General features: G+C 35.8%; 1 protein-coding gene across 1 annotated transcript; it reads right to left on the bottom strand.

The window, feature by feature from the left end:
- Window positions 1-37977: 37977 nt before the first annotated feature.
- Window positions 37978-99996, bottom strand: BCHE (butyrylcholinesterase). Its single transcript, XM_021702621.1, has 4 exons — window positions 99893-99996; window positions 91707-93231; window positions 45035-45201; window positions 37978-38366 (listed from the first exon to the last, which is right to left on the bottom strand). The coding sequence occupies exons 2-4, from the start codon at window positions 93221-93223 to the stop codon at window positions 38242-38244; spliced, it is 1809 nt and encodes a 602-aa protein (XP_021558296.1). The 5' UTR covers window positions 93224-93231; window positions 99893-99996; the 3' UTR covers window positions 37978-38241.
- Between the last annotated feature and the right edge of the window lie 11990 nt (window positions 99997-111986).

The raw sequence follows: 111986 nt of genomic DNA, 5'->3' as shown, positions 1-111986 counted from the left end.
ATATATATATATATATATATATATATATATATATATATATATATATACACCCTACTGACAAACACCTCAGTGAAGGAGGTAGAGAGATAGCTACATGTCATTTAGGATTAAATGAAGTGTTTTATTCTCTTATTATTTTTTTTAATGGGAGAGTGTTAGGCATATTAACTGTTAAATGAAAGTGACTTATAGAGAGAAAGTTTGAAAAAAAAAAGCTTCAACCAAAGGAGCAAGTTGGTGAGGAAATAATACACTATAGATTCCAGAGGATAGGTGAAGAAAGAAGAAATTTAATTTTGGATAGAATAAAGGACCCTTCTACCACTGATATCAATCAACCATTAATATGCAAATATTTATTAAGGATTTTCTATTCTCAAGGCTCAAATATATGACACTATTTCTGTTCTTGTGGAACTTACAGCTCCTTATTAGATGAGGCAGATGTTAATAAAATCACAAACATGTAACATTGCAATTACAACAGAGTAAGATCTATGAAGATAAAGCACACTCAGAGCTATGAGAGGGTAAAGCCTTATTATTGGAGACCAGGGAAGGGTTCCCTGGAGAAATTAAACTGTGATGTGAAGGAATAATAACAAATAAACACATAGAGGAGGGCAAAGTGAAGGAACATGTAAAAGGCTCAGTGGTGAAGGATGAGGTTCCATTAAGCAAAGGAAAGGCCAGTGTGGTAGAACATAGACACTAAAAGTAATATAGCACCATGAGGGTTTATTCAATCTTTTTGTCAAAAATTTGAAGCTTTTTGGGTAAGGATTTTGACCTGATTAGACTTGCTTTGTGAACTGATTGCCTCAGTAGAAATCGGCAAGAGTGGATACAGAGGGAGAAGTTAATAGAATTGCATTGCAATAACCCAGATAGGAGATTATAGCAGCTTGTTTTGGGGAGGAGAATGTAGAGATCAAGCAAAGAGGATGGGTTCTGGAGATCCGTTAGGGATAAGCTCACCAGAATTGCCGATTGATGTAGAGAATGAAAGAATGTCGAAGTGTAAACAATGATTTCTAGTTTTCTGTCTTGAGAAAGTGAATATATGCTAATACTATCCTGAGTTGAGTACCAGTTAAAGAGAATCAGGTTTTTGGGGGGGAGGATAAGGAGTTACTATTCATTTAAAGATGAAAATTGATTTCCTCTGAATTATGGAGCATTTGTGATGCCTGGGAGAAGATGGTGGGAGCACTCAAGTCTGAAGCAACAGGAGATTGGTAATGGCTGGGAATAGGGAATGTGAAGTGCTTATTTTTCCACTTCCAAATGGAGTTTTACATTGAAACATGGTGGAAAGATTTCACTCATAATGGTACTCAGGAATCCTGGATTTATGTAGGGATAAACATGGAGGCTAGGACTTTTTCTACTTTTTGGTTCAACAGCATGGATTTGGAAGTGTAAGGAGAATATGAATTGTTGAAACAGCTAAAAAAAATTAGGAAATTTTGGCCCAAATGTAGAATGCTAGATTTGAATTTCCACATTGCCGTTAGGGTAATGTTAAGGTTTAAGTGTTGGCTATAGATGGAAGTGAGCTGCACCTATTTTACTGATACCATCTCTTTTTCCAGTTGTGCGACGTTAGGCAAGTCATATAAATTCTTGGCACTTATATTTCCAATTTGTCAAATGGGGATAATAACAACAGCCCTTTCACAGGCTAGCTTGTGTTTTAAATTAATTAGTAAGTAAAATGGTTAGCAAATATCAAAAATGTAAGGAATTCCCCGCAAATGTTATTTTTATTGTATATAAATACATGGATTTCTTTTTTTATCTCCATAAATACTCTCTGATATATCTTGAATTCAGAAAACTTCTGACTCCTAGCACTTAGCAGAAGAAAATAATACAACCAATTTTAACACATAGTTCTTTTGTAAATCTTTCTCTGAGGGATAAGAAAATAGTAATACTGTACTTGTCAACAAATTAGTAGCAGTTTCTCAGTTGGACTAGAATTCTAATGACTATAAATAACAAAATTATTGTTTACCTGTTAAAAGCACTTCTTTTGTATATTTCCATATATACGCATTATGGTCTCATGACTCTGCTAGTTTCTTCTTATTATTATTTTAATTATTATTAAATTATTATTGCAAGTTTGATGCCACTTGACATTTTCAGTATTAAAAATTTTTTTTAAAAGTGAGATCACAATTAAACTGGCATTAAGTAGCCTCTCCTCGTATAAACACAGTCCTCTGTAAATAAAAGAAATACCATTGCTGAACTACTTACCACTTCTAAATTACCTGCTACATGTATAATCTCATATATAATCCATGGAAGATACTTGTAAGCTAGGCAGTAAGCTGAGGAAACCATGGCTGGAGACAGAAGTCGTATATTTGACATTCTGTGACGACAAAGTAGTGGGCACAGCATTCAAATCCAAATGCCTATCTGGTTTCACATATGATTTCATTGTTACTAGATTTGTGTTTATCCCAAGAAGAATTTGAGCTATCTGTAGTGGAGGTTGGGAGTAATTTAGATAAGAGAAAATTTATTTCATTTTACAAAATATCTTCTAGTAGCATTCAGGTATCATCAAATGTTCTTTAGGAAAATAAAATGCTCTGTGTTGGAAACACATGGCATACACAACCGCAGACTCTGTAGTAAATGCTGCCGAAATTAGGGAAGTTGCAAATGATATTTTTAGAAGTGTACTAGTGACAGATCAGATTCCTGCAGACTAGAAAGTGGTTGTCATAACACATTTATCGGAAAGGCATTACGTGATGACAAGTACAGGAACAGAAAATTGGTTAGTTTAACATAAATTTTAAGGGAACCTATATTAGAAAACCAAGTGCAGAGAATAAAAGCTCACAAAGACATGCCACACTCAAAATAAAAAATAATATTGCTTCGGTATTGCTTCAGTAACTTATTTTGGTTATTCATTTTAAGACACACATTCTTTTTTTTTTTAAGATTTTATTTATTTCTTTGACAGAGAGAGACACAGCGAGAGAGGGAACACAAGCAGGGGGAGTGGGAGAGGGAGAAGCACGCTTCCCGCGGAGCAAGGAGCCCGATGCGGGACTCGATCCCAGGACCCCGGGATCATGACCTGAGCCGAAGGCAGACGCTTAAAGACTGAGCCACCCAGGCATCCCAAGACACACTTTCAATCACCTGTGGGATAGACACTGACGTTTATGTTTATACTAGTTTCCTACCTAAAATCACGCATTTGTTTCTAATACAGCCAATGTGGTAATGATTCAAAATAAAGTGTGTACAGATATCAGTACTAATCTTCAAATTAAACATATTAGGATGACTTTGTGCTTGTTCTTCTCATAAATATATTTGGCCATTCAATTATCTAACAAGGAAATGCTAGATGTATAGATTAATTATTGCTGTCCTCCAACCATCCCAAATGCAATGGCTTAACATAAAAATTACTTATCCTCATGCATTTGTGGATTCTCAGAGTTTGTTGATATAGACTATGCTTTGCTTAAAACTGTGGGCCTGGTTAAGCTTAACTAGGACAGTTCTACTTTAGGTGAATTTGTCTTGGGAACTAGGTTATAGAGGTAATAGCTCCCAGGTGTGCTGGTTAATTTTAGGTAAGCTTGACTGGGCCACAGGGTACCCAAATATTTGGCCAATATTATTCTGGGTGTCTGTGAGGATGTTTTCAGGTAAGATTAATGTTTGAATTGACTGGGTAAAGTAGACTGTCTTCCCTAATGTGAGTGGTGTTCATCCCCAATCAGCTGGAGGTCTGAACAAAAAGCACCCTGGTAGGTCAGAAGAAACTCCTTTCCCTAACTGCCTTGAGCTGGGACTTGGGTCTTTTCCTGTCTTTGGACTCTAACTGAAACAGTGGCTCTTCTTGGGTCTTGAGGCTGCAGGTTTGATGATTGCAGATCTCAGGATTTCTCAGCCTTCAAAATCATATAAGCCTATATATATATATATATGTATATATACCCCTCCTATTGGTTCTGTTTCTCTGGAGAGCCTTCACTACTATACTTGGGGAATCTCTTCTCAAGAAACCATACATTTTCGGGGCACCTGGGTGGCTCAGTTGGTTAAGCAACTGCCTTCGGCTCAGGTCATGATCCTGGAGTCCCGGGATAGAGTCCCACATCGGGCTCCCTGCTCAGCGGGGAGTCTGCTTCTCCCTCTGACCCTCCTCCCTCTCGTGCTCTCTGTCTCTCATTCTCTCTCTCGCAAATAAATAAAATCTTTAAAAAAAAAAAAGAAACCATACATTTTCTTAATGTGTAAATTCAGAACTGGCTCGCTGCTACTTTCTTCTGGTTCCTATTAGCTAGACTAATCATGTCTAAGTCTGAAGTCAGTGGGGGAGAAAAGGACACCATGCTCCTTATGTGGTCATGGCGAAGTGCTAGTGCACTTCTGCAGACTCTAAACCAAGGGTGGCTGGTGGCCCAGCAAGACAGAAAAATGACCTGGGGACAGCAATCAAGTCTTAGGTTTATTAGAAGAACTTCTATACAGTCGGTCCAGGAGTGGCAGACTGGACAAAGAATCTGTTGCTGGGGTCTCTCTGCAGCAAGCCTTTATAGTGTAGCAACTAGCCTAGCAGCTCTCTGTAGCCTTTTCCCTCCTTACATGACAGGTGTTCCAAGGAGATCAAGGCCTGCCATCTGGACATTCTTCAATACAAAGAAGATGCTCTGGGTTGGCGACCCCCAAAGTCCCTGACTGTGAATGCTGAACAACATGTTTCTCTACATATACTGCTTGATGAGAATGTAGAGGGAAGACAGGATCTGTATATTCTCAAGATAGTGATTATCAGGGGCATTCAGGGTGTGCTTGCTCAAACCAGCCATCCAGCACATCCAGCACATCCTGTACACAAGGGTGAAGATTTGGGGCCATTTATTCATAATACTTCAGTAGAGGTCACATGAGGATCCTCATGAGCTTTGATTTAATATCTCTTTGTTGGTTACTTTACTAATGAAGATAATAAAACTGATCACCTGTGGAGTACATTTTCTTTACATAAAATTTAAGGATCAGACATATAATTTAGGAAATTACACTGTAAATGTCATTTCTCTCCAGGATTAGAAGCAACTATAAAAATTGCCCTGATAAAAACATAACTGTAAAATTAAGAGATATTAGCTGCTTTAGAGGATTAAAATCCCTTACTTTTGGTTTTGGTTTTAGTAGATTTGGTCATCAGAACTAGAAAATTAAATTTTGCACTAACTTTCACTCACTCCGAAAAACTCAGAATATACATGAAGGAAATGCTCCAGTATGAAAGATAAAGACAACGAGAGAGAGAGAGAGCGAGATTGAGAGGGCAGAAATTTTTTTTCAAAAATTATAGTTTATATTCTCAAAAAGAACAAATATATTGCATATGAAAACAAAGATCATAATATTACAATAAATCACAATAAAAAAAAGAACATTTAGAGAACAAGAAAGAGGTCTTAGGAGTTAAAATATTATAAAGAAATATAAATTCAGTGTAACACAGAGAAAATAATTTGAGGAAAGCTTCTGGAAAGTAGAACAAAGACGAAAAAGAGATGGAAAGTAGAAAGAAAAATTAAAGCATTGACCCAGGATGTCCAATATCCAATTTCCAGAAGGCAGGAACATAGAAAACAGAAAGGAAGTCATGTTTATGTTTAATGAATATTACAAGAATACTGCCTTTCTTCTCTCCCAAATTCCCAGAACCAAAGAATGGGAATTTTATCAAACTTTTAAAATAGTAACATCTGATTCTATTTAAAATGTTTCACAATATAGAAAATGAAAGAAAAATATTTTGAATATTTTTATTAAAAAAACCCACATATACCTAACCATGACTTAAAAAGAAAAAAGGAAGCCATTGATTTGCAATTGACATAATTATTACGAGCTAATGAGGCTGAAGTTTGTGTAGAAGAATAGAATGTTAAAAGGCTCTGAGGTAAACGGAAGAATGTACTATAGTGTACTTTAAACAAGGACAACGTTCAAGTAGCAAAGACAGTAAAGGTAGAGAACCGATATGAAAAAAGGTTGGAAAAGTAGGCAGACGTTGGAAAAGGGAAAGTCTCCTGGGCTTGTTGAGGAAGTTGACATTAACGTTAAGTACAGTAGGATGGCACTGGAGACTTTTGAGCAAGGGAAAGAAGTGGTCAGATGTGTCTAATTATGAAATATGTTTGATTATGATGATTTCCTCAATTTGCAATCTTAGAGAATATTCTTGGTGTCTAATCATGGGTCACAGAGAATATGTGTACTTGCTCATGAATCTGATAATGAATCATGAGATTCAAGTTACATGTAGATAGAACAGGTGATTATCTACATTATATAATTTCACAGACAAATAGAAACTAATGATAGCTTCTTATTCCTCTAATCCCCTACCCCAATATGGCTTAGAAGAGACAATACATTGTTCTCAATTTACACAAAAGAGCAAAAGACCATAAAAAGCCTTCAGACTATCTTATCATGGTCACTTTTTAAAGTAAGTTTTTCAAACCCTTCTTTTAAAAATCTGATTCTTGTTTTCCAGGCTTATTCTTTGCCCTTTTATCCCTTATACACCAAGGTCTCTAGCTACTGAGATACTGGTTTTTCCCCTTCACTAGAATTTACATGCCAATTATTCTTTATATACTGCTAGTTGTCTGGGGCCAGAGATGATAACATTTTTATCCTATGATTATTTATGAAATGTATGCCCAGCATACTTTTTTGTCAGATACTATGCAATACACGAGGGACAAAAAGATATTAAGATAGAGTTTTGTCTTGATTCCAGTAGTACTGGCTTATAGCACATGTTGAGTATATATTTCTTGACTGTCTGTTACTATGCACCAAATTAATGCTTCTTGAATACTCAGTTTGCTTTTTTTTTTTTTAAAGATTTTTATTTATTTTTGACAGAGAGAGACAGCGAGAGAGGGAACACAAGCAGGGGGAGTGGGAGAGGGAGAAGCAGGCTCCCCCGCTGAGCAAGGAACCTGATATGTCAGTTTGCTTTTTAACATTTAAAGTTTAATTTTAAGTAGATAAAACTTTATTCCCAGACAAAAATTTATTAGCTATCTTTCTTATCAAAAATATCTCTATAATAGAATTTAATGCCCATCACCTTCACCCATAGTGTCCTACCAACACTATGTTACATTACATGGCAAAAGAGACTTTGCAGATGTAATAAAGATTACTAAACAGTTGACTTTAAGTTAAGAAAATGGTCTTGGATTATCTAGGTAGGCACAGTACAATCACATGAGCCCTTCAAAGCAGAAGAGGAAGTCAGAGTGATGCAGGTAAAGGATAAATCAGAGAGATTTGAAGCATAGAAGGACTCCACCAGTTGCTGGCTTGAACATGGAGGAGACCATGTGGAAAGCATAAGGAAATGAATTCAGCCAATAACTAGTCATCTTGGAAAAGGACCCGAAACCCTAGATTGAATTGCAGACCTGCTGACACTCTAATTAATACACTGAGCAGAGAATCCACCTATGCCATGCCCGACTTTTGACCTACTAACACTGTCAGATAACAAATGAATGTAGTCATAAGCCGCTATATTTGTAACTTGTTATGCAGTGGTAGAAATCTAACACACCAAGTCAATGCTCATTACTATTGTGGTTTTAGTTACCCATACTACCCTTCAATGTTAAGAGATTTAACCACATAGAAAAATGATACATTTAATTAATTAAATTTAATTGTATGTTTAATTTAAAGAATTATGATAATGACACTGTATTTACGATTAGTAAAAACATAATCAATGTAAGGGCAGTATGCAACTTGCATCAGTTTCTAAAGAGGTTTTGTGTTACAATAGAAAAAGCACTGGAACAGCAACCAAAACAGCTGACTTCAAGTCCAACACTAGCCACGTGTCAGTGAGCAAATCTGTTGTTTCCCCTGCATGCTATATTTCGTGTATTTTAAATGGATGTCATACTGGCTCTCGTCTCCTCTTAAAGGGCTGTGAAATTCGAATAAAATAATATGTATAAATGCACTTTATAAAGTATAAAACATAATGTAAATGTGACACAATTATTACTAGACTGCTCCTAAGTGAAATATTAATGTTTATATTTTCTCAGTTAATTCTGAATAGTTTCAATAATTCCACAGTAATTAAGTTTCATAAGTGATGTAGCTTCTTCAAAAAGGTAGATTGATGGATGGGTAGGTAGATAGGTAGTTATAGAGATGTGTATTCAGATTTAAAAAAAAAAATGATTGTTCTCAGGAAGATTTGAAATGTACTTAGAAAATCCCTTTTTCTGAATAAATGATTTTAGAGGTTTAATATCATTGCAAATATCTCAACTCATTAAATACCACTGTGTAATTTACATACTTTTTAAAAGTAAAGTTGCTTGAGCAGCAAATTCAAAGTGACAAGACTCTCTATATCATATATGTGGCATTATTAATTTTACCACATCTCCAGGAGATGCCAAAAATAGTATGTCATTAAATTATAGATGTGCACAGAGTTCTCTAAGGTCTAGGTACTCAGAAGTAAAAGATGAAGGCATTAAAAAGCTCATTAATATAAATAATAGTATGAGCAAAACAGATACGGCCTTAGGCAGTACAATTACTGGTCAATAACTCCTTATCAGTTGTCTGTTATCATCTCTTTTATTTTTAGTACTTCACTTCTTATCCTTTGATCTGGTAATTCTTGTTTTACACCTCGGTCCTTCTGTTATTTTCTGGCAAACAAACTGACCTAGTAAAGATTCAACATAATCAATCTACATTTAAAAGTTTTCACTAAATCTTTATTAATACTGAATGTGAAAGGTTCAAGATTTTTTTTTTCTTTTTCAGTGATTATCAAGATCTGACTGTGATGTGCATTGGTATGCTTTTCTATATTCTGATTGGACTTGTTGAACTTTTATCTGTGGGCTCATAGTTTTAATCAAATTAGGATATTCCTTGGCCATTATGTTTTCAAATATTTTTTCTTCCCCTTTCAGATCATATGCTCTTTGTACTTCATTCTGTTACCATGTCTTCCAGCACACTGATCTTTACTTTTGCAGCATGTAACCTGCTGTAATACCATCCAGTGTATGATTTGTTTGAAATATTCTTTACACCTCTAAAAGTTCTGTGTTCTTCTTCTTCTTCTTTTTTTTTTTTTTTACAAGTTTTCGTACCATTGTTATCTTCTAGTCCATTCTTCATCCTATTCATAGTATTGTTTATACTCTTGGGTATTTGGGGGGTATATATTATAGCTATTTTAACACACTTGTCTGGTAATTCCCTTATCTCTGTCATTTCTGTATCCCTTTCATTTGATTCATTTTTCTGCTACTAACAGGCCATATTTTTATATAGCTAGTAATTTTGTATTGGACCTAGACCTTATACATTTTACATTGTTGAGTGATGGATTTTGTCTTATTTCATTCAAGAGGTTTGGACTTTTATGTGGCATAGTTACTTGTAGTCAATTTGATCCTTTGGGGGCAGCTATAAGGCATGATGAGGATGGGTTCAAAGAAGTAATCCAGAGCTAATTTGGCTCAATTTCTAAAGTGATACCCATTTGTGAACTATCCCTGAGGCCCCATAAATTTAAATGTATTTCTGCTTCTGACATTTTTTTTTCAAGTCAAGGATTTGTTTAGATTGGTGTTACTCCACCCACATGGAATTTCACCCTTTTCACCTACAGACGGATAATAAGATAAATATTCCAGGAGACCTCTCTGTAGCTCTCTCTCTCTGAGCTGTTGACTCCTTCTCCAGTGGTCTTCACAGCATGGTTGAGCCTTCCTCACCTCCTTTAACTCTGACTCCTGGCTCTTCATCTTATTGAGATTGCTTGGTTTTCTTTGGTTTCTCTTTCCCTGGATGACAGCCTGGAAACTGCCTTCAGAAAATAACCTACTTTAATCATCATGTTGGTTTATTTGTTTCCTTTCTCTCAGGGAGGACAGTCCTGTGTTGGCTGTTGTCTAATGTCTGAAACCTGTTGTTATATATATGTATGTATAAACAGGGTCATTCTCATACCAGTGAAATGCCCTTGAAGCTACAAAAAAAAGTAATTTTCCTATTTCTTTTCACTGAGAAGGACGAGAAATAATGATATATCATAGACATAAGGATACCCAGTACCTAGATTTTTGTTTTAAAATACGATTAAGGGGCGCCTGGGTGGCTCAGTTGGTTAAGCGACTGCCTTCAGCTCAGGTCATGATCCCAGGGTCCTGGGATCGAGTCCCGCATCGGGTTCCCTGCTCTGCGGGGAGCCTGCTTCTCCCTCTCCCACTCCCCCTGCTTGTGTTCCCTCTCTCGCTGTGTCTCTCTCTGTCAAATAAATAAATAAAATCTTAAAAAAAAATAAAAAATAAATAAAATACGATTAAGGGGCGCCTGGGTGGTTCAGTCATTGAGCGTCTGCCTTTGGCTCAGGTCATGATCCCAGGGTCCTGGGATCGAGCCCCTCATCAGGCTCCCTGCTCGGCGGGGAGCCTGCTTCTCCCTCTTCGACTCCCCCGTCTTGTGTTCCCTCTCACTGTGTCAAATAAATAAATAAAAATCTTAAAAAATATATGATTAATCACCAAAATAAACCAGAACTCCTTAGGACAATAGGTGATTTTAAATATGGGACAAGGAAAGTCAAAAGATTAGCCTGGAAATTCTTGTTACATGAGAATGTAAAAAAATTCTTACAGAATTGGTTAAGGTGTGTCAAATTTTTATAGGTGCCTCGACAGCTCATATGGACATTTGGCAAACACTTCAGGAGTTCCAATGAAACACAGATGGGCCAATGTTTTAGGAGTAAGGATCTTTCTGAAAATAAAGAGCTACATTATAGGAATAATAGAATTAATACAGATTCATCTCAACAAAGACCAAAACAAAGTCTTCACAGGATAAAGAAGATCCACCAACAGGGGCATCTGGGTGGCTCAGTCGGTTAAGCGTCTGCCTTCGGCTCAGGTCATGGTCTCACGGTCCTTGGATTGAGCCCCGCATTGGGCTCCCTGCTTGGCGGGAAGCCTGCTTCTCCCTCTCCCACTCCCCCTGCTTGTGTTCCCTCTCTCGCTGTGTCTCTCTCTGTCAAATAAATAAATAAAATCTTTTAATAAATAAATAAATAAATAAATAAAATCTTTAAAACAAACAAAGAAGATCCACCAACAATTTAACTGTCATGTAGAAAAATTCAACACTCTTTCAATGCAAATAACAAAATCAAGATTCCCTATAGCTTTTCATCTATAATGTTTCATACATAATTAAAACTTAATAGACATGTGAAGAAGCAGGAAAATGTGATCCATAATCAAGAGAGAAAACAAGTGAAGAAAAAGAAATAGATGGTGGATTTGTTGGAATTAACAGACAAGGACTTCAAGATAACTACTAGAAATATGTTAAATAATTGGAATGGTAAAGAGACAGGAGATTTCAGGAGAGATGGGAAATCTCTTTAAAACATACGTTAAAAAAATCTCAGAACTAAAAAGGTACAATACTTAAAATAAAATTATTGAATGGCACTGATGTCAGATAGAACACTGCAAAGAAAAGAATCATTATATGTGAAGACCAGCAAATAGAAACTAATTTGATGCACAAATTATCTAATCTGAAACACAGACAGAAAAAATGATTGAAAGAAATCAACAGAGCCACAATGACCTAGGGGATAATAACAGGAAGTCTAAAATACATGTAATTGGTGTCCTAAAAGGAGGAGGGAAAGTGGGGGAAAAAAAATATTAGTGCTGCCCTCAAACAGCTGCTTAAAACATCAACTCACACAGCCAAGAAGAAAGAAAACCCCAAGGTGGATATGCACAGTGAAAACCACCCCAGATCACAGCATAGCCCAACTACTTAATCTAAGATATAAAGAAACATCTTGGAAGCAACCAGTTTTAAAAAAAGAAAGAAAGAAAGAAAAGAAAAAGAGAGAGAGCAACGTGTACAAGGGAGACACAATAAACAGAATAACTAATTTATCAGCAGGAATAATGGAGGGCAGAAGGCAATAAAACGGCCTCTTAAAAGTGCTTTAAAAAACACACATTTACCTAGAATTTTACAGATAGTGAACGTATCCTTGAAAAAGGAAAGCAAGTAAAGACACGTTCAGATGAACAAAACTCAAGAGAATAGGTTGCTAACTGAGCATCACTGCAAGAGCCATTATGGGAAGTGAATCAGCCTGAAGAGAATTGAGTGGAAATAATTCTTGCGTTATATGTGAAGAAGTATGATATTAATTCAAGGTAGATGAAAAGTTAAGGAAGCATATTGTACTCCTTAAAATAAGCACCATGAAACTAATTGGAAGAGTTAATAATAAAATTCCATATAGGAGATAAAATGGAATACTAAAAAAAGTGATTTTAAAGGAAAGCAGCAGCAGGTTGGAAACTGGGGACTTGGGGGCTCCCAGCTCAGTGCTTTGCTTTTTTAAGGTGAACTGGACCCTGTAACCCCACAGCAGAAAATTACTAAAGAAATAGATGGCTTTTTAGATAAATCGAGGGAGAAGATTAAAATTGGAATGTGAGGCAGGTAGGGCTTTGAGAAAGTGCAGGAGCAACTGGGAAGTGATAGGGTTGAAGAATAGGATTATATTTTTTTTCCAGAAAATGGCTTGGTAGCACACAAAGATGGGAACCTCTGTGTAAACAGAATATTCAAGATCAGCTAGGTGAGGCAATCAACTACTGTCTGAGCTACATTGCAGAAATTGAACTTCCAAAGAGGGGGTACTTTCATTGCAATTCTAAATGGGATATTAAATGCAGTTCTAAGTGAGATGTCTCCTTTGGAGACACTAACTTGGGATGTCGAATTTCACTGAAAGATCCTTTTTCGTATTAGACCTGGTAGGGCTTCCCAAAGGCATTATTCACCTTAGTTTCTCAGGGATCAGGTAAGAGACTGCTAATTAATAAGAAACAGAGCTGCACTTTATTTCTCTGACAATCTTTTAATAAACGTGTCCACCCAGGCCCTCACCCAGACTTTGACTTAAGGGGTCGAGCAGCTGTCATGTGACCTTCACTCCCCCTTCCACATTTGGCAAGTTCTTTGTGAAACCAGAAGGAACCTCAAGGCCCTCGCCCGTAATACAGTTGAAGAGAGCTTTCCAACTAAAGGGTTCATGGGTCACTTTTCAGTAGATGGAAATGTTGGGACCCACAAACCTTCCACAGATTGGTGTTGGGACTAGTTCAATCCACAGGTGGCCTCTGCTGGGGGCTCACCTACCTGAATCCCCTGTCCAGGGGAGCCCCATGCTCTGCATCCGGGACCTCCCAGCCCCTAACCAGGTGCTTTCATCACAGATAAACCTGGTTCCTTCCAAACCTTCAGGCCACTCAGGCTTATCTCTCTCAGGATTGTGTTGCGGGAAAGCAAGAAGAAAAACCAGCTTGTGGAGTCTGCCCCCCTCACCCACCCTCATTTACCACCCACAGGATGGACATATCTCAGTGATTCCCAGGACACGACATTTAGTGGCCCTTTTCCTCGTTGAATTTTGCAAATGACATTGAACTGACCTTTCAAAATGAAAAGTAACAAAGTGATTTCCTAAAAAATAAAAAGAAAATTAAAAGAAGAAGTCAGTAGGAACAATGGAACAAAGAACACATGATGAAAAATAGAAGACAAATAGCAAGAACACAAATATATCAATAATTATGTTAAATATATGTGGACTTAATGTGCCAATGAGGAGTCAGAGATTGTCAAGTTAGATAAATAAGCAAGACTCATTTATATGCAGTTTACAAGAGATTACGAGAGATTTTAAACACAGGACTGGGTGTCGTACGCAAACCATAAATCATGGAACACTAACATTGAAAGCTAATGCTGTACTGTATGGTGGCTAATATGACATAATAAAAAAAATAAAAAATAAAAATTTTAAACACAGGGAAGTTGAAAGCAAAAACAACAGAAAAGATACACTATGTGAACACATAGCATAATACAGGCTGATGTGACAATACTAATATCAGATAAAGCAGACCTCTGGACATAGGGTATTACCCAGGTATAAGAAATATTCATAATGGGGGGCACCTGGGTGGCTCAGTTGGTTAAGCGACTGCCTTCGGCTCAGGTCATGATCCTGGAGTCCCTGGATCGATTCCCGCATCGGGCTCCCTGCTCGGCGGGGAGTCTGCTTCTCCCTCTGACCCTCCCCCCTCTCATGTGCTCTCTCTCAAATAAATAAATAAAATCTTTAAAAAAAAAAGAAATATTCATAATGATAAAAGGGTCAATTTAACAAGAGGATCTAAAATATTAAACCTGTATGTGCCTACTAACAGATCTCAACAAAACATGAAGTACTAACTGTTACAACAAAAGGGATAGCTAGAGAAATCCATCATTATTATTGGACATGTTGTATGATCTTATTTACATATATTTCTAGAACATAAAATGCTAATCTAATCTGAGAAAAATCTCAATAATGGTTGCTTTTGGTGAGGGTTTGACTGTAAAGGGCAAGAGGTATTTTCTCAGGATGATAAAAAATACTTATTTTCTTAATTGGGAGGATAGTTTTACAGAAGTACACATTTGTTAAACTCCTCTAGCTATATACTTAAATCTGTGCACTTTACTGCTTTTATTTTTTTTATTTTTTTTTCCTAAAGATTTTTATTTATTTATTGAGAGAGAGAGAATGACAGAGAGACAGCATGAGAGGGTGGAGGGTCAGAGGGAGAAGCAGACTCCCTGCTGAGCAGGGAGCCCGATGCGGGGCTCGATCCTGGGACTCCAGGATCATGACCCGAGCTGAAGGCAGTTGCTTAACCAACTGAGCCACCCAGGCGCCCACTTTATTGCTTTTAAATTCCACCTCAACAAAACTTCAAAGCACTGCCTAGTATTCTACATAATGCTCTTTTGTCACTCGCCACATTTAATATTGAATTTTCTATATATTTATCCGTATTATTTTCCCTATTAGAATCAGAGTCCTGCCTGAGTTATTTGTTGACCTTTGCAATTTTGCAATACTTTGCCCAATTTAGATAATCAATTAGTATCAATCGAACAAATACAAATGAACTATAGATATTGAATCCGACATCTTCAAGAGGATTAACTTGATGGTGTGGTTGTAGAGCAGAAGTTGGCAAATGATGCCCCAAAGGCTACATTCTGCTCACCACTTGTTTTGTATGGTCCGCAAGCTGAGAGTGGTTTTTACATTGTAAATGGTAGGGAAAACATGAAAAGAAGAAAATATTGTATGATGAGCAAAAAGTTACATAAAATTCAAACTTCAGAAACCATAAAGTTTTATTATAACACAGCAAAGTAAAAGGATGAGAAGAGATACATCATGCATGGTAAAGCTGATAGGGTTTTCTTAGTATCAGAGAAAGTAGGCTTCATGGTGAGGGTTTTTGCCAGATACAAAGAAGGAGAATTCAAAAAGGTAAAAGTTGAAAGTGTTGCAAGCACTGCTGAGCAAAAGCCCAGGAATCTGGAGGGCAGTAAGCCTTCAGACCCTCCATAACAAAACCCGCTGTAGAGTAATTGCCAACAACAAGATATTTCTTAATCATGAGCCATGCAAATAATCAGCTCTTTCACATGATACAAAGTGACAGATGGGGTCATGCAACAGATTTAGTAAGAGGAGTGTAAATGATTATGTAGGCTATAGGAGTGGATACAATTTGGAGGCTGTGAGATAAGGAGATAACTGGTTTCTGCCTACACAGTTTCAGCAGCTTTGCAAAGATGAGATTTATAAATACTTTATAAATTAAAGAAATTAACTACAGCATCACTAAACTGAAAGTACCACCTACACCACTTGCACAATTTTCTATTAATAGTGAGTGAAGCATTAGCTGCCAAGGCCTTGGAATAAATTATTATGGAATCAGACCTTGCAGAGATGAGTTATTGCCTCTCATATGCACATTACTTGTAGCAAGAAAATACCATATTTGGAGTCAATCTCTTGTAAAGTCCAAAAGCTACACACAGTTACAATGACGTAAGAGCTTAGACTTACAGCCTTATTATGTTTTATAGAAATGAGGTGGAGAAGAGAAAATGGGTAATAATTTAAATGAAGATGAGATGGTTCTTCAAGACTTTTTGGCCCTTTTCTGGTCTCTCAGCTATTTCCAAGTACAAGCAGGCATTCCTCGTTTTAAGAAAAATTCATTATTCTATGGCACTACTCATTAAGGAGAGAATACATTCAGTATTAGTTACATGGATGATTAGAGTTAGAAAATAATGAGGCCCATGTTTAATTAATTGTGGTATATCTTTGCAATGTGGGTGAAAGGAGGTTTCAGATCAGGATCATCTGCCTATAATTAACATAGTGATTATAACTCTTACTACAAATAACAAACCTGTTGAGTATTGCTTATTGAAAAGGAAAATGTATCAGTGGGATGGAATATCAAAGTAATTCACAGTTCATAAGGGACTCATGTGGCCAGGCCTTATGAAAGACACTGGAACCACCACGTGATTACTGTTAGGGCTTTCTCTCAATCTTCACTTTAGGCTGTTTCCTTGTTCAGTTGTGCCACTGACCAACATTCTCTTGTTGCTGAAAATGGTGGCCATTAGCTCTCAAGTTTAGAACCTTCTTTTGAAGAGGGGTGCCATAATAGAAATTAAATGTCTACATTTCTTGCTAAGGAACTCTTTGGCCCTGTTGGTGTTAGTAAGGTACCGCTCCTAGTCTGACCACAGCAGGTCCTGTGGCCCTACGACTGAGCCACCCAGGTGCCCCAATATTCTGAAGTCTTTCTATTCCTTCACACCCCCTATCAGAATAGTAAAAAGTTTTGATTTCACTTTCAAAGCATGTTCCATCTTCTTATCTGAACCTTCACCATTATTATTCACTTTCAAGCCACAGCCATTTACTGTCTGGACTATTATAATAGCCTCCACATTGGTCTTCCTGCTTCTGTCTGGACTACCCTTCCTGGGAATCCATTTGTCACACAACAGAATGATCATTGTTCTAGTCTGACCAGTACTCACTAGCCAAACCAGAAAATTTTCTGGTAATAAGGCAGAAATAAACAATGTATCAGTTGTCTAAAGAACGGTCTCATCCATAAAACAAGAATGCTTTGCTCGCCCTGGTTAAGACTTTATAGAACTGTTGAGCAGGAAAATGAAATTTTGTATGTTAGTAATATTTGCAATTTGGGGGGCACCAGTCCTATGAGCTTCTTCGCTATATTTAAACAACTTCTTTCTTTGTGGTTCTTGTTGGAAAGCTAAGCTCCCTACACACACTATAGAAGTTAAATATGCTAGATTCTCACATCTCAAGTCTCCCAAACATCTTAGGTATGAACATGTGACCTACGTGAGCTACACAAGGGCATTCACCAGGGATTGCACATGGTGCAGCATAGTGTTGCCATGAGTAGGATTTTGTGTTGGGCCATGGCAGAACACTGGCCAGGTGAGATGATCCTACTTGTTACTTTGACCCATGTTTCCATTAGTTTCAAAGCCTGGCTCTTCCAGCCTGCTAGTGCTTTTTTCTATGCTCTTAATTGAAATATATAAAGACAATAGATTTTCAATAAATTTCTTTTCTACTTAGGTGTAAAAGATCTAGATATACCTGAGTTGGTTTCTCTTGCTTACAACTTAAAACTCTCACCAATCGTGAAAGTACTCATAAAATACAATTCATTAATGCTGAATATTTGATTTCCATTTGTAGCCCTCAATCCACCAACCTGGAAAGTTATTGAGAAAATAACAATAAGAAAATGAGCTTACCATGAGTCCATGTCCTTTTAAAACTGACATCTAAATGTACTTTTCAGATTTCATTGAAAGGACACTAAGGATTTATACATTTAATTGTAAATCAATTTCACCTCAAAAATAACAACAAAAAAAGCACTAAAACCAAATATTGAACTCTAGTTAATGATGTGTATGTTGAAGTTTTTGTGGGAATATACTGATTCTATAACTTTGTTTGAAATGCATCAAGAAATAAGATAGATGAATCAATGGTCATGGGGATGTGTAGATGAATATGGATGAATAGATATGTGATAAAGCAAATATAGTAACGTTAATTTCAGCACTGATATCATGTATATATGAATTTTTGCTGTGAAATTCTTCCAACTTTTCTGTATTTTTAAAATTTTCCTAATGAAATGTTGGAAAAAATAAATTATCTAGTGAATTAGCACCTCATAATATAAAGAATTCATTCTCAATATTTCTATGCATTTGAGAATCTAGAAGAATCTCTATTCCTACTATTTCTATGATAGTATTTTACATTACTTTAAACTCACTTACCTCTGAAGTTTCTAAGTTCAAGCCTGTGTAGCAGGCTTACTGTTTACAATGGGTCATCTTAATTATTCCCTTCAAGTTTTTAACTCCACAATGAATAATTATGTCTTTCAGAAATACATATGAGCAAAATCTGAAAATATAAATTGTCTGTGTACTCACCACTCAGAGATATTTGGTGTACAGTCTTCTAGAATTTGCTTTAATAAATTCCCTTTAAAAAGTTGGAGACACTAAAGCGAACATATGGGAAGCATGTATTATCTTTGTCATTTAATAGATCTGGCCAGAAACCCGGCTTTTTAAAATCCAAATTTATCATTTCCCACCTGCACCTTATCGTGACAAATATTTGTTTTTATCCTTCAGATTTCTCATTGACCTATTCCATGGGTAGTTTATGTTCTATTGATTTTCTCAGCTAGTACAATATTGTACATGTATTTCATAATACAATATTATTGGATTGTACTGTCTCAATAGCTTAGGGACTGAGATGTTTATCAAGTACTGCCTAATAGGCACCACCATGAATAGTGCCACAAAGATAACATAAAGGAAATAAAACTCATTTTGAGAAATATTAAACAGGTCATTTTGTTGAATGGTTAAGATAGGTAACTTCTCTGAGCCTTACTTCTTGAACCTTAACAGCTTTAAAAGAAGTAATATAGGGCGCCTGGGTGGCTCAGTTGGTTAAGTGACTGCCTTCGGCTCAGGTCATGATCCTGGAGTCCCGGGATCGAGTCCAGCATCAGGCTCCCTGCTCGGCGAGGAGTCTGCCTCTCCCTCTGCCTCTCCCCCTCTCATGCTCTCTCTCTATCACTATGTCTCCCCCATAAATAAATAAAAATCTTTAAAAAAAAAAAGAAGTAATATAACATGCTTGTACACCTCATCCAGTACATGTCAGAAGCTCAGTAAATGTAAGGGATCATTTCTATTAGTATGTTGTTTTTGATTTGTATACTGTCGGCATATTGACAGAGTAAAATATGCAAAAATCATTTGTACTCAAAAGAAGTTTCAACATTTTCCCACAAATATTTTTCACACTATAGACATTTTTATTATGCTTTTTTCATTGATAATGCAGTCCTATCATTAGTTTAGACAAGTTCTGACACTACAAAGTCTAGATTTTTTGAGCCTCGCTAAATGAGATTTTCTTATTCGAGAATCTAAGATAATGAACCTCACCTGGTGTTTTGTAGTCTTTGGTAAGACATCATTCTTCTACCACTATTCTGGACCAGTGACTCTGGTACTCCATTTGTGTGTAATGAGTCATTTAAGAGAGTAAAGGCTTTGTTCCTAAAATTATATAATATTTTTTTTTCTTTTTGAATTAAAGGTTTCCCATTTGTCATGTAATAGCCATTACTAATCTGTTCAAATCACTTATAAAATTCTCACTTTCCATCAATGCTTGCTATATTTTTTCATTCACAAAGAACAAACGATATATTAATTTTGCTGTCTTCCTTATCTAATGGAATTTCTTTTCCAACCCACCATATGTGAGTCAACTGACATGTGGCAAGTACCAGTCTCACAGATGGATCAGTAATGACAATCACACAATTGCTGCAGTTTGTAACACAGGTGCTTGGACTGGCTTTGCCTGCCAGCCAGCAATTTACAAATTTTTGGCAGACCCCTACGGTTGTTAAAAGAAGCAAAGAGAGAGCACATACTCGTTCGGCTGGCACTCATCCTTCTCTGCAATGGGCCCTATGGTTGAGCCAGACACATGGCTATCATTGCTTCTTAGTCTCTGAATCACTGTCAGATTCTTGACCCCTATCTGCAACTTGCAAGGAAACCATTTTGGTTTAATTATAAATGTGCAAATTTAGTATGGAAATAATGTGTTCCTTCATGCAATATTTGCTACCAAAAAAAAAAAAAAAGAGTAGAAACTATGACACCTGAAGACAGTATTTTTTCTTCCCAATCCAAAATGAAACATTTTTACAACAAACTTAAAAAATACACTTAAAAAAAGATTTTCTTTGATAAAAGTCATGTATTTGCTATTAATTTTCAAGTTTAATCTTTGATTTTCCAATCATACCTTTGACCTTCAAACTTGAAGATGTATCTAGAGAGAGTGACTATTTATATGTATGTGGGTGAGTATGAAAATAGTGCTTGTGAGCCATTTTTCAGCATGAGTGCATATGAAAATTTGTCTTTAGTGAGAATTTATGCACTGGGCTGGTTTCCAGGAATCTTAATATGAATTGGAGATAGACTCACTCTGAGGAACTCATGGTGGAGTTGATGAGAATGTCAGTGTGACACCTTTCACTAAAAAGTATGAATAAAGTAAAGTAATACTGCTGAGGGAGAGGCAGTTGTGCCTGAAGTGGGTCAAGGAAAGTAATAGAAACTGACATGTACTTAGGGTTTACAGGGTATGTAGCACTTCATTTGGAAAGTATGCAGATGTAGGTAGTTCAGACAAAGGGAAATGAAGGAGCAGGTTTGTTTTGGAAAATGGGATTTCTGTATGTTTGTTGGGAATAACTAAAGATGTGGTTGGACAGACACTTTTGGATCAGGCATGATCTAGTGATTTATCCTAAGGATATGGGGTTTACTTAAATACAGGCCATGCAAATTGTAAGCATGTCCAGAATAGAACACTTGAGTCACACACTCTACTAATAAACTTGTCCCATTTCCTGAGCTGCCCCATCTCACTGCACCACAGGACATTGAGTGAGTCTAGTCAAAATCGTAGAGTCATTCTGAAGTTTTTCTTTTTCTTTGCTTTTTTTTTTTTTAAGATTTTATTTATTTATTTGACAGAGACACAGGGAGAGAGGGAATTCAAGCAGGGGGAGTGGGAGAGGGAGAAGCAGGCTTCCTACTGAGCAGGGAACCAGACCCTGGGATCATGACTTGAGCTGAAGGCAGACGTTTAATGACTGAGCCACCCAGGCGCCCCAACATTCTGAAGTCTTTCTATTCCTTCACACCCCCTATCAGAACAGTAAAAAGTTTTGATTTCACTTTCAAAGCATGTTCCATCTTCTTATCTGAACCTTCACCATTATTATTCACTTTCAAGCCACAGTCATTTCCTGTCTGGATTATTGTAATAGCCTCCATATTGGTCTTCCTGCTTCTGTCTGGACTACCCTTCCTGGGAATCCATTTGTCACACAACAGAATGATCTTTTAAAACTTAAATCAAATCACGTCATTCTGCTTTTTACCCTCCTAACAGCTCTCTATCTAAGAATCTAGAATAAAATGCAAAGTCCTAATGCTCTTAGGAAACCCTACATGGTTCAATTTGATCTCCTGTGACTTGTGCTACCTGTTCTAAACTCATTATCTTTTCATCAAACACAATAAGCTTATTTTTGCCTTGGGATCTTTGCACTAGCCTAGAATGTTCTTTCTCAGATTTTTTCATGACAGTGCCATTCTTGCTATTTTCTTTCTTTTTTTTTTCTTAAGATTCTATTTATTCATTTTACAGAGAGAGACAGCGAGAGAGGGAACACAAGCAGGGGGAGTGGGAGAGGGAGAAGCAGGCTTCCCATGGAGCAGGGAGCCCGATGCGGGGCTTGATTCCAGGACCCTGGGATCATGACCTGAGCCGAAGGCAGACGCTTAACGACTGAGCCCCCCAGGAGCCCCCCCCCCACCCCCATTCTTGCTATTTTCATCTCAGATTTAGGTATCACTGACTTGGGGGACCATTTTGACCACACAACCTTAGTCATCATCCAGATGTACCTTATCAGTGCTCATCTAAGTAAAACCTTCTGAGTGGTTGGAAATGGGAAAAAAGAAACTGCAACAGGACGTAAAACAATGTACTGCTTTCTTTATCAAGGAAGTTGTGTAACAAAAAAAATGTCAACTATATTTTTTGATGAATTCCACATTCGCACATAAAAAGTACCCTTCATTTATATCTTATGTATAAGAGTCATACTTGCTTTATTCAGCCACTATAGCCAGTATGGTGGAAATTCTAGGAAGCAGTAGTTTTATCTTGATCAGAAAACAGACCTGATTGGGGTGGGGGATCCCTGGGTGGCTCAATCAGTTAAGCAAGACTCTTGATTTAAGCTCAGGTCATCATCTTAGGGTTGTGAGATCAGGCTCTGCTCTGGCTGTGAAGTCCGCTTAAGATTCTCTCTCTCCCTCTCCTTCTGCTCTCTCTCTCTAAAATGATTAAAAAAAAAAAAAAAAAAAAGAACTGATGGTCTGACAAAAATCCTGTCTGGGCATGTGTTCTGACTTTTTCCCTTTGCTACCCTCTAATTTCTTCTTTTTTTTGAAAGGAGAAAAAGAAAATCTCATTTTTATTATTAGAAAATACAAGTAAAGAAAGCTTGCTATTCCTGATTTTTGTCAAGTTCCATTTACACATGAGGATACAAAAAATTTACTTGAAATATTAGAAGTACCCTCTCTTATTTCTTATCAACAGAAAACAGGAGGAAGGGAGTGCATATGCATAACATGAATATGAAAGAAATTCTGTCTGGGTGAGGTTATGACACCAAAATGTTGCTGCTACTTTTCCTTTATCTTGTGAGAGAAAGGGGAAATGGCCTGGGGCAGGCAGGTCCTCCCAACTATTTATTCCAACAGCATATGATGTAGATACATTCTGATATTGATTGAGGGAAACTGTAAGTGCCTATTTAAACATTCCATTATGGAAATTAAAAACTATAAATTGTATTTTTATTTGAGGAGTTTATTGCCTTTTTTTTTTCCCTGTAAAAGAATCAATACCTAGGTTGAGATTCTAGAGTTCTGTGCCACAGATCATGGAAGAGCCATTCTGGCATGGAAATGTTAAAGGTAGTTGTTACTGATTCGTAGATATTGAGGAACTTTAGTAAATCTCTTGCCAAATGTAGAATTTTGAATATCACTGCCTTCATGGGTCCTCCAGGATTAGTCTGCAGCAAAAGGACGCTCTAAGTAGTTGAAGGTATTAACAGGTCGGATGGGATTATTTAATATCTTCCATTACATTGCTGAACAATGCCTGCCAAAAGCAACAGTATGGGTATTTGATTGTGGTTGTATTTTCTTCCCTGACAATAACTAAATGACAGGCTTGGCTATCTTTTTAAAAGTACATGCTATTATTTGCTTTGAGTAGATTATATATGCACATGCTCCAAGGTATAAAAGGCGCTCAAAGATAGAACATACAAACTAATTCTCAGTCCCACATTTTAATCACAGCCAGCTAGTTCCTTCCTCAGAGGCATTCACTGTTACACTGCTTAGATGTGTTTCCAGAGATAACCTAATGTACATTCAAGCAGACATCCCATGCATATTGGCTTTAAACAGGAATCATAATTCATCTATAATATTGTGCACCTTGCTTTCTTCCAATTAAAAAATATCTTGGAGGGGCACTTGGGTGGCTCAGTCTGTTGGGCATATGTCCTCAGCTTGGGTAGTGACCCAGGGATCCTGGGATCGAGTCCGCCTCCAGCTCCCTACTCAGCGGGGAGTCTGCTTCTCCCTCTCCCTCTGCCCCTCCACCTCGGGCTCATGCTCTCGCTCTCTCTCTCTCTCAAATAAACAAATAAAATCTTGAAAAAAAATCTTGGAGATTTTTCCATATTCACACATAAAAATTACCCCTCTGACTGCTTCATGGTATTCCATCTTATGGATAAACCAAATTAGCTTCAATACTTTCTTGTTATTGGACATTTAGGTTGTGTTCTTATCGATCTAAAAATTTTTTAAAAGTCTTGTAGAATTCCTAGGATATGTGTACTACTTTTTTTCTTCCCCTGAGAAATAGTGTCCTTTCTCAATTTACACACAAAAGGTTGTATTTAACAAACGTCTTCTTGAATTACATTAATTTTCTTTTTTCTCCTATTTCAGTTCTCAAGCTTAGCAAGCTGATTGTGTTTGATCTCCTTTATAAATTTTTCCTATTAACTTTGTCTTTTTTTTTTAACTCTTATTTACTTTTATTTTATTTCACTTACTTTTCAATCCTATCACGTTTTCTTTGTGTTTTCAGCTGGGATAATTCTTTTCTGTGTTGCTTTTAATATGGGCCTTATACTTGAGATTTAATTTTTTCCTCTTACTTCTTTCCTGTGGTTTGCTAACTTATATGCTATCTTTCTCTGTTATGTACACATTTGTCCTGGATTCTTTTATCTCTGCTTTGAACTATAGATTATGCCATTTTTTGCGTCATTAAGATTTTTTAATTTAATGGCAATATATTTGATCACAATTTTTACCTGTTCCATGAAATCTTTTTATTCCCTAGTGTTTTTTGTTCATTTCACCACTTTCTTCCCTCTTATTCTAGCATTTTCCTGTAAATTCTGGGCTGGTTTCTTAATTTCAATGAGTTCAGTTCTGGGACCAACAATTTGCTGAAACTTTATGTGAGGCAGGAGTTTTTCTTAAGACATTATATTAGAGCAATATTTCCTTAGTTTATCATTGAAATAAATTATTATATTCAAAATAAATTTTGACATTTAATGATGGCATTTAAAATCTCTTGGCTTAATGGTCCCCCCATGTTCATCTTGGCTTTTATCAACAAGGTTATCTTAAAACATTAAAAAGAAGCAGCACTGGATGCATTTAATATGTCTGGGCAACAAGAGTTGATTTATTCCAACTTGAGTTTAGCAGCACCAAGCCTCTTGACACTTAATTGAAAAAGACACCTCGGTGAAAAACAATTGGGAGTCTTTAAATGTTACTGAGCATATAAGCATATTACATATTGTATTCTGAGAGTTATGGAGCCTATTGCAAAGAAATAAAATCACTAGTAAAAGTGCTGCTCAAGCTGAAAATTGCAGTCCTGAGATTCAGTAAAAATAATTTTATATTCTTATCTGATGGTGTTGATATTCATTTCTTTAGTAGAACAATTAATATTAATATTGTGATCACCAGCTGATATCACTATACCCAAGTTACTTACTTTTCTCAGACTATATGCCTCCTTGAGATTCTGATGAAAAGTTTTGACACCCTGATCTCTCTATAGTTTTTGAGGATGTATCTCTTCTCTTCTTTTTCCAGCATAGGAAATTCTGCACTGGTGTCATACAGAATTCCAACCTAAACCTTTACATTTTTCAGGATTTTTAAAATCTTTACCTCTCTAGGTCAGCAGCTTTTGGACTCTATCACTTAAACTAATCATATTTCAAACACTGAAAACTGAGCCAGGCAAAGAGTAAACAGACCTCTGAAGGAAAATCCTGGCGCATGCCAAGCCATGGAAGGCTAAAATAATGGAAAATAAAACAAACAAGTAAAATGAAAAAAAATTGGAATGGGACATTACTAAGGCAATTTTCTATCACACCTATCTTGGAGGAAAAAACTCTCTGGAATCCAGGTAAATATCCTTTCTGCGGCAGGGCCCTCCACTAGAATTTCTTCTCAGGCGCTACCAGATGTCAGATTTCCACACTGATGAGTTAAAATTATGTTAAATATAATGTGTCTTCTCTTCCTCTGTCTGTGTCTGGAGGGTTAAACCAGGAATACCTACTTATTCCCGCCAAAATTTATCTCAACATTTATATCACATAATACTGTGTTGGCATAGACTAATAGAAAAATAATTCATCTAGGGGCACCTGGGTGGCTCAGTTGATTAAGCAACTGCCTTCAGCTTAGGTCATGATCCCAGAGTCCTGTGATCAAGTCCCACACTGGGCTCCCTGCTCAGCGCGGAGTCTGCTTCTCCCTCTGACCCTCCCCCCTCTCATGCTCTCTCTCTCTCTCTCAAATAAATAAATAAAAATCTTTAAAAAAAATTAAAAAAAGAAAAAGAATTCATCTAAAAATGTCTATATCCAAAAATAACCTGCTTTTGAAATTCTGTTAGTAAAGAAATAAGAACTTTTAGGGGCGCCTGGGTGGCTCAGTTGGTTAAGCGACTGCCTTCGGCTCAGGTCATGATCCTGGAGTCCTGGGATCAAGTCCCACATCGGGCTCCCTGCTCAGTGGCGAGGCTGCTTCTCCCTCTGACCCTCCCCCCTTCTTGGGCTCTCTCTCTCTCTCTCAAATAAATAAATAAAATCTTAAAAAAAAAGAAATAAGAACTTTTAGAATATTTATGAATATAAAAGAATCTGTTTTTAAAAAGACTAAAGGGATTTTTTTTGCATCTGTGAAATTATAACAATGAATCATGAAGAAAGAAAAAGGTGAAGAAAAACTATATTGGATGCAAAACAAAAGTTATACAATTTAATGAAAATAATGGTGGTAATAAAAATAATGGATTAGCTATAGAAGACAAATCTGGGAGAAGGAACAAACACTGGAGGGAAAACGTCCCAAATCAGAGTGTTTCTGAGGAGAGGAATCAAGAAAAATGAAAGTGAGTCTGAAGTGGGGCAGATCAGTTAATCAGACTCATGTAATAATGTACCGTGGAGGTGAGGGCAGAGTGCACAGAGTACAAATCACAAGGACATGAGTCTGAAAACTTTCACCCAATAAAGATAGATTTCAACTAGCAGACTGAAAATAGCTTTGGAAACCTAGGGGAAATTATGTTAGATAAATAGTAGTTAAATATATCATGGTGAAATTTTATGGGTATGTACTTGTTTCCTATGGCCGCTGCAATCCGTTAGCACTGATTTAATGGCTTAAACAGTGGAGATGTATTCTCTCGCAGTTCACAAAACAGGAAATTTGAGATCAGTCTGACTGTCGAAACCAAGGTGACAGCGAAGTCACCTTCCCTCCATAGGCTCCAGGGAAGAACTCATTCTTTGTCTCTTCTAGCTTCTGGTGACTGTTGGCATTTTTTGGTTTGCGGCTGAATCATTCCAGTCTCTGCCTCTGAAGCCACACTGCCTTCTTTTCCTCCTCCTCTTCTTCTTCTTCTTTTTTTTTTTTTTAAGATTTTATTTATTTGTTTGAGAGAGAGAGAGAGAGCATAGCGGGAGAGTGAGAGGGAGAAGCAGCCTCGCCACTGAGCAGAGAGCCCAGTGCGGGGCTCGATCCCAGGACCCTGAGATCATGACCTGAACCTAAGGCAGACACTTAACGGACTGAGCCACCCAGGTGCCCCCCTACTCCTCTTCTTTGTGTCAACTTTCCCTTTGCCTCTCTCTTACAAGGATACATGTAATTATATTTAGTGCCCTCCTGGATTATCCATTATCTCTCCCCATCAAGATCTTCAACTTAATCATTTTTGCAAAATTCCTTCATGCAATATAAGGCAACATTTATAAGTTCCAGGGATTAGAAAGTGGATGGCTTTTGGGGGGGGAGTCATTACTCAGCTTGTGATTTATATGTATGTATGCATGTATGCATGTATAATAATCTTGCAAACATCCAAACACACACACACACACACACACACACACAAAAGATACAGATTACATGCATGGAAACAAAATTCTAGTTGTCCTTAGACTATTATTCTGTAGAGAATGCTATGGAGTTGAGGAAAAATATATTTAAATGGTGATATTACAAATTCAACCAAATATTCATTTATTTGCAAAGGCAACCAAAAGATTTTCTCGGTTATAAAAAGTCTCGGTTTAGCTTTCCCGAAGAAAAATTTTGTTGAATTACAGATGGATGGGAGATGATTCAAGGTTAGAAAGTTAAAAAGAGGAAGTTTTTTATAAAAGTCTGGCAATAAGCTCTGTAGCTTAACAGAGACATAAACATCAAATTATAGTCTCCATGCTGGAGTGAGGCTCTGCTCAGGCCAGATTTACACTCAGTCTCTAGGTAGCCTCCTTCAGCCCTGTGACTTTGCATACCATCTGTATGCTGGAGACCACCTGATTTATATTTCTAATCTAGGCATCTCCCCTCAAGTCTCCTCTCATTTAACGATATTTTCTCTTTCTTGGATACCTGATAGGCATCTGAAAGTTAACACACCCTGAAACAAACTCATTCCTCTATTTAGACCTGCGGAGCCTATAGCTTTCCCTGTCTCAGAATATGACAAATCCATTTAACCAATTATTTAAGCAGAAGATCTTGTATTCATTGTTTAGTCTTCCCTGTCTTTGGCAAATCCTGTTGGCTATTGCCTAGAGCTCCAAGAACTGTGACACCACTCACTTCTCTACAGCTCCCACCTGGCTGGAGCCATTCTCCTCCCGTGCCTTGAATAATTAAACAGTCCGCTCTGCACCCACTCTGGCTTTCTCATAGTCTAGCCTCCAAGGAACCAGAGTGATCTTCTAAACTTAAGTATGATCATAACTATGTTATTTATCTGCTCGGAGCTCTGCAATGGCTTCCATTCTGCCCCTCTCCCTTCCTGACTTGTCTCCTACCACCCTTTCATTTCCTCCAGCAGCTCAGTCCTCCTGGTTGCTGCCTAAACACAGAACTTAGAAGAAGGTCCTCCCAGGGCCTTGTCATTGTTCCCTCTGAATTGTTCTTCCCCCATACTGGCATGGCTGAATGCCTTACCTCCTTCAGGATTGCCTCACACATCCGCTGTTGTCCTGGCCCCACCATAAATCTCTCTTTCCTTACCCTGCCATATTTTATTCCTGGCTTAGACATTATGCAGTTGTGTATTTATTTATTGTTTCATCGTGTATTTCACACCACTCGAATGTGAGCTTCAAAAGAGCAGAGGGATTTTCTGTTTTGATCATTGCTCTATCCCCCAGGGCCTGAAAGTATACATGACAAGTAATAATAATAGCTGTTAATATTTTTGAATAAACACATTAAATGAATAAATAGTGAATAAAAATTATCCTGGTATATCCTGAGACACATTTTAAAAAATATGTGTGTCATGTAATCATATATATGTTTTTTATATATGTAATATACAAAAATTCATGAATATATGCATATGAAAGTACACCAAAAAAAAAGATTATCTTTGGTCAGTATGAATACAGGTTTTTTTTTACTCTTTCATATTTTCTAAGATTTTTTTTCAATGAATATATATTTTTAAAATTAGGAATTGTGCTATTAACGTTTTTTTACAGATGAATAAGACAGAAAAAGAGAGGATAATTAATTGAAATATGGGTATGCAATCATTAAATTGTTTTGAAGATGAAAATACCTGCCTTTTTATATGGCAAAGAGTTCTCCTCTAAAGCTACCTTTAAAATTTGTTTAGTGGTAGAAACTTAAATGGGAAAATGTCCCAAAACATTCCACCATGGACTTTCTTTTCTTGAATCCAAGCCAGACTCACTTAAATTGACAATGAGGATGGTAATGTGATAAATCAAATACTTTGCATTAGGACATTAGCATGTAATAGTTATGATTTTGTTCTTTCAAGAGATAGTGTAAAAGGGTTAAAAGATGATTAAAAGACATTATAGAAAAAGAATGTTTTTCAGGTAATGAAAAATGTATACAGAATAATGGAATTCCATATAGCGGTGCCAACCAATGATTGAGAAGCTTTGGTGCTCTGGAATTTGATGCATTCCTTGGTAGCCTTCAATCTACTCTAACGTAAATAAATTTTTGCCTCTGTAACTGATGGTAATACCAGGTAAACAGAGAGAGGACATGGTAGCCATTCTCTGCCTTTGAAAGCTTCAAAAATCTTAAAGAAGGAATGGTGTTCTATTAGAATTCTAATTTAATATTTTGCACATGACTTCAAAGGGAGAACTCCAAGGGAGATTATTAAAATTTTATCTTTCATGGTTATGTGAAAATGTTAATTCACTTACCAAAGAGAATATTATACATACATTTGGTTTAAAATTGAAATGCCACAGCAGATGTTAGCATTTGAGTTTTTCACTCACTTATTACCTTGCACAAAGATAGTAACTTCAAAATTAGCATATTACAGTGTTGTAAAACAAAGATAACACATTTCAGCTAAAGAAAACCAGGGAAATATCTTTAAGAACAGTGGGAGAAGAAGAGTCCTTTTGGACTAAAAATGTTTTGTGCCTGGGACTATAGACTAAGGGCTCATTTCTGTTGATGGTGAAAAACAAAAGCTAAACCAAATTTTGTTCCTCTCCAAACTCATATCTTTCTGGCAACCCCTTTTAAAAAAATAATACGAGATTACAAATACAAAATTACATGTAGTGCCTTTAAAGGAGTCCTTGCAAGTGAAGATTCCTGAAGTTTAAGTTATATTGGCTTCATGATAAATCTTTTTCTATGAAAATGTTTTTTTGTTATCTGTTCCCAAAAGCCTAAGAGTATAATGGAAATTTGCATTACAGATGTAAATGTAATCCTTTATATCACTAGTGACTTCTAGACCACAGCACAAAGATCTGTAGTTATTTTTTGCATTAATGAACATTGGAAAAGGAAAGAGGAAAGGAGAGAAGGAAAAAAAGGGAAAAGAAAATAAATCTTATATGCAAAATGGGGAAATCCATTTGTTTATGGCCATTCTAACAGGAAAATGGTATGACTATGAAAACTTAAATGTGATGTAGAAAGAAAGAAAAATAGCAGGACATTAAGGAATGCTAAAAATGAAAAATGCCCAAAACTTGACATTAATACAGGAATGCAAATTATTATCTGCCTAAGATCTAGAGGAAAAAATCACCCAAAAGCAGGTATTCAACACCTCATGAAATCAAGTTTTGCCACCCTCTTCACTAGGTTGTCAGGGGGACTGCTCTTTCTGAAGGATATCTGTTATAAGAAAATATTTGTATTTTCCTGATGTGGTCATAGAAAATTGGTAGAAATGTGAGTATACCCCAGGCACTTTATAAAAAGTGTTGGATTTTGGTTTAGACTGTTAAAGTAAAAATTGCACTGGACAAAATATTACAGGCAAGCAAGACCTTAGTCAAGACTATTGCAATAGTGGAGAGAGACTGAACTCAACTCTGCTGAAACAAAAGAAGAAAGGGTTTTTAAGACCTGAGGTGAGCTGGCAGAAAAGTCCTGGGGGACATTCGGGGACGGTGGACCAATGGGAGACATTCATCACACTGAATTATCCTTGAGTTTGCAAATGTTTTTATCTGTGGTTAGGGCATCTGTGTTTGGTACTTGGATCTCACTGAAGTTTTAGAGACTGGGAGATGGAGACACTATGTCTGTCTTTGACTGCTGAATTTTAAAGTACTAATTTCCCAGTCCTTCAAAGAGGCATTTCCTGAGAAGCAAAACTGGCAAGAGGCAGGGCGATTTGCATTTGTTTCAAAAGGGCAGAGAATGAATTTACAACTGCTAGATCTTTCATGTAAACGCTCTAAGAAATAGGAGGTCAGAGGCCTGCAGTCAGGAAGAACTCTGTTTAAAGTTTTGTCAAGCGGAGGGGAACATTAAGGCCATCTTGCTCTAAACAATGACTTTGAATTTATATTTCAAGTTAGATGAGATATAGTAGTCACATTCCTCTGGTCACCACTGCCCGCATTTGCTAAAATTGGGAGCGGCAATTTTTGATGGATGATATGCAAACATATGATAGATGATGATAGATAGATGATAGATATAGATAGATAGATGATGATAGAGATCATTTTCTTGGCATATTCAATTTCAAGGATTTTAGAATGCTTAACATTATTAAGTACATTTTTATAGTTTATTCTCCAGAGATGTCTTTAATAAGTTTTTTTTCCCCTTTTTCTCCCTAAACTGTTAAAGGAAATTAAAACAATTAGAATGGGAGGTCTCACTTCAGAAAAACAAAGTAATACAGTAATTGCCTCCAGCAAAAAGCTTCTGCTGATTCTTCTGAGATGAAAAACAACTCTTAGTACTCACCTACATAGTTTAATAATCATTAAGTAATTAATCCTAACAACATTTCTTTATGAGTCTGGCAAGAATGAAAACTTACATGCATTTTTGAGAGTTCACAAGACCATCAAAAGACTTTTTACATGAAAAGTAAAATTTTGGTTCCTTTTCTTGAATATAAATTACTCTTATTAGTTATTGTCAAGTGAGCCAATTTGGGTTACCTCAGTGCAAACAATTATCTTCTATAATAACTGTTACTATATATATACCACCATAAAATACATATATTTCATTTACTCATCTTATTTTTCAAACATATCTCTCCCTACATCCTATATTTTTTGGTAAAAATGATGTCTAGTGTAGAGGAAGAAAATATGCACTCCAAATTTATTCCACATAATCAGTAATCTCTGTTACAGTTCCTTGTTCAGAGAAAAACTATTAGTTTCTCAAATATCAGTAACAGGTACATTACTTTGTCACATAAAATTGCAAGTTTTATAGTTACCTGCTTCTGAGTACTAAAAGAATATGAATATCCTCCCTGTTCTTTAAATTAACTGTCTGGAATGGGCCATTGGTTCCCAGCCATTGCTGTATATTGGGACCATTCAGGAATCATTATCAGGGGCACCTGGGTGGCACAGTCGGTTGGAAGTCCAACTCCAGTTTCAGCTCAGGTCTTGATCTCAGGGTCATGAGATTGAGCCCTGCATGGGGCTCTATACTCAGCTCAGAGTCTGCTTGGGTTTCTCTCTCCCTCTCCCTTCCCATTGTGCTTTCTCTCTCTAAAATAAATGAATAAATCTTAAAAAAGAAAGAAAGAAAGAAAGAAAAAAACCTGTAAAAAAAAAAAAGAAAGAAAGAAAGAAAAATACTGATGCCTACCTCCCACCCTCACATTGTGATTTAATTGGTATTGGATGGGACATGATATTGGGATTTTTTTTTTTTAATAACTTCTGAGGCAAATCTAATACGTAAAGAATTTGGGAATTACTGACCTAGGACCTATGATTTTTTTTTTTTCTCTAGAGAAAGCATTGTCCTTAGATCTGTCAAGATAAACAGTGCTATCATAGAAAAATAAATCAGTGTGTCTCAACCTGATAAAATCAAAATCAACTGAGAAATTCTAAAAAATATTGATGTCTAGACTCCACTCTCAGAGATTCTATTTCACCTGGTCTGGTGTGTGCAGGCCGCAGTTATTGCCAGGGATTCTAATGTGTAGCTGAGGATCAAAGTTGAAAATAACTGAATTAAATGCCCTATATATCAATGTAAAATTATCTAATAAATTATATCTATCTATCTGCAATTTCTTTTCTCATCATGTCTTCTGCCTTGAAACTCTCAAAGTGCCAGAGAGATCATTTGGGTAAATTCGATTCCAAGTGAAGGCTTTCTCCTCCTTCTCCAGCTCCTCTTTCTTGTCTTCCATTTTTCTTTTCTCATGCTTCCTCTTGGCTTCCTCAAGATTCTCACTACAGGGCACCTGGGTGGTTCAGTTGGTTAAGCGACTGTCTTCTGTTCAGGTCATGATTCTGGAGTCCCACGATCGAGTCCTGCATGGGGCTCCCTACTCAGCAGGGAGTCTGCTTCTCCCTCTGACCCTTCCCTCTCTTGTGCTCTCTCTCTCAAATAAATAAATAAAATCTTAAAAAAAAAAGTTTCTCACTACAATTTTGCTCCTATATAGTGGAACTCAACCATGCTCTATCTTATCCTCTCATTCATCCACTCAGTCAACAAGCACCAGATACAGTGTGGTGGCATTGTGCATGCAGTTCCTAGCTGGGAATCTACACACAGATGAATCTGATAATTATCAAGACATTGGCAGTTAATTGCCTTGGAAATTCAGATTTTTCTGTCTTTCAGGATAATTGTAAAGGGTTAAACTGGGCTATGAAAATGGGCTATGCCTAGAGAAAACCCAGATTTTTTGGGTGAGGTAAATGAATTTTGTGTTGTGTGTTATGGCTATTTGTGTTCTAATTCACCTCTAAAATCACTATGCCACTTCTACTGCCTTAATATCTCAACAGCTGGTAACTGTAATGGTGAGATTTTGGACCAAGGATAAGACAGAGCAAGGTAAGCTGAACTCATGGAAGCTAGGGCCTAACTGAAGAAGGAATTTCCTTCCTTCCTTCCTTCTTTCCTTCCTTCTTCCTTCCTTCATTTTCTTTCCTTCTTTTCAGGAAAATTGGAATTTTAGATGTTGTTCATTTTTGGATATAATATTAGACTTATGGCTTGGCTATATAAAGGTTTTACCTTTTCTGTCCGCTACAACCTGTAATGCCTTCCCTGCATTTTGATTGACAACATTCCTCACTCAGTAATTGGTCTGTGTCTATTTAATCAATTTATAAGTAAAACATTTTCTAGTTACAGCAGCTTTTGTCAATGACATGTCAAAGTGATTGTTGTATTTTATCAGAATTGGCCCTAATACAATCTGTATTATATGTTATATAATTTAATAATATTTTATAATTATATATTAATATATAATAAATATATATTATATTAATAAAATATAGATATTTCACATTAGTGTCTCATGCGTGATTAGATGACCATCATATGACCATCATGCACTCTCCTTTTCTAATACTGATCTTCCATGACTTACCATGACTGCAGTTACATCCCAGTAAACCCACTGTAAGTTGAAAATATCATAGGTCAAAAATGCATTTAATGCACTTAATTTACTGAACTTCATAGCTTAGCCTAGCCTATCTGAAATGTGCTCAGAACACTTACATTAGCTTGCAGTTGGGTATAATTGTCAAACAGAAAGTTCATTTTATAATAAAATATTGAATATCTCATATAACTTATTGAATACTGTACTGGAAGTAAAAAACAGAATGGCTGTAAATGGGAAGGTTGTTTATCCTCATGAATGCAGGGCTGACTGGGAGCTGCAGGTCGCTGCCACTGTCCAGCATCATGAGAGAGCCTCATACCACATAGTGCTAGCCTGGGAAAAGATCAAAATTTAAAACTTGAGGTATGGTTTCTACTGAATTCCTATTGCTTTCGCACCATTGTAAAATCAAAGAATCCTAAGTCGAATCATTATAAATCAGGGGCTTTCTATACTCCAACCCCCCTGTTTTTCCCCTATCTTGGACCTATTCAGTGAATTCTTCAAAGCCATCACCTGCTGGACATTAATAGAGTCGTCCTGTATGTATAAATGTATGTATGTATGCATGTACCTGAGTGTGTGTATTTTCAAATCTGATATTTACTTTATTCTTTAACAATCTAGTTTCCACCAAGATCATATTGATAAACTGCACTGCGGGTTTGCATTGACATTAAGTACATTTAGTTAAAAAATATATATATGTCTTGCTTTTCTTACCATCCTAATTTTAAAACAAATTCTTTGTAAAGAGAACGCTTTTGTTGAAATCAGTAAGGCTGCAGACACAACAGGAAATTTTACTAGCTGTTGAGTTTGTCATCCTTCAGCAATGTCAGGGAGGCTCCATTTATTTGAATATTCTGCTAAAAATGTCACAGCTGCAATTATGTTAAGATTTATCCATGAAATTTAATTTCTGATTGACCAGAAATTACTTACCTTGCCTTCATGCTGATAATATTCAGCAGCCAATTTATTTGAAAAATAAAACCAGTTTTAATGGTATTTCTTTGAAGGTATGTGACTTGTTACCTTAATCCTTATACGTATTACATGGATACCAAACCATAAATGAAAATCAATTTTCAGTAAACCCTATAATGCAAAGTTTTATGGAGAGCACCGCACTGCAAGAAATAATGTTTTCACTTAAATAATTGATCAAGCTAAGTGTTGTGATACTGGTTGGACTAATTCCACTTGTTCTATTGTAACCTTAGATATAATTTTCCCTCATACTTTTGAGAGATGTACCTTAAAAATTTACCAGAATTAGGTGATAGCCTCCATGGTTTTGTGTATGTATGCTATTATCTCCCTATACTCTGCTTTCTGGGAAGGGTTTTATGCCATTTTAGGTTTTAATGCTTCTATACTGCTAGTATCTCAGACAACTGAAAGTTCTTTCACCTGTGAGCCTGCTGAAAGACAAATCTCCATTATTCAGAGATACTAATTTCTGTCACTTTATGCACAAGTTTCTCCCTTGGCTTGGGTTTCCTGAATTAAAATCCTACACTGAAACTGCCTTTTAAATGTCAATCATAGTAAGAGAAACTGTATAGACACTGTTATACAGTGTTTTCTTGAAAAGCCTTAACCTATCTTCCTGCAATGGTGCTGCTCACAGTGGATTCATAATAATTTATTTACAGAACAAACGCAGAGGGGTTTATATGCTGGCTGACACTTCTTGTTGCATTTGGTTAAAAGCTTCAGAGTAAGTAAAGGGTTGTTGCAGTAAAATTCAAGAACAAACCAACTGGTTGTCCAAGGTGGGACAAAGTGGTCCATGGGATCTTTTCAGATGACTGGAGCCTGTCATTTAAGGCAGGTTGCAGGTATTCTATAAACAAAATTATGTTTTCCTAATTATTGGTTTCATCAAGAGTATCTCTAAAGAGTCTTTAATGCTGTTGAAGAGGCATCATCCTGTTTTTTCATATTTCAGATGGTTCTACATGAAAAGGAGGCTCAAATGATTCAGAAAAACATAATGGATTCTGGAAGAATGGCACCTGAAACAAAGATGGTGGCGTAGAATGGAATGTCTGCTCATTCGCCTATCATTTGTGGTGGGTTTTTTTTGTTTTTTTGTTTTGTTTTTTTTTTGTTTTTTTCCTGCATCATAGGATGAGGGAAGAACTCTAAAGCAAAGATGTCCATTTACAGCAGCACTGAAGTGATATCAGAACTGCCTTGCTTTGTATAATAAATTCTCTCTCTAATCAGCTGAAGCTGATAAAGTAGCCTGAAACTTGAATGAGTGAGCACGACAGACCATCCTGGATCTGACTCTGAACATCCTTATGACCAATGAACAATGGGACACACTTTAACCAACAATCTACAGACCTATATACTAAATACTTTGTCCTATCCTGAGTGTGGGGTTTTCAATAATTAATTAACATAATCAACATGCACTGACCTTTTCTGAAACTTAAAATCTCTGACTTCTCCCCATTAATGAACTACTTGTTTAATTTATTCAATGGATGTGTTTAGTTGCCATGCCAGTTAGTAAATGTAGCTTTGTAATTTTTTAAATTATAAAAATAATATCATTTATCTGCAGAAAGTATAACAATTTCTTTCCTGGAATTAAACAATTTCTCTATTAAAATCCTAGTATTTCTGGGTCCAAGACAAGAATTCCCCTATCCCAGCTGGTATATGACTTCTGACTTTAGACTTCTGCTCATCTGCATGTTTTACTTTTCAGTTACAGGAAGAGTAATTTACAGATGTACACCTTTGGGAGAGTCAGGGAGTGAGGGCTGAGGAAGGGCAAGAGTTGAAAGAATGAAGACAGGAGTTTGAGGACTAGGAATGTACATATTTAAAAAAAATAAAAACAGAAATAATTATATTCTTTTACATTTTGTCTCTTGGGAGCAACATTTTGTTGTAGTCATTAGGTGTTTCAAAGTGACCAAGCCTTTTACTTTAAGATTCCCTCTTGCCTTCATATAAAAAACAAAGGGAACCAATTATTTTGTTTGTTTTAATATCCCATGTTGACATTAAATTCATAAATTACTTATAGTATTGTAAATTAGTGTCCAGTGTTTCAAGACCTAGTTCCTTTTAAAAAGATACCTTTTTATGAGTGGTAATGAAAATACACAACTAAAAGTAGAATATGGGTATTTTTAAGGAGAAAAATTCATAAAGTTACTCAGGAAAGAGAGTTTGAAGCTGCAAATCATTTTAATATGCATATAATTAATTGTCAAACTTTATATTGTGAAATTTAATTAAACGTGTTCTAGACATTTGGGTTTTGAAATGCTAGGTACAATACTAAGTGGAAGATGTGAGGAATCGATATTATCCTTCTGGCATTTTTGTTTCAGCTGTATAATAGCTTTCTTACTGGGTATGTAAGAGAGCTACTGATATTTTTACCTTGATCTACAGGAAAATGAACATTCTATAAAGGGTAAATCTATTAATTAGAGACCCGCACAGCTTTCTTTCTTGCTAGTATAATCGTTAAATTGATTTTTCCAGTCCATCATGTAATTGTTCCAGCGATAGAATCCTGCTCTCCATTCTCGTTCTGCTTCATCAATGTTTCCTGTAAAACATGGAATAAGTTGTATTAATCTAAATTTTAATCTGTTTACATTAATTGAAAAATAATTTTGATCACAGATGCCGTTTTCTCCAAGTTCACTGCACAGTAATTTTTATTTTTCATTATTTATTATCAGCTTCTTTCACTACCTGGAAAGCTTTTAATAGAATTTTATACATTATATGAAAATGCAAATTATATATATGTATAAATTGCATATACCATAAAAATGTGAAAATGAATCAATATATTACATCTAATTATATCATATAACATATATTTACTTAAGTTTCTAAGAAGATATATAGATATTATCTTTTCCTGAACTCCTATGCATAACAGAAATCTTATTTAATGCATCTCATTTACATATATAATTATATAGCAGGCTTACTTCTGATGAAAATATTTATATATATTTATTAATGCCTAAGGGTAACTTTGTAATTGACACTCCATGTAAATTTTACTCTCACTCTGTATCGGTGTACTTTAATTCCAAACAATGCATAATCATTGCAAGCAGTTAATGGAAGCTACTACATGAAAGCAGTTTATTAATTGCTTTGCAAATTAGAAAGATGACTAAGACAATCTCTGCTTTCCAGTAGTTTGCAAAGTGTATGCATGTGTCAGAGGAGGGGAGTGTTTATGCCAGAAGCAATGTGAGGCAATGAACCAAAAATGGTCTATGTACTACAAACACCTTGAAATTCTCATTTATTTGAGAATGTATTACACTAAAGAGTAAGGTTTGTGAAGAACAGAAACTCTTAAATTACAAACCTCTAAAATCATGTATCTATGTTCCTAATATAAATACATATGATAAAGCTAGAAGATGGTTTAAATTATTTAAGTCTATTAGTATTTTCCACATTTGTAGTTCTCTTACTTCTTAAACTTTTAGGATGCTGTGCTCTAGTCACTGAATTAAAAAACAACATTTTACGTTATTTCAGCTATCCTGAAAATAAGGACTTGACAGTTTTTTTAAATATATACTTTACAGTTAGGAATTTTTAAAATTAATTAAAATTCTATAAGATACTAATTTGGAGAAGATAGTTCATGTGATCTTACTACTTTATACATGAAAATGTGTCTTCTTTTCATTCATACTATTAACAATGGAGCACATTCAGTGATTCATTTTAAGTTTATATGAAAATCAAAATATTTAAAACATTTATACAGCTATTAAAATATCCCCTGTAATTTCAGATATATGTAAGTTTGAAATGTTCATACTGCTTGGACTTTGGACAAATATTTGAGAACATATACAAAAATGTCCCATTTTAAAAATGGCTTTTAGAAGGTCAATGACTGTAATTATTTTGTGAATACTAGAACTTTTCTAAAAAACATTAAATGTGAAAGACATTAAATATCACACCAAATGATGCACTCTTTTGGTATCTTTTCATAATTAAATGCTTTTTTAAATGTTATGCCAAGTAAGGGCTCTAAAGTTCAGAAAGAATAAACTTTTTGATATAACAAGTAAGTGATGGTACTCTACCACTTACCCATGAATTTTAATACTCAGAGAAAAGGTCTTAGATTTGATTTTCCTTTCTTGTGCATAGAATGATACCAAATTCATTGATTCATATAAATGTAAATTTATTTCCTTGTGTATCATAATCAAACACTATACAATTTAGTGTATTGAAATACTTTGCTTTTTAGTGTACAAATGCTTTGTAGACCTGAGTAATTTTTTCTTTAATAATGCTGAACTTTGATTGAGACAGTAAAATATGAAACATTTGATTATTTTCCAATACAATCCGGAACTGAATATACCATAGTGAAAAGATAACAAAAATTTTGAGTCCCATGACATAAATCAAAGCCAAACTTAGAAGTTTTTTTTTTTCTTCCCCCTACTTCTCTTTCTCCAAACTGGAATACTACTTAAGTGAATATAGACTTATTATCTGTGAGATGTAGATCTATTTGTTTTGTAGTTAACAAGGTACTACAAAGTGAAAAAAAGGACATTATATATAGGCTTTGGAGTGACATGGGTTAAATTCCAGCTTGACCACTTACTATATTAGTGACATAGAAAAAATTCTTAACTTTTAAAATTAGTTTTCCAACTATAAATGGGGTGGATGATCACTATTTTGCAGTGCTACTGTGAAGGATAAATCAACTGGTGTGTATATTATGAAATCAAACTCTATACACCTATTGGGAACTCCACTAATGAATTTACTGCCCTCTTACAAAAATTTATTCTTAACTTTGCTCCCTATTGAATCCATGTACAGCTAGATCGATACCAGTAGTTCATAAATATATTGACACAACTTTTCAGGACTTTTGTGATCTTTGATTTGTCCACATTGTTGGCTCATTTGGAAAAAAGAAAAAGTCAAGCTTTCTTCCCAACAGAAAGAATAATACTAATAAGGCTACTTTTTGTCTTGTCGATGAAAAAAGAGTGAGAGCAATATTTCACCAGAGCAGAGTCTATTTAATCAAGTCTGAGGCGTTGAGAAAGAATATAGGAGAAGTGAGTCTACTCAAAATTATTCATGGGGTAAAGTTAGAAGAAAAGATTAAATTGGATATTGAATTGTGTTAATCATTATAATAAAAAATAATACATGTACTTTGAGATTTTGTTGAAAATCTCTTTTGTTCCCATTACTTGCTTATTTTCCTGTTTGTTACACAATTATTAAAGTTTCCGAGGAATGCATAATTCCTTATGGGGCAGATCAGAAACCCATTAGTTGTCCTGTTACAATTCTGAGTGTGGGATGAGAGTGAACTACAACTACTACTGTAGAGTGAACTACTCTAAACTCAGGTGAAGCCTGGTGAAGACCACATACAAGTGTACCCATTCCACCGCACTTCGCTGTATTGGGCTTTGCAGATACTGCATTTTTTATAAATTGAAAGTTGGTGGCCACCCCACATCAAGTAAGTCTATCCACACAATTTTTCCGACAGCATTTGCTCACTTCATGTCTCTGTGTCACATTTTGGTAATTCTTGCAGTATTTCAATCTTTTCATTGTTATTATATTTGAATTGCTGCAATCTCCTGATAAAACTTTAAAGGATGAAGAGTTGCTTCCTTTGGACAAACAATGAAATGGTTTCTTGAGCTGGAATCTACTCTTGGTGAATATGCTGTGAAGATTGTTGAAATGCCAACAGAGAATTTAAAATATTACATAAACTCTGTTGATAAGGCAGAAGTAGAGTTTAAAAGGATTGACCCCAGTTTTGAAAGTTCTACTGTGGCTCAAATGCTATCAAACAGTATCACATGCCACAGAAAAATCATTTGTGAAAGGAAGAGTCACTCAATGTGTGAATTTCATTGTTGTCTTATTTGAAGAAATTGCCATAGCCACATCAGCCTCCAGCAACCATCAGCCCTGATCAGTCAGCAGCCATGAACATTTGAGGCAAGATCCTCCACTGGCAAAAAGATTATGACTCACTGAAAGCTCAGATGATGGTTAGTGTTTTTAGCAATAGATGTGTTCAAAATTAAGATGTGTTCATTATTTTTTTAGACATAATGCTGCTACACACTTAATAGACTATAGCATCATGTAAATATAACCTTTATATGCATTGGGAAACCAAAAAACTCATTGACTCAGGATATTGTGACACTTGCTTTAACTGTGGCGGTCTGGAACCAAACTGGCAATGTCTTCAATGTATGCCTGTATTTTTAAGATGAAACAAAGCAAAAACTACTGGATCTAATATTTTTCTTCATTGGGAGGATTTGAAGGTCAAAGTAAATTTACTCTTCCACTTTTAGTGAGAAATACTGATATCTTATTGACATTGAATGGGTCATTTCTTTCTTTTTCTTTCTTTTTTCAAACAATTGTGAAATATTTTGTTCAGTTACATTTTCTAGTGAAAATTTTGAGTTTGAGAACATTTAAAACAAATATTGCACATTTTTTTTCCTGCAGGTGCACACACTAATAGCCCAGGCATATGCTGAAGTATAGTCTAAATGTTAAGTGCCAGAATTCCTGTGTTTAAACAGGTCTTAAGGATCATTTTATTTGAGAACATTTATTGTGCAAATGTAAACTACTGCTCAAGTGGTACTTATAAAAGCTCATTGGGTTTCCATCATGAGTGAGGTAAACATTTCTACCTTTAAGAAACCCAGTCAATAATTTTCCTTTATATGTAGAGCTGCTTTTTTTTTTTTTTAAAGATTTTATTTATTTGAGAGAGAGAATGAGAGACAGAGAGCATGAGAGGGAAGAGGGTAGAGGGAGAAGCAGACCTCCTGCTGAGCAGGGAGCCCGATGTGGGACTCGATCCCCGGACTCCAGGATCATGACCTGAGCCGAAGGCAGTCGCTTAACCAACTGAGCCACCCAGGCACCTGTAGAGCTGCTTTTTTAAAAAACATAATATTTCCATAGGAACTTCAGCCCAGGTCATGTGAATAACCCCAATTTTCAAAATATCGAATACTGACATGTGTGAGGTTTTGCACCTTGAAATACACAAAATATGGTAAGAACATGTGTTCTTAATCTTTTTAATCCCCTACATTATTCATTTGCTAAACCTAAAAACATATAACTTCAAACTGGTTCTGTTTAAATGTAAAACATTTTTGATTATTAATGAGGATATTGATGTTACAACAATCTTTTTTTTTTTGTAAAGATTTTATTTATTTATATGACAGAGAGAGACACAGTGAGAGAGGGAACACAAGCAGGGGCAGGGTGAGAAGGAGAAGCAGGCTTCCCGCAGAGCAGGGAGCCCAATGCGGGGCTCCATCCCAGGACCCTGGTATCATGACCTGAGCCGAAGGCAGCCGCTTAACAACTGAGCCACCAGGCTCCCCGTGTTACAACAATCCTATCATGCATTTACTTTACATTTTATAAAATATATTTAATATAATCTTTTTGGGGGGAATTATCTGAAAAAATGCTAAAGCATAAAATTATGTTTTTAAGGTGCTTTGGAACAATCCCAGAGCACGGTACTAATTCAGAGCCAGGCCTGCTATTTCCATACAGCTCAGTGTTGCTCAAACTAGAAAGTGATTCCTCACTGCATAGGAAGGCGTGGCAGCTAGCCAAAAACTTAGGAGTTTGTTTATTCAACATGCTTTATAGCAGTTGAGTATTTAGAGATAGAGATTATGAAGTACATCTTCAAAAACTGCTGATACTTAAATTTTATTCTATCAACAAAGAAATAGCAACAGACCACAGAAGCTCAAACCAGAACAGGTCAGTTTGGCTTGTAATAAGTTAGTCATTTAAAATCCTCCCCACCCCTTCTCATTGTCCCTCAATTGCGACCTTCTCATTTAAAGATATTTTAAGTAAAGATTAAGAACGTGTAGTCTGTGTTATGTTAAATGGTACCTCTTTTGGTCTCTTGGCAGATTAAACACATTACCCCATTGTTATTCACACCCCGAGGACACAAGGGCAGCTCTGTAGCTTTGCCAAGGGATGAAGAAACCCATCTCTGGGTATATATTATGTCACAGAACATTTGGTAATACACAGAGCACTGGTATATCAGAAACATCTCCCAAACAGATGGAGTAGATAATTATAATTTTGGTGAGTAATGTCTGATAATTAAAAAGCATATTAAACAATCAAAAACAGCTCTAAGATGTCCATGTTTGCCTGAAACTAACCCCCAACCTCTCTAAACAGGAAACTAAAGCATCTACTCTATTGTAATATCTAACATGGCCCCCAAATTACAGAGTATTATGATGAACAGAGTGGTAAAGTCTAAGGAAACTGTGCAGCAATACATCTGATGGTTGAAAGTCAATTACTTTTACTTGAAAAATCAAGGTCTGAGGAGTCACATGGATTAGAAACAGCTGGGCATTTTAAAACTGGCAAGTGAATGAGATATGTATGTCATTTTCCTCACAGAAGAGGCGATCATTCAAGCTGCTCCTTCAAGTTAATTTAAATATTTTCTTACTAATGAATTTTGAAATAACACTAAAATTTGAACCAATTTTCCTAGTATTTCCTTATATAAACTTAAGGAATCCCTTCCTAAAGATTAGTTAACTAAACTACTGTCTGTTTATTGGATTGTGTTATATATGTATGTGCTCATGAGCTCATGTGCTCTAAGCTCAAAATATTTAGAAATATTTGGATTGTGTTTTTAAATATTTAAATTCTGGAGTATTTTTCCTCCCTTAGAAATCAAGAGTTCTATTTATCAATAAATTTGTTTTTACCTCCTTTGAGTATAAATTATATTCATTCTATATTTTATTAATTATATTTTTAGTTCTATACATTGCTTATTTTATGTTTATTTATTCATTTATCCATTAATTAACTCCACAAAGATGAGCTGAATAGGCAAGTAGTGCCCTATTTTAGTTCCATTATGAGGTTTTATGTTCCTCTAAGGGAAAAATCTCTACTTTAGTTTCTTTATTTTACTACTAAAGTGCTGCTCATGTAGTAAGCCCTCAAATATCTAAACTTGCTGGAAAAAAAGTTGTGAAAGTAATGTACTCACTGGAATCAAGTAATTGTAAATTCACAGATTAACACCATCACTGTGCCTTGGATAGGCTACCTTTTCTCCCTTTTACATAATCCACAACCAATTATTTGACCAAATACTAGAAAAACACACACCTGTCATTTCCAAGACTTTGGGAAAAAATAGTGTCCAGAATCGGCATTGTTGAGCATGTAGTTTAGCGTATACTCTTGGTGACTCTGTATTCAAGGTTAAATACTTTTGGTCTGTGTTTTTGAAGGCAGGCCATCTTGTGCTATTGTTCTGGTTTCCATCTGGATTTCTAAAAAATTAAAGAGAGACATTATAGTTCTACTGAAATCATTGTTAAAGAGAATAGTGTGCTCAAAAACCAACAACAGCTTTTAAATGTCAGAAAAAATGTGGATTTGTTTTGATGATGTCAAGTAAAAATGAACTGGGTGGAATATTTTCAGCAACTTGAAACTCTAAATTAAAAGTGTAGGAATTAAAATTTAAAGAAAAACTTTTACATGCATTTCTGCTTAATATACAGGGAGAAAACATTTTTTTAAATTTCAAGAATGCTAATGTTTTCTTCACACTTAAACATGCTCGAAGGGGCAATGTTCCTTTTGTCTCCTTTTCTTCCTTTACCTCAGACTCAATCTTATCACAGTGAACATTAGTACATTTCTGCTCAGTATCTTGCATCATGTCATTCTATTTGTTCTTGTCATTACTGCCTGAGTTTGTGACTGATTACACATCCTATTATGCAATAACTTCATTACTGTAGTAAACATCCTTCGGTCTCACTTTTAAGTTGATCTTACATTCTTGTAGATCTGCCCACCGATGAAAAATGTTTCAATAATTCCCCAACGGGTTCAGATAAATTTAACAAACCTGGTGCCACCCATATTTCCAAGCTTACTCTCACTTAGTCTTCCCATGAGCTAACCAACAGGAATTAGAGGCAGTTTCTTAGGAATTCCCTCCTCTATTTCACCGCCTTGCCTTTGTCCCAGCTGTCAAGTTTGGAATCCCTTCATTTCCCAAGGGCATGGGCTAGGACAATTCAGATTCCCTTTCTCATCTTCTCTTTTTGTGCCGATATTTCCCATATCTTTCACTGTGATTTTTACATCAATAACAGTTGATTCTATTTTTTTAGAAATGTATAGTTGGGGGTTTGTTTACACCTTTGTAGCACTCAGTAATATGGTCTTAACTAGATCACACAAACACAAACTCAAAGAGTAAACATTTTGCAAGTGGCTCCAAGTAGTCACTGGTGATTCTATAGATTTCCCTTTAATATTTTTTTTAAATTTTTTTATTCTTATGTTAATCCCCATACATTACATCATTAGTTTTAGAAGTAGTGTTCCATGATTCATTGTTTGTGCATAACACCCAGTGCTCCATGCAGAATGTGCCCTCCTCAATACCCATCACCAGGCTAACCCATCCTCCCACCCCCCTCCCCTCTAGAACCCTCAGTTTGTTTTTCAGAGTCCATCGTTTCTCATGGTTCGTCTACCCCTCCGATTTCCCCCACTTCATTCTTCTCCTCCTGCTACCTTCTTCTTCTTCTTCTTTTTTTTTTCTTAACATATATTGCATTATTTGTTTCAGAGGTACAGATCTGATATTCAACAGTCTTGCACAATTCACAGCGCTTACCAGAGTACATACCCTCCCCAGTGTCTATCACCCAGTCACCCCATCCCTCCCACCCCACCCCCGTCCCTTTAATATATTTTATGCTATGATTATGAGATAGACATTGCTCTAGGATCTGGAAATACAAATAAACATGGGAAATATAGTTTCCCCCAGGGAATTTACAAGGAAGACCATTCATGAAAAAAAAGAACCAATATATGGTAGCCTAAACCAAACATAAACAAAGGGACACAAATTGTCAGAGGAGGGAATCATCACTGCATGTTTGAAAAGAAATTACCTGAAGGAAATAGCTTCTAGCTGAAGTAAGGAGAATAAATAAGGAACTGAACGAGAAAGTGAAATTGGGAAAGCTAGAGAAAGGGAACAGAATTGGGGTGCCTGGATGGTTCAGTTGGTTAAGCAACTGCCTTCGGCTCAGGTCATGATCCCAGAGTCCCGGGATTGAGTCCTGCATGGGGCACCCTACTCAGCAGGGAGTCTGCTTCTCCCTCTGGCCCTCCCCCTTCTTGTTCTCTCTCTCAAATAAATAAATAAAATCTTTAAAAAAAGAAAGGGAACAGAAATAACATTGTTCTAAATAATGAGTGTTCGGGGCGCCTGGGTGGCTCAGTCGCTAAGTGTCTGCCTTCGGCTCAGGTCATGATCTCAGGGTCCTGGGATCGAGCCCCGCATCGGGCTCCCTGCTGGCCGAGAAGCCTGCTTCTCCCTCGCCCACTCCCCCTGCTTGTGTTCCCTCTCTTGCTGTGTCTCTCTCTGTCAAATAAATAAATAAAATCTTTAAAAATAAATAAATAAATAAATAATGAGTGTTCATCTTAGGGCAAAACACAATGAAAAAACTAGTTTTCTTGGAATACAGGATAGAGGAGATCCTATTAGAGTGATAGCTTTAGGATATTAGTGTTAATCATATTAAGATCTGACAGCCTAGGAAAATGGTTTAGACTGTTACTGTAGGCCTTTACTACTCTTGAGGGATTTTTGACTAAATGGCTTATTTTGAACATAACATTTTAGAAATACTGACCTGGAGGTTATCCAGAATAACCAAGAAATTTATAAAGTAGTCACAGGTACTTTTATCATAAACAAAGACTAAAGTGATAAGGATAAGTAATTCATTCCTCTCTCTTGGATTCATTCTACCTTAAGTAAAAGCATGTAAGAAAACTCCAGTTGAACTTTTCTAAAAGTTCAGTGCGCAAATTTCTTCATCATTCAAATAGCTCTGTAGATTGGTAACAAATAGAAAGTTGGGAGCAGGAACAGCAGTACAAGATTTCTTTTGGCCACAAGTCTGTGAACCCAGTAGATTTTGGAAAGAGAAGCAGGCATTCACTGAGCATGGTTGTCTAGAGCAGATTTTGCCATCAAGAACTTGTATCCTTTTATCATAGAAGCAGACATATTCAACCATGAATTCAGGAGCTTTGGAGATAAATAGTTTCTTGAGGGACTAGTTGATTTTATGTAGGAATTGGATGATTAAAAAGAATTATTAATAACCAGAGTTATTCAAGGTAAACCAATATCATAACAGGATTGAAACCTCCTGCTTCAGGGTATTATTTGAGAGACGTCATGAGGAAAATTTCTCCAGATCACAGATGGCACACTTGTCTGGGTGAATTATGTAGTCTTTTCCCTTTCTTTTAAAGGTTTAGAAACTTACAAGTACAGCTGCTGGAGGCTGGATATTAAACCAGGAGAACAATTGGTCTGATTCGGTACAGCAATTCTTATGTTCCTAAATTGCCCACTTTCCTTCTAATTCCACTCTAATTAACTTATGGCACCATTTTAACTGCTCATTCATTTCTGGCTTCTGCAAATGGTGACTTGAACAAAGCTGCCTCGTACTTGAGTTCAAGAGCAAAGCCCTACTGGCACGGCCCATGTTCATTTGACAAACTTTGTCCTATGAAATAGCTCATGACATTCCAAAATGCAATCCAGAGATAATAAAATTCCTTTGCCTATGGATATAGATACAGTTTTCAAAAAGTGATTGAAATAGCTATTGAAGTGATGGAGCATTTTACTGTATAATCTGAAGGAATCTTCAAAGAATTTAAAACTTAACAAGAGATATAATTCTCTTTCTATCTGTATCAATTAAAGACTGTGAAATACAACACATTTTCCAGATATGCAATTCTGAAACACTATATAATTTTAATCTCAGAATTATAAGGTATATTTAAACATCTTGGCTCTTGTTATTTTTCAAAAGTATTTCCTGTTCTCATCATAAAATGAAGACTGAAGCGATAATACCTAAAATTTTCCATGAAATAGAAAAATCTCTGCTCTACTTTTACTGTGAGATTTGTGTTCTACTTTGTGGTATACAGAAGTGGTCTAAAGATCATCCATCATTACACTTTTCCTTTTATGTAGGTTTGAAAAGTTTAAGACATAGCTTATTTAACCAAAAAGGCAGAATATTTTCCTAACATCTGTATTTCAGAAAATTACTGCTTGTCATTGATATTTGAGCACAGATTTGAGATCTTATTTTATGAACAGATTTATAAAAAACACATTAATTGACTCAGGATGCCTGATATGAAGAAGTAGTATGCATTCAGCTCCATGCGTCAAGTTTTCTTGGGATTATAAATCCCAGGATTGCCCATCAGTCCTAACATAGGAATTAAGATTCTTTTTGATTAAGAATTCAGAGACAGTGATGTCTAAGAAAGCTATACAATGATTTTAAAGTGAATATGTTTCAGTGTGCCTTACAATCTAATAAAATAAAGCCATAATTAGTAGTTGTAAATTGGAAGGCTAGCTGAAATATTCTACTGTCCTGAGAGGGCAAAGGGAATACAGATTATGTTGGATAATTTCTTAGATATACAAATATTCATAGCTTTATTTATTCATTTATTTTTTTTTAAGTTTTTTTATTTATTTGACAGAGAGAGACACAACGAGAGAGGGAACACAAGCAGGGGGAGTGGGAGAGGGAGAAGCAGGCCTCCCGCAGAGCAGGGAGCCTGATGCGGGGCTCGATCCCAGGATCCTGGGATCACGACCTGAGCCGAAGGCAGATGCTCAACGACTGAGCCACCCAGGCGCCCCAAATATTCATAGATCTATATTCTATGTAAAGTCACTTGAATAAAATTGTATTTTAATTTAAGGAATAGAGGAGCTATAAGAGAATCTGAATTTAGCAAAACAAAATTCATCTATTCATTCAACAAGTATTAATTGAGTGCATACTATGTCAGGCTTATTTAAGTCACAGAAAATCAACAAAGACAAAAATAGAAATATTTGCCTATTGCAGTTTTCTTACTTTGAGGAAGAGAGACAATAAATAAGACAAAGAAGGAAAATATATAATAGCTGCTAGAGAGGGGACAGTGGTGAAGGAGTGTATAATCATTTCATTGGCCTTTGTCCATAATTCCTGCAAGGTAACCTCTAAATCTTTGGAATTTTGCACTGTACCTGTTTATGCTAACAAGGTGACTCATGGTGGGCACCTGATGGCTTTTACTTAAGGTCTGACTCAGGGTGGGCCTGCTCACACTGATAATCTTGTGGAAGGAAGGCCATGCCAGAAAGACCAACCATGTGATTAGAAGGGTGGGACTTTGGGGCACCTGGGTGGCTCAGTCATTAAGCGTCTGCCTTCGGCTCAGGTCATGATCCCAGGGCCCTGGGATCGAGCCCCGCATCGGGCTCCCTGCTTAGCGGGAAACCTGCTTCTCCCTCTCCCACTTCCCTTGCTTGTGTTCCCTCTCTGGCTGTGTCTCTTTCTGTCAAATAAATAAATAAAATCTTTAAAAAAAAAAAAAGAAGAAGGGTGGGACTTTGAGTCAGGTGATAACCTGACCTCCAGGAAGGGGAGTGGTGTAAAGATTGAGTTCAACCACAAAGGCTAATAAATTAATCGATTATGCCTATATAATGAAACTACAATAACACTCTGGATCTCAAGCTCAGGTGAGTTTCCTTGGGCTAGCAATACTCCATGTGCACATTGCCATAATTAATGCCTTGAAGGTAATGCGTCTCTGAGGTTACAGAAGCTTTACCTTTGGAATCCTGTGAGTATCAGATCCTGTTTATGTATCTCTTCTTTTGATGGGTTCTTTTTTTTTTTTAAGATTTTATTTATTTATTTTTGCGAGAGAGAGCATGAGTATGGGGAGGGGCACAGGGAGAGGAGGCTCCCCACTGAGGAAGGAGCCTGATGTGGGACTCCATCCCAGGATCCTGGAATCATGACCTGAGCCGAAGGCAGACACTTAATTGACTGAGCCACCCAGGCACCCAGACGGGTTCTGATACATGTATCCTTTTATTATATAAAAATTGCAATTGTATTTATAGCACCTTCCTGAGTTCTGTGAGTTATTCGAGGGCATGATTTAATCTGAGGAAGTCCTTAGGGATCTCAAATTTGCAGCCAGCTAGTCTGAAGTGACGGTGACCCTGGTGACCTTGAACTTGCAACTGGTGTCAGAAATCTCGAGCCAACTTTGGGGCACCTGGGTGGCTCAGTCAATTAAGTGTCTGACTCTTGGTTTTGGCTCAGGTCATCAAGCCCCATGTCGGGCTCGGCACTCAGTGTGGAGTCTGCTTGTCTTTCTCCCTCTGTTCCTCCTCCTGTCCTCTCTCTCTTTCCCCCTCTCTCTCTCATGAATAAATAAACCCTTTTTTTTTTTTTTTTTAAAGAAAGAAATCTTGAGCCAACTTGGAAATCTGAAGGCCTGAGCCCTTAACCTTGATTTTGGCTACCTCTGGGTAAGGAAACAGAAATATTTGAGAGGAAAGGAACTTTTAAGTGGAGACTTGAAGGAAGAGAGGAGTGATCTATACAGTGTTTTGTAGGAAGAGCATTTCAGCAGAAGGAATAGACAGCACAGGCTATTAAGACGGATGAGCATCTGGGGTTTTCCAAGAAAACTGAGTGAGAGAGTGTGGCTAGAGTGGAGCCAGCCAAGGAGGGAGTAGTCTGAGGCATGGTTGGAGAGGTGACAGGAGGCCACATTATTTAGTGACCTGTAGGTCCTTGTAAGGTTTTTATGTCTACTCTGAATGAGAGAAGAAGTAATTGGAGGGTTTGCACAAAGAAAGGACAAGATCTCACTTAATATTTTTTAAAAAGATCATCTGGCTGGAATTCTGGGAATAGTCTACAGAGACTCCAAGTTCAGAAGCAGGGAGACCAGCTAGGAGACTACGGGAATAATTTAGGTGAGAGATGATGGTTGTTTGAACCAGGGAGGTAGTAGTAGAAATTGAGAGAAGTAGTTAGATCTTGAATGTATTTTGAAGGTAGACAGTGCCCTTGCAATTAGCCAATGGAGTAGTAATAGAGAAAAGGCAAGGATGACACTAAGGATTCTGGCCTGAGAAACTGGAAAGATGAATGGAGTTGCCATTACTGAGATAGAAACTGCTGCAAGAGGATGTTTGAAGAAAAGTATTGAGAATTTAGTTCTTCATATATGAAATTTGAGATCCAAATACAGATTGGAAGTAGGCAGTTGGAATTTAGTGGTTAATCTTTATTTTCCTGAGGGAATCTCTGCCTTCTCTAATGTAGTATTCCCCAGGAATACCAAAATTGTGACTCACTTTCCAAATTTCAATACAGGAATGACATTTAAAAATATACACATAGCAATAAATTAATTCATAGGATATACAGCACCTGTCCCTTCCCAGATTGTATCTCCTTGTTCTATGCTCATCCTACTATCTCTTCAGACAGGCCTTCTTTGCTGGCTCCACTAAAATAGCCAGTCTTGATTTCCTCATATTTCAAAATTTTAAGTTTTCATTTAAATTCTAATTAGTTGTTAATTTCAGGTATATAATATAGTGATTCAAAACTTGCATACCTCACCTGGTGCTCATCACAGCAAGTGCCCTCCTTGATCCCCATCACCTATTTCACCCATCCCCCCACTCACCTCCCCTCTGGTAACCAGCAGTTTGTTCTCTAGAGTCAGGAGTCTTGTTTCTTGGTTTGCCTACCTCTCTCTTTTTTTTCCCCCTTTGTTCATACGTTTGTTTCTTAAGTTCAACATATGAATGAAATCATCTGGTATTTATCTTTCTCTGTCTGACTTATTTCACTTAGCATAATAATTTCTAGCTCCATCCATGTTGTTGCCAATGGCAAAATTTCATATTTTTAATGGCTGAGTAATATTCAAAATTGATTTTAACTGTAAAGTTTCCTTTTCCCTCATTACAGAGTGCTATGGTCTGAATGATTGTGTGCTCCCGAAATAAGGTGATGATATTAGGAGCCGGAGCCCTTGGGAGATGCTTCAGCCATAAGGGCAGGCCCTCATGAATGGGATTGGTGCCTTTATCAAAGAGGCTTCAGAGGGATCCTTTGTCCCTTCCACCATGTGAGGACACAGTGAAAAGGAGCTGGCTATCGGTTAGGAAGAGGGTCCTCACCAGAAGATGACTATGCTATAGTGACTGAATTTTGGACCTCTAGTCTCCAGAATTGTGAACAATAAATTTCTGTTGTTTATAAACTACCACATCTGTGGTATTTTGTTATAGCAGCCAGAATGGACTAAGACAGAAGGTAAGCTCCATGCAAATCATCATTTGGTTGCTTTGTTTACAACCGTGTCTGATTCATAGTATTGTGGAACTATGCCTGACTCATAGTATTTAGGCAAGAAATATGAATAGAAAAATAAGAAATATCACAACTGATAGCTCAAGTTATCTCATTTTCCTTTAATTATAGTAAATATTCATATTTAAAAACTACCACCACATGGGAAATTATATTTCAAAGATGGCCTTTTCTCCAATTTTAGTAAAATCAGTATTTGGAGCCCCAAATAATATGAAATTCTTCTTCAAATTAGTTTTTAAATAAGGCTGTAAGAAACTGTGGGATAGTTTTAACATGTGCCTTACGTGTGAACTATTTTTTACCATGATAGTTTAACATTTAAATAAAATAATTGATAAGATAGTGTAAACTTGTGCCTAGAAGGTTGACATTTGAAAAGGGAGATGTGCAGGTTTAGTATTCTTAGAAAAAAATTAGAAACCAATTGAGCAAAATTGAGCAAAAAGGAAAATAAAAAGGAGACATTTATTTAGTATCATGATTAGTAGTGATAGCAGCAGTAAAAATTTCACAAGTTGCTTCCATTATTTTGACATATTTATATAAAGAACAAAGCAATTTTCATATAGTAAACAAATTTTCTCTTCATATTTAAGTATATGATGATGAACATGAATTCATAATATAATCTGTTTCAGAAAAATATGAAGACACAGGTGAAACAGTGACGCTAATAAATAGCAAAGGATAAATAAAATACTGTTTCTCTCAAGATCATGGTCTCTGCTTCATTTTGTATACAGGAAACTCCTTAGGATAAATATAGACATTAAATACATTTTGAAGTTGTTTTTGATTACTTCTAGAGGAATTTTCCGTGACTATAATATATTTATAAATTTGAATCAAGTGCCATTGCTGATTTCCTTTAATTAAGTGTTCTAAAATCTATTCAATCTTTAAAACCTACCCAAAGATAGCTTTCTTAAATTAAATAAATTAATTGTACATTTATTCTTAATTATATAACCAACTAAATAGCCACTGAATTCTATTCAAGCAACTTAGTATTAATTCATGAATGCATTCCCAATAATGCAATCATACTGGGTCCATTTTAACCTATAAGGCTATATCCTAGGTTGATTGATTAGTTTTATAAAACAGGAGGAAACAGAGAGGGAGACAAACCATGAGAGACTCTGGACTCTGGGAAACAAATTGAAGGTTACAGAAGGGAGGGGCCTGGGGGGCTGGGGTAACTGGGTGGTGGGTATTAAGGAGGGCACATGTTGTGATGAGCACTGGGTGTTATATGCAACTAATGAATCATTGAACACTCCATCAAAAACTGATGATGTACTATATGCTGGCTGACAACATAATAAAAAAATTTAAAAAAAGAAAAATATCTATAATAAAATGTCATAAATACTACAATAGAAAAAAAAACTTATACTGAACTTTATGGTTTCCTACAAGCTTCTGAGATGAATCTTTAAAGACAAATGGAATCATTTAAATAATTTTCCTTTGCAGATATAGACACATAAACACACAAACATGCATATTTCTGTGTATCTGAATCCCGACATTATGTGTGTGTGTGTGTGTGTGTGTGTGTGTGTGTATACTGCAACTTGAATATTAGAGGTACCAAAACAATTGTTGTAAATCACATACATATTTAATTTACATCATCCTATTGAAATCACTATAAAGGTGCCAAATTATATAAGTAATAACTATATTTTGAGCTTTAGAGCAAATCACATATTATTCACTTTTGCACATTCAGCATCTATCATAAGCCTGCACAGAAAGTATATGCTCAATGAATGCTTGCTAAAATAACTAAGTGAACAGCCTTCAGAATTTTGGGTATGTTTTAGATTAATTCAGTATCAGTCGTAGAATACTAATTTTCACAGTATTAGAAGAGAGGAATTAACTTCATTCTCCTGTGCTAAGATGACAAAAAAGGCTTGTAGGTAATACTCTTCTCAGATTGAAAACTTGAAAATTCATTGATTCTTCAAGTGCCTAGTATAATAATGCATTTGATGTCAAAGCCCTACATCAGCTGAGGGGGAGTCACAATATGCATGAGTTTCTTGTAAGCCTTGATCACAAACTGAAACTCAACTCTTTTCCAAGTCTCATTTATGGCCCTCATCTAGCCTTACTGTAGTTTGTTAGAAAGTTTTTTATGATTGCACTGTTTTCCCTCTGTAGGCAGTAAGGGCAAAAATATTACTTACTAAAGCAATCTGTACTGTATAATCATGTAGTTGTGCATAGAGAGTTTTTTAAGTGGATTATTTGCAATTTAAATTATAGTTAATGCAAATATCTAAAACTAGTTCACTTTTATTACTTGCTTCCTTCCATCTCCTGACATTTCCATTGTAAACTGTGGGGATGAGAGAAGTAATTATTGAAGAACAATTCCCTAGATTCATTGGTTTGTCAAGTTTCCTCCTTACTTCAACAGGTTTGTTTTTCTAGGCAGGAATCTGGGTACCCAGAGGGGCAGTATTGTATTAGTACACCACAGAAGTTGTTGGTAATTCACAAATGCTCTAACAATGATTTCTTGCATCTAAATCTATTGTGTGGGTAGAGTCCATGGTCAAGTTGGTTATTAAATTTTTATTATTTCATCATTCCTAAGTAGTGGATTGGGATATATTGTCAACCTCACAGAGAAATAGGAGTACAGGTCTTTATGAGAGAAAGAGAGACCAGAAGAATGGGAAGAGACAGGAAGGGAAGGGAAGAAGAGAGAAGAATCCTAAAGGAAATATGTAAACTGTATGATCCTGCAACCCAATCTGCTCAAAAGGCAAAACATATCAATGGGCTAAACCTCCAAGGGAAGAAAAAAAAAGGGGAAAAATTTATTTTCACTCAACATTAATAAAAAGGAACAGATTACATTTCTGTTAAATAAATACCATTAGGGAAATGAGATCTGTTTAGTTGCAGGTCATCTTCTAACTTTGAGAATAATTAGCAACTGTTGTAACTGAAGGTATACAGGAGATGGGCTGAGGTTTCAGCCCTGGCAATAAGCAAAGGCCAAATATGATCTAACACAGCTAGATGTGTGCTATGAAAGTGGATGCCTGGCAAGTAAGAAAGAAATATCCAGTCTAAAGGATGATCCTAAAAAGTCAAGCTGCTGAATATTGCATATAAAAGATTTCTTGAGTGCTCCCTGGTGTCAGGAACCTTGTCTAAACTTTTTTTTTTTTTTTTTTTTTTTTTTTTTTTAACTAACCCCTAACAAAGAACCTGACACTGGTTATCAATCAGTGTTGTTGAACTCAATCATATTTAGGGGAAAAAAAAGCGGGGGGGACGTAAAAAAAGTCTCAAATACACATAAACACATTTCTCCTTTTAATCCAAATCTAAATCTTCCTACACATTTTCACCTTTGCTGAGATGTAGTATTCTTTTTCTAAATTTATAACTAGGAAGAAGATGCCCACTTTAAAGTACATTTTCTGTTTTGTGAGAACTTTTACATCTCAATTAGTATTTTAAAGTGGCTATTGGACTTAACCCACTCTCCTAAATACTTCACTGAAATAGTTGGATAGAGTCATGCAAATAAATTGATTCCCAATGAGCAGTTACCATTTAGCAATTGGGTTGCGCTGCTCACCTTCAGTTGTTCATCAGCTGAAAGGGCAAAAGGTTGTCAAACAAAAGATCTCTAAGATCTTTACTATCCTGGCAAAGTATGGTATTATGGATAAACAGAGCTTTCATGGTCTGGAAAATTAATCTTTCTTCTGTCCTCTGCATTGTTTGGACAGAAGGAATTGCTTAATTATTTGGAGAGTTAAAGAGGAATACCAGGCAACGTTTAGCCTCCTCCAGCATTCCAGAAAATGAACTGGGCTGAATCCTAGACTGATTGATTGATTGATTGATTGATTTAGCATTTTTTAAAGTTTTTATTTAAATTCCAGTTAGTTAAGGGCACCTGGGTGGCTCAGTTGGTTGAGCGACTGCCTTCGGCTCAGGTCATGATCCTGGAGTCCCTGGATCGAGTCCCGCATCGGGCTCCCTGCTCGGCGGGGAGTCTGCTTCTCCCTCTGACCCTCCCCACTCTCATGTGCTCTCTCTCATTCTCTCTCTCTCAAATAAATAAATAAATAAAATCTTCAAAAAAAAAATTCCAGTTAGTTAAGATACAGGGTAATATTCGTTTCAGGTGTACAATATGGTGATTCAAAACTTGCATACATCACCTGGTGCTCATCACAGCAAGTGCACTCCTTAATCCCCATTACCTATTTCACTCATGCCCCTAGCCCTCTTCCCCTCTGGTAACCATCAGTTTGTTCTCTATGGTAGGAGTCTGTGTCTTGGTCCGCCTCCCTCTCTCTTTTTTTTCCCCTTTGTTTGTTTCTTAAATTTCATATGAGTGAAATCATATGTATTTGTCTTTCTCTGTCTGACATTCCTTACCATAATAATTTCTAGCTCCATCCATGTTGTTGCAAATGACAAGAAGTCATTATTTCTTTATGGCTGAGTAATATTCCATTATATGGATACACTGCCTCTTCTTTATCCTTTCATCAGTCCATGGACATTTGGGCTCTTTCCATAATTTGGCTATTGTTGATCCTGTTGCTATAAATATCAGGGTGCATGTGCCCCTTTACATCAGTATTCTTACAACCTTTGGGTAAATACCTATTAGTGCAATTGCTGGGTCATAGGGTAGCTCTATTTTTAATGTTTTGAGCACCCTCCATACTGTTTTTCAGAGTGGCTGCACCAGTCTGCATTCCCACCAACAGTGTAAAAGGGTTCCCCATTCTCTGCATCCTCGCCAACACCTGTTGCTTAGTGTGTTGTTGATTTTAGCCGTTTTGACAGGTGTGAGGTGATATCTCACGGTACTTTTGATTTCTATTTCCCTGATGATCAGTGATATTGAACATCTTTTCAAGTGTTTGTTAGCCATCTGCATGTCTTCTTTGGAGAAATGTCTGTTCATGTCTACTGCCCATTTTTTAATTGGATTATTTATGTTTGGGTGTTGAGTTTTGTAAGTTCTTTGTATATTTTGGGTACTAACCCTTTATCTGATACATCATTTGCAAATATCTTCTCCCATTCCGTACATTGCCTTTTAGTTTTGTTGGTTGTTTCCTCCACTGTGCAGAAGCTTATTAGAGAGAAGCAGAAACCTGTTCTTCCTCCCTCCCTCCCTCCTTTTCTTTCTTCTCTTCTCTTTTAATAGCTTGGCAACTGCATCCAGATATCTTGCCTAATTTCTAAGTGTCAAAAAGCACTATATTTGTACCTATTTTTGTTTTCTAGTGACAATAGAGCAACTGCTATCATTTGGATAGGCTCACATGATTTCCCAGAGAGGCTACAGTCCAGGGATCTGCAGAAAGTTCAAAGGCACTTTCACATAATGGCACCAGAGCACTTATTTTGAATAAAGGGCAGACTTAGCATTAATTATGGATAGAAAATAATCCCAAACTTGAAACAAATTGGCTTCTCTTTTGAGTGTTCCAAATTCTACCAGTTTGCTCTAGTCTCTGCCATAAAGTTAATGGCAGCAAGCCCACAGTTTCAGGAATAAGCCCAGGAAATGCCAAGAAAAAGTCCTGGAAACTTAGTTTTGTAGTAGCATATATGTCTTAAAATAGCTTGATTTTAAGGGAACACTTAAACAGTAGAAGGGACTTGGGAAATCAAATGCTCTAAGAAAATTATACAAAATCGTAATTACTGCAATTTTTTTTCCTTAATGGGTAGTTTGAGCATATCAAATAATTCTTCTTGAATTCAAAGTTATTTTCTTTATATCACTATTCACTGGAGGTCCCTATATTTGAGTCATCACCTCCATTAGACTGAAAAGCTCCATGAGAGCAGAGAACATGTTTGTTCATTCCCATAGCCTAATACAGTCAGTGCTCAGTAAAGCTACTTGGTAAAGGTTTTACCTACTAGACCTTGCTTAAGTAAGTAGGCCATTAAATTCACTGTATTGGAACTTAGTGTAATTTTATGTATAGATATATAAATATAATTTTTTTAATGTGCTAAGAAAGATTTAGCTAATATGATGAATATATTGTAAAATAAAATTAAAAATTATGTATATGTGATTTTATTTATATATTTATAGGGCATTGTTTCTAAGGAAAATAAAGTAAAATTAATACTATTTTTGGAGAAAACTGTCAGCACAACAAATAATTTAAGTATGTTTTATTGCAATACACATATATATGGAGCTTCAAATGATGCTTAATGAATTTTCCAAAGTGAGCACCCAAGCATATTGAATTTCTAATCATTAAAATAGTTATACATACAAAAAATCATATTTTAATGAAAGATGAAAACCTTTGATCTAAGTTATATTAAATCTATATGAACATTGAAGAGATAACAGTAAATACCTGTTTGCTACCTATTGTATAAAATATGATGTTTTTCAATAATTTTTTTTTAAGATTTTATTTATTTATTTGAGAGAGAGAGAATGAGAGAGAGAGAGCACGAGAGGGAAGAGGGCAGAGGGAGAAGCAGACCCCCTGATGAGCAGGGAGCCCAATGCGGGACTCGATCCCGGGACTCCAGGATCATGACCTGAGCCGAAGGCAGTCGCTTAACCAACTGAGCCACCCAGGCGCCCAATAATTCTTATATTATTTGACCAATAATTAGTAAATTAAAAATTATCCTATCCATTTTTCCATTATTTAAAAATTTCATGATGCCCCATTTCAGCCTTCCATTATTTCTCATTAAAGTATTATATTTTATTATTTATTAGTGTGGAGTTGGAAATGTTTTATTATCAATGATTTTCTATTTTTAAATTAACTCTTCTCTGCATATTTTTTCTAACTTTTCTATTACTTAATTTTTATTTTTTTACTCAAGGTTTCTTGAAATAATGTTGTCTAATCTCCTATGCCGTGTTTCATTTTCTCTAAAATATCTGCATAAAGCACTTTCCATAAAGGGATGTGTCTCACATTCTGGAGAAGGTCATTCTAACCCCAGACCACTTTATTCACTACTAACTCAACTTGATAGAACAGACCTGTATTCAGGGCCTACTAGAGTTCCAGGCACTGGGGCTATTTTTTATTTATTTTCAAAGAGAAATATATGGGTTTTTTTTCCTTTTTAATACTAAATTAAAAATGGTCTCTGTATGAATTTAACCAAAGGTTCTCTGCTTCCTCCTCACATAGAATATATCTAAACTCTCTTTTATGATACATTTTTGTTTTACTTGAAGCCAGATACACTTGTCCCCTCAACAGACACCTTTTTTTGTCCTCCAGACTAATCATAACCTCTTCACTTGTGAGACAATGAGGTTATTCTTAATTGTAGATGTATCACATGATAGTGTTTTGTTGAATTTTTTTAATCCACAATAAAATATCAAACTAATTTTTTTTTTTTCCAGGAAGCTGTTATTTATTTTGAATTTTATTGCCAGTTTGTTCTGGGAACTCCTCTCTGGACAATGGATATAGCAGTGAATAGGACTGAGAAGTTCCATGATCACAGAGTTCCATTTTAATCTGTGGAGATAGACAATATATAAACAAAGTAACAGACCTTAAAAATTCATATAGTAATATTGTCTATGAAGAAAGACAAGTAGTACAACCAAACATCTTTGAAAAGCATGTACCAATTCAGAACTGCTTATTTATTGAGTCACAGTAAAGAGTTTGAGGTGAGCTGAAGGGTGCTGAAAGCAAACCTTACTTTATGTGCTGCTTCTTGGCTATAGTTTCCTGGTTTTTCCTTAGAAAAGGAAATGTGAGAAGGATGAACAGAGTGGACTGTGCAGTTCTCATAGATGCTAAATACAGCTCAGGCAATTCCTTCCAGATTCTTCCTTAGTGATGATGATGAATGTAATTTCTGAATGACTTGCAAATTGCAGCCAAGTCACAGGATTTTACTTATATTCAAAGCAGATGTACCATAATAAAAGCTAAAAAGATAATTATTTTATACTGGCTAGTATGATTCAATAACTTGTGAATATAAAGGAAGTGTTCCTTGGACACTTTTTCATGAATTTTATGCAAAAATATCTGAAGTAATGCTGAAGAATTAAAAATACTTTTTCTATTAAGTTGTATGCTGTTTTTTGATAAGAGCTACAGAAATAATTACCTTGCTATGATCAGATATATTTTGAACATTTATATCAATATATAAATATGAAATAAATGTTATGAAATATATAAAATTAATAAGTATATATATTTGAAATTAGAAATCTTAAAATGTCCTTAATCTGAGAGGTGAGATAAAAGTTTATTTTCTACATTAAAAATAGTAGCTATCTAAAGAAGATAAGGAGTATTCCTGCCAACAATATATTTATTTCACAGTTTGAAGTCTTCTAAACTGCTATTTCAGGTACTATAATTTAGAAGCAATTTTAGTATCAAGAAATGGAGCAGAAAAGTATTTATTAAAAATGATATTGGCTATGTGACCTTGGGCAATTTGCCTAAACTCTCCAATCATCAATTTATTTGTAAAATAAGGATATTAATGCATTTTACATAGATTAGTTGTAAAGAATGCATGAAATATCTATGCAGAATGCTTAGAGTCATACCAGGGTCTTGATAAAATATTTAATAAATGCAAGTGTGATGATGAAGTGGATGACAATAGCAACAGTGAAGATAACAACACTGTTCTACAACCACCAAAACCATTCTGGCTGTTTCTTGTAGGCTTTCCATAGTACAATATGTATGACTATATGACTCACTGGACAAGTTTTCCCAAAAAGGTGTGAAATAGGTTTCTTAGGGAAATAGAGACTCAGAGGAATTAATCACCTTGGAAACTACATGGTAAACATGGACTTCAGCATCAACTGTATCTTCTTCTAATGGCCATGTTCTTTCTGATCCATCATAGTTAGCTGGAAGTTCAACAACAAAGCAAGGCCATTTTTTGTTGGAGGTGAAAGAAAAACCAAGAAATCCATAGTTCAGTGTGTGTTTAGATTTTCAACTTTTAATATGATCTATTTTAATATTTTTAAAATTAAAAAGTAATGAAAATGAAAGTGTTTCATCTTTCAAATATACTTGTAATTTAAAAAAATCTTTTTTTTTTTTTAAGATTTTATTTATTTATTTGACAGAGAGAGACACAGCGAGAGAGGGAACACAAGCAGGGGGAGTGGGAGAGGGAGAAGCAGGCTTCCCGCTGAGCAGGGAGCTGCTGCGGGGCTTGATTCCAGGACCCTGGGATAGTGACCTGAGCCGAAGGCAGATGCTTAACAACTGAGCCACCCAGGCGCCCCCCCAACTCTTTTTTAGAAAACATATTTCTTTAGACGTGTATTTACCAGTAATTTATCTTATTTGCCCACTGATGAGCATGTTATCCATGATAGCACTTTTTTTTTTAAGCATGGGTAGGGGAGGAGAATTAAGATAAGAATATCCAGCAGACTCCTTGCTAAGTCTGAAGCCTGACATGGGCTCAATCTCAGGACCCTGAGATCATGACCTCATCCTAAATCAGGAGTTGGATGCTTAACCGACTGAGCCACCTAGGCACCCCCATGACACAGTTTTAATTAAATACATATTTTTATGTTTCTTTTGCTACTGTCATCATTTTATCTTATATTAACTTGCATTTTGTCTGTGTAGCTTGAAAAAAATATTTTAAGTGTGTTTCTGTCTCCTAAGCTATAAAGCAGTGATTCTTTTTTTTTTTTTTCATTAACATATAATGTATTAATTTGTTTCAGGGGTAGAGGTCTGTGATTCATCAGTCTTAACACAAATCACAGCGCTCACCGTAGCACATACCTTCCCCAATGTCTATCACCCAGCCACCCTATTCCTCCCACCCCCCACCACTCCAGCAACCCTCAGTTTGTTTTGGGAGATTAAGAGTCTGTTATGGTTTGTCTCTCTCTCTGGTTTCATCTTGTTAAAGCAGTGATTCTTAATGGGAAGAGAATAAGAGAGGAGAAAACGGTAGTGATAGGGAGACACATCTATTTAGGGGTTGTTCAGATTTATTTGCAGGACTTTTTAAAATTGCACAGTCTCACCTAGAGATTTTGGTCAAGGTATATGTCCTCTTCCCTATCTTTACAGTCACTGTCATTGTGATCCAATATTCCAGAGGCAAGTAAGACCTTGTTATTCAAATGTTTGCAATAACTTAAAAATCAAACTGCTATTTGGTTCTGGGCTTACAAGGGATAACTTTGGCTCCAATTTTCTTTCTGCCTCTATCCACTCCCTTGACAAATGTATCCATTCTCAGTTTTAACTATTCTTGTACATGATGAACTCATAGGTCTCTCTCCACATTCTTTCATCCACAACACCTTACTGGGCTCTAGTCATGAAATCCCAGCCACTGCATATACACCTACATTTATAATTCTGCTTTTCCTTCAACTCTATGGGACCACACCATATTTAAACTCCACAAAGTCACTCTCTGTGTTCTCAGATTCAATTAATGTCCCCAACTTGCTCCCAGTATCACATTACACACTGAGGGGCTGCATAATACATGGTTTGAAATCACAAGCCTCGAAACCAGACTCTACTACTAAAAATGGCTTGAACTTGCATGATGTTATTCAACTTCTCAGAGCCTGTTTATCCATACATTTTTAATAAGTGATCTCAAGAGGACCACAAGGTTGGCTGGAGCATAGTAAGCAGGGAGAGAATCTTAATAGAGATAGCCAAAGAACATGTCATATAGGCCCTTTTAGATAATGATAAGAAATTTAGATTTTATTCTAGATAAAAGAAGAAATCACTAGAGAGCTATTATCTAGGCAGCAACGAGATCTGGCTAATGTTTTGAAAAGATGACTGCAACTATAAAGAAGGAGAATAAACTATAAAGAGACAACGGAGGGACCAGGGAGACTAGCTATTGTAGTACACCAGAATAGGTACATCGGTGGTAGAGAACAGCCTTGTATCTGAAACAGTGAGACCTAAGTTGTATTTGGATCTATTTTGAAGATTGAGCCGATAGAATTTGCTGATGAAGAAAATAAGGATTTAAAGATAGGGAAGGTTTAGATTTTGAGCAACTTATACACGTAAGAGACATTTACAGACCTACAAATGGAATTAATGAACATATATATAGTGTTTAACATCATAGAAATAGATGAGATTACTTAGGGAAAAGAATAGAAAAAGAAAAGGGAAGAGATCTGAGAACTAAGCTCTGGAGAGCTTTAGCGCTTAGGGAAGTCGAGAAGAATCCATTCAATTACTTCTTTACTCCATTGAACAATTGTTCATTGAATACCTATTATGTGCCCAACAATGTTACAAGTACTGGATATACAGTTCTGAGCAAAATAAACAAAACCCCTATTTTTCCGGATCTTATATATTGGTGGGAGAGCAAAATGGTGAATAAGATCAATCTGCTAAATAATACGTGTGAAGAGGACAAACGTGTAGAGAAGGAAAATGTTAAATGCATAGAAAATTGAGAATGTGTTAAAAGACAGCCAGGAAAGGCTCCCATGAAAAGGTGACTTGACCGACCTGAAGAAAATGAAGGGTATATTCATGCAAATATCTGGAGAAGGAGGCAAACAGATCAGTGAGGAAGAACTCTGCACAAGTTCTGAGGATAATGTATTGAGTGTGCCCCATACGTTCAAGAAACAGCGAGGAACAAGCATGGTGTGGAATGGAGACGCTGTGCTGAGAAGAGATGAAGTTTGAGCGAACACAAGAAAACAAACACCAGGCAGAAAGCTAGAGAAAAATACATGTGGGAGATGATGTGGTTTGAACCAAAGGAGTAGCAGTGAGGCAGTTAAGAGTTCTAAACTCCTTCCGTTTATTTGTTTTATGCTGTAGTACCAACACTACATTTTTCACCTAATCAATGTAGTATGCATCTCCCTCTCCCTGAAATGGACATATTGCTACTTAGCCAAAACAGCACCGTCATACCTAATAAACTTAACAATAATTTCTTAATATCACTGAATGCCCAGGCTCTATTTATGACTATTTTAGATTCAAAGATACACAATGAGCATTAATCATTATAAACAACATGTACTCTTCAAGAGAATTCTGGCTTGGTTCTTTTCTTTTTTTTTTTTTAAAGATTTTATTTATTTGACAGAGAGAGACACAGCGAGATAGGGAACACAAGCAGGGGGAGTGGGAGAGGGAGAAGCAGGCTTCCCGCCGAGCAGGGAGCCCGATGCGGGGCTCGATCCCAGGACCCTGGGATCATGACCTGAGCTGAAGGCAGATGCTTAACGACTGAGCCACCCAGGCGCCCGGCTTGGTTATTTTCTTAAAGGTAAGCTGACAGAATTTACTGACAACCTGGATGAGGGGAAGGATAAAAAGGGAGACAGCAACATTGATCCTGAGATTTGGGGCTTAGGCAAATGGAGGAATGGAGTTGTTCTTAACTGAGATGAGAAAGCCTGTGAGGAGAATATTACAAGAAAATTATAGCTCTTTAGTTTATGATATTACTAAATACCTAAACAGATACAGACATAAGGTCTAGGGGTTCAGGGAGAGGTCTGCTCTACAGATACAACTTTGGAAGTCATTGGTATATTGATGGTAGTTAAAGGGATGAAACTGGATGGGATCACCTATGGGATGAAAATGTACAGAAAAGAGAACACGTCCAAGGACTAAGTTTGGAAACACTACAACATGCAGATGTGAGAAGAGAGGAAACACCAGAGAGGACAAAAATAGATTTGGAAAGGTTAGACAAAGCCTGGCCATGGCTCAGTTCACAGGACCCAACTGGAGAAGATGCTTCCAGGAGGAAAGAAGGCAGCAAGATCAAACACTGGTGACAGGTTTAGCAAGGAGATTGAGAAATGATTATATAATTTGCTGACCATTATGAGAGCAGTCAGTTTGAGGTGACTGGGGTAATGGAATAGTTTAAATATAGAATGAGAAAAAGAAAAGTAGGCAATGGGTAGAGAGAACTCATGTAGAGAGTTTTGTTGTCAAAGAGAATAGGAAAATGAGAAAGTAGCTATTGAACAATGTGAAGTCTTTTTTTTAAGATGAGAGATATTATACACTAATAAAACAATGGGAATGATATATAGAGAAATAAATGATGATGAAAGAGAGAAGGAAAATAATTTTAAGAGCTAAGTTCTTGCATAGTCATGAGTGGATGGGCTCTACAGAATCCCACTTACAGGGGGGATGGGAGACAGAACGTTAACTGCAGAAGGAGGAAGGTAGGGTACATAAGCATGAATTCTGATAGGTTGATTTGGTGAGCTGACTGAGTCTGGGTGTGTGTATGTGTGTGTGTGTGTGTGTGTGTGTGTGTAAAATGCAAGTTTATAACTGAAAGTGTGACTGGAAGAGGAATTTTTAAGCTTTGAAGAGTGAGAAAATATATTCTCCAGAAAAGCTGGAGAAATAAATTGGCTAGCGACATTTAATTCCAGGCAACATTAAAGATCTTGAATTTAAAGACTTGAATTTATTAGCACAGTGTGTGTATGTGTGTGTGTGTGTGTATTTGTGTGTGTGTTTACAGGCACATTAAACTGTTTGGTTGCAATTGTATATTTAGACATAAATAGAGCTGTGATTCCTGCAGGTGAGAAAGATTGAATCAGTCAAAGCATTGGATGGATTACTGTTAGGAACACCAAAATAATTAAAAATGCTTATGTAATTTATGGTAGAGAGAAGGCAAGTATGCCAGATGCTAGAATTCTCCAGTGAATGAGTAGGATTCACTAGGATTTAAGCAGATGACTACAGCAAGAATGGGAAGTGGGTAGCATAGTTTGACAGTGTTTCATAGTATTTGCTTCAGACTTGAATTATTCTGAGGGATGTGGAAGGAATGATGTTTCAGAAATGGTGATGAGCATTCAGGTAGATATTTTACAACTCTGTGGTACGTGGATACTGGAATAAAGACAGCCATCACTTGAATGGGCTGAAGGTAAAATAGAACCTTCAGGATCAGCCAGATATCAGTTAATGCCAAAGAATGAAGGAAATGTTTAAAAACTGAAACTGCAATGAATTTTGTTGCCAGACTGGGAATCCCAGAAGGGATAATTGGAGGGGTTTGGAAGCTTAGAAAAAGTGAAAATTTGATTATTGCATATTTCAGTATAGGTTATTATAGACACACAAATACATTTCCAAAGGGATTTTAAACACAAGATTATTTCATAGTGGTATAAGATGTTTTGTTACATATTTTGAATATTTAATTCTTGCACACTCATGTGTATATAGGCAGAAGAAGAGACATTTATCTCTTTTCAAGTGATTCTGGAAGATCTAAGATACAGCACAGATGAATGACACCAATGACCTAGATCATTAAATATAAAGGTCATTTTTTTGGTGCTTATTTTGCTTATTTTTTACCTTTCTTTTTAAGAAATTTATTTCCATTTCTTTTTAGAAACGCTACAAATTTCTTATTTTCTTTTTTCCTTCTAATTTTCTAGCCACTCCTTCCTACTCTGAATTTTAGGCTCCTTTTCCTTTTCGTCCTCCCTAACATTGGTTATTGTCAAGTATCATAGGTTCTCATTGTACATAAAATATCTTAGTGATCACACCCAATTTGGTTGATTAAATTACTATTTATATCCAAGTACCTATCAACCTATTCCCTTGGGTGTTTCATAGGCACTAACTCAATGTATGAAGGGCTGACATCAATTTAACCCTGTCATCCACATGTACCTAACTCAGGAAGAGACCCTGGCTAGTTGAGTCAGAAAACTGAGTAACATTCATTGATTTCTCCTTCTTCTCCAATACTCTTTATATCTTATCTAAGACTTATATTCTACCAAACCTCTCAAATCTAGCATCTGACTGGTCTTTTCATTCTCAACAGAACCCTTCTAATCTATGCTTTTTATTGTTGCCCTGGATGATTGAAACATATCTCCAAATCATATTCCCCATTACCTTTCTTGCTCATCTCTAGGCCATCTTTTTCCCTGCAGATGGGTTGATCTTACTAAAATGCTAATTTAATAGTATTCTACCCAGACTTAAACAAACAAAGAAGCAACAAAACAAAATATTTCCACATGGTACCCTTCTGATATGATCCCAAACTAGTAGGGTTGACACATTTATGAATTAGTTTCTGCATGTCTCTCCAGACTCATGTCTCCCCACACCTGCCTGCCTTATTTTCTCTTGCCCTTTCTATCACCTTTGGGTCTTTGCAAATACTATTTCATCTTCCCAAAGGATTGTCTCCTTGAGAAAGGTTTCTATAAGACCCTAGGACTGACTCAAGGTCCTTCTAAGTTGTATTCCACAGAAGTCTATTTTCATTCATGGTGTAGCCCTTATCACTGTGCATGGTAAATTGCTATTTGCTGCTTTCTTTCAGCAGTAAGTGGTATCTCCTCGATGGTAGGACTGCGTTTTTTCTGCAGTGTATTTCTATTGACTCTACAGCATTTAGCACGGTGCCTGGCTTATAATTAGTGCTCAACAGTTTTTTCAATGAATAAATTATAAAATATTATAGAGATGTGGGGTAAAATTTAATATAAAATATTTGATTTTTTATAATCATAATTTTTTGTTCATAATATTGTATGAAGCAGAGAGGGACTAGAACCAGATGCCCAAATAATGGTGTAATCATATCACAACAATAATGATTATGTAGTTTATTTTAATCTGCCTGAATAATAGTCAAAATGGATGAAATATTGTTCTGATTGTTTTAATGACCAAACTGGGTTCTTCCCGTGGCTGTGTTGATTGAGTATGCAAAACTCAGTCATTAAATTAAAGAAGAATAGTGTGACTCGAACACTGTAATCTTATAGAAACAACTATCATTTTATGTGGGCTATTTGGGGAGGTGGATGGATAACATTAAGCCCGTATAACTGAAAATAGGTAAAAAAAATAACGAAACCCAATTTCTATGTGGTTTCAATTAAAAAAATTTGAATTTTTTTTCAACTTTTAGGTCAAGACCACACGGTTGCCAAATTTGAATATCCATGGCTCTCTTGTGTGGCATACTAAATACAACTTAAATACAGGACATTTTTCAAGTTTTTGTTGTTGTTGTTGTTATATAATAAGAACATAGGACAAATGAGTAGATTTTAAAGTTTTTTTTGACATTCAAGATGCTTTAAAATACATTACTTCCCGGGGCGCCTGGGTGGCTCAGTTGGTTAGGTGGCTGCCTTCGGCTCAGGTCATGATCCTGGGGTCCTGGGATCAAGCCCCACATCTGGCTCCCTGCTCAGCAGAGAGCCTGCCTCTCCCTCTCCCTCTGCCTGCCACTCTGCCTACTTGTGCTCTTTCTTTCTCTGTCAAATAAATAAATAAAATCTTTAAAAAAAAATATGTTACTTCCCTACCTCTGAAACTAATAATATGCTATTTGTTAATTAATTGAATTTAAATAAAATAAAATAAATATCTTACTTCCCATTTTGTATGTATCTATATAATCGCACATGCATAACTGTTTAGATCCAATGCTCATGTTTAGCATAAGTTTAGCAAGGGTACATAAGGCCAATATTTGTTGGGTATATTTTCCTCTAACTATCTCATCCATATTACCATGCATTTTTATAATCCAAGCACAGCATACTTTCATATTATAGTATCTTCCAAAGTAAAGTACATAATATGACAAATTCTCTAAGAAAAGTGACATGGTTTTTGTGATTATCAAACTTATAATAGTAAAAGTTGACTTTAGGGCGCCTGGGTGGCTCAGTTGGTTAAGCGACTGCCTTCGGCTCAGGTTATGATCCTGGAGTCCCTGGATCAAGTCCCGCATCGGGCTCCCTGCTCAGCGGGGGGTCTGCTTCTCCCTCTGCCCTCTTCCCTCTCGTGCTCTCTCTCTCTCATTCTCTCTCTCTCAAATAAATAAATAAAATCTTAAAAAAAAAAAGTTGACTTTAAGCATGTCTAGTAGAGCATGGCACTTAGTTAAATTTCCTGAACTGTTAAGCTTCAAAAACAAAAAGTTGGTGTGCCTGGGTGGCTCAGTTGGTTAAGCATCTGCCTTCACTCAGGTCGTGATCCCAAGGTCCTGGGATCAAGTCCCACATTGGGCTCCCTGCTCCCCGGGGAGCCTGCTTCTCCTTCCCCTTGTTCTTGCTCTCTCTCTCTCCCTCTCAAATAAATAAATAAAATCTTGAAAAAAAAAAGTGCTACCAAGCTAAGTATTCCTTTGTTATCATAATTTATTGGAAAATGCCCCTATTTGTTTGGTATTTTAAAGAAGTTAGTAGAGTTTTAAACATTCCTTGGATGATACCTATATTTATGATTATCAATAATATTAAAAATTACTGTTCTTAATCGTGCTTACTATATGATAGACATTGTATTAGGTGATTTTGAAAAAAAAATCTCTAGTTTTACATCAATTATAGAAATTGATATTTGTTTTGGAGACAAAAATAGTAAGTTTCAGGCAGGCTATATTTTTGCATGCTGAATTTTTAAAAATAAATCTTTGATAATAACAGTTTTATTATCTATAGTTATACTCAGTATGAATTAAGGATAATATTTTTCTGTTCAAGTAGTGATTTTCTAGCAGCCGATTCCAATTCACACAGCAAATGTTTATGAAAGTTTTCCATATTGTCCGTACTGAGAAGACTATGGCGCCACTCAAAATATCTTAGTATATTTAGTGTCTTGGAAGTGTGCAGATTCCTAGTACTTACACTTCCTTCATTTGTGTGCTAATGTATTTTGATGGATTCTCCCTATACTTTGCATAGTTTTCTCACTTTACAACATTTGTTTCTATTTTCTCCTTGGGTGTGTTATTTTGTTGCTAGCGTTTCAGTTTTGAGGCTAGGCTGTGAAAGTGGGACACATACCACTAGCCACTGGGAGTAGGATGCACGGTGTCATCAGCCCTGCCTGGGTGGCAATTCGGAGAATCAAGTTCCTCCACTTGAAATTAATAGTAAGTTGTTAGGTATTGGTATCCTTAGCAGTATTTGAAGCAAGCTGTTATTCCTTCTGTCTCTTTTTAAAAGTTTTGTTCTTGGTGTGGAGCTCTTAGCTCAAAGGACAGACTGTGGAAATATCAGAAGATAAAAGTAAGGGGAAACTTTTGGAAGACTAGAAACAGCGAACTCAGTGTTAATGCATTAAAACACGCAGTTAGTGAGTACCTCTTTTTTTGAAAAACAAAACATTTTACTTAAGAGTTATGAGTTAAATTGACTGACATTTATTTCATAGTGATGATTAATAAAATAAAGCTACACAATTAAAGCTAAAATAGATACCATAAATCATTATTTTTTAAAAAGAATCAGTCATGATAACAGCAACAATGTTAAATATTAATTAGTAGAATATACCAACTCAAGAAATGAAGCAATCTTGATGGAAGTGGAAGACCCAAATTGCAAATGAATCTAAAGTTGAGAGATTTAGATCTCCATTTAATATGCAGTTACAATCGCCACAGAAAAGGTGAAATTAGAAATAACTGCATATGCAAGTGGAGGTCTAATTCTTTTTCTTAAAATTTTTAAAGATTTTATTTATTTATTTGAGAGAGAGAGAGAAACAGAGAGATTACAAGCAGGGGAGAGGCAGAGAGAGAGGGAGAAGCAGACTCCCTGCCGAGCTGGGAGCCCGATATGGGGCTCGATCCCAGGATCTGGAGATCATGACCTGAGCCGAAGGCAGACGCTTAACCATCTGAGCCACCCAGGCGCCCCCTAGTTCTTCTTTTTACTAAATTTTCATTTAATACCGAAGGACAACAATCTGAAACAGAAGTGAAGACGTATCTACCTATATATTCATGAACAGATGCCCCACCTTGTGCAAATATATATTCACGAACAGATGCCCCACCTTGTGCAAACATGCCTAACACAGTGTAAGTGTGTGGGGGTGTAGAGAGCAAAGTGGAGTCTCTCATGTCAAGCAGGAGCCCATGTCAAGCAATGACACAAGCAGTTAAAGGTACGGCAGTTAAAAGATATTTTCAGGACCAGCATCAGCTGGCACCCCAGAACTGATGATGAGCAGAACCAGAGGAGGTCTGCAGGGGCCCAAGACCAATTAAATCCCTTTAAAAATGGGAGGATTTTGGCAGCAAACTGACTCTTCAGACCTGACCTATGTCTGACCACTTAAAAAAGGCAACTACCACCGAAGGCTCTGTTCGACTGATCCCCGAACAGAACTGAGATCCTTCAGTGCTTGAACATCAGAAGCAGTAGGTGCCCAGAGCTGACCTGGGCCAGACCGAGGCCTTATCTCAACTGTGTGCCTACAGACTAACTTTGTGTTTGGTTCAGTTAACTTCCTGCACCCTCTGTTATCTTGTTGGTTGTGTGGTTTGTCTAATGTCCTGCTCTGTGTGCTGTGTAAGAGGCCAAGTTTTATCACATAGTGAATTGTCATTGAATTTGCGATCGTGAACCTGCTTTATAATTGTGATTAATTTTGCTTTATGATTGAATAAAGCTGACACTGTGGAAAGACACAACTTGTTGTGTGAGCCTTCATAGTGTGCTCGTGACGGGGAGATTCAAGAATGTGGCATAAGTGGAAAAATAATAAAATAATTTTACTGACATGAGGGAAGTCTTGCATGAACAGACAGTGGTAATGTTTCAGTAATAACTGAATTCTCTACACCTACAAAAAAACAAAACAAAACAAAAACCCTCAACTGGCTAAAGAAATTAATTTGATTTTCTCTTCAAAAATTCCCTTCTTGGATTTCTGTTTTTAGCATTAAAATTTTAATTTGTAAATTTGAAATAAAGACAATTTAATCTGATAATTAAGACATTATTTCCTCAGCAAGATGGGAGGCTACATGGATAGCCATTGTTTTACCTTCCCTTTTTTTTTTTTTAAGATTTTATTTATTTATTTGAGAGACAGAGAAAGAGTGAGCACACAGAGAGAGAGAGGGAAGGGGAGAAGCCCGCTGAGTAGAGCCTGACTTGGGACTCCACCCCAGGACCCTGGGATCATGACCTGATCAGAAGGCAGATGCTTAACCGACTGAGCCACCCAGGCGCCCTTGTTTTACCTTCCTATTGTGTGGAGTGCCAGTCTCAGCCTGGAATTATGAGTAAGTACTGAGCAGAATGGGGATTAGAAAATAATAGTTAAAACAGTAAAATCTAGAGTGACAAGTTGGTTAGGTGATCTAGTGGAAAAAAATGGGCTTTGGTGTCAGAACAACTTCCTCAAATTTCTCATTTCAAATCATGTCCAGCCATTTGACTTTGCCCAACTTAACTCATCCCATCTCGTCATTTAGTTAGTAGAGATAATAACATCTTAGCAAATTTGTTATGGAAATCAAGTGGGTTAACATGTGAAAGCACTGAGACCAGAGCTAGAAATCTGAGAAAGGTTCCTTTATTTCCTTTCTTCTCCTTGTCATTCATTCTCTATAGACTCTTTTTAATATAGATTGGTTCAAAAGTTCAGAGTATGTTTAGGTTGGATCCTGAAGTCCCTGTGAATACCAACTTTCAAGAACAGGTAATTTATCAGGAACAAACAGAAATTTATATAAGTATAATTTATATATATATTTATATATATAAATAAATAATTTTGGTCTTTATCCATTCTTAACACTTTGGTACCACATCTGAAATGTACAATTTTAGAATAGTTAAACAGTTTGAAAAGAAAAAAATACTATAATATCCTCATCCAAAGATTTCTTAGATATGAATCCATAACTGGATAAAAGCTGGATCTCATAAATCTTTTACTTTTTTGTTGTTCTACTACAAATCTTGAAATACAAACATACTTATCACCATTTATATTCTATGTTTAAGTTTGAGTTATTAATTTGCTCTTGTTGACATGATAATCTAGTTACACTTATTTCACATGCTAGATATAGGAAAACTATAAAACTATTATAGTTTCAAATAAACAGCATGTTCAAATTTTAAACTGTGTTTAGATAGGCATTTCTAATTTTGTGGATTATAGTATCTTTATTTCTTTTTAATTTATCTCTTGCATTGTGTTCATAACTCAACTAATCTAGAGGACCAGAGAAATAAAAAAGAAAATTAAATATTTTACATAAATGTTTCCGTATGTATTTGTTTACTAGTTATTTATAACATAACTGTTATTTATTTGCACGGTCTTTAATGTGGTATTTTCCCATGATGAAAAATGTTTAACTAATATTCCATAGAAAGAAACATAATACGGTGAATAGGCATGCACTCTAATAGTGTGGGATGGTGTGCCTTCTTAAATAGGGAGTATACTGTAGTCATGAACAGACTGTGCTGCAAAGCATTGAACATCGGCATTAGTTCCTCCAGATTTTGTTTAGACCCCCTTTCCCTGTTATTTATCATTTCAAGTTATTAAACATGTTCAGATGCTCTTCATAATGGCATAGGATTTCCACAGTTCTCTAATTGCTAGACAATCTTTACTTTCATTTTCAGCTATTCAATATATTCTCCGCATATATTTTTTGTCAAGGTTTTCATTCAAAACTTTTTTTTTATCAGGATAAAAAAATGATAGAAAGAGAAGCTACTGTGAATTTAACAATACAAACTGCAAAATTATGATCAGTCAGCGCTCTATGGCATGTTGATAAACAAAAAATAAGTTCACTTTGATGATTTACCAATACAATTTCAAAGATACTTTGTAGGTAGAATCTTTTTGATGTTGAAATAATTTTTATATTCTTTTAGGTATTGAATTGTCAAATATTTGTGTTGATCATTTTCCTACAATCATCTTTTATCTCTTCTGGTTTTCTTCCTTATTAAGTAAATAATTTTTGGTTCCTAATCACTAAAGATTGAAGATCAATTCTGATTTTTCCATCTTATTTTCCATTTGTAGATATCTGATTATATCAAGAGTAGGTTCACAATGAGAGAACTTAAATATGTATAGCAATATTTGGTAAAGTCAATACTGCTTTCCAAAATAAAGGTAAGTGATCTTTAACTTAATCACAATGAAAAGCAGATTGAGAGCATATTCTGTTTAAACCATAATTAATCTACCATTTAGATTCACTTATTTACACAAAGTCTTTCCCTAGTCCAAAAAATGAAGAAGAAAAGCTAAAACACAATGTCAAAATAAATTTCTAACCCCAAAATGGGAGTTGTTTCTGCTTGGGGTGCTAGGTCAGCAAAACAAACTCAGATAATTTTTGTGTCCCTGTAAGTACTCCACTTGACCAGAAACATCCAGGCAGCTGATTCCCAGTACCAAGCTAACTCTTGGCTTATTTCTTTTGTTTCTTGATCTTTCTAAATAAAGTTGGATATGTAAACCCAGCCAGTAAAGTCCTATCTCCATGGTGTTGCTCTTGCCCAAACATCCCTGGGGAAGAATGCTCCACTGCTTGATAGATAGGCACTGTATACTACCCCCAACCCATGGATTGTTTTCCCTTAAATAAAGGACATCAAACTTGTTACGAAATTGTTTCATCTTTGTTATTTGACAATAAATATAAATTTGTAAGTTTTAAACCAATTTTCTGTAAATGTCTTAACATAAGAAAGGCCAATTATAAAAATGATGTTCGATTTAATGTTTAAAAGTTAATAATTTTTCTCACTGCTACGTTACATATTCATTACATATAAATGATCTCTATTGTACTAATAGTAGAAAAGGAACGTAATTAAATAGAGAAGGTATAAAACAATGTGGCTAATTGTAATAATTTAGGTAGAGATCAAAAAGCCAATCTTAATTTACACGTAGTCTATTATAATCCTAAGTAATAGAATATCTGAACCCAAATTTGATGGAGATGACAAGATTAGGACTTGTACGTCCTTGAATTTTAATCAATTTTATAACCATTAGGTTTCTTTGACTTCCACAATGTTTACTTTGTAATAAAACCCCTTATATAATTACAAGGTCTGAATAATTTATTTCTAATAACTCAAATTTATAAGTAAGCAGAGCATTGTAAATTGTTATTTTTAGTAATAAATAATTTGAAAATGAAATTTGAGATTGCAAACTCCAGTGTTGTAAATAGAATTAGTTTGAAAACCCTGCAAATATTGTGTTTTCTGGTTTATGTTATTTTCCCCTCATTCTTTATTTCAGGGTTCATTAATATGATTCAAAAGTCTTAAAAAAAGTCTTCATGAATAAATTGTATTATTTTATAAAACATTCATTTCCCAGAGGTTATCTTTTCTTAGGTGGAAAAGGAGAGTAAAAGATTCAAAAATAAACAATAAACAAACTCAAATGCATATACAGAGCTTTGGAGATTCAGGCTGAGGGAGAAGAAAATCTTATTTCTGTTCTAATGTTAATATTTAGATCAACTTTTGCCCTTATGACGTTAATCCTTACTTACCTCAGCTCAGGACACTTAAATCCTAAACTTGCAAACTGAGCCCTGTCTAGCCCTAGAGCTAATCCTGAGAAATGTAGCCAGGACTTTAGAGATGCAGGGTGTCCCTTGAAAGCCCCATTCTCCAACCCCGGCTGGTCTGATACAGTTGTGAGGGCCACCTCACTACAATGTTCTGTATTTCCTTCTGTTTTTCCTACTGACTTAATGGGCCCTTTGCCGAACTTCCCTCTGACACCTTTCTCAGCTTTTGCCAAACCCTGCTCCAACTGAGAACACTTTGTGTAGGCCATCTGACTTACAGTTAGAGTTACCAGATTTAGCAAGAATGAAACAGGACAACAACAGAACAGAACTCCTAGTTAAATATGAATTTGTTGTTTAGCTCAACAACACGTAATTTAATTCTTTTAGTATAGTATGTCCCGTGCAAATTTATGGGACATGCTTAACACTAAGAAGAATTATCTGTTGTTTAGCTGAAATTCACATTTAACTAGGTATCCTGTACTTTATTTGGCAATGCTACCTGTAATATGTGTCTGGAAATATGTCAGCTATTTTGCATAAAGTTTTTTTTCAAATTACCATGCCCACCAGGAGATAGGTATTGGCACTCCCATATTAAAGATGAGGAAACTAAGGACAAAAGGGATGCAATTATTTGCTCTTTTCCTTTCCCAATGGCACACACAAATTCTAATAGAGAGGGAGCAAAGTATAGGGAAGAGAGAGGTCCCTGTGTTCTCCCATCAGACTATAGGATTCAAATTGGATCTCTGGTTTTCATTAATACCTGTAGAATTTGGGGCAGCTTGAGCTCTGTAAGTTTCAGTGCCCTATCACACCACCTGTTGGTCACCACCATACTTCCTTAGAGAGTTGCATAATGGAAGTAAAGTCCTAAGCGGACAGGGAGCACATGTTATTAGCATAATCCGAAAGCTAGTCAGTACTTTCTTAAGTAGATTTTGACCACACAATAAGGCCAAATTATTATTACTTATAAGTCATACGCAAAGCGTGTTGCTTAAGGCCTCAGTTATTTTAATTATAATCACATTCATCTTATTTTAACAAATTAATTTTCCTGGCAAGCATTGCACAGTGTTTCCTTGAAAGTGAAAGGACACCGAGAAGGCACCACCCAGCATGCTATTTGATCTCAGGGTCAGTATTTCATTACCACGGGCACCAGCTGAACAGGGAAAGGATGGGACTTCGAGTAGGGAAGGAATAGTGGCCCCAACTAGGCTCTGAGGGTATTTCAGGTATACAGACACTGAGACAGAACAAAAATAAAGATAAGGAAGAATATCTAGATGCCCTGTCCCAACTGCTGGGGTGAAAATGTTTTTCTAATAGTTACATTGTAACCACAGAAAATAGAAAATAACCACCAAAAAAAAAAAAAAAAAAGATCAGGCCTCGAAGAAGTTAACGATAAAGATTAACCAGACCTAGCAAACCTATCTATAGATCATAGATGTCACAGAAAACAGAAGTAAAGACTCTCACACAATGTATAAGCATCATATCTGCTTCCAGATCACTGACCTAACCACCAGCAAGTTCCTGGTAAAATTCTAATAAAAGGCCAGAGAAAAAAACCCTTGGTGGCAACCCTTCTCACTCCTGAGAGCTTTTTCCATACCCTTGCTTAATAAAACTCTATGCTCTGCTCACTCTCCTTTGTCCTGGAGATTCATTCTTGGACTCTGTGAGACAAGAACCTCGCTCCCCTGCCTCATAGCTAGCATATCAGAGGGTATTTTCCCCCTACTTGCTTCTCTTGCTGTTCCTATGACCTCTCAGACTGTTGCAAAGTTGCTTGCTTTCTGTCTTAGCTCTCAAAAGACTACTACTTCTGATTTGTCTCTCATTTTAAAAAGTAAAGGAATAATCCTTTCAGAATTTAGGGCACATTACAAGCCAAAAGATTCCAAATGATGAAATACCACCTTCTTGGTGGAATAAATATCAAAGAAGTATTTCTTGATAGCTTTTTTTTATTTTTGATGTGCAGAATATTTGGGTGGTGGTTTTGTTTATTTTCCCTTTGTTTCCCAACTCTTGATTCCCTTAGTTTGTGCACTGCTACATCCAAGTTACCAACAGCCTGACTTCTAACCAAGTGGTTTGCATTATATGGAGATGCATCGTTTTCTAAAACAGAAAATAAACAAATGAATACAATTAGGTAGATGATTATGATGCTGATACAAAACCCAAATAGTCACATTAATCACTCACTGTACCAGTCCCATCAGCACACAGACATGTTGCAATAAAAAAGCAAAAACAATTGTGAAAAAAACTGGTGTACCTAGAGCCATTTTAAAATAAAGCCTGAGGGATGCCTGGGTGGCTCAGTCGTTAAGCATCTGCCTTCGGCTCAGGTCATGATTCCAGGTCCTGGGATCAAGCCCTGCGTCGGGCTCCCTGCTCCGCAGGAAGCCTGCTTCTCCCTCTCCCACTCCCCCTGCTTGTGTTTCAGCTCTTGCTGTCTCTCTCTCTGTCAAATAAATAAATAAAATCTTTAAAACAAAACAAAAAATAAATAAATAAAATAAAATAAAGCCTGAGCAGCCACCGCAGAGAAACTGCCTTCTGTGCCTTTGTTTGCTCTGGGCCAAACCTCCGCACTGGCTAAGAAAGCAAGTGTTCTAAGCAATTGTTTCAGAAATCAGTGTGACAACAGATATCCTGGTCACAGACTGAGACTTGTGGACTTTCTGAAGATAAAATCAACAGTCCATTAATGTATAACCTGGAGTGATTTGCGACTTAACACCAGAGAAAGCTTGTTAACACCCATAGAAAAACTTTCTTTTCTTCAACTCATGTAATTGCCCCCTTGCCTTTCCTCATAAAACTGCCCTGGTTTCACCTGCAAGTGAAACACTATTTGGGTCTCTACCTGAGTCTGTGCTCCCTGAATTGCAATTCTTTGATCTCAAATAAACACTCCTTTGCCTCTCATCCTGGCTCTTAATTTTAAGTTGACACAAAGAGGCTCCTGCTCTCTGTTTTCCCTACATCCCAGACTTGATCTCCCTGCTCGACTTCAGGGAAAGTAAAGTCCCATCCTTTCCCTCTTTGAAAAATAGATTCAAATTGGAATTTCTAATTCCTCTTCTCCCTTTCTTTTTGGAATCTATCCATTAAAGTTTTCGTTCCCAAACATTCCATCAAAAATCCCATGTCTTTGCCACCAATAATCTCCACATTTCCAAACCCACAGACTTTGTGTACAGTTTCATATAGTTTTCATTATACTCAGTCTATATATATATTTTTTTAAAGATTTTATTTATTTATTTCAGAGAGAGAGAATGAGAGGGGGGAGGGTCAGAGGGAGAGGCAGACTCCCTGCCGAGCAGGGAGCCCGATGCGGGACTCGATCCCGGAACTCCAGGATCATGACCCGAGCTGAAGGCAGTCGCTTAACCAACTGAGCCACCCAGGCGCCCCTACTCAGTCTATATTTGATACTTTTATTACCCCTTCCTTGAAACGTTTTCTTCATTTGCTCTTGGCGAGATCATTTGTTCTCCTAGTTGCCCTTCTAAGTCCTTGGCTACTCATTCTCTCTCCTGGTTGCTCTTCTTCCTCTGGGCCTCTGGCCTAGGAGTGCTCAGGCATCTGCTCTGTCCACAACCTCTATCCATCTCGTGGCTTTAAATACCATCTTCATGCCCTTATATACCAGGTTTATATCTCGAACCCCTACCTTTCTAGTTCTAGAACTAGAACCCCTGAATTCTAGACTACAGTGTCGGAATTGTTATTTTATTGCTCCAAGTGTCTGTTAAGATAGACCCCTTAAACTTAAAATGTTTAAAATAGCGCTTTTGGTTACAAAATCCCATAGGCATCCTTATTTCAGAAATTGGCACCTCTGGTGGCTCAGGTCAAAAACTTTGGGATATCCTTGCCATCACTTACTCTCTCATATCCCACACCCAATCTATTAGCAAATCCTGCCAGATCGTCCTTCAAAGTATGGTCATACCTTGTTTTTTTTTTTTTTTTTTTTTTAAGATTTTATTTATTTATTGGACAGAAAGAGAGACAGCGAGAGGGGGAACACAAGCAGGGCAGTGGGAGAGGGAGAAGCAGGCTTCCTGCCGAGCAGGGAGCCCGATATGGGACTCGATCCCAGGACCCTGGGATCATGACCCGAGCCGAAGGCAGACGCTTAACAACTGAGCCACCCAGGCGCCCCGGTCATACCTTGTTTTATTGTGCTTCTCTTTGTTGCCCTTCACAGATACTGCATTTTTTACAATTGAAGGTTTGTGGCAACCCTGCCTCAAGCAAGGCTATTGGCGTATTTTTTACAAAAGCATTTGCTCACTTTGAGTCTCTGCATCGCATTTGATAATTCTCACTATATGGCGATTTTTTTTCATTATTATTATATTTGTTATGGTGATCTGTGATCAGTGACCTTTGATGTTACTATCATAACTGTTTTGGGCCACCATAAGTGGTGCCCATATAAGACAGAGAACTTAATCAAGAAATGTATGTATTCTGACTGCTCTACCGACCTGCTAGTCTCCCATTTCTCACTCTCTCTTCAAGCCTGCATAATATATGCCCAACCATACAAAAATTTTTAACTTGTGATTAACAAGTGCTCTATAAAAAGTGTAGATTTTCATATCAAGGAGTTTTATGAAATGTCTAATTTTCATACCTCCAGAAACATTGTGAAACCAGTAAAAGCATGACTGAAATTACGGCTTTTAAACAAAACATGGAATTCTAACACCTGTGATATCATTGGGTTATCATGTTGGTTTGTAACGGTTTATCAGATAAAATATATTTTTGTAGCTAATATTTTAACTCTAGTCATAAAAACAAATATTATTTCGGTATCAATCCTTAGAAATTGATACACCAAAAATAATGTAATTTGTACAAGATAAAGACTCAGTTGCTTTTATATAACAGAGGTCTGTGGACAAGTTAATACTGACATTTCATTCACAATAAATCTACCGATTATCCTATCAGGTTCATAGTATTTATCATGTTATTAGGAAGGAGTCTAGGTAAAATATTAACACATAAAAAATAAAAATAGGGTGGAGTTATGCTTTTTAGCACTTACTTGGATCTTGAATGCTATTGACTGGGAAGGAAAATTGAAGCAAGAATAATTTCTTGGAACTCATAAATCTGACCAAACACATTTTAGTTATATCTGACTGTGAAACAGTCAGAAAAGTAGTATTTTATACAGTAAAATATTTAAAATCACATTTTGGTTACAGCATTTTGTTACTTAGTGAAATATGACATATTATTTCATACCTGACAGGTCTTTTGAAGTATTGCATTTATATGTTACTGAAATTATGACTTTGATTTTTAAAATAATAATGGATTAATTCCAATTTCAGACTGAACTTCAGATTTACAAGTGCACTGAATGTTATAATTTTTTCCAAGTACAGAAAACATTTGGAAAACCATACAGAACAAATCACATTGTTATTTCCAAGTAAATGGATGCTGTCAATGTGATTTTCCATGTTTTAATGAGCCCCCTTATACTATAAAAACATTAGTTCTCCCCTACTTCATTGTGATAAAGTATTTCAAAACTTAGTCAAATGTATTTTGGTTTTATAGCTATCTTCATAGATGCAGCCCTTTGGGGGGATCAGGTTTCTCCTTCTCATACCACTATCACTGATGGTAAAATACCACTGCACTCTGAAACGGTTTTGCAAGTGATCTTATGTACACTTTAAACTGTCTCATAATGTAATTCCTCCTTCTCAAATAAGTTACACTAATGCATGCATATTTTTTTAAATCTACTTTTATATTTTATCTATTAGACTTAAAGTACTTTACACTGCAGCTACTACTCATTGTTTTATTCCTTATGGAGTAATTTCTCACCTAATTCCTCAGCAGGGTCGGGGGAGGCAGGCAGAATTTGGGAAGTGAGAGAACACTGATGCTGTCACGATAGCAATAAAATAAATCCAAGGGGATTGGAACCCTGACCCTTTTGCAAAGTCATCAAAATGTTTCAGTTAGGTTAATTATAATAATGTACCACAAATAATTATAGAATCAGAGGGTAAGGATTTTTTTCTTCACTCTGGAAACCACATGAACTATTATCTGTCAGAAAATCTAATTATAAGCCTGATAATAATTACACTAGATGGCCAGATGACAGTCTTCCACAAACTTAAACTTGTCTCTACATCTCATGATGTCTAATTTTAGTCTGTTCTCTGCCCTTACCCTTATAACATTAACCAGGCAGGTATCAGCATGCTAACATGTTAAAATTATTAGTTTGCAACCAAATGCATTTCCTAAGACTGTTTAATGACTCCTTTCAATAATTCATGATGAAGGCAGCCTGGTGAATGGATAATACAAGGAAATGAAAGTTAATAGTCTTGAGTCCTAGTTAATCTTTGTTCTGTCACCTATTAGCTCCAATTCACTTTTCTTCTATGGACCACACACTTCTCATCTGAAATGTTAGATAGTGTCATCATTTCAGCATTTTTTCATTCTAATAATAGAATCCATACACTTCATACCTTGCCAGTGTAATGGTATCATTCATGCTAACACAATCTTTAACTGCTATCCTTTTGTTACACTTAAGGCATCTCTTATTGAGAAAGGTGTTGTGATGAAGTCCTAGAATATTTATTTTGGAAGGCAGCTATGCTAACCACTATACCACCAACGCTCCGGCCAGAATATTTATTTTGTTAAGTTAAAACATATAATAAAAATAATTTCAAGTGTAATTTGAAAATTAATTTCTTGGTGAAGGGATTTGTACAAACTTTACATAATGAATAGGGACACATATTAATTCCTACAGAGATTTAGAATGAAAAAGCACTGATTCTTACACTTTCTTTGATTTTCCTCAGTTTTTCTATTATCTCTTGAAAACATAAAATGGTTGTAGGAGGGGGAAAAACAAGAACACACAAAGAAAATACACTCACTTAAAAAATAAGTGGGGTTGAAATAATTGTTCTTCTAATCACTTTATTTCCTGTGTCATATATAAGTAAACAAGAAGGAATCATACCTATTAAACACTAATATTATTAAATCCACTTTGCATTATATTAAAAAATACATTATTATCGCATGTGTTCCTACTAGTCTAGTGAAGTTACAGCAATGTCTATGAAGTGCCTACCCCTTAATGCATGGGTGTATTCAGAGATATATATATATATCCCAAATATTCCAAATTGCGTTAGGAGTCTAGCAAATGTGTAATTTGTAATCATTATAATTACAATTTAGTATATGGAAGCATGCCTATTTTTAAATTGTCTCAATTATTTAAAAAAAATCTTGTGCACTAAGAAATTATGGCTTAGCATTTAATTTGATCACACATACTTCTTAGTACAGAAATCAGGAACTATTCTTTTTTTTTTTTTAATAGATCAGTGAATCATGGGACTGAGAGTTTAGTAGTATATTTTTGTTTCCACTTAATAAATTGTTCCATCTGTGATAAGGTTTCTTCCAGTGTAAGGGAATAAATAAGAAATAAAATACACGAGAGTAGCAGCAGATAAGCTACAATGAAGTTACAAATACTTTGTTAAGTAATTTTTTTGGTTTCATGATATCAAAATAGGACAAAAGAAAAGTGTGCCATAACATTTATGTCTGGCAAAAAAATGTGTTAGGAAACATTAACCACTTTAGAAGGATTCTGAATAAATGGATTATCACCAAAAAGACAGAAGCCAGTCAACTGCCTCAATTTTTAGTTGATCTTTTTTTGTTTGAAAACTTCATTGATTAATTCCCGTGGAGCTGGGAAGTGAAACAATTGTACATTTTTGGGGAGAAGGCAAGTCTGATCTTAGATAAGAATAGATTGAAACAGTTTGTGCCTGGTAGGAGGAAAATATATATTGTTTTAATGGGAAGGAGGAATGCAATTCTCTGTAAATGATAAGGTAACATTTGCATATGTCAGTAAGGGAGGCATATTTATATCCCCATTTTACAGACAAGGAAAAACAGTAGGGAGTTTTAAGTAAATTGCCTAAGGTGATATAAATATAAGATCTGTAGAAAGGTGAACATTGGACACATCAGGGCTGTCACATACAATTGGGACAACTGTGTAACTGCGCTGTAAATTGCTTCCCTTGAAGTTATACACTGGTGGAACTCTGAATGTAGCACCTGGAGAGGACACAGTAAACAAAAGATGACCTGACCCGGTGGGAAGCAACGGGAGGGGTCCTGGAATAATGATCCTCCACTATCTTACATTATGCTACTAATTATATTTTTGCTATTTACTTTCTTTAGCTGCTCTGGTCTCTCTGATAAATCAAGTTTGATTTCACCAATTTCCTGTATAATTGGGATAGTGCTGAATCAATGTCATTAAGTTCTGCTTAATTTAATTTCTTGGCCATCAAGTTATTGCTTGGATGAATGATTGATGGATATATACGTGAATTGATATTTCAACATATATTAGTATAGAGTATTGGGTGTAACACACATATGGACCTGTGTGCTATTTGGGTAAGGTTTTAAATTCATTTTCAAAGATGGGATTGAGGGAAAAGCAGGAGCAAGCAAAGTACATATAGGTGGTAATTACAATTAGCCAAGGTTTACATGATACTGTGGCTTCTGTTTTAGAAGGAATTTAAAACACTGCAACTAGAGATACCAAATCTGAATACAATTTAGTGCTACCACAGAATAATGTTTTCTTATTTTTGCCAATAAGTCAAACTGAAAAGGCGTTTATATGTCTTGAAAATTGATAAAATATTCTAAAGTAACTGCAAAAAAGGTGTTTCATGTAACTGAATGAGAAATATAAAGGTTAGGATTCCCTTAAAATACAAATGAGGGGAGTTTGGACTTTTATGTTCATCCATGATGGAGTGATTTAAACTGGATTAGCCTTCCCACCATAAACAATTATAATACTGGACAAAAAAGAAAACAAAGACAAAAACAAAAAACAAGGCAATGAGTTTCAGGAACCTGAGAACAGGCAGCACAAGTCTGTGTTATTTGAGAGCAGGGAACTCTAAGGTGAGCCCGTGTTTACTGTGGTTACACGTATGCGGAGAATTTCTCGTCCAAGATGCAGGGGGCATGAGGCTAAGCAGTTGAGTAGCTTCACTGAGGTCAAGAGACAGAAATAAGAGTTCCTGGATACAGAAGCTGAAATCTGTGGGGCAGGACTCCAGAAAGGATGGAGTGAGGCTCAAATTCTCTGCAGGGATTCCCTGCAGATTTTTGGCTGAGGCCTGGGCTGAATATGTACAGGGTGAGAGTCTAAGAGGCAGACTAGAGAGAAGATGCTGCAAGGCTGAGAGCAGAAGAGAGATGGGAAAAGTTGGAGAGTGAATAACTATCATAATGTTGTCAACACTTCATTTACATCTCATTAATGCCTCTTTAAAACTCAGTGTCTAGCTGGAGGCAAAGACAAGCCTTAGAAGTAAGGAATACAATGAGACCTGGTCTATCCCATCCTAACAGACCCTGAAACAAAGTACCTGCAATACCCTCAGTGAAAACAGACTTTTGAGTTTAAGTCCTGCCAAGTTGGAGGATCTATAAAATATCTTGGACCTCCCCTGGATCCACTCTAACAAAATATAAAACCATGCCTATTACACATTTGAGACAAACTTAAGTGTATACACATCTTTTAATTGAATGGCCTGGTAAAATAGAAAAACATTCTTCAGTGCAAGCATACTTCTTCCAAGAGGGATAAAATAATATAGAATTTTTTCTGCATATAATCCACAAAGTCCAGTATAAATTTGAAAATTATTAAGCATGCAAAGAAATAGAAAAATAGAAACTGAACCCGTGAACCAGATATTGGATGAGCAAACAAAACCTTAAAACTATTTTAAATATGTTCAAGAACTTAAAAAATAATATCTTTTTAAATAGGAGACAGGGAGGGACTCTTGGCAAAGGAATGAAATTATTTTTAAAAAAGGAAATTTTTATCTGAAAACTAAAATGAAATAAAATAGTCATGGGGTGGGTTCAGCTACAAATTGGAGAAGGTTAGAAGGGTCAATGAGCTTGCAGAGAAATCAATAAAAAGTACTTAATTTGAAAAACAGAAGCAAAACTGAAGAAAAGGGAACAGAAATTTAGTGACCTGTGAAATATTAAACAACCTAGTATATGTATAATTGGAGTTTTAGAAGGAGATGAGAATGAGAAGGAAGCAGAAAGAATATTTGATGAAATGCTGACCCAAAATATCTCAAATGGGACATTAAAAATCAACAAGAAGAACCTTAGTGAACCCCAGACCTATATATATATATATATATATATATATATATATATATATATATATATACTTAGAAATGTCATGGACAAACTATTGAAAACCCAAGATAAAGAGAAAATTTTAAAATCAACCCAGAGGGGTGAAAAAAAAAAGATATTGTGTACAGGGGGGAAGTCATATGAATAAAAGCGCACTTCACATCAGAACTAGAGAGACAAGAAGATAATGGAAAAGAAAAAAAAAAACAATTCAGTATTCTATATTCTTAAAAAATATCCTTCAACGGAGGTAAAATAAAGGCATTTTCAGATAAAAGAAAGTTGATGAATGGCTAGTTGTAACTAGCCAACCTACACAATGAGAAATCCTAAAGAATGTTCCTCGGCATGAAGGGAATGATACCAGATGAAAACTAGAATCCATAGGTAAGAATAAAGAACGTTAGAAATGGCAATTCTGTGGGTAAATATAAAAGACCATTTTTCCTTTTCTTTTATGAATTTACATAAATATAACTGATGGTTTAAAACAAATGATATTTTAATGATATTTAATATTAAGTGAGATTTTATATTACACATTGCCTAACCATGTGACAGCAATACAAAAAACATCGAGAATACGTGAAACAATATTGTTAGTTTCTTGCATTTGTGAAGTAGTAAGGGTGATGGAGAAAATGGGAAATACGAATTGTGAAGAAAGTGGGAAATGTCAGTTGCAAAATGCAAAATGTTTCAGTATTAACTATAAGTTGACTTTCACAAGTTAAAGAAACAATTGCTAGCCCTAAAGCAACCATGGGAAAAAATATTAAAGGCAAATTAAAATGTCTATATAAAATGACATTTTAAAAAGCAAGATGATGTACTTAAAATCATATTGATAAAAAAAATCATATTGATAAATACATTAAATGTCAAATGGATTAGTCATACCAACTCAACTGTAAGGAAGATTTCTTTAGAAATATAAGTGGAATAAAAGAATAGAACAAAATGTGTAAACATAAGTATGGGAAACTTGACATGTCTATCTTGATATTAGACAAAGCCAACTTTGGGATAAAGAGACATTTCATAATGATAAAATGGTCAATTAATCAGGACTACATGATCCTAAATATGCATAGAAATTAATAACATAGATTTAAAATACTAAAAGAAATTAGCAGAGCCAAATGGAGAAATGAGTAACACCACAATTACAGTTGAAGATGTTAATACCCTTCTCTCAGTATTTGAAGCAAGTAGAAAACATATTAGGGAGAATATTAGAAGACCTGAATGACCGTGAACTAATTAATTTACAGAATACACCATACTAAGTAACGGAAGAGCACATAAACTAATAACCCATACAGATCATATGCTGGGTCATAAAAGAGTTCTTAATATATTTCAAAGGGGAAAATCTTACAGAATATTGTCTATTACTAGAATGGAACTAACCTAGAAATCAATAACAAAATATCTAGAAATTATCCAAATACTTGGGAGTTAAATAACAGTCTACTAAATGACCTATTGGCAAAATAAAAAATCACCAAGGAAAATTCAAAATTATTTTGAATTTATTTTTTTTTTAAAGTGGGCTCCACACCCAGCATGGAGCTCAACAGGGGGCTTGAACTAATGACCCTGAGGTCAAGACCTGAGCTGAGACCAAGAGTCAGACACTCAACCAACTGAGCCACCCAGGCACCTCTTATTTTGAATTTGATTATAACAAAAAGTACAACTTATACTAGACATTATTTAAGAAGGAGAATTTGTTAAAATGTATTATGAACCATGAACTTGAAAACTCATTTTCCTGAATAATTATTACTGCTCCTAGTTCTACTTTTTTACTTTCTTGATATGCCATTTTTGGGATATGAAGAAGTAGAAAACTGCAGTTTCTCAATCTTGGAATAACTAACATTTGGAATGAATAATTCTTTCTTGTGGGGGCTGTTCTGTACTTTGCAGGAAGTGTAGGAGCATCCCTGGCCTTTACCTTGTTAGTAGCACCCCCACCACCCCCTGTGACACTCAAATACAGATCCAGACATTAGTGAATGTTCCCAGGGGTGGAAAGGTGAGGGGTCAGGGGATTAATCTCCCTTTACTGAAAACCACAGAGCTAGAACATAGCCTTTGTGGTCAGATGATGTGGATGGATTTAACAAACTGTACGTTTACCAACCTTGTTTCCATTGGAGTTTACTTAACCATTCTAAACTTCTATATTTATTCCTAGGTATACTTTAAAGAAAGATAATGTATACCAGGAGATTAACATTATGTTTGCCAACAAGTCAACTCTCAACAGGTATGAAGTATTACTACTGCTGTTCCACTGTGCAAATATTGACTGTAAAGAAACTCCCCAAATAAAATGACATTTTGTGATAGCCAAACTACTTTAAAAATGAGATTATGGTTTATAATCTCATTTGTATGAATTTATCATTATAACTGAAATGTGTCAATCTTCATATATTTCCCATGAAAATATGCTAATCATGGAAGTAGATTAGGATTAAACAATCTATTCTGGTAAGCATCAAAGATTCTCTTCTTTGAACTGTTGCTGTGTGTCAAGATATTCGCCACATCCAATTCTCAGTATTCTCCATTGTGATGTGAGAAAGTATAAATTCCTTGATGATTTTAACATGCAAAATAAAGTCCTTTAAAAATTACAGGCATCAATAATTTTAAAGAATATATCTCCTTAAACTCTTTACAATCTCTAGAATTGTAAGAAAGAATTTAAAACATATTAAAGCGATTTAATATGGATATAGCCTTTAGGGTGAGAACAAAATGAGATAGAAATCACTCTAAAGCTGCTCTGGAAATGATGATTCTTCTTCAGCAGAAATTGAAGCTGATGTGGATAAGTCATAAGATTGTGCAACTATAAATAATAGCCAACATATCTTGAACATACGTACATTTTTTACTCATTCTAGTGTTTACCTGTTTTTGTTCAATCATTTGATAACCAAATAATTTGATAAATATGTCATATACCCACACTAGTACTTTAATGAGTTTCTAGTAAAACCAGTTTCTCTTTTCAGAAGCTAGTTCAGTCTAGCTTAGGAGGCTTAGCATACAATGAAAAATCTCAGAGACAAGTTATTGTCAACAACTTCTGTTGAGAGTGAAAAAGAGGTCTGAAGCAATTACAACTCTAAGAATTAAAGATATGCTTGGTGAAACATGTGGGTGTTCAGGACCTTAAAAAAAGAGTAGGACTCATGTCATTAAAAAGGAGAGGGGTAGCTGTTCTAAACAGGGTGCAGAGCAAGAACAAGGATGAAAGGTTATGTTAAGCTTAAAATCTTTGGCATTTGTGAGATAATTGGCCTGCCAAGAAGCCAAGTATTGTTGGGGAATATGGGTTGCGGTAAGATTATAGAGGTCTCTTATTGACAGAGAGAAGAATTTTTGCTTTAGACTGAGTGGATAAACATTAAAAATTTTTGAGAAGAATTACATCATACAAGTACTTTGTAGAAGATATATATAGTGACATGAAGTAAAAATGAATTTCAAATGGAGGTTGGAAGAGAAAACTAGAACACAATATCACTATCAACATTCTTTCCAATTATAAAAGATCCAATTATGACAGATTGGATTAATGCATCTATCAATTTGTGAGTTTCTGTAAGTACTCACAGTATTTTAAAAATAGATGCCCAAACTTCTATTTCTTTTGTTTTTCTCACTGATACCAATTATCCCAATGTATAAAATTCTTTTGGGGGTTACAAAAAATACCCCTTATTTTCTATACACATACATTTGTATATTTAAGAGATACAAATTAGAAAATATATTTGAACAGATTATTTTCTCCTGACTCTTAGGGGCATAATATCCCAATATTTATAACATACAAGGAAAAATAGGTTCTTCTATCATACTTCAGATTAGCTAATGTCAGCTATATGGCTGCTCAAGCTGAAGCAGCTTAGCTAAACCTGAGGACCCTTGTAGCTGCTCCTGTCCAGTCACCTGAAAGCTCAGAACAAACTTATTAGGGGAAAAATTGATAAAATGCCGAACTCTGCATTTGCATTTGAAGTAATCTGAGGGCCAACCCCATCACCATCTTGCCCTTTGATTTTCCTGAATGGTAATGTGTTTCTCCACCTATCAGTTACCACTACCTCTGCTTATGAACATGAGGAGAAGATATATTTCTACTCTTCCCTAAACCTGTGAACACTATAAACTTTCAGGTTAAAAAGTATGGTTACGGGGCGCCCAGGTGGCTCAGTCGTTAAGTGTCTGCCTTCAGCTCAGGTCATGATCCCAGGGTCCTGGGATCAAGCCCCACATCGGGCTCCCTGCTCCACGGGAAGCCTGCTTCTCCCTCTCCCACTCCCCCTGCTTGTGTTCCCTCTCTTGCTGTGTCTCTCTCTGTCAAATAAATAAAATCATAAAAAAAAAAAATGTATGGTCACAATAACTTTAGCTTTCAAGGTAAACATCTATTTGCATATAAACTTTGGCTAATATTACCACAGTACTTTGCAGTATTTTGGAAATGAAATCAGAAAATATTTTTCATGAAAGTTCTTCACTGATTTAAGCACCCTGATGCAAGAAATTGAAATTATATAGTAGAAACCAAAAGTAGCTTATGGTACAAAAAGAATAAATAATTAAAACATTTCTGTGCCTTTAATGAAGTCTATACCAGAGAGCAAGCCAAGCTAAGCAAAACCAAACAAAATCAAACAAGAACACTGACAAAAATCAGCACTTACCCATATCTTGCAAAATTTGCCCAGTATTTCATTATGGATCTACTCAAAATTTCCTCAGCTTTTGTGTAATTAGCTCTTCTTTCCAGAGGTAAACCAAAGACAAATTCAATTTCATAACCATGCATCACTCCCATCCATTCTGGCCAAGGAAGTTGGGAGGATCGGTGTTCAAAATAGTAGAAAAAGGCATTATTTCCCAATTCTGAGAACTTTTTGGTGAACTCCAAGGCTGGACATATGATATTGTAGTCCCCAAGAACATCATCCATCGCGTCACGGTATTTTTCAGCTCTCTGATCATCTAACAAGTCCACATAATAAAAAAGGATCGATTCCCTTCCAAATTCACTCACTCCTGGAAAATACATTTTTAAACCTTCTTGAAAGTCTTTTCTAGTTATGATACTGTCGTTATCTTTGCTGAAACCAGGAGCACCATATACTAAAAATGCTGTCCCCTCATCTTTATTAACGCCCACCAAGATCTGGGCTTTTTTGAACTGTCCAAGTCGGAGTAGTGTGTCTGGAATGTCAGTGAGAAAATCACCATCCACAACTGGACCAAAATTTACAGACAAAAGAGTATCAGAGGGGACAACCAAGACTTCATTCAGTAGAATTTCCTGGGGATCTTTGTTTCGAAGGCATTTGATTATCTCTGTCTCATTTTCTCTAGAGCAACCAATAAATTTAGCTAAGGTCAACGTTCTGTTCCTGGCTTCATCAAGAGACATTACTGCCCAAGGGGCATTAGAGGATCCACTTTGCAGAATGGCTCTGGTAAACAATGGCTGGCTTCTAGGAGAAAGTAAATGAAGGCTAACTGAACCTGCTCCTGCACTTTCTCCAAAGAGAGTTACACTTTTAGGATTTCCACCAAAGGCTGCTATATTTTTTTGGACCCACTGAAGTGCCAATTGTTGATCAAACAAGCCCATGTTCCCTGGTACCTCGGGATTTCCTGGTAAAGCTAAGAATCCTAGGGCACCCACCCTATAGTTCATTGAAACTACAATAACTCTTTCAACCTGAGCCAGAAATTTGCCATCATAAACAGGTAAAGATGATGTTCCGGTTTGGTAACCACCACCATAGATCCAGATCATTACAGTCGCATTTTTTGGTTTAGGTGTTGGAACCCACACATTCAGATATAAACAGTCTTCACTGAGATCAGTGTTTGGGTTCCACATCTCTGATCCAGGGAAACCTGGGAAACTTTGATCTGTGTTCTGATAGCAAGAATTTGCATATTTTGTGGCATTCCAAATATCGGACCACTTGGTCAAGAACTGTGGCTTTTTGAATCGAAGTCTACCAAGAGGTGGCTGTGCATAGGGAATTCCAAGAAAGGCTGTTACTGTGCCACCAAGAACTGGCAAGTTCATTCCTCTGACTTTTCCGTTCTTGGTGGTAATTATGATGTCTTCTTCCATGTGTGACTTCCCAATAAACACCCAGAGCAGAAGAAACCGCAAGAGAAACCGGATGCTTATGATTGTACCCTTGCTCTGCATATTGATTTCTGAAAGAGAGGTAATTAGGAAGTTTTAAAAACCTCATGCATCAAGTATTATATTTTATTTATGATAACTAACTGAAATAAAGTAATTCTTATTAATCCTAACAATTATGAAAACTAATAAATCTGTTACTACTATAAAGGTTTTGTTAAAAAAAACCACACACACAGAAAATGTTTGGAGATATTTCAGTTTTCAATTTAGAACAGGAATAAGTGGAATGGAAAAGTAGAAATTATTTCACTTGGAGGAATTCATTATCAGGTCTCTGTAAGGAAGATTTAGTATTTTAAAGAGGAAGTTTGTCCCAGGCATATATATATCTATATATAAAAGTATATCTAGATATACTTTTTTGACTGACCCACCAAAAGTGGCATTAAGTAGTAGTCAACTTATGAAGATATCATTTCTACCTCAGTTAGAGGAAAAAATATAAGCTCATGTATGCTCTGAAATGTGTACAGTTCTATTCATGGTCAGCTGACTCTTGACATAACTGAAGTAGATTGAGAACCTTTAAGGATCCTTAGACTTCTGTTACTGGCTTTTTCTGTTTCCATGGTCCCTTCTGTGGTTCTTTTTGCCTCATGGTTTCTTCCTCAAAACAATCCAGAAGAGAATTTGGACAATATACTCATAGAATATTAAGTAACAAAAATACAGCAGTTGTCATTGAACCTAAAAATTGTGAAAACTAACAAATCTGCTGCCACTGTAAAGAACTATGGGAAAAACGGGAAGAGAGACTGAGGATATATACCAGAAAAAGTGAGTAACAAAGAAAGCCTTCTCTACCTGAATTACAATGTCAATGGAGAGAACCAGCAGCTGATAATATAATGTGTGAGAGGAGATACTTTGAAGGAATTTTACACTCAGGGATTACTCAATGCACATCTGCTATTTGTTAATTGATTAAAGTATATGCAACTGACAAGGTTGCCTATATGTTAACATATGACATGTGTTAACATGGTCAGATTACTTGCATTTTGATACTGGACAAAATAAGTGAGATTAAGAGGACTAATGCTGAGGAATTACTGGAAAGAGTAGAAGAAAAAGGAATCTTTGAGACCTACAAAATTATAACTATTTGACATTTTATTAAATAATATTTATTGATGACATGAAAAGATTGCTTGTGGAAATCAAAGTTTTATTAAAAATTCATAATGTGGTGCACCTGGGTGGCTCAGTGGGTTAAGTGTCAGCTCAGGTCATGATCTCATGCGTCATGAGATCTAGCTGCACTGGGCTCCAAGCTCAGCAGGGAGGCTGCTTCTCTCCCTCTACCGTCTTCTACTCCTCCCCCCAACTCGTGCTTGTGTGTGCTCTCTCTCTTTCTCCCAAATAAATAAATAAATAAACAAATTCATAATGCACACCTGAATTTCTTTAAAATTAATAAAACCTAAAAATCAGATTCTGAAACTTCACATAACAAAGAGGGACACAAAAATGTAATGCCCATATCATTTAAAAGAACTAACATCTTTATACAACTGAAAGAAAACCTGATTAAAACAGTCAGATACAAACACTGATTCTCATCCACACAATAATAACAAAGGTCCATAAATATAAAAAAAATTTCTGTATTATTTTTTGATACTATAATTGTAAATACAATCTATGTGTCTAAGAAGCTAATGCTGTGAGCATTGAGACTCTGTATTAGTGTTTTTTGTTTTTTTTTTTTTTTAATTTATATTGTCTCAGAAGGTAGAGAGAATAAAGTATTACCCTGAAAACTGTTCCAGAGTTAGGATTCTCACTTTTTTTTTTTAAAGATTTTATTTATTTATTTGACAGAGAGAGACACAGCGAGAGAGGGAACACAAGCAGGGGGAGTGGGAGAGAGAGAGAAGCAGGCTTCCCGCGGAGCAGGGAGCCCGATGCGGGGCTCGATCCCAGGACTCTGGGATCATGACCTGAGCCGAAGGCAGACGCTTAATGACTGAGCCACCCAGGTGCCCCGGATTCTCACATTTTAAATCAACCGCATTCACCACTGCTAATAGTACAGCTAGTGATCAACAAGTATTTTTTGAGCCCCCCAAAAGATCTGGATAACCTGATCAATTGTACAATATTTTGTTCAGTGTATGTATGGATATCTCTATCTCTGTCTCTGTCTATATATCTATATATCTAGATCTAACTCTATCATTGTCCATATATATGCATATATATACACATATATGTCTATGTATAATGGTTATAAAAATAATAAGGTTTTAAAAAATCAAACTGTGAGATTATTTTATGTTATCAGTTTTGATACTTTTGAATATGTGTTGGCTGTTAAATACTTTATTGAATTACATAATATTTTAATACTATTTCTATACTATATTTATGATTTCTATACTATTATAATATGCTATATTTATGATAATTATATAGTATTACGATAATGTAACAATAATGTAAAGGTTCTTGTAGACTTAACACTAATGAAATTTTATATTTCTGACCGTTTAGGAGTTTTAGAGGTATAGCTACTACAGTCTTATTTTTTTTTTCCTTCTGTTAATTTCTAAGCCCTTTCTTTTAAATAGATGGAGGTGACATTTGGAGAACAAAGTGCTGCAGAGTTTTTGTTTCTTTTTTTTCTTTTTAAAAGCCTGCTTTGGAAAGAAAATAGGAGTTAAGACACAAAGCAGGTTTACTCTAGGCTGCATTTCAACAAATTAATTGCAGCATCTCTGGTTGTACTCCTTCCTCCCTGTGGCCCAGTTCAAGCAATGTTCTTCTGAATCTAAAGACAAGACCGCCTGGTTTTTTTGTGTGTGTGGTTTTATATAAATATTATTTTGCCTTTGTAAACTAAACACCTAATGCTAATAATTTTTGGTCTCTGATAATTTTCAAACATTTGTTGTACAGTTTAATAATTTTATTGCACAGCAAGTATAATACTACAAAAACATTTTGTTTTTATATGTAATTAATAAATATAATAATTGTCCTTGAATATTTTAAAAACTATCTACTATAACACGTAAAAGGTTAGTATCATTCCTATGTAACTTAGCTTGATTTTCTTGTATGTTTTTATTTATATTTGTGCTGACTAGGTGTTAATTTTGTATAGTATGATTTATGCAAATAATAATCTTGCTTTCTCAACAATGACCTATGAGTCATCATCTTACAAATAATGTAATTAGTAACATTCAAAAAAAATCATCGTAAGCATGTGTTCACAGCAAGAATGGCAATATAGGGGCGCCTGGGTGGCTCAGTTGGTCAAGCAACTACCATCAGCTCATGTCATGATCCTGGAGTCCCGGGATCGAGTCCCGCATCAGGCTCCCTGCTCAGCGAGGAGCCTGCTTCTCCCTCTGACCCTCTCCCCTCTCAGGTACTCTCGCTCATTCTCGCTCTCTCAAATAAATAAGTAAATCTTTAAAAAAAAAAAAAAAAAGAATGGCAATATAATCTCAACTCACCATCAGGGTACTTGTTGGAGCGTTTATATACCATATTATGAAGTCTAGACTTTAATATGAAAGTATGCATGTGCTCATATACACATTGTTAGTGTAGGGTAATATTTTTATAGTTAGCTGCAGTACTGATTTAAATAAGCATTATGTTGTCCTTTTCATAATCTGGTATTCTCTATTCTAACAGGTTGCTCTGTATTTTTAGTATATGTTACCACATGATTAAATAATCAAAAGATGAATAAAGGAGACTAAGAAAATGTTATTAGTCTATATATCTAAATCTTTATTAATAATTAAAACATTAAATAAAACTTCATTTGTTTTTTCAATAAATTCTGGTGCAAGTTGGCTAATGTCACATTAAATAAGCAATTTAAATTCTGAGAATACATAATACATCATAAGGAATGGGGAAAATTTTCATACCAACTACAACTGAGTATCTGAATTAGATCACTTAACTTACTGCCATAGTTTTGGAAAGAAAGGCAAGAGTCTTTGGAATTGCAAGAGAAAATGAATGATGGGTGTGGGAAGAAGGAAAAACCTGAATGATAATGAAGACTATAGTGTTCCAAAGTTGTAAAGTGCTCTGGGATATCAAAATCTACTGGCAATCTTTGGGAAATATTTCAAACTTTTAACAATATAACTTTGAAAATAAAAAAAGGCAAAAAATTACTTTTTTTTCATTTTTGATTTAATTTTGAAAGTATTATCAACTTTTTTTAAAAGATCTTATTTATTTATTTGACAGAGAGAGACACAGCGAGATAGGGAACACAAGCAAGGGGAGTGGGAGAGGAAAAGCAGGCTTCCCGCCGAGCAGGGAACCCGATGAGGGGCTCAAACCCAGGACCCTGGGATCATGACCTGAGCCGAAGGCAGATGCTTAATGACTGAGTCACCCAGGTGCCCCGAAAGTATTATCAATTTTAAGAAATATATTTTATGCCATAAGACATGGCTGTAATAAAATGATTGACAGAAAGAGTTATTTATTTGCCAAACATTTGCCATAGTTGATTATCAACCACATTTTCAAAATAATTCGCCACCCAAGGACTTCTTAAAAGATGGTCAAGCAAAGCAGCGCCTAGGTGGCTCAGTTGGTTAAGCGACTGCCTTTGGCTCAGGTCATGATCCTGGAGTCCTGGGATTGGGTCCCGCATCAGGCTCCTTGCTCAGCAGGGAGTCTGCTTCTCCCTCTGACCCTCCCCCTCTCATGCTCTCTATTTCATTCTCTCTCAAATAAATAAATAAAATCTTAAAAAAAAGATGGTCAAGCAAATATTGATAATAGTTTTCTCTGCGTGTAATTTTCCTGTTTTTTAAAAAGTTATAATATGCATTTCTATATAAAAATAAACCTTCTTAAAATAGTGGGGCAAGAGCCATCTAGATAATATGATCTAGAACAAGTTACTTTAAAATGTGTTTGGTCAAATTAAACAACTAAGCCTTTATACCAAACCTAAAAAGCTTGTTTTGTTGCAGGCTATCTGAAGTGGGGAACTGAGGAAGTCTATTTATAAATAGACTATACCACTGTCTTTCAGGGATCCTTCAGGTACCCATTAGTCCCTAAAAGAATGTGTACAGATAGAAGACACTATGTTAGGTATGAGGAGTGTAAGATCTTTATCTGTCCTCAATCAGGAAGAACATTCACAAACTTTTCATCATGTGAATAATTCAAACATTTAATATTAGAGAGATCTTGGGTCTTCTTTGAAAGTTGAAACTGGTGTTAGGTTGACATCTATTCAATTATAATTCTCTAACATCCTACAGTTTTTATAAGAATGAGCAGATTTTGGCATGAAAGCATTAATATGAAGACAACATACAATTTAAATATGTTATTATCAAAAAATGACTCAGAGCAGAAACCAAATTTATAAACAAGATGTGACTTGTTAAGATATTATTAGCTCATATTTTAAAAACTGAAATGTGGAATAGATCTCAAACATTTTCTTACAGTTAAAGAAGCAGGACATTAAAAACAAACAACAATAAAACAACAAATCTAGGAAAATAAAACAACTTAGCAAATCCAATTAGCAATTTTGTTTGTCATTCAAAGGTGATGTTATTTCAAATTCACAGAGAATTCTAAAGATGTTCATTTAAAGTATAAAGCCACTCTTTAAAAACTCATGCTCATCCTTAAACAAGTAACTACATAAGTGAAATATATTTATCATAAGTATGAGATAGTTTATATCATGGAAGACATTATACAGACTAGTGATAGTACCTCCTAGTTGAGTTTATTATTGTGTAATATGTTCATAAAAATATGGAAGGCCTACTTTTGAAATAAAAAATGAATTATAAATAGAAATCATAAACAATGAAATAATTTCATCCACATTTCAGTTTACTTTTAATCACACATTTTATACTCAATGCTTAATTCTCTGATTAAACAAGAACTGATATCATCAAAATAAAGGTAGGTGTACAAGACTGTAGGGTGAGCAGAAAATCTATATTTGCTAATTGTTTGTATAATAATAGAAATAATAGCAAATTTACAATATTTTGCTATAATTTAAATGCACAGATTTTTAAAAAAGAGGACAACTAGAACCAAGGGGGAAAAGTTGGTATATCGAGTTAGAAAACAGAATTTTCTTTTAGCTATAAGAAACTTAGACTTTATTCTTTGCCAATTGATATTGTTTCAGATGACAAAATGTTGATTAAGTACCCTGTTCAAGCCAGACAATAAAAGAACTATTCATTTCATGCCACTTAAAAAAAAAAAAAAGAAAAAAAAAGAAATAGAGTAAGACTGGGAAAAACCACTTTTGTTACTCTTTTTAGGAGAGATAGAGATTCACTGAATCGTGCATTTAAGGGTAAAATACAGCATAAAAATGTTTTCCTTTAGGGAGCGCACTGAGAAGATACATCACAGTGATTCCACAAGTGCTACGGTCCTTTACACAAAGTTGAATAAATTCATTTTTTCCTCAGGAATTAAATGGACTCAGTTTGCGTTCCTTGAATCATAGGCAGATTTGATGCATGTGTCTGCTCGCTTGCTTCATCTGTCCCATTGGCAATAACTGTTCTCCACAGAGCACCAAAGGGGCACAGCAAACCAGTGAAGGGATAACAATCCTCCTACAGAATGAGCTTCTCAGTAAGTTGCATCTCTACACGAACATGTAAATTCAGAGCCGCTTACCTGACTCACTGCAACAAAGATGATAAAGTTTGCAAGGAGTGGAAATCGTGTAATACTTCGGGGAAGCGCAGTATGCAGCTGCTGCTCCCAGCCTGTAAATTAGAAGGCACTGACATTACAATCAACTGTTACTGACAAAGCTCGCGAGAGTTGGCAGCCGCAACTCGATCTAGAGGCAGCCAATCTTTACTTTCTGACATCTGTTCAGAGGCTAATGGTATGAATGCAATAGTGATTCATTTACAAAAATATTACCAGATTCATGCTTTATAAACGATTGCAGGCGCTCATTTCAGAGTGAAGAAAAAAAAAAAAAAGAAGTTTCTTTAACAGAAGCTGAAACTGAACAGAAAATGCATGTGTTTTCCTTTTTAAATACTACCAGATCTTTTAAGGTCTTTTCCCGTTTTTATAAAATATAAAAATTTTTTTGGGGGGGTGCTCATTTTAAGATTTAAAGACGTGCACATGGTTCTCAAGAAATTTGGTATTGAAATTCTTTGTACCTTTAACCTGTGCCTTTCCCGTAGTTATAAAGGAGTGCAAAAGAGAAAATTGGAAACAAAATAATTACTCTGTAGATAAAGCCATGCAAATCAAAAGATTAGTTACGTTAACTGAATGAATGTCTCTGTTATGTATGTCCTTCCAAGCCCTGTGCCCCAATACTTATTTAAGTTCTATAAATCTCAGCACTGGTAATTTCCTGTCAGGGGTCCTGCAGGCAGTCGAGTGTGACGAGAAGCCACAATTTTCTGGTCAAGACAAAAATACAATGAATAATTTTCACCAAACTCTTAAAAAGATACATTTGCCAATTGGAAGAATGTGAATTCTCAGAGATGTATTTATAACTTTCAGGCTTATCTGCCTTGAAATATATATTTGGGAAAGTGAAAAAACAAAAACAAAAACAAACTTCTAAGCTTGATTTCTCAACGCAGTTACATTCTTTATCTCTTTCAAATGATAGCTTTCACTTTTAAATCTCTCACTTTTTGGCTCACTATCAGTAGGCATGTAATTGTAGGTAAACCTGTTTTTGTTTTTAATATTGTGCTAAAATTTCAAACATGCAAATATAAGAACTGTCATTTGCTATTGATACTACCTTGTGCCAGTCATTATAATTGACAGTTACATAAATTATTTTACTTTATTCCAAAAATATATTAGTTAAATATCATTAACTGTATTTTTCAGATGAAGGAGCTAAGGCTTATTAAGATAAGAAACTTGTTAGATATCCTACCACTACTAGTCGTTGGAATCAACATTTTAACTTGATCTGTCTGATGTCATTTCATGTTAATTGTTTCCAAGTAATAGCCACTTTGGTCTTCAAAAATATCTTTTCTGCAAAAATTGCTACTCAGGAGGTATTTATGAGATAAAAAAAACCTCCCAATCACAATGATTTGCAATGCATTTAGAATACAGTTTATATGATGACAACCTAGTCACACGAAAGTTACAAAATACATGGTCTATCTAAAAGGAGGAAGGGTTTTTTAAAAGGTGTATAATGACAATTAAGCAATGCTTTATAAAGTGATGGCATTTCTGTTTAAAATGTAGTCATTCTGGGGCACCTGGGTGGTGCAGTTGGTTAAGCATCTGACTCTTGGTTTTCAGCTCAGGTCTTGGTCTCAGGGTCGTGAGATGGAGCCCCGCTGTGGGCTCTGCACTAGGCGGCGTGGAGTCGACTTGAGATTCTCTCTCCCTCTCTCTCTCTGCCCCTCCTGCTTGTGCTCTCTTTCTCTAAAATAAGTAAATCTTAAAAAAAAAAAAAGTGGTGAGAGTTCATTGGTTTAGTGTGATTTTGTATGCAAGTGTCAAGTGTCAAAATTCTCTCCGACACAGCTCTGCTGCACTGTTTCCGTGCTGGTATGGCTTATTCTCAAATCCGGCACTGGTCAAGGGATGTTTTTGATGTTAGTGAATTTTGGCAGAGCATTTTGCATGCTCCTAATACCAACTCACCACCATGTAAAATATATCACATATATACACATATTTCCTTTTCATCGTTAAATAGGAAGCTAAACAATAAAATAATCTGCTACAAACAGATTTTTTTTAACCCATGTTTGAATTGGCTGACTAGCAATATCAAAACCTGCCAGTTTTTCCTCAGCTCAGCACTTTGGCTTCAGTGGACCCCCTTTAGCTACTACTGCCCCTTTAGTTTGTTTTCTCTGATTTCTCAGCTATGCCACATTATCTGATGCATTATTTCAGTGCATGTTTTTCCTCCTGTTTTATTTGAGTGTCTCTTTCTTTGTGCCTCAACATACAACAGCTGTCTTTTTACTTACATCACCATTTTTTTTTTTAACATATATCCAGCAGCCCATGTAGGTCCAAGGCCGTGAGAGTCCTGTTTCAGGGTTAGGGAAGTGTTACTCTGCTCCCTGACACCATGGATGATTAAGATCATGCTGTTAACTGTTAGGTAGGGTATGCCTCTTAAGTGGCATTGCTAAAATACCACAAGACTCTTGACACGTTAACACTGCTCAGGTTATGCAGCCATATATGCCCAAGCTCAGGCAAGACAACCATTATGGTCTCGACTCTATGCTCATTTTCAGTTAGCCTATAATGGTGGCTTTTTGCTTTTAAGCTTTTATTGTAGCTTAGTTACCATTGGGTTGGTTGTTTTCGAGAGAGCAGCATTCAAGGAGATTTGAAAGGGTGGGAAATACAAATCCCATATTGTACATTAGTCTTCCTTAGGCATATTGATGCCCCAAGATGCCCTAATTTTTATTAATCCTCTGTGGGTTTTTTTGACAAGAATAATACCTTCTCTAAAGGAAACATGGATTACAAAAAAAGTATATTTCCACATTTTACATATGACAGAGATGAAAAAAGATCATTTGTTGTATTTCATTCTAGCCTTCTAAAAATGTATGTATATAATTATAGAGTTATATATAACAATAGTCAAATAGGATACATAATCTTGTTTCCTGTTTTTATTTTATTACATCATATTAATTTTTATTAAATACTTTAATGACTGAGTGATGTATTATAGTGAGTATACCATAATTTATTGCACTATTTGTTATTTTTATGATAATATTTTTAGCTAATAACTACTGTTTGCAAACGCTGTGCTAAGCACTTTAAATATATTAACTTGGGCGCCTGGGTGGCTCAGTCGGTTAAGCGACTGCCTTCGGCTCAGGTCATGATCCTGGAGTCCTGGGATCGAGTCCCACATCGGGCTCCCTGCTCGGCAGGGAGTCTGCTTCGTCCTCTGACCCTATCCCCTCTCATGTGTTCTCTCTCTCTCATTCTCTCTCTCTCAAATAAATAAATAAAAATCTTTAAAAATAAATAAATAAATATATTAACTCATTGAAAATTCGAAGCCACCTTTTAAATAAGTATAATCATTATCCCTATTTTACAGTTGAGGAAATTTAGCCACAGTGTTTAAGTAACTTGCCAAAAAATCATACAGGTAATAAAAGTACTTTCTAATATATTTTTTTTTTTATGTAAGCACTATTACAATTGGCACTTTTGTGTATGGATATTTAGGTGTAACTTTTGCTTATTTTCTTAATTTATTTTCCCATATGTGGAATAACTGAATATGACTAGTACAAAGTAATTTTTTTTTTTTTGCAATCTTCTGAGATCCTCCATAGACTGTTTCCAACTATTCTGGCAAAAAGGGGAAATCTTAATCAGAATAAATCTGATGAAGTCTCTGGAGCTAAGAGACTATACATTCATACCTGGATGTGACAGGTGTTTAAATGTTGATTTCTGGACAGATTTTAGAAGTGGGTCCAGCACAGCAAACAATAAAATTATCGAAGAGTGTGGTGGCAGCTAACTGCCTGCAGGTGGTTAGAGATGCAACAAAGATCTTTTGGAGTTAAGGAAGACTGAATGATGGGGAGTCTGAAGTAGCCCTGTGCTATTTATATGGGTATATAGGGAGTTTGTGTAAAGGAGTTCTGGAGAGAGGTTTATAGGCACCAACAGTTTGGTTAGAATCTTGAACCCTAGACTCTAAGAAGATAATTAAAATCAAGAAAAAATCCATGGCTTCTGAGGATATGTGGTACCAAACTATTTTCATGGAAATTGCAAGGGCAGGAGAATCAAAGTGAGGAAATACACTCTGAAACTAAATCACACAGTGGTTGAGCAAAGAAAGAAAAACTCATTGTTTTAAGCATGAAAGAAAGAGAGAAAAGCAGCAGCACCCTTCTTTGTTTATAATCTGATTTATTGAATTGGCTTAAATTTACTCTTGCTAAACATTTGATTAATCCTAGAGTTTTACTTGCAGAAAAACTGTACATTAACATGCCACAGAATCAATCCAAGGGCTCTAAAAATCCTGATTCCTGGACCCCATCCTGGACTTTGGCTCTTGTAGACCTGCAGTGGTCTTCTAAACTAGTCTCCTACAAACCGTAAGAGATGCTGAACTATAGGACACAAACTGAGGGTTGCTGGAGGGGAGAAGGGTGGAGGAATGGGGTAACTGGGTGATGGGCATTAAGGAAGGGGACTCGATGTGATGAGCACTGGGTGTTGTATGCAACTAATGAATCACTAAATTCTACCTCTGAAACTAGTAATACACTATGTGGTAACTACATTGAATTTAAATAAAAAATTAAAGAATAATGAAATAAATTAGCCACCTATATAAGGCTGATTAGGGATGTTCACAGACCACACTAAGAGGCAAAGTCCCAGGGCTGGTCTCCTCAGGAAATTGTTACCCTATCATATATACGGTTTATCTTCTTCCTTCTATCTACTCATGTGCAATTACGTCTTTAAATTTAAGCTAATTTGGAAATATATCAAATGTAATATTTTGTAGTAGGGTTTCATATAACTGATGCTATCAAATATTTCTCTTCAACTTAATTTTATTACCTGTATTTTAATCATTTCTATGGATGTATTATGATTTTACTAACTCATTTTTGTTGTATAGGTAGATTACTTTAAGTTTTTCATGGGAATAATAATATAAAAATGGACATAACAATTGTAAATATTTTTATATATTCTTATTTTTCATGGGATAATTACTTAAATCAGAATTGTTCAAAAATAATGCATGCTTTATGACTAAGATATATATGACCAACTACCTCCACAAAATATTATCAATTTATATTTCCATTGCAATTTAAGAAAATGTTTCTTTTATAATGCTCAAAAGAAAATAGATTATTATTTTCCCATTTCACGTGACAAAATATTACTATGTTTAATTCATTTGCTTATTGCTATGATCAACTATGTATTTTCTTTTTTCTTTTTTTTCTAATTTATTTATTTGGTGGGGGGACGGAGGGAGAGGGAGAAAGAATTTTGATGAGCATGGAGCCTGACACAGAGCTCAGTCCCAGGACTCTGAGATTTTGACCTGAGCTGAAATCAAGAGTTGGACGCTTAATTGACTGAGCCACCCAGGTGCCCCACAGCTATATATTGTCATGTGTTTATTAGTTTTCTGAAATGTAACTTTTACTTAGATATAATTTCAAATATATGGGAAAGTTTCAAAACTGTGTAAAGAACTCTCAGAAACCTTTACCCAGATTCACAGGTTAATATTTTGACCCATTTTCAATATCATTCTCTCTTTCTTCATATATATGTATGGGATAATATATGTGTATGGACACATATGTGCCTATTATTTTTTTCTGAATTATTTCAGTATTATTTGCAGTCTTTATAGTTTTTTATCCCTAAGATCTATGGAAATCTATCTGCTCTCTGGCAGTAGATGTAAGTGAGTTCAATCAGCAGTCTAACAAATAAACACAAACTAGACAGCTCTGTTATTGAGGGACAACTTTAACTTTAAAAAGGGCAACCAATAAATGGAGAATGAATAATATGCTAGAAACAAAAATTTGACAAAGCCTGATGAACATATTGAGTCAGGCAAGAATTAACAATTGATATCAAAATCATTAGATGTATGATTGATGAAGAACTGGATATTTGATATTCCTGAGGAACCACACATATTACATTCAGAATTTCATAATTTAAGCAGGGGGTTCAAATTTAGCATCATGGATGGTGGGGTCAATGGAATACTGGGCATAGAACAGTACATAGTTTACCTAAAAATTTTTAAGTTGTATGTTTTATCATCAAGCTTTAAGATATGACTTATACTTCACATGAAATAAAGAAAATAAATGAAAAAATAAATGATATCACAATGAAGTAACCAGACAAAAAGTGGGACGTTCAGTCCTGGTCATTTCAAAAAAACAGTGAAGAAAGTTCAGTTACATTAGACTGGGAAACACATAAGGGACATAATCAGATGCAGTGCATGGCACAGACTAGAAATGGGTTCGAATATCAGAAAGGATATTTTGGGGGTCAGTTTTGAAAATCTGAGTAATTACTGGTGTTACATTAGATGAGAATAATTATGGTGGAAATTCTTGATTAAAAGAAGTGGGTCACAGAACACTATGAAAATATGATGCCATTGTGGTTTGTGCACACACACACACACACACACAAAGATTTGAAAGGATAAGCATTAAGATATTAATGGTGGTTGTTGCTGCATAGAGAGTATATATAATATTTACTTTCTAAATGTTTGCTTCTCTCTGTTTTCTAGTTTTCTGCAATGCAAAACTATTGTTCCTGTAATCCTATAATCACTATTTATATATCACCAGATGGAGTAGTTAAAAAATTCCTGAACCTCATGCTCAGGTGATCTGATGAGATTTTAGCTTGTGTTAACTGGTTTAGAGAATTGGAAAGAGGAAAAGCTACTCATTTGATATTACTAAATACAAACTTCATGGCAAAATAAGTTAAAGACAACAAAAAGAAAAAAAAGAAGTTGTAGTTTGAAGAAGTAGAGCTAGGAGATTTTAGGGTGGGTAAGGTGAAAGAGCTAACAGGAAGGGGAGTGCTTTGGGGAGCTGCCCTAAAGAGTACAAATGTTGTGGAATTGTGTGCATAAGAAAGACTTTTGGAAGGGTGATGTTTGCAGTGAGGTTTAAATGTCTCCTGAGAATCCCTGAGTTTGTTAGTATGGACTAGCATTGTTTTTCAATGATTCTTGAGCAAATGTGTGTGTGAATGTGAGAGTGTGTGTGTGTGTAAGTAGTAGTAGTAACTTTTAAACTTAAGGATGTATAAGTTTATAAATGGGACCCCATTTCCTGGAATTGCAGACTTGTATTACATTTCTCTGGGACACTGGCTGCAAAATATGCAGAGTGAGGCCTGAGATGGAAAAGACAGAGATTTATGGGCTATAAAATAAAACAGTTGTGCTACTATATTTCTGAGGTGGGAAATTGTAACCTTTTGCTTTCTTCATTTCCATACTTTGAAAAATTTCCTAATTTTCATATCACATGTTTCAATAAAAATAAACTTCATATAAAATAATTTTGATCATTATAAAAGCACATTTTGGAGTCATACAGGGACTTCTGAGACAAAGGTTAAAAAAAAGCCACTGGTAGCACCTTCCCCGGCAGGATGGTGCCTTCATTCCCAGGGCCATCCCTCCTCAGACCTTTTCCCCCTAACTTCTGTCTCCTAGGTCTTTTTTCCCTTCATCTTCTCTGCAGTATTTCCAGATTCCTCTGCCTACTTTTTAGAAAAAAAAAAAAAACTTTATTTTTATCACCTCGGGATGACTTCTCAAATACCAGTATTTAAATTTTATTTTTGGAGAGAGTAGGGAGAAAGAGAGGCAAAAGGCACAATGTAAACTGTTGAGATTCACCTTTGTTGTGCAACTGGAGTACAAATGGGATGCCAAGATAGCCTGACATTTAGCAAAGTGCCGGATTGCTGGGGCACTACTGCAGTTACTAAATATAATCAGGCAAATAATAACTAATCTTACCATGTCCTAAGTACCATCTGCGTCTTAATATTGTTTTCCAGGCTGTTCATGTTTGGTGATCACATTCACAGAATAATTTGACCATATAACGGAAATTTATTTAGAGTATATTCTTAAATATGGAGAAGCTTGTTTTGGCCACAAGAAGACTTAAAATAATTTGCTGCCTCCAAGCAATGGTTCTACCTTTGATTTCTTCCCCAAACCCATCAGGTGGCACTTTAGTTCTTCTCTGTGTAATCATTCCTCTGATGTCAAATTTCTGGCTCTGTGTAAATAATCAATGTGACATAAAACATAAATTAGTGCTACAAATCCCAAGAAACATAATATGAAAGGACGACCTATTTGTAACCTTACAAAGTATTCCTCTACAAGTAGATTATACATATCTAACTTATTTTTATGCAGTAATTTTTCAACTTAAGGATGTATAAGTTTATGCAAATCTGTATCACTAGGCATACAAAAGACCCAAAGAGCCTTCAGCAGAGACTACGTACTTCTGTTCTGTCTATTTTATTCGATTTTGGGAAAAATCACACGAAGTGATGCATGGAAAGCATGTAATAAATTGTCATGTTGTTACATTGCTCTATTTTATAGTTTATAAATGTAAATAACCAGAAACTGTTTTTATTTCTGTTGCTAATCATATTCTATTTCCCAAAGCACAATAAAATTGTAGCACCAATAATGATTAGTGCCACTCTTCACACTTGGTCTTACAAAAGTGAGAAATGCCCCTGTTTCTGTTATGATACCTGTCAGTGGAGGATTTCCAGAAGTAGCAACGTCCAAGCACAGGAGCAAACACAACCACAGTTAAGGGCAGTCACCACGATCTTGAGGAAAGATGGCCATATCACAAGAATATATTACTTTTTAAGCGAGGATGTGAAAATCGAAGGACGGGTGCTTAGTCTATTTCTATTTCTCCTCCCTTTGATATCACTCAAATAAACAGTCATTTTGAAGTGAATGTTGTACTCATTGATTACTTCAGTTAAAACATCTGAATAGGCCAGGGTAAGTGGTCAGGGGGAAAAAGAGAGGGCTTGGTTTCAGAGTAAATACCTTACCATAGTTTCTTAAGTTAATTTTCTTGGGGCACCCTCTTGTATTTGAGTTTATAAAGTGAACATAATTTTATCTTTGTAGTCTCAGCATCTTGCAAATTCCTTGGCATACAGTAAATACTGTATAAAAATTTGGTAGTTGTCTGAATGTATAATCTATAAAACATATAGAGCAATTTACTCAAAACTGTTTATATGTACAGTGTGCCTTTTTTTTTCTAAGAGTTTCATTGTTAGAAGGGGAAATACATTTTTTTTTTTAAACAAGAAATGTTTCCCAGCACTGGGGATACCTTTGAAACCTTCAACTGTTACAGGTGATTATCCTGTTACAGGTGTACAGGAATTTGTCAGTACCCTTCCCGAAGGTGTTTTCTGAACACCTTCTATTCCAGCTGGATACACTCAATGCAGCAATTTATTTGAAGGTCAGTCAGGTGTCTTTTGTCTAAGGAATGCAATAGGAGATTTGGAAGATCAAATTCAAGATATTCTTGAACTAGTCAGGCATATTCCTGAGGTGGTAGGAATGCCGATTGTGGTATTATGAAACATAATTGCAAAGAGAAACTTCATGGAATGTATAGGTTACAATGTGACTATTGATTAAATGCACGAGTAATTATCACTGAAATCAACACCTTACTGTTATTGTTTTGAGAAAGATTTGCGTAAAATTTCACCACCCCAAGCTTAACAACAGCTGATTATTTATGATGTTCTGAAAGCAAACAATTAGTAGTATTTTGAAAACATTTTGATAAGAACTGAAGTTTTTACTTGAATGTTACAATATTTAATGGGACCCCATTTCCTGGAATTGCAGACTTGTATTACATTTCTCTGGGACACTCCTAGTATATGCCCGTTTTCCCTGCATGATGCCTTTTACTCTCAGAAGTTTAAAAACAAGTAACATAGGCCCCTACTGATAAATGAAAATGAGTCAGTGAGAGATATTAAACGTAACTAAGTGGTAAAGAAGCAAATAACAACTCAGAGTTTTCAGTACCATCTTTTTATGTAGTGATACAGATGTTAACAAGTTTTAAATATTCAGTCCCAAGTAAATAACAGTATCCTTTCTTAGAGGTCACTCTACATAAAGCAAGATCTTCAAAATCTCATTGGAATGATTACTTTTCATCATATTTTCTGCAATGCATTGCCAAGGCATTTCTTCATTTGGTAGGATAAGCCTGGCATACCAAGGATTTATTGACTGCGTAGTCTGGACTGTGACATCGTGAGGAACACAAACCCTGCTTCTTGCCACTCACACTTCACCTTACAGTGTTGCAGCTGTGCTTAGCAACAAAATGCCAGATGGCACGGAGACATCAATTGATTAGTACTCAAGAACAATGTCACCTACCAGAACGGACTACAGACAAATTGACAAAGACAATGCTATGTTTGCAAGCCTGAATGAAGAAGCCCTTTAAGTAGACTTATGGCTGCATTTTTTCACTGTGTGCTGTTTGGAAATTTTTGTTTATAGGATAAGGCTGCCCTCTTAATTATATAACCATGCATGTTTTGCTGGAAACTTTTTTTTAGTGCTTAATCCTCTTGTCTACACATCTAGAAGGATAATATAACCTAGTAAAGCTCTTCATTGTCACCACTGCAAATCCAAAATTATCCAAACTCTTTTTAAAATGCATTCTTAGTCACCTTTTTTGTGATGATCAGATAACATTGTAAACTTGGGCCAGAGAGACTAGCCAATGGAAGTATTGCCTGAAGAATTCTGGAATTCACAAGCTTTTCAGCAGGAGTTGTCTGTCCACAAGGAATGTCTTTTATGAGTAAGTCTTATTTTTATAAGGGCATTTATTATTGTATTTGGCATCATTTTATAAAGCAGATCTTGAAGTGTTTGCATTCAAACATTGGCTATAAGCTGTATCTGATGGCCTTAGATTGGATGCGAATATTTGAAAAACACACATGTCAGATTTTTCACCTTAGCTTTGGTAAATAAGTCATATTGATTTTTCAAAAATATCCCTGGGAAATTTCTCGATTGTTGCAGCTTCTTAAATTTATTTTAAGAGATGTTAGTATGATAGGGAAAATTCTACTTCAACAAATACAATTAATTGCTGTTATTTAAAATGCATGGATTGCCGGTAACTTTTTTTTTTTAAGGTAAAGTGTGCATTTACTTAAGTGCGAATATAATACCACTTTGGACATGGAATTGATCTATTTATCTGAGATGTTACCAAAATACCTCACTTGCAGCCAGGGAAGGCTTTACTTGGAAGATTTAAGAAGATTATTGGAAAAGAGCCGTGAATCCTGACTCTTTCTGTGTTTAGTTACACATTTTAACTCTGAAGATACGAGTTTATTATCTGTAACTGAGCTCTGGTCTCTTGGAGCATATATTCCTGCTCTGCAGGTCTGCAATGGGCCCAAGAATATTCATTTCCATCCCTAGTAGCTATGCCACCAACACAGGCAAAGCTTTCTTTGAGCAGTTATGCATCATTTTCCAGGTGTGAGTCACAACTGCATCTGATTCAAGAGGAATGCGAGGGTCCTCACATCCTAAATAATGACAAGACTCTTCTCTGACTTCCCAAGACATCTCCAGAGTGACTTAGTGTCCACCTTACCAGCAGCACATTTTCTTTTTGGCCTGGTTATAGAGACCAATCTTTTCCTCCAAAATCCAACCTCTTTGGTCTAGAGAATAAATTCTCTGTAGACCAAAACACTTAGGGATTGAGCTGTGTAAATTTGTATTCTGTACCTGAAAAGAGGTACCATATTTTGAAAGTTCAAATTCCAAGAATAAAGTTTAAAGGTTTTCTGTGTCCTTCCTTTTCCTTTCCTTTTTTTTTTTTAAGATTTTTTTTTTATTTGTTTGACAGAGAGAGAGAGAGAGAGAGGACAAGGAGGGGGAGTGGCAGGCAGAGGGAAAGAGAGAAGTAGATTTTCTCCTGAGTGGGGAGCCCACATGGGGCTTGATCCTAGGATCATGACCTGGGATCATGACCTGAGCTGAAGGCAGGCACTTAACTGATTAAGCCACCCAGGCACCCCTCCTCCCTTTCCTTTCCTTTCCTTTCCTTTCCTTTCCTTTCCTTTCCTTTCC

The sequence above is a fragment of the Neomonachus schauinslandi genome, chromosome 1 (genome assembly GCF_002201575.2).
Source record: "Neomonachus schauinslandi chromosome 1, ASM220157v2, whole genome shotgun sequence".
NCBI lineage: Eukaryota > Metazoa > Chordata > Mammalia > Carnivora > Phocidae > Neomonachus > Neomonachus schauinslandi.
The sequence above is the reverse complement of the archived record's forward strand: the minus strand, read 5'-3'. Positions and strand labels throughout refer to the sequence as shown.

Excerpts from the sequence above, each read along its gene's own strand:
- BCHE (XM_021702621.1), bottom strand. The coding sequence starts at position 93,223 with ATGCAGAGCAAGGGTACAATCATAAGCATCCGGTTTCTCTTGCGGTTT. Across the intron at positions 45,202-91,706 it reads GCAAATTTTGCAAGATATGG|AAATCCAGATGGAAACCAGA; the intron begins GTAAGTGCTGAT and ends TTAATTTTTTAG. Across the intron at positions 38,367-45,034 it reads CAAAGTCTTGGAAATGACAG|GAAACATTGATGAAGCAGAA; the intron begins GTGTGTGTTTTT and ends CATGTTTTACAG.